Genomic DNA, 119,828 nt, shown 5'->3' on the forward strand with positions numbered 1-119,828 from the left:
AAATAAAAACTTGGCATTTGATTTTTGTTCATGTACACACACTCATGAGCTAATAGGCATGTACTTTATGTTAATGTGCACATAAATGTTAGCATGTTACAAAGTATTTGGTGGACAAATAACTTTCATCAATTGGTCAGGCACTTGATCTGATGGTGATAATATTATTGTTTCATTCCTGAGCAGATTTCAAATTCATGCTATAGTATTACAATTACTTTCTTTCTTTCTTTCTAAAATGAGTAATCATTTATACCATCAAACAGGGGTCTTGCAGCGGCAATGGACCAGAATAGTGTGGAACTGCAGGCAGAAAAAATTCTTACACTTCTCAGTCCTTTCGCACCGAGTAGCAATCATAACACAGAAAAAATGCCTTCGCACCGAGTAGCAATCATAACACAGAAATTTCTCTTTGACATTTCACCAAACATCTTATATGCATTCACAAATTAATCACATTTAACTTAAACGCCTAGTCTCAAGTCCTTTCCTAGATGTTTCATATGGCTATTAACCATATTTTACCCGTAGACAATCAAAACTACAACCATTTCCTAGATGTTTCAGTGGACATTTTCAGCCCCAAAATTGCAATAAAATCTTCAAATACTCAGCCTTGATTTCGTAAGAAAATCTTGACAAACAAAACAAATGAAATATAAATAAATTACAGCAATATAATCAAACGATTTCAAGTGGACATGATGGACTAACCTCGGCACTGCTCTCTTTGATTGGCTACCACCGTCGCTAACCCTTTTATTGTATCCGCATATGGCAGCACCCAAAAACAACCGATCGATGAGAAAGGATAGAGGGAAAGTGGGAACTGAAGATGAAAATTTGGAAGTGAGAAAATTTATGCAATTGAAACCAAGAGAAAGTGTGGACTAAAGTGGAATCCTTTGCCTGGGAATTCAATTGTATCGTTGGAACTGAGAACTAAGTAATAAGAAGGCAGATGACTTTAAAGAGATGATACCCGGAAGTGTTTCAGAACCCAAAATCGTTTTCAGAAACCGGTAACTTTTTTACTTAAATATGAACATTTTTTACTTTTAGTATTAGTAAGTTTGATTCAACCATAAGTAAATTTTGTCAAATAATAAGTAAATTAAATTACTCAAAGTGTAAATTTCTATTTTGACTAAAACTTATCTTTCAGGCATAAACTTACTAGTTTTAATTAAAAACTTACTAAAGTTAATATTAATTATTTTAATATAATATTTAAAAAGTCGCTAAAAATTTGGATCTGTCACTAAAGGTAATAGAAACCTGTAATAGCAGGTTTCCTTAATATCGTTACCATAACTATAGGCACTGTAGCATTGTCCTTATATATATATATATAATAGTAAGAAGTCAAGACAAAACTCGCATAAGTTGTCGAATCAAATAACTCACGCATTTAGACAAGACTCCAAGTCAAAAACTTTTAACATTCTCTGCACCTTCTTTTAACACCCCTGTGTTGCCATAACGGTCAACTCCATTACCCGTTCATTTGCTACTTCCGCGCGTACGTGCGTGTGCGTGTGTTTTTTTTCAAATAAAATAAAATAATGTATGCTGTAGGACAGGTTCATGCATGCTCTGCTAAATGCTAAATTCGCTACAGGTGCATTCCAACCCAGACAGAGTGTCCTCCTTTTTTTTTTTTTTTTATACTTTGTGTGATCTCTTCAACTTTTATATGCTTTCCAAAAGTCCACTTTCTTGGATTTGTTGTTACCTAACCCAAAAAATTTTTTTTTTTATCAATCAGGTATTCAACAATTGCATTGGCTGAATCATGAATGAGCTGAGCTACGGGTTGCTATTACGAGAGTTCCCCTGGTCTTTTGCCCCGAAAGAGACCTTAATTCAAGAAAACCAACAAGGAAAACATTTAATTCTGATCCGCTAGCGGTAAGACAGGTTTCCTGCTCATAGAAAGGGACACAATTGCGGAGATAGATTTATTTACAATATCCAACATACAACTCAACTCATTCGATGCACTTAAACTAAAAGAAAAGATAAGATAGATCATCCCGTGCTTGTATCTTTTTTTTTTTTTTTCGACACATGGGTGTCCGGATCAATTCTTACGGGGTCCGACTAATCCCCTGCGGCCCGAGCCCGGCGTCCCAACCCAACCCTAGCACGTTAAGTGCGCGGAGGAATCCAGCGGAGTTGAGACTCGAACTCGGGACCTCTCGGTCCCTGTGGGAGGAGGCTACCGCTGGACCATTTACGCGGGGGCCGTGCTTGTATCTATTATTTAGATATAGAATGTCTTTTAAGTCACTCTTTATTTTATAGGTGAACTTTTATTCGATTGGCCGATAAGTTTCTCCCGACTTACCTGGGAAAAAAAAATTTCTCATTTCACTCTCAAGTGTCAAAATTAGTTAACGTCTTTCTACTACATTTCCTCCCGGATTTGGGGCTTATAAGTGGTAGGTCAGTGGAGTGAAAGAATTGCAAAATAAGCTTCCGATGAGTCAGTCAGCGACTTGTTTGCCTTGAGCTAGTAGTAGCCATGTGGCTCATGCCATTTCCCCACTAATTTAAAGCTTACAATTTGGCTTAATTGGTCAGCATGCAGAAGATGTACTAGTATTAAACGAACTTCAAGATTTTTCTTATTTATAAGTAATGGTCAAAAGTGAGAAAAAACTTAGCAGTGCAGTACCGCTTCCTTTTCATTAATTTCATTTCCACGAGTACAACAGAGAAAGCAAAGGAAGTTTTAACAGAAAAGCAGACATGGCTGCTGGACTCCATTCTTGCATTTTCTTCTTTCACACGTTAGTTGTCTTGGAGGTAATCTTTCAGTTTCTGCCATGCAAAACACTACTACTACTACTACTTTATTGCTTTGCAAGTATTTGATGGTTGAGAAGTGCTTCTTTTTATTTTAATTTTTTTGCCAATAAAACTGTAGAACTACCACTATTACCTCTAGTTTTTATTGATACCGAAGTACTATCACTATAATTTGGTGTACATTTGAGTTAGTTAGTTAGTTAGCCTCAATCCATTCCTATTTAAATGACTTGAATAGCCGAACCCCTTAAATTCAGAAAATTAATTAGTTCCTAAAATTTAATAAAAATTTTACCTGGCTTTCCAAAACTACCTTTTATCTTTCATATTTTTAACTACTTTTATGTTTAATGTTACAAACACTGCGTTTGATTTCTTATATTCCCAACTCAAGAAAGTTGAGAATATTAATCAAGGTAAATTTGGAAAAAAGTTCATAAATGATTTCTTAATATAATAAAAGGATAGATAAAAGGAAACACTTGGTTGTGGTCATTTAAATAGGAATGGAGGGAGTAATAAATTTAGATACTAACACAATAATTTTTTAGCACAAATTTTAATATGAAAAATGTGCTGTGTTATTTACACGTTCTTGTGTTGGCGTTTACATTTATTGTTTTAGTTTCCGCCTTTGCTCTGGTAGTATTTACACTGTATTATATAATTGCCGCTGACAATTGTAGAGAATCTTGATCCGAAAGGCATTCTCTTGTGATGGATCCAATAGTTGATGGACGGAAGACTCCGGATCATGGGCCTCTACAATTACCAATGGCAACTTCAAGGTACAGTGTAACGGAATGATCATGGGTCAAGGCATTGTTGCAAGGAAGTGGAACGGAATGATCATGAAAGCGAAGGCAATAGTCAATCAATATAAGGGGAACCAAGTAAAGAAGAAGCTTTAGCAACTAGGAATGCAATGCTGATGGCTGAACAGTTAGATGGACTAAAATTACAATCCATTCGGATAGCAAATCAGTTATTGACCAGATACATAGTGGCCATGAGTATGATAGTACCATTGCAACTATTCTGGAAGATGTGCAGGATTTGACTTCACATTTTGTAAGCTGTAGGTTTGTGTGCATATCTAGATCAGAAAATGAAATTAGCCATGCTCTAGCTCAGTTTGCTGTTCAGCTAGTGAATGATATTGAATGGGAACAAAATTTCCAAAATTGAATGGGAACAAAATTTCCCAGTTTGGCTGATGGATTTAGTGAGGAAGCAAATGAGGTAGTTGCCCCCTTTTTGTAATTAATTCTTGTATTTATCAAGGGTTTATCAAATATATATAACTGTTAACGTTTGTGGAAAAAAAAAACTTCAAGGTACAGTGTAGTCACAGTTACAATAAATGTAAACACTAAAACAAGAGATGTAAATTGCCTCAGAGTTGAAAGGGTATTGGGTGGTAGTATCCCACTTAGCAGCAGGTCCCCCCTATAGGTACATTTGTCCCACATCGGGGTTGGGGTTGGGTTTGGGTTGGGATATAAGTCCCTGGGATTGCCTCAAGAGTTGCCGGCTTTTGAGGTTAATTCTGGGATTAGGTTTATAAAACAACAAAAGTCTGATTCAGGCTGTTGAAAAAAAAACAAGAGATGTAAATACTAACATAACAAGAAGTAAACGCAAAACAAAAATTTTTTCTTATAGAAATTTGTTCATTAAAATTTGTTGTGTTTTTTATATGTCTTGTGCCTTAAAATTTGTTGTGTTTTTTACATGTTTTTACAACAGCATAAAGGTAACAAATAACAACTTCCACTGTTGTTAAGGGACGTACATACAATCACTGTTATCATCATAACATTGAACAACATCATCTTATTAATTTTTTTTTTCCTACTTCCATTCAGCTTTTTTTAATTTACATTCCACAATTTTGTTTCTTCAGACAATTTCTTCAGATTTTCATTCTTCTTCTCCCATTCTTCTACTAGTAGCCTCAAAGTTTCATTCGCTTGCGTCATTTTTTTTTTTTTTTGTTGCTTGCTGTGAATTAGTCTCTTTGAAATGGCATTAGCATACAGTGCTAATTAACTAATTAGTGTCTTTGAAATGGCATGCGAGTAACTAATTAACTATTTTCTTGATCCTCTAAGAATAACAAGTAGTAACATTATCCATAGTCGAGGCAGAGTATATGGCATGTACATATAGTGCTGCTCAAGCATTATGGTTAGGAAGAATGCTTGAATTTCTATGACACAAGCAAATCAATCCTACCAAAATCTATTGCGATAGCAAATCTTTTATTGAATTGTCAAAGAATCCAGTATTTCATGGAAGAAACAAGCACATTGACATCAAGTTTTATTTAATTAGTGAACTAGCTCAAGATCAAGAGATTACCATTGAATATTGCAAGAACAAAGATTAAGTTGAACATGGAACATGGAGCTGTTTCTCAAGTTGAAGAAGATGCTTGGTATGGTGCAATTAAAAATATTGGTTTAAAGAGGCAATGTAGGATATTTAAACTAAGTCCTTTTATTATTTAGTTTGTTTTGTTTAGGAAACTAGTAAATAAGTCCATATATGATTTGTTAGTTACTTTACAGTCCAATTACTATATAAAGACCTTATATCGATATTTCTCGTATTAGAGAATTATCACCTAGCTTTAATTTGCGTCATTTACCATTTATCATTTGTGGCCTCGACTTGTATTTCGTCTTATTTCTGCAGTCGTTCTTTTACAAAAATATAAGAAAGCTTTTATTTCGTGATTATTTTGCTTGTAAATTGATTTGAGAGCTTTGTTCTTATAATTATAAATATTTTGAGGTCCTACAAACATTTAAACATTTAAACCGAAAAAAAATGCACCAGCAAAATAAAAATCAGGTATTCAATTCAATGAGGAAAAACCGAAAACCTGGCAAAATCAATGCTACTTTGGCCATGGCCCATCCTATATTAGAACAGAAGCATTCTAAGTCTGTCATGTTCTACCATTGCGGCAGCATATTGGCTGACAAAATAATTCAATTTAAACCACATAATTAAAGAGCTATGGATAGAAATCCAGTCAATGCCAAACCTTGATCAACAAATTGTAGCTGATACTAATATTTCCCACCTGTCAAACCTGCAACTAAAATGGGAAGCTCTTCTTCAATTTTACAATTCTACATGGACAACCCAATTCAAACAGTGAAACACCATAACACATTAAAAAATACCTATTCAAGAAAATTGCTGAAAAATGGAAAAGAGGAGTAGCTAAACCTGCAAAATCTCATTCTAATATGCTGTGTACTTTACAGTCCAGAAACTATAAGCAAATGAGAAGAATTCAAGCAGCCGGAGTTATGGTAACGGCATAGAAACCAAACTGCTTCACTAATTCCCGTTCTGTCATTCTTTTAGCAAATCATTGATTAAGTTTGTAATAAAATCAGCTTCTACACACAAATGCACAATGGCATAGACTCTCTTTAAGGATTAAACCTGTAATTATAAAAGTTACTAGAAGGCAGATAAAGTCATTTAGCACTAATTACCAAGCATTGAACCGTTAGACATTCTGCTGAATCGATTTAGGAAACCAAACCTTGAATCACTAAATTACCCTTCCATGAGGAGATGGAATTTGTCACCATTTATCCCCAGAAACTGCTTTTAATCTGTGTTTACGCTTTTAAGCTGTAATAAGAGTCGATTGTTTGCATTTCCTTTCTTTTCTTCCCTAAACTAGCTCTCCAAATGTTTATTTCCCTTTTTATTTCTCATTTATTATTATTTTTTAAATCACAACCTAGGACTGGAATATTAGGTTAAATGAAAAAAGTAATTTTTAAGAAAGTTCATAAAAGTCTATTACCATTTCTTCTACTGTTTAAATTTCAAGAGAATTATAGATTTTTATATATTCCTCTGTGTCTAGTAAAACTTGCAATATAGCAAAAAATATTTGCTTAGAAAATAAGTTTTCCGTCCAAAATTTTCCGGTCAAATAAATGTTTATCAAATTCATCTTCTCGCGCTTTACTATCCAACAAGGCCATTATTCTCTTTATCGAAACAAAACACAAGTGGCTTCTTACCCAAAAAAAAAAAATGCAAGTGGTTGTCAATTTTTATGTTTGCTTTCTATCTGGATTTAGCTTTATATCTGGAGTTTACACAGCAGGACGGGACATAGGAGAACTAGAATTTGATTCCAAAATGATTGTCTGTTTCCTAAGTGATTGGCTAGCTTGCATTTTGTCTTATCTAATTAGCATTATAAGCCTATCTTCCAAGCTCTTATTTCCTGGATAACGTCCTAAAATTTTCAAGTTCCTCAACAACAATAACGTGGTGCACCAGAATTTTGCACTTGAAAATTAATCAAACAGCAGGGATGAGGATACTTAGATATCTATCTCTTTTGTAGCCAAATGTTATCGTCTCTTGAATTTCCAAGGTTGATTTCTTTTTTTCCTAAGGCATCCTACAATAATAATAAGAATACTTTTTGCAGGCATCCTAAAGCTCTTTCCTCATGAGACGTATTAACAAGTAACCTAATGAGAATAATACGTAAACTTTAGTCATATTACATTAACGACGCATATCATACCATTATATCTTATCAAATCAACAAAGGAATGATTTTGGCACTCAACAAAAATCTTTAAGCATGCACTTCGCTCCCATTTTTTCTCATTAATTAACATGACTTAATAGCCATGCACAATTTTCAATTACAAAAGATTACCCATCTATCTTTAAATTTTGTTGGCGATCATCCTTTTTTTTTTTCCAAATATTTGCAATGTTTTTAAACTCGGACCGGTCAGTGAACCGGGGAGGTGGCCGGTTCGCGGTTCGACCGGTCCGACCGGTCCAACCGGCCGGTTCAAAGGTTCACTGTTTTTTTTTTTTTTTTTTTTTTTAAGTGTTAAGTACTAAGCAGGTTTCATTCTACACTTGAACTTTACCAACATAACTTAATTTAAGTTATGATAATAATAAATTTTCTAAAAGTTATACACAAAACATGGAATGATAAATATAATTAAAATATCATAATTCACCACAAATTTTCATAAATTCATTATAAACATAAATAGATACAATCCAAATGTGCACCAATTATCACAAATAAAAACACAAAAATAAATAAATTAAATATTGAAATTCTTTTACAACCCTTAAAAAAATCCATAAAAGAGTTCAAGTTAAGACAAACTATTTGAATAGCAAACTTTTATCAGTGGCATGATAAGCAACCACACCACCTTCACAATTTCATCAACTTAAGCTGAAAATGTTAAAATTTTATTATAAAAATATAAATCTAATTGCTCAAACTAAAAAAAACTAAAAATTTTTGAAAAACAAATATACAGTTAAACACATAAAAAATTAATTGCTACTAAACATTACTAATTAACATGTTATATTAAATTCAATGATCCTATACCATTAATTATTTTAAATTCAATTATCAATAGCTTCGATTATGTGCCAACTACCATATTTTTGACCAACCCAATGTTATTATTTGTAATTCCTACCCAATTCCTACACGGATGTGCACTACTTTTGCAAAAATTTCATCCTTAATTAATCGAATAAAAATAAAACAAAAATGAGGGAAACATATGAAAATTGAGGGGAAAAAGAAGAAAATGCAAAAAATCAACTAAAGATAATAATATAGAAAAAAACCTTGAAAAGAAAAAAATTAAACTTACAAAAATGTTGGAAAACAAGAAAAGTTGAAATTTTCAACTTGTTTACAATCTGCTAAAGATAATAACCTGATAATAATGGTGAAGACTTGAGAAAATCTTGTTGTGGATATTTGGGTTAAAAATGGTTAATAAGAAAAAATTGAAAAAAAAAATAAGAGAAGAACTTGATGTTTTAATATATTTTTTAGTCAAGTAGAATTCTTAACAAACTTAAGTACAGTCTAGCGGTAAGATTGTCATATTTAAACTTGGAGACCCAGGTTCGAATCTTAGCTACACCATTCTTGACATTTTGTTGAAGAATTTAAAAAACCGCCGGTTCACGGTTCTTAACGGTTCGCACGGTTCGTCCGGTTCGTCCGGGTTTCAACGGTTCTCCATGAACTTCCGGCTTTAACATTAGACCGGACCGTTGACATGGCCGGTTCGCGGTCCAACCGGTCGAACCGGCCGGTCCGGTCCGGTTCTGAAAACATTGAATATTTGTAAGTGTTTCATAAACCACTATGTGTGACATGTATAGTATTTGTACTTGTACTTGTACTCTTTTTTATTTTTTTTTTATCAAGGAACTAAATGGCCAAATGGGGTAATAAATTTCGTAACCACAAAATGAGGGATGTACGATGGAGATGACCCATTTAACAAATGGTTACTAGGAAACCAACAATTATTGCAAGTTCATTTTCATTTATGACATCATGAATTAAAAGGAATCTTTTTGTTCTTGTTGTATTATCAGAAAAGGGGCAGCATCTTATCAAGAGTGTAAGTGATAATCGAGAATTTGCCAAGGAGACCCGGAAAAGTTTAGATTCTCTAGATAGGATATTATTTTCTTTTCGAATTTCATCAATTGACTGATGAGAAAAGAAGCCCCTTCTCCCCTCCTTCCCTCTTCCTTCTCTTTAGAAAAAACTCTCTAATTAAAACTTCTTTCAACTCTTCCATGGCAGAGAAATCAAATTTTTTTTATCTTTCCCATGGGAGGAACTCTCTCTATATATATATTTTTTCATTTGTGTGAATAAAATCTCTCTTAGGATTTCTAGTGAAAGTTTCTTTTCTCCTTAGGGTTGTCTAGCGAGAGTTTTCTTCTCTCCTAAATTTTTTAGTGAGAGTTTTATTCTCTCATAGGGATTCCTATTAAGAGTTTTTGATAATTTTTTCAATTTTCTTTTATTAGATTTGAGTTTTTTCAAATTTTGATTATCAAATATAGAATTTCTTGGATCTATTCGACAGATCTCATTATAATCTTTGGACTTGAAGCAGTTAATTAGTAGATCTAGCGATTAGAAGCACGAACAAATGTCCATGAAGTTACAATTATTTTATCTCATTTTTCAAATTTGGAACTTTATAATGTAATTTCTGCCATTAGTGCAGATTTTAATAAAATTATGATATTTTATAAAAAAAAAATAGGATAACATCCCGCATTTTGACAAGTACGTACTATTATATTCAAGTTAGTAAGGACCCTTAAGGATTAGACACTTATAAGGATTATCCTAGTGTTATATACACTGTAATTTGTAGAGTTATAGACAAAAATAAATATCTAAAATATTATTCTTTATTGTCTGAAAATTCTAAAAAACTGCATGAGTTGGTGAATACACCTAAAATCAAGGAAAAGGGAAAGTGAATAAGTTTGGAAAATTAAAGATTGAGAATTCAGGGGGGAAAAATATGGGATTAGATATACTTATAGACATGAGGCATATATAGTGACGATATTAATTTTGTTGCAGCACATTATGTCACCTGCTATCATTTTTATTTCTTTTTCATCGCCATACATAACATTGATTTTGTGATTCTTGAATACAAATGTATGATGTCTATGTGTAAGTTGGCTTGTAAATATGGTCTATCTAATATGCTTTACTGTTGAGTTTGACAATACAAGAAACCTTTGAACAAATCGTTCTAATCATCCCTGTCTTCCTTACATATTATCTTCGGATTCGACAAATTTTAGAAAAGGGTGTTATTATTTATGTGATCCAATGTTGTGACATTGTTGAAAGTATATATAGAAGTTGCCCTGCAAAGATAATGGTTAGAATTCATAAAATCCTAACAATCTAAAAATTAAATTACAAGTTAAAATCCTATCAAATTTAAATTTAAATTACTAATCAAATAAATTGATATAACTTATCATATAAGATGTTAAAATTAAAATTTAAAAACTAACTAATTTCCAATATTCCCACTCAAGTTGGAGAGCTTACGCTTGTAGCTTCCAAATTGAATACCAAATTTTGAAATGCATGATGACTGATCATTTTGAATCTCTTCAGGTCATCAATTCTTGATATTATTTCAAAATAAGGAGAATTGATTACAGTGAAAAAGTCACACACCCTCAAACGAAAATACTTTGATGGGAATAGAACCCATAATATGATCCATTAATTGAAATGGCATATAACCTATTGAAAATATTGTAAACAGGAATAACTACCTTGCTAAATTAAAAATGAACATCCTCCAACAAAGTGATTAAATGTACACCCTCAAGAAAGACGAGCAAGATTACATCCATAAAAAAGATGGGGAACACCATTAGAAAAAAAGATAACCTTCCTTGACATAAATTGAAAAGAGAAAAATTGCCAAATTAAGATTCCCATGAAAGAAATTGAAAAACCATCAAGGGAGGATAACCATTTTGCTATAGCTTTCCTACACCATAGTCGTTGAGAAAGGTGATGGCTGTATCAAATTATCACTCTTTTTATTCCATTGCAGCATTTATTTCCTCCTTTCTCATGATACTGACGTTATTTACTTTAGAAAAGAATAAAAGAAAGGAAGAAAGCTCTTGCTAATATTCTTTATGAATAATGCCTTTTCCATCAAATACATATTTGTCACTAGATTCCCATTTTCCAAGCAAGGGCATATAGGGCATTTAAGTGTTAAAGTATTGCCTATAAATACAAGGGATGAGGTAAGTTCTTTCTTGTGCAAAACCTAGTTTCGACAACTACAACCAGTTATAAAATTCCATTATCTCCGTTAGTAGCTAGCTAGCTCTCCAAGGGAAAAATGACTGAAGTCATAGCCAACTACAACATCAGCGTGAACGAATTCGCAGCCAACAGTAATCTTCTATTCTCTCAAAATTCGCACATCAGTTTTGTATTTTGAATGCATGTGCATATATTTCTTTCACAAATTCCTTTTTTCTTTGGTTCAATAACAACTGGTAAGTATTTTATTTTCCTGGAATTGAAATGAGTTTTTGTTTCTTGATGGAAATCAGTGGCTGTGGAGGGATTCCAATCAGCTGAAGTGGAAGCTATAATGAAGGCAGTTGGAGAAAACAAGACATGGAACGCAATTGAAGGACTCAGTGACACGGTGAATAATGATCATATTCCTTTAATGAAATTTTTCATTCTTTCTTGGGCGCGTAGTTTTTGACTTGTTTCTGCAATAGTTTTGCGGATTTGAATCAAATCAAAGGCGCCCTTCAACTTGTTCCCGGGTTTTATATGCGTACTAGCATTTGTAAATATATGGTTAACTTGTACGAGTCAGTCCTTAAAAGTTTTTATACCTTAGAATACCCCGAAATACAGCGTATACTTTATGTATTTTGAGATTTGTCTTAGCTAACTAAAAATTTGGTATACAGTTTATATAGGATGGTAGATCTTTTATTTGAAAAGAAAGAAAGGATTTAAATAATTTATCAACTTGCACAGAAACTCTTGGGAAAAGTAAAAGGAGTTGCTATTGAAAGTCTTGAGCACATTTTTGAATTGGTTTAAGCAATTAAAACTTTTTATTCATCTTGTCTACTTTCTTGAATTGCTTGATTAACCTTCTCCCCGAGTAATGTTATTTCTTACTAATTGGTCTGATCAACTTAGTTTTTGGCTACTTTTCTAATGGATTTGGATTAATTCTGGGAACTCAATTATTTGGGGTTTACAGAATGCCAACCTCCGAGGTTTATGTGGTACTACGACTGCACAAAATGTGGACAAGACAGTCCCTCCTGATGTTCAAGAGATGGCAGAATTTGCAGTGGCAGAGTACAACAGGATAGCTGGGACCAAGCTGGTTTTGATAAAAGTGCTTGCCTATGTCAAGCTGGTTGTAGTTTTTGGCACTTTCTACGGGCTTCACATGTTAACTCAGGATGACAAGGGCACATATAAAGATCAAGCACTAACCTTGAAATTGAACAATGGCATGAAGGTACTCCTGTGGTACAAACATAATTAACATTAATCAACAGCTGCTCATGAATTGAGAATGATCAACGTACTTTGCTAAGTACTTTAATTATCTGGTGTCTGTATGTGGTTTGAGTATTATGTGTGTATGTTCAAAAGGATGGATGTACCGCTGAGGCACATCTCCCTAGTACTGTACTGAATCTCGAAGGTGCGCTTGTACCAAGAATGCACCATTACATAAATAAAACCAGCTGTGTGTGTTTGAGTTCATATATTACACTTCGTTCGCCTATTCACTTCCCAACAGTCTAAGAGTAATTGAAAACTCTTGAAACCTGACTACATGTTTTGTGTGAGTATCTGTTTCCTGTACCATACCTTTATTCCTCAAAACCTTGCAGTATGTCAAAACGCCGACTTACACCAAGTCGAATTATGTTGTTGGTTCCTTTGAAATCACAAGCAACGCCCAAAATATGCTAACGTATTGAGACATTCACATGAATGAGAGTTCCTGTGATGTTTGCTTGAAGTTGTAGTCTGGACCGATGTTTGCTTTGATTATCATTTTTATCCCGTCTACTTATATTTGTAGTTAGAAGACAAAGGAACAGACAAGGAAAAAGTACAAGATCGCACAGATGTTCTATTGAGCGCGACTAAAAAGGTCTGCGATAATTTGCTTGCCGCCATTATCATTATTAAGTAAAACTCTACTTATTCGAAAAGATATTGCTTGACAAGTGAACCAAAGTACCAAACTAGATGTTACAAGAGTTAAATTTTTTTTTCCCTGTTTCTATAACAAGCTTTCAATTAGCAAAATAATAAGAATGGGAACTAATACCCAAAGCAAAACCTAACTTACACTGAGTGAAACGGGGAGCTTCCTTTGGTGATGAAGGAAAGCGAAGGAATCAAAAACCAAAAAAAAAGAAAAAGGAAAAGGAAAAAAGAACTTAAAAAGGAAAAAAATGAACATTATTCGGAAATAGTAGGAAAATAACACATCTTCATGACGTTTTTTCCAGGAACAATAAATATGGGGCGAATTACCTGCTCAAAATATTAGACAGGGCAAAGTTAAACTCCTAAAATAAATAGTTCATGGGGGTTTTTGTTTTACGAATTATTTAAAACTCGCAACAGATCTTCTGTCCCACATCCTGCGCCACTTTCTGTCTTACTTTTTATTATATTGCTATTTCTCCTACATAAACATCACGTTTTAATTCTTTTTTGTTTCCTTAAGATCCAATAACTATTAATTGAGTAAAAAATAAATATAGCAGTTTCAAAAAAGCAATATATAATAGAAAATTAAAAAATACAACAGAAAATTCATAAAAAATCTCATTTTTTATGCATTTTGGTTTTTTGAGTTTGTTAAATTTTGTGTAGTACTCAATTAATAGTCATTGGATTTTAAGGAAACAAAAAAGAATTAAAACATGATGTTTATATAGGAGAAATAACAATATAATAAAAAGTGAGACAGAGAGTAGCACAGTGTGTGGGACAGAAGATCCATTGCGAAAAAAACTAGCTGCTGGGTTGTAAATGGACACACCCACATCCATCATCACAGATGTAAATGGATCCACTCACATTCATCGTGGATGCACACATGGCTTAGATTTTCGATTATGTGCTTGTTATATTTCTTGAAGGAATTGATGTACGCTCAATTAATTTAGTGCATAAAATTTAGGGATAATTTCAGAAATCTCCCTTGAGGTTTTAACAATTTCATTTAGCTCCCTTGAGATTTTTAAAATTACACATTTCTCCTTTGTCATTTAAAATGATAATACTACGCTTAAATATTTTAATGAAATTCCCTTGTTTGATATACTTATACTTAGAATGACTTTTAAAATTATTTTTTCATTCTTTTTCCTTCTTATTCCTTTTTATTTTAATTTTTTTGCCAATAAAACTGTAGAACTACCACTATTACCTCTAGTTTTTATTGATACCGAAGTACTATCACTATAATTTGGTGTACATTTGAGTTAGTTAGTTAGTTAGCCTCAATCCATTCCTATTTAAATGACTTGAATAGCCGAACCCCTTAAATTCAGAAAATTAATTAGTTCCTAAAATTTAATAAAAATTTTACCTGGCTTTCCAAAACTACCTTTTATCTTTCATATTTTTAACTACTTTTATGTTTAATGTTACAAACACTGCGTTTGATTTCTTATATTCCCAACTCAAGAAAGTTGAGAATATTAATCAAGGTAAATTTGGAAAAAAGTTCATAAATGATTTCTTAATATAATAAAAGGATAGATAAAAGGAAACACTTGGTTGTGGTCATTTAAATAGGAATGGAGGGAGTAATAAATTTAGATACTAACACAATAATTTTTTAGCACAAATTTTAATATGAAAAATGTGCTGTGTTATTTACACGTTCTTGTGTTGGCGTTTACATTTATTGTTTTAGTTTCCGCCTTTGCTCTGGTAGTATTTACACTGTATTATATAATTGCCGCTGACAATTGTAGAGAATCTTGATCCGAAAGGCATTCTCTTGTGATGGATCCAATAGTTGATGGACGGAAGACTCCGGATCATGGGCCTCTACAATTACCAATGGCAACTTCAAGGTACAGTGTAACGGAATGATCATGGGTCAAGGCATTGTTGCAAGGAAGTGGAACGGAATGATCATGAAAGCGAAGGCAATAGTCAATCAATATAAGGGGAACCAAGTAAAGAAGAAGCTTTAGCAACTAGGAATGCAATGCTGATGGCTGAACAGTTAGATGGACTAAAATTACAATCCATTCGGATAGCAAATCAGTTATTGACCAGATACATAGTGGCCATGAGTATGATAGTACCATTGCAACTATTCTGGAAGATGTGCAGGATTTGACTTCACATTTTGTAAGCTGTAGGTTTGTGTGCATATCTAGATCAGAAAATGAAATTAGCCATGCTCTAGCTCAGTTTGCTGTTCAGCTAGTGAATGATATTGAATGGGAACAAAATTTCCAAAATTGAATGGGAACAAAATTTCCCAGTTTGGCTGATGGATTTAGTGAGGAAGCAAATGAGGTAGTTGCCCCCTTTTTGTAATTAATTCTTGTATTTATCAAGGGTTTATCAAATATATATAACTGTTAACGTTTGTGGAAAAAAAAAACTTCAAGGTACAGTGTAGTCACAGTTACAATAAATGTAAACACTAAAACAAGAGATGTAAATTGCCTCAGAGTTGAAAGGGTATTGGGTGGTAGTATCCCACTTAGCAGCAGGTCCCCCCTATAGGTACATTTGTCCCACATCGGGGTTGGGGTTGGGTTTGGGTTGGGATATAAGTCCCTGGGATTGCCTCAAGAGTTGCCGGCTTTTGAGGTTAATTCTGGGATTAGGTTTATAAAACAACAAAAGTCTGATTCAGGCTGTTGAAAAAAAAACAAGAGATGTAAATACTAACATAACAAGAAGTAAACGCAAAACAAAAATTTTTTCTTATAGAAATTTGTTCATTAAAATTTGTTGTGTTTTTTATATGTCTTGTGCCTTAAAATTTGTTGTGTTTTTTACATGTTTTTACAACAGCATAAAGGTAACAAATAACAACTTCCACTGTTGTTAAGGGACGTACATACAATCACTGTTATCATCATAACATTGAACAACATCATCTTATTAATTTTTTTTTTCCTACTTCCATTCAGCTTTTTTTAATTTACATTCCACAATTTTGTTTCTTCAGACAATTTCTTCAGATTTTCATTCTTCTTCTCCCATTCTTCTACTAGTAGCCTCAAAGTTTCATTCGCTTGCGTCATTTTTTTTTTTTTTTGTTGCTTGCTGTGAATTAGTCTCTTTGAAATGGCATTAGCATACAGTGCTAATTAACTAATTAGTGTCTTTGAAATGGCATGCGAGTAACTAATTAACTATTTTCTTGATCCTCTAAGAATAACAAGTAGTAACATTATCCATAGTCGAGGCAGAGTATATGGCATGTACATATAGTGCTGCTCAAGCATTATGGTTAGGAAGAATGCTTGAATTTCTATGACACAAGCAAATCAATCCTACCAAAATCTATTGCGATAGCAAATCTTTTATTGAATTGTCAAAGAATCCAGTATTTCATGGAAGAAACAAGCACATTGACATCAAGTTTTATTTAATTAGTGAACTAGCTCAAGATCAAGAGATTACCATTGAATATTGCAAGAACAAAGATTAAGTTGAACATGGAACATGGAGCTGTTTCTCAAGTTGAAGAAGATGCTTGGTATGGTGCAATTAAAAATATTGGTTTAAAGAGGCAATGTAGGATATTTAAACTAAGTCCTTTTATTATTTAGTTTGTTTTGTTTAGGAAACTAGTAAATAAGTCCATATATGATTTGTTAGTTACTTTACAGTCCAATTACTATATAAAGACCTTATATCGATATTTCTCGTATTAGAGAATTATCACCTAGCTTTAATTTGCGTCATTTACCATTTATCATTTGTGGCCTCGACTTGTATTTCGTCTTATTTCTGCAGTCGTTCTTTTACAAAAATATAAGAAAGCTTTTATTTCGTGATTATTTTGCTTGTAAATTGATTTGAGAGCTTTGTTCTTATAATTATAAATATTTTGAGGTCCTACAAACATTTAAACATTTAAACCGAAAAAAAATGCACCAGCAAAATAAAAATCAGGTATTCAATTCAATGAGGAAAAACCGAAAACCTGGCAAAATCAATGCTACTTTGGCCATGGCCCATCCTATATTAGAACAGAAGCATTCTAAGTCTGTCATGTTCTACCATTGCGGCAGCATATTGGCTGACAAAATAATTCAATTTAAACCACATAATTAAAGAGCTATGGATAGAAATCCAGTCAATGCCAAACCTTGATCAACAAATTGTAGCTGATACTAATATTTCCCACCTGTCAAACCTGCAACTAAAATGGGAAGCTCTTCTTCAATTTTACAATTCTACATGGACAACCCAATTCAAACAGTGAAACACCATAACACATTAAAAAATACCTATTCAAGAAAATTGCTGAAAAATGGAAAAGAGGAGTAGCTAAACCTGCAAAATCTCATTCTAATATGCTGTGTACTTTACAGTCCAGAAACTATAAGCAAATGAGAAGAATTCAAGCAGCCGGAGTTATGGTAACGGCATAGAAACCAAACTGCTTCACTAATTCCCGTTCTGTCATTCTTTTAGCAAATCATTGATTAAGTTTGTAATAAAATCAGCTTCTACACACAAATGCACAATGGCATAGACTCTCTTTAAGGATTAAACCTGTAATTATAAAAGTTACTAGAAGGCAGATAAAGTCATTTAGCACTAATTACCAAGCATTGAACCGTTAGACATTCTGCTGAATCGATTTAGGAAACCAAACCTTGAATCACTAAATTACCCTTCCATGAGGAGATGGAATTTGTCACCATTTATCCCCAGAAACTGCTTTTAATCTGTGTTTACGCTTTTAAGCTGTAATAAGAGTCGATTGTTTGCATTTCCTTTCTTTTCTTCCCTAAACTAGCTCTCCAAATGTTTATTTCCCTTTTTATTTCTCATTTATTATTATTTTTTAAATCACAACCTAGGACTGGAATATTAGGTTAAATGAAAAAAGTAATTTTTAAGAAAGTTCATAAAAGTCTATTACCATTTCTTCTACTGTTTAAATTTCAAGAGAATTATAGATTTTTATATATTCCTCTGTGTCTAGTAAAACTTGCAATATAGCAAAAAATATTTGCTTAGAAAATAAGTTTTCCGTCCAAAATTTTCCGGTCAAATAAATGTTTATCAAATTCATCTTCTCGCGCTTTACTATCCAACAAGGCCATTATTCTCTTTATCGAAACAAAACACAAGTGGCTTCTTACCCAAAAAAAAAAAATGCAAGTGGTTGTCAATTTTTATGTTTGCTTTCTATCTGGATTTAGCTTTATATCTGGAGTTTACACAGCAGGACGGGACATAGGAGAACTAGAATTTGATTCCAAAATGATTGTCTGTTTCCTAAGTGATTGGCTAGCTTGCATTTTGTCTTATCTAATTAGCATTATAAGCCTATCTTCCAAGCTCTTATTTCCTGGATAACGTCCTAAAATTTTCAAGTTCCTCAACAACAATAACGTGGTGCACCAGAATTTTGCACTTGAAAATTAATCAAACAGCAGGGATGAGGATACTTAGATATCTATCTCTTTTGTAGCCAAATGTTATCGTCTCTTGAATTTCCAAGGTTGATTTCTTTTTTTCCTAAGGCATCCTACAATAATAATAAGAATACTTTTTGCAGGCATCCTAAAGCTCTTTCCTCATGAGACGTATTAACAAGTAACCTAATGAGAATAATACGTAAACTTTAGTCATATTACATTAACGACGCATATCATACCATTATATCTTATCAAATCAACAAAGGAATGATTTTGGCACTCAACAAAAATCTTTAAGCATGCACTTCGCTCCCATTTTTTCTCATTAATTAACATGACTTAATAGCCATGCACAATTTTCAATTACAAAAGATTACCCATCTATCTTTAAATTTTGTTGGCGATCATCCTTTTTTTTTTTCCAAATATTTGCAATGTTTTTAAACTCGGACCGGTCAGTGAACCGGGGAGGTGGCCGGTTCGCGGTTCGACCGGTCCGACCGGTCCAACCGGCCGGTTCAAAGGTTCACTGTTTTTTTTTTTTTTTTTTTTTTAAGTGTTAAGTACTAAGCAGGTTTCATTCTACACTTGAACTTTACCAACATAACTTAATTTAAGTTATGATAATAATAAATTTTCTAAAAGTTATACACAAAACATGGAATGATAAATATAATTAAAATATCATAATTCACCACAAATTTTCATAAATTCATTATAAACATAAATAGATACAATCCAAATGTGCACCAATTATCACAAATAAAAACACAAAAATAAATAAATTAAATATTGAAATTCTTTTACAACCCTTAAAAAAATCCATAAAAGAGTTCAAGTTAAGACAAACTATTTGAATAGCAAACTTTTATCAGTGGCATGATAAGCAACCACACCACCTTCACAATTTCATCAACTTAAGCTGAAAATGTTAAAATTTTATTATAAAAATATAAATCTAATTGCTCAAACTAAAAAAAACTAAAAATTTTTGAAAAACAAATATACAGTTAAACACATAAAAAATTAATTGCTACTAAACATTACTAATTAACATGTTATATTAAATTCAATGATCCTATACCATTAATTATTTTAAATTCAATTATCAATAGCTTCGATTATGTGCCAACTACCATATTTTTGACCAACCCAATGTTATTATTTGTAATTCCTACCCAATTCCTACACGGATGTGCACTACTTTTGCAAAAATTTCATCCTTAATTAATCGAATAAAAATAAAACAAAAATGAGGGAAACATATGAAAATTGAGGGGAAAAAGAAGAAAATGCAAAAAATCAACTAAAGATAATAATATAGAAAAAAACCTTGAAAAGAAAAAAATTAAACTTACAAAAATGTTGGAAAACAAGAAAAGTTGAAATTTTCAACTTGTTTACAATCTGCTAAAGATAATAACCTGATAATAATGGTGAAGACTTGAGAAAATCTTGTTGTGGATATTTGGGTTAAAAATGGTTAATAAGAAAAAATTGAAAAAAAAAATAAGAGAAGAACTTGATGTTTTAATATATTTTTTAGTCAAGTAGAATTCTTAACAAACTTAAGTACAGTCTAGCGGTAAGATTGTCATATTTAAACTTGGAGACCCAGGTTCGAATCTTAGCTACACCATTCTTGACATTTTGTTGAAGAATTTAAAAAACCGCCGGTTCACGGTTCTTAACGGTTCGCACGGTTCGTCCGGTTCGTCCGGGTTTCAACGGTTCTCCATGAACTTCCGGCTTTAACATTAGACCGGACCGTTGACATGGCCGGTTCGCGGTCCAACCGGTCGAACCGGCCGGTCCGGTCCGGTTCTGAAAACATTGAATATTTGTAAGTGTTTCATAAACCACTATGTGTGACATGTATAGTATTTGTACTTGTACTTGTACTCTTTTTTATTTTTTTTTTATCAAGGAACTAAATGGCCAAATGGGGTAATAAATTTCGTAACCACAAAATGAGGGATGTACGATGGAGATGACCCATTTAACAAATGGTTACTAGGAAACCAACAATTATTGCAAGTTCATTTTCATTTATGACATCATGAATTAAAAGGAATCTTTTTGTTCTTGTTGTATTATCAGAAAAGGGGCAGCATCTTATCAAGAGTGTAAGTGATAATCGAGAATTTGCCAAGGAGACCCGGAAAAGTTTAGATTCTCTAGATAGGATATTATTTTCTTTTCGAATTTCATCAATTGACTGATGAGAAAAGAAGCCCCTTCTCCCCTCCTTCCCTCTTCCTTCTCTTTAGAAAAAACTCTCTAATTAAAACTTCTTTCAACTCTTCCATGGCAGAGAAATCAAATTTTTTTTATCTTTCCCATGGGAGGAACTCTCTCTATATATATATTTTTTCATTTGTGTGAATAAAATCTCTCTTAGGATTTCTAGTGAAAGTTTCTTTTCTCCTTAGGGTTGTCTAGCGAGAGTTTTCTTCTCTCCTAAATTTTTTAGTGAGAGTTTTATTCTCTCATAGGGATTCCTATTAAGAGTTTTTGATAATTTTTTCAATTTTCTTTTATTAGATTTGAGTTTTTTCAAATTTTGATTATCAAATATAGAATTTCTTGGATCTATTCGACAGATCTCATTATAATCTTTGGACTTGAAGCAGTTAATTAGTAGATCTAGCGATTAGAAGCACGAACAAATGTCCATGAAGTTACAATTATTTTATCTCATTTTTCAAATTTGGAACTTTATAATGTAATTTCTGCCATTAGTGCAGATTTTAATAAAATTATGATATTTTATAAAAAAAAAATAGGATAACATCCCGCATTTTGACAAGTACGTACTATTATATTCAAGTTAGTAAGGACCCTTAAGGATTAGACACTTATAAGGATTATCCTAGTGTTATATACACTGTAATTTGTAGAGTTATAGACAAAAATAAATATCTAAAATATTATTCTTTATTGTCTGAAAATTCTAAAAAACTGCATGAGTTGGTGAATACACCTAAAATCAAGGAAAAGGGAAAGTGAATAAGTTTGGAAAATTAAAGATTGAGAATTCAGGGGGGAAAAATATGGGATTAGATATACTTATAGACATGAGGCATATATAGTGACGATATTAATTTTGTTGCAGCACATTATGTCACCTGCTATCATTTTTATTTCTTTTTCATCGCCATACATAACATTGATTTTGTGATTCTTGAATACAAATGTATGATGTCTATGTGTAAGTTGGCTTGTAAATATGGTCTATCTAATATGCTTTACTGTTGAGTTTGACAATACAAGAAACCTTTGAACAAATCGTTCTAATCATCCCTGTCTTCCTTACATATTATCTTCGGATTCGACAAATTTTAGAAAAGGGTGTTATTATTTATGTGATCCAATGTTGTGACATTGTTGAAAGTATATATAGAAGTTGCCCTGCAAAGATAATGGTTAGAATTCATAAAATCCTAACAATCTAAAAATTAAATTACAAGTTAAAATCCTATCAAATTTAAATTTAAATTACTAATCAAATAAATTGATATAACTTATCATATAAGATGTTAAAATTAAAATTTAAAAACTAACTAATTTCCAATATTCCCACTCAAGTTGGAGAGCTTACGCTTGTAGCTTCCAAATTGAATACCAAATTTTGAAATGCATGATGACTGATCATTTTGAATCTCTTCAGGTCATCAATTCTTGATATTATTTCAAAATAAGGAGAATTGATTACAGTGAAAAAGTCACACACCCTCAAACGAAAATACTTTGATGGGAATAGAACCCATAATATGATCCATTAATTGAAATGGCATATAACCTATTGAAAATATTGTAAACAGGAATAACTACCTTGCTAAATTAAAAATGAACATCCTCCAACAAAGTGATTAAATGTACACCCTCAAGAAAGACGAGCAAGATTACATCCATAAAAAAGATGGGGAACACCATTAGAAAAAAAGATAACCTTCCTTGACATAAATTGAAAAGAGAAAAATTGCCAAATTAAGATTCCCATGAAAGAAATTGAAAAACCATCAAGGGAGGATAACCATTTTGCTATAGCTTTCCTACACCATAGTCGTTGAGAAAGGTGATGGCTGTATCAAATTATCACTCTTTTTATTCCATTGCAGCATTTATTTCCTCCTTTCTCATGATACTGACGTTATTTACTTTAGAAAAGAATAAAAGAAAGGAAGAAAGCTCTTGCTAATATTCTTTATGAATAATGCCTTTTCCATCAAATACATATTTGTCACTAGATTCCCATTTTCCAAGCAAGGGCATATAGGGCATTTAAGTGTTAAAGTATTGCCTATAAATACAAGGGATGAGGTAAGTTCTTTCTTGTGCAAAACCTAGTTTCGACAACTACAACCAGTTATAAAATTCCATTATCTCCGTTAGTAGCTAGCTAGCTCTCCAAGGGAAAAATGACTGAAGTCATAGCCAACTACAACATCAGCGTGAACGAATTCGCAGCCAACAGTAATCTTCTATTCTCTCAAAATTCGCACATCAGTTTTGTATTTTGAATGCATGTGCATATATTTCTTTCACAAATTCCTTTTTTCTTTGGTTCAATAACAACTGGTAAGTATTTTATTTTCCTGGAATTGAAATGAGTTTTTGTTTCTTGATGGAAATCAGTGGCTGTGGAGGGATTCCAATCAGCTGAAGTGGAAGCTATAATGAAGGCAGTTGGAGAAAACAAGACATGGAACGCAATTGAAGGACTCAGTGACACGGTGAATAATGATCATATTCCTTTAATGAAATTTTTCATTCTTTCTTGGGCGCGTAGTTTTTGACTTGTTTCTGCAATAGTTTTGCGGATTTGAATCAAATCAAAGGCGCCCTTCAACTTGTTCCCGGGTTTTATATGCGTACTAGCATTTGTAAATATATGGTTAACTTGTACGAGTCAGTCCTTAAAAGTTTTTATACCTTAGAATACCCCGAAATACAGCGTATACTTTATGTATTTTGAGATTTGTCTTAGCTAACTAAAAATTTGGTATACAGTTTATATAGGATGGTAGATCTTTTATTTGAAAAGAAAGAAAGGATTTAAATAATTTATCAACTTGCACAGAAACTCTTGGGAAAAGTAAAAGGAGTTGCTATTGAAAGTCTTGAGCACATTTTTGAATTGGTTTAAGCAATTAAAACTTTTTATTCATCTTGTCTACTTTCTTGAATTGCTTGATTAACCTTCTCCCCGAGTAATGTTATTTCTTACTAATTGGTCTGATCAACTTAGTTTTTGGCTACTTTTCTAATGGATTTGGATTAATTCTGGGAACTCAATTATTTGGGGTTTACAGAATGCCAACCTCCGAGGTTTATGTGGTACTACGACTGCACAAAATGTGGACAAGACAGTCCCTCCTGATGTTCAAGAGATGGCAGAATTTGCAGTGGCAGAGTACAACAGGATAGCTGGGACCAAGCTGGTTTTGATAAAAGTGCTTGCCTATGTCAAGCTGGTTGTAGTTTTTGGCACTTTCTACGGGCTTCACATGTTAACTCAGGATGACAAGGGCACATATAAAGATCAAGCACTAACCTTGAAATTGAACAATGGCATGAAGGTACTCCTGTGGTACAAACATAATTAACATTAATCAACAGCTGCTCATGAATTGAGAATGATCAACGTACTTTGCTAAGTACTTTAATTATCTGGTGTCTGTATGTGGTTTGAGTATTATGTGTGTATGTTCAAAAGGATGGATGTACCGCTGAGGCACATCTCCCTAGTACTGTACTGAATCTCGAAGGTGCGCTTGTACCAAGAATGCACCATTACATAAATAAAACCAGCTGTGTGTGTTTGAGTTCATATATTACACTTCGTTCGCCTATTCACTTCCCAACAGTCTAAGAGTAATTGAAAACTCTTGAAACCTGACTACATGTTTTGTGTGAGTATCTGTTTCCTGTACCATACCTTTATTCCTCAAAACCTTGCAGTATGTCAAAACGCCGACTTACACCAAGTCGAATTATGTTGTTGGTTCCTTTGAAATCACAAGCAACGCCCAAAATATGCTAACGTATTGAGACATTCACATGAATGAGAGTTCCTGTGATGTTTGCTTGAAGTTGTAGTCTGGACCGATGTTTGCTTTGATTATCATTTTTATCCCGTCTACTTATATTTGTAGTTAGAAGACAAAGGAACAGACAAGGAAAAAGTACAAGATCGCACAGATGTTCTATTGAGCGCGACTAAAAAGGTCTGCGATAATTTGCTTGCCGCCATTATCATTATTAAGTAAAACTCTACTTATTCGAAAAGATATTGCTTGACAAGTGAACCAAAGTACCAAACTAGATGTTACAAGAGTTAAATTTTTTTTTCCCTGTTTCTATAACAAGCTTTCAATTAGCAAAATAATAAGAATGGGAACTAATACCCAAAGCAAAACCTAACTTACACTGAGTGAAACGGGGAGCTTCCTTTGGTGATGAAGGAAAGCGAAGGAATCAAAAACCAAAAAAAAAGAAAAAGGAAAAGGAAAAAAGAACTTAAAAAGGAAAAAAATGAACATTATTCGGAAATAGTAGGAAAATAACACATCTTCATGACGTTTTTTCCAGGAACAATAAATATGGGGCGAATTACCTGCTCAAAATATTAGACAGGGCAAAGTTAAACTCCTAAAATAAATAGTTCATGGGGGTTTTTGTTTTACGAATTATTTAAAACTCGCAACAGATCTTCTGTCCCACATCCTGCGCCACTTTCTGTCTTACTTTTTATTATATTGCTATTTCTCCTACATAAACATCACGTTTTAATTCTTTTTTGTTTCCTTAAGATCCAATAACTATTAATTGAGTAAAAAATAAATATAGCAGTTTCAAAAAAGCAATATATAATAGAAAATTAAAAAATACAACAGAAAATTCATAAAAAATCTCATTTTTTATGCATTTTGGTTTTTTGAGTTTGTTAAATTTTGTGTAGTACTCAATTAATAGTCATTGGATTTTAAGGAAACAAAAAAGAATTAAAACATGATGTTTATATAGGAGAAATAACAATATAATAAAAAGTGAGACAGAGAGTAGCACAGTGTGTGGGACAGAAGATCCATTGCGAAAAAAACTAGCTGCTGGGTTGTAAATGGACACACCCACATCCATCATCACAGATGTAAATGGATCCACTCACATTCATCGTGGATGCACACATGGCTTAGATTTTCGATTATGTGCTTGTTATATTTCTTGAAGGAATTGATGTACGCTCAATTAATTTAGTGCATAAAATTTAGGGATAATTTCAGAAATCTCCCTTGAGGTTTTAACAATTTCATTTAGCTCCCTTGAGATTTTTAAAATTACACATTTCTCCTTTGTCATTTAAAATGATAATACTACGCTTAAATATTTTAATGAAATTCCCTTGTTTGATATACTTATACTTAGAATGACTTTTAAAATTATTTTTTCATTCTTTTTCCTTCTTATTCCTTTTTATTTTAATTTTTTTGCCAATAAAACTGTAGAACTACCACTATTACCTCTAGTTTTTATTGATACCGAAGTACTATCACTATAATTTGGTGTACATTTGAGTTAGTTAGTTAGTTAGCCTCAATCCATTCCTATTTAAATGACTTGAATAGCCGAACCCCTTAAATTCAGAAAATTAATTAGTTCCTAAAATTTAATAAAAATTTTACCTGGCTTTCCAAAACTACCTTTTATCTTTCATATTTTTAACTACTTTTATGTTTAATGTTACAAACACTGCGTTTGATTTCTTATATTCCCAACTCAAGAAAGTTGAGAATATTAATCAAGGTAAATTTGGAAAAAAGTTCATAAATGATTTCTTAATATAATAAAAGGATAGATAAAAGGAAACACTTGGTTGTGGTCATTTAAATAGGAATGGAGGGAGTAATAAATTTAGATACTAACACAATAATTTTTTAGCACAAATTTTAATATGAAAAATGTGCTGTGTTATTTACACGTTCTTGTGTTGGCGTTTACATTTATTGTTTTAGTTTCCGCCTTTGCTCTGGTAGTATTTACACTGTATTATATAATTGCCGCTGACAATTGTAGAGAATCTTGATCCGAAAGGCATTCTCTTGTGATGGATCCAATAGTTGATGGACGGAAGACTCCGGATCATGGGCCTCTACAATTACCAATGGCAACTTCAAGGTACAGTGTAACGGAATGATCATGGGTCAAGGCATTGTTGCAAGGAAGTGGAACGGAATGATCATGAAAGCGAAGGCAATAGTCAATCAATATAAGGGGAACCAAGTAAAGAAGAAGCTTTAGCAACTAGGAATGCAATGCTGATGGCTGAACAGTTAGATGGACTAAAATTACAATCCATTCGGATAGCAAATCAGTTATTGACCAGATACATAGTGGCCATGAGTATGATAGTACCATTGCAACTATTCTGGAAGATGTGCAGGATTTGACTTCACATTTTGTAAGCTGTAGGTTTGTGTGCATATCTAGATCAGAAAATGAAATTAGCCATGCTCTAGCTCAGTTTGCTGTTCAGCTAGTGAATGATATTGAATGGGAACAAAATTTCCAAAATTGAATGGGAACAAAATTTCCCAGTTTGGCTGATGGATTTAGTGAGGAAGCAAATGAGGTAGTTGCCCCCTTTTTGTAATTAATTCTTGTATTTATCAAGGGTTTATCAAATATATATAACTGTTAACGTTTGTGGAAAAAAAAAACTTCAAGGTACAGTGTAGTCACAGTTACAATAAATGTAAACACTAAAACAAGAGATGTAAATTGCCTCAGAGTTGAAAGGGTATTGGGTGGTAGTATCCCACTTAGCAGCAGGTCCCCCCTATAGGTACATTTGTCCCACATCGGGGTTGGGGTTGGGTTTGGGTTGGGATATAAGTCCCTGGGATTGCCTCAAGAGTTGCCGGCTTTTGAGGTTAATTCTGGGATTAGGTTTATAAAACAACAAAAGTCTGATTCAGGCTGTTGAAAAAAAAACAAGAGATGTAAATACTAACATAACAAGAAGTAAACGCAAAACAAAAATTTTTTCTTATAGAAATTTGTTCATTAAAATTTGTTGTGTTTTTTATATGTCTTGTGCCTTAAAATTTGTTGTGTTTTTTACATGTTTTTACAACAGCATAAAGGTAACAAATAACAACTTCCACTGTTGTTAAGGGACGTACATACAATCACTGTTATCATCATAACATTGAACAACATCATCTTATTAATTTTTTTTTTCCTACTTCCATTCAGCTTTTTTTAATTTACATTCCACAATTTTGTTTCTTCAGACAATTTCTTCAGATTTTCATTCTTCTTCTCCCATTCTTCTACTAGTAGCCTCAAAGTTTCATTCGCTTGCGTCATTTTTTTTTTTTTTTGTTGCTTGCTGTGAATTAGTCTCTTTGAAATGGCATTAGCATACAGTGCTAATTAACTAATTAGTGTCTTTGAAATGGCATGCGAGTAACTAATTAACTATTTTCTTGATCCTCTAAGAATAACAAGTAGTAACATTATCCATAGTCGAGGCAGAGTATATGGCATGTACATATAGTGCTGCTCAAGCATTATGGTTAGGAAGAATGCTTGAATTTCTATGACACAAGCAAATCAATCCTACCAAAATCTATTGCGATAGCAAATCTTTTATTGAATTGTCAAAGAATCCAGTATTTCATGGAAGAAACAAGCACATTGACATCAAGTTTTATTTAATTAGTGAACTAGCTCAAGATCAAGAGATTACCATTGAATATTGCAAGAACAAAGATTAAGTTGAACATGGAACATGGAGCTGTTTCTCAAGTTGAAGAAGATGCTTGGTATGGTGCAATTAAAAATATTGGTTTAAAGAGGCAATGTAGGATATTTAAACTAAGTCCTTTTATTATTTAGTTTGTTTTGTTTAGGAAACTAGTAAATAAGTCCATATATGATTTGTTAGTTACTTTACAGTCCAATTACTATATAAAGACCTTATATCGATATTTCTCGTATTAGAGAATTATCACCTAGCTTTAATTTGCGTCATTTACCATTTATCATTTGTGGCCTCGACTTGTATTTCGTCTTATTTCTGCAGTCGTTCTTTTACAAAAATATAAGAAAGCTTTTATTTCGTGATTATTTTGCTTGTAAATTGATTTGAGAGCTTTGTTCTTATAATTATAAATATTTTGAGGTCCTACAAACATTTAAACATTTAAACCGAAAAAAAATGCACCAGCAAAATAAAAATCAGGTATTCAATTCAATGAGGAAAAACCGAAAACCTGGCAAAATCAATGCTACTTTGGCCATGGCCCATCCTATATTAGAACAGAAGCATTCTAAGTCTGTCATGTTCTACCATTGCGGCAGCATATTGGCTGACAAAATAATTCAATTTAAACCACATAATTAAAGAGCTATGGATAGAAATCCAGTCAATGCCAAACCTTGATCAACAAATTGTAGCTGATACTAATATTTCCCACCTGTCAAACCTGCAACTAAAATGGGAAGCTCTTCTTCAATTTTACAATTCTACATGGACAACCCAATTCAAACAGTGAAACACCATAACACATTAAAAAATACCTATTCAAGAAAATTGCTGAAAAATGGAAAAGAGGAGTAGCTAAACCTGCAAAATCTCATTCTAATATGCTGTGTACTTTACAGTCCAGAAACTATAAGCAAATGAGAAGAATTCAAGCAGCCGGAGTTATGGTAACGGCATAGAAACCAAACTGCTTCACTAATTCCCGTTCTGTCATTCTTTTAGCAAATCATTGATTAAGTTTGTAATAAAATCAGCTTCTACACACAAATGCACAATGGCATAGACTCTCTTTAAGGATTAAACCTGTAATTATAAAAGTTACTAGAAGGCAGATAAAGTCATTTAGCACTAATTACCAAGCATTGAACCGTTAGACATTCTGCTGAATCGATTTAGGAAACCAAACCTTGAATCACTAAATTACCCTTCCATGAGGAGATGGAATTTGTCACCATTTATCCCCAGAAACTGCTTTTAATCTGTGTTTACGCTTTTAAGCTGTAATAAGAGTCGATTGTTTGCATTTCCTTTCTTTTCTTCCCTAAACTAGCTCTCCAAATGTTTATTTCCCTTTTTATTTCTCATTTATTATTATTTTTTAAATCACAACCTAGGACTGGAATATTAGGTTAAATGAAAAAAGTAATTTTTAAGAAAGTTCATAAAAGTCTATTACCATTTCTTCTACTGTTTAAATTTCAAGAGAATTATAGATTTTTATATATTCCTCTGTGTCTAGTAAAACTTGCAATATAGCAAAAAATATTTGCTTAGAAAATAAGTTTTCCGTCCAAAATTTTCCGGTCAAATAAATGTTTATCAAATTCATCTTCTCGCGCTTTACTATCCAACAAGGCCATTATTCTCTTTATCGAAACAAAACACAAGTGGCTTCTTACCCAAAAAAAAAAAATGCAAGTGGTTGTCAATTTTTATGTTTGCTTTCTATCTGGATTTAGCTTTATATCTGGAGTTTACACAGCAGGACGGGACATAGGAGAACTAGAATTTGATTCCAAAATGATTGTCTGTTTCCTAAGTGATTGTCTATTTTAGGAATAGCTTGCATTTTGTCTTATCTAATTAGCATATCTTCCAAGCTCTTATTTCCTGGATAACGTCCTAAAATTTTCAAGTTCCTCAACAACAATAACGTGGTGCACCAGAATTTTGCACTTGAAAATTAATCAAACATCAGGGATGAGGATACTTAGATATCTATCTCTTTTGTAGTTATATCTATCTCTTAGAAAATGTTATCGTCTCGGAGGTTGATTTCTTTTTTTCCTAAGGCTCATACAATAATAATAAGAATACTTTTTGCTGGCATCATAAAGCTCTTTCCTCATGAGACGTATTAACAAGTAACCTAACGAGAATAATACGTAAACTTAAGTCATATTACATTAAAGACGCATATCATACCACTATATCTTGTCAAATCAACAAAGGAATGATTTTGGCACTCCACAAAAATCTTTAAGCGTGCACTTCGCTCCCTTTTTTTCTCATTAATTAAAATAACTTAATAGCCATACACAATTTTGGATCACAAATGATTGCCCATCTGTGTTTAAATTTTGTTGGCAACCATCTTTTTTTTTTTTTTCCAAATATTTGTAAGTCTACTATGTGTGACATGTGTAGTACTTGTACTTGTACTTTTTGTTTTTTCTTTCATTTTTTTTTTTGTCAAGGAACTAAATTGCCGAATGGTTAATAAATTCCGTAACGACAAAATGAGGGATGTACGATGGAGATGATCCATTTAACCAAAGGTTACTGGGAAACCAACAATTATTGCAAGTTCATTTTCATTTATGACATTATGAATTAAAAGGATTCTTTTTGTTCTTGTTATATTATCCGAAAAGGGGCAGCATCTTATCAAGAGTGTAAGCTATAATCAAGAATTTGCCAAGGAGACATGGAAAAGTTTAGATTCTCTGGATAGGATATTATTTTCTTTTCGAATTGCATCAATTAACTGATGCAGCAAGAAGCCCTTTCTCCCTTTCTTCTCTCTAGAAAAAACTCTCTAACTAAAACTCCTTTCAACTCTCTCATGACAAAGAGATCAGATTTTTCTGATCTTTTTCCATGGGAGGAGCCCTCTCTATAACTTTTTTTATCATTTGTGTTAATAAAATCTTTTCTAAAATTTTCTAGCGAGAGTTTTTTTCTCTTCTTAGGGATGTCTATTGAGATTTTTCTTTTCTCCTCAATTTTTTAGTAAGAGTTTTTGATAATATTTTTTATTTTTCTTTTATTAGATCTAAGTCTTTTCATATTTTGATTATCAGATCTAGAATTTCTTGGATCTATTCGATAGATCTCACCATAATATCTGGGCTTGAAACAGTAGTTAATCAGCAGATCTGATGATTGGAAGCATGCACCGATATCCATGGAGCTATAATTATTTTATCTCATTTTTCAAATTTGGAGATTTACAATATAATTTTTATTGTTCTTCAGATTTATAGTATCCTTTTTTCAGATCTATTCTTTGATATCTGTGTATGATGATGTAATTTTTGCTATTAGTGCCGACTTTAGTGAAATTATGATATTTTATCAAAAAAAAAAAAGATAGGATAACACCCAGCATTTTGACATGTACGTACTATTATATTCAAGCTAGTGAGGACCCTTGAGGATTAGAAAGTTATAAGAATTATCCTAGCGTTATATACATTGTGATTTGCAGAGTTATAGACAAAAATAAACATCTAAAATATTATTCTTTATTGCCTCAAAATGGATGAGTTGGTGGATACACCTAAAGTCAAGGAAAAGAGAAAGTGAATAGTTTTGGAAAATTAAAGATTGAGAATTCAGGGGTCCAAATATGGGATTAGGCAAGATTTAAGGTAGACCTAATTTATAGATATACTTATAGACAGGAGGCATATATAGTGACGATATTAATTTTGTTGCAGCACAATATGTCACTTGCTATCATTTTTATTTCTTTTTCATCGCCATACATAACATTGATTTTGTGATTCTTGAATACAAATGTATGATGTCTATGTGTAAATATAGTCTACCTAATATGCTTTACTGTTGAGTTTGACAATACAAGAAATCCTTGAACAAATCATTCTAATCATCCCCATCTTCCCAACGTATTATCTTTGGATTTGATAATTTTAGAGGGGGGTGTTATTATTTATGGTGTTCCAACGTTGTGACATTGTTGAAAGTATATATGGAAGTTGCCCTGCAAAGATAATGGTTATAATTCATAAAAACCTAATTAAAATTTAAATTATAAATCAAATAAATTGATATAACTTATCAAATAAGATGTTAAAATTAAAATTTAAAAAATAACTAATTCCCAATCCTCACCCAAGTTGGAGAGTGTACACTTGTAGCTTCCAAATTGAATACCAAAATTTGAAATGGATCGTGACCGATCATTTTGAATCTCTTCAGGTCATGGATTCTTAATATTAATCAAAATAAGGAGCATTGGTTATTGTGAAAATGTCACACACCCTTAAACAGTAATACTTTGATGGGAATAGGACCCATAATATGATCCATTAATTGAAATGGCATATAACCTATTCAAAATATTGTAAACAGGAGTAACTACCTTACAACACAAATTAAAAATGAACATCGAAAAAGGGATTAAATGCACTCCCTCAAGAAAGACCTGCAAAATTACATCCATTAAAAGGATCGGGAACACCGTTAGGAAAAAGATGACCGTTCTTGACATAAATTGAAAGGAGAAAAATTACCAAATTAAGATTTTGTTAGGAAATTGGCTTAATTTCTTTTAGGTAGATTTCATGTTTTGTGTGAAAGTAACTAGATTCCTAATTGGTTTTAGTTACTTGAACTAGTAGTCAAATAAAGCCCTATTTAACAGGAATTAGATGCTATTTCCATATGAGTTTAGTAAATAGTATTGGTTTCCAAATTGTTATTTGGTTTTTTGGCAGTAATGTTCCCTATAAATAGGTGGATTGGCATACTACACAAGAGACACAGGACACACACAAGAAGACACAAGGGGCATCATGTAGCCTTATACATGGGGTGTGTGAGAGGGTTCTTGGGAGATGAGAGATGGTATACAAGGGTTGGGCTTGGGTTCAAGTTGTATTCTTGTATAGGATTTTCCTCTCATAATAAAGAACAGGTTTCTCTCCGTGGATGTAGGCTCAATGGTGGAGCCGAACCACGTTAAATATTGTGTGTGTGTCTATCTTTCATGCTTGTGACTTGTTCCTCATTAAATTGTTATGCACTTGATATCTCAATAGTTGTTTATTCTGCATCTGGATCCCAACAAGTGGTATCAGAGCCTGGTTGCGAGACTGGGCAATAGAGCAAGGTTCATAGTTGGATCCTAGTTAACTATTGAGATCAAGTGGATTGGTAGTTATCACCAATTGAACAATTTAATGGGTGGTATCCTTGTTTCAATGGCTTGGGAAAAACCATTGATGGTGAAGGATGGGAAGTCGAAAAGCATGGAAATGCTTGACAATGAATCTAAGCAGGTGATTCAAGGGTCAAGGAAAAGGTGGAGTCCAATGTTGATTTTGGACGTGAATCGGTGGAGACTTTCTCACACCTCCAACGGTTGATTCTTCATCCCGGTGGATTTTAGATTTTGGTTATGTTTTTTGGGTGGTGTGGCACGTGTCCCAAAGAAATAAGGAGATCTAATTTCTATGCGCCAGAAGACTCTGACAGGTACGAGTTTTTCGTTTTAGGTGGAGTCTTGGAAACCACATGTGGCGAGACAGTCCTGAGGATGGGAAGAAGTATGGTGACTTTACCACTTGATTGCCTCAATGGTTAGGGTTAGAGCTCACAGAAGGGAATCCCAGATTGCAAGTGGTGGTGAGAAGAAATCCTGCAAAGGGAGACGGTGAATTGAGGCACCTTCTCACGAGTCAACTGGAGGTTGGACTCGGGGCAACTACACATGTTCATTTGTCGATTGAATCAATTTGGTGTCAGGGCTGTATTGATTCGGGTGTGTAGTTTGGTACCATATTATTTGGTAGTTGAAGGCAAATGGTTGCTAAAAGAAATTTTCGCCAAGGTGGAGATTTGTTAGGAAATTGGCTTAATTTCTTTTAGGTAGATTTCATGTTTTGTGTGAAAGTAACTAGATTCCTAATTGGTTTTAGTTACTTGAACTAGTAGTCAAATAAAGCCCTATTTAACAGGAATTAGATGCTATTTCCATATGAGTTTAGGAAATAGTATTGGTTTCCAAATTGTTATTTGATTTTTTGGCAGTAATGTTCCCTATAAATAGGTGGATTGGCATACTACACAAGAGACACAGGACACACACAAGAAGACACAAGGGGCATCATGTAGCCTTATACATGGGGTGTGTGAGAGGGTTCTTGGGAGATGAGAGATGGTATACAAGGGTTGGGCTTGGGTTCAAGTTGTATTCTTGTATAGGATTTTCCTCTCATAATAAAGAACAGGTTTCTCTCCGTGGATGTAGGCTCAATGGTGGAGCCGAACCACGTTAAATATTGTGTGTGTGTCTATCTTTCATGCTTGTGACTTGTTCCTCATTAAATTGTTATGCACTTGATATCTCAATAGTTGTTTATTCTGCATCTGGATCCCAACAGATTTCCATGAAAGAAATTGAAAAACCTTCAAGAGATAACCATTTTGCTACAACTTTTCTATACCGTAGTTGTTGAGAAAGATGATTGTTCTATCGCGGTCCTTCCACAAATGGAGGGATAAATTAGCACTCTTGTCCATTCCATTGCAGCATCTATTTCCTCCTTTCTCATGATACTGACGTTGTTTACTTTAGAAAAGAATAAAAGAAAGGAACAAAGCTCTTGCTAATATTCTTGGTGAATATTAGATTCCCAATACATATTTGTCACTAGATTCCCAATTTCCAAGCAAGGGCATAAACGGCATTTAAGTGTTAAAGTGTTGCCTATAAATACAAGGAATGAGGTAAGTTCTTTCGTGTGCAAAGCCTAGTTTCGACAACTACACCAGTTATAAAATTCCATTATCTCCGTTAGTAGCTAGCTAGCTCCCCAAGGGAAAAATGACTGAAGTCATAGCCAACTACAACATCAACGTGAACGAATTCGCCGCCAACAGTAATCTTCTATTCTCTCAAAATTTGCACATCAGTTTTGTATTTTGCATGCATGTGCATGTATTTTATTTTCCTGGAATTGAAATGAGTTTTTGTTTCTTGATGGAAATCAGTGGCTGTGGAGGGATTCCAATCAGCTGAAGTGGAAGCTATAATGAAGGCAGTTGGAGAAAACAAGACATGGAACGCAATTGAAGGACTCAGTGACACGGTGAATCATGATCATATTCCTTTCATAACATTTTTCATTCTTTCTTGGGCGTGTAGTTTTGACTTGTTTCTGCAATAGTATTGCTGACTTGAATCAAATCAAAGGCGCCCTTCAACTTGTTCACGGGTTTTATATGTGTACTAGCATTTGTAAATGTATGGTTAACTTGTACGAGTCAGTCTTTAAAAGTTTTTATACGTTAGAATATCCCAAAATACAGCGTATACTTTACGTATTTTGAGACTTGTCTTAGCTTACTAAAAATTTGGTATATAGTTTATATAGAATGGTAGATCTTTTATTTGAAAACAAAGAAAGGATTTAAATATATAATTTATCAACTTGCACAGAAACTCTTGGGAAAAGTAAAAGGAGTTGCTATTGAAAGTCTTGAGCACATTTTTGAATTGGTTTAAGCAATTAAAACTTTTTATTCATCTTGTCTACTTTCTTGAATTGCTTGATTAACCTTCTCCCCGAGTAATGTTATTTCTTACTAATTGGTCGGATCAACTTAGTTTTTGGCTATTTTTCTAATGGATTTGGATTAATTCTGGGAACTCAATTATTTGGGGTTTACAGAATGCCAACCTCCAAGGTTTATGTGGTACTACGACTGCACAAAATGTGGACAAGACAGTCCCTCCTGATGTTCAAGAGATGGCAGAATTTGCAGTGGCAGAGTACAACAGGATAGCTGGGACCAATCTGGTTTTGATAAAAGTGCTTGCCTATGTCAAGCGGGTTGTAGTTTTTGGCACTCTCTACCGGCTTCACATGTTAACTCAGGATGACAAGGGCATACATAATGATCAAGCACTAACTTTGAAATTGAAAAATGGCAAGAAGGTACTCCTGTCGTACAAACATAATTAACATTAATCAACAGCTGCTCATGAATTGAGAATGAATAACGTACTTTACTAAGTACTTAAATTATCTGGTGTCTGTATGTGGTTGAGTATTATGTGTGGATGTTTAAAAGGATAGATGTACTGCTGAGGCACATCTCCCTAGTACTGTACTGAATCTCGAAGGCGCACTTGTACCAAGAATGCTCCATTACATAAATAAAACCAGCTGTGTGTGTTTGAGTTCATATATTACACTTCGTTCGCCTATTCACTTCCCAACAGTCTAAGAGTAATTGAAAACTCTTGAAACCTGACTACATGTTTTGTGTGAGTATCTGTTTCCTGTACCATACCTTTATTCCTCAAAACCTTGCAGTATGTCAAAACGCCGACTTACACCAAGTCGAATTATGTTGTTGGTTCCTTTTAAATCATAAGCAACGCCCAAAATATGCTAACGTATTGAGACTTTCACATGAATGAGAGTTTCTAGATTCCAATGCAATTTATGTGCGTCAAAAAAATTTGACAAACCAGTAGAGCCCCTTGAAGTTGTAGTCTGGACCGACGTTTGCTTTGATTATCATTTTTATCCCTTCTACTTATATTTGTAGTTAGAAGACAAAGGAACAGACAAGTAAAAAGTACAAGATTACATAGATGTTCTACTAAGCGCGACTATAAGGTACTGCGATAATTTGCTTTTGCCGCCATTGTCATTATTAAGTATCCAAAAAGTAAAACTCTACTTACTCAAAAAGATATTGCTTGACAAGTGAACCAAAGTACCAAACTAGATGTTACAAGAGTTAATTTTTTTCTGTTTCTATAACAAGCTTTCAATTAGCAAAATAATAAGAATGGGAACTAATACCCAAAGCAAAACCTAACTTACATTGAGTGAAACGGGGAGCTTTCTTTGGTGATGAAGGAAAGGGAAGGAATCAAAAACCCAAAAAAAAAAAAAGAACTTAAAAAGGAAAAAAATGAACATTATATGGAAATAGTAGGAAAATAACACATCTTCATGACGTTTTTGTCCAATAACAAAAAATATGGGGCAAATTACCCACTCCAAATAATAGACGGGGCAAAGTTAAACTCCCCCAATAAATAGTTCATGGAGGTTTTTATTTTACGAATTATTTAAAACTAGCTGCAGGGTTGTAAATGGACACACTCACAACCATCACTACAGATGTAAATGGATCCACTCACATTCATTGTCGATGCACACATTGTTTAGATTTTCGATTATGTGGTTGCATAAATTTCATTGCGCTTTTTATATTTCTTGCATGAATTGATGTACGCTCAGTTAGTTTAGTGCATAAAATTTATTCCTATACATCGATTCATTGTTTGAAATATATAACTATATATGTGAATGTACACAAAATCTTTAATCTCAATAATTCTTGCTCCAAAATCTTTATTCCTGTAACGCATGAGATTTAGTTCCCATCTCTCGGGGGTAGTCCATTCTGGTTTTATTGGTGACGATAATAATTAAAGGTAGTGGAAGGTAACAGAAGGAAGCGAACAAATTGAATGAGGTTTACGTGCAATATTATTTTAGCAAATTGGGGCCATTGATTGTCACAAATAATTATATCTGACAAGATTCGATTACTCCCACATAAGAAAGTATTTCAATTGTAGCAAGAGTCGATTGTTCCCATTTTCTTTCTTTTCTTCTCAATCTAACTCTCAAAGAAGAATATTAAGTTTCCTTTCTCTTTTTCATTCATTAATTTTCTAAATCACAACCTTTGAATGAGCTATTAGGTTGGTGGGCAAAGCTAAATTTTAGGAGAGTTAAAGTTAGTTACCTTTCTTCTTGTCTGTTTAAGTTGCAAGAGAATTATAGAGTTTTATATTTTCCTAAATTTCACGTCCACCAGAACTTGCAATTTAGCAAATGAAAGTAGGTTTTCCTCAAGACATTTTCCGTTCAGATAAATATTTGCCAATTTCTTGATCTTGCGCTACACATTCCAACAGGGCTATTATTCCCTCCATTCAAACAAACTCAAGTGGCTATATATTTTAATAGTTGCTATCTGGAATCTGGTGCTTGTTTTATTCCTGAGTGTATATATTTTTCACGAAAAATTTGCTTTCTTTCTAAGCTAATTAGGAGTGTCAAGTCATGGAAAATCTTGTTCTTCACTTTCCAATAAGGCTAATAATCCCTCCAGTCAGACAAAACTCAAGTCGCTATCAATTTTAATGGTTGCTCCTATCTGGACTCTGGAGTTGGCTATGTATCTGGAGATAATCCATTTAACCAAAAGTTATTGGCAAACCAACAATTATTGCAAGTTCTTTTTCATTTATGACGTTCTGAATTTGAAGGATTGCTTTTGTTCTTGCTAAATTGGGTTGTATTGTCAGAAAATGGGTAGCATCTTATGAAGAGTAAAGGCGAAAATAAAGAATTTGCCAAGGAGACCTGCGCAAATTTTAGATTTTCTAGATAGGGTGTTATCCCATCTAGAAAATCTAGAGAGGACCCCTAAGGAATAGACAATTACAAGAATTATGCCAGCGGCACATACACTGTGATTTTCAGAGCTATAGATAGAAATAAATATCTAAAATATTGCTCTTTTACCGCCTGAGAATTAAAAAAAAAAAAAAAAAAAACTGCATAAGTGGGTGGATACACCTAGATTCAGGGAAAAGAGAAATTGAGTAGATTTCGAAAATTGAAAGGGTTGAGAATTAAGAGGGTAAAATATGGGATTAGGCATGTTTGACAGTAGACACAGTTTATAGACATGAGGGGTATACAGTGGCCATATTAATTTTCTTACAGCACCATATGCCACTTGCTATCATTTTTATTTCTATTTCATCGCCATACTTAACCTTGATGTCGTGATTCTTGAATAAATATGTATGATGTGTATGCGTAAGTTGGCTTATAAACATAGTCCAGCTAAGTATGCTTCATTATTGAGTCTGACAATACAAGAAATCCATGAATAAATCGTTCATTCCTTTGTTGAGGGTAAGAGTTGCATTAATGGGCTAATCATCCCTATCTTTCTCAACATATTATCTCGGGATTCAACTCTTGTTTCTTCCATTGCAGCATCTATTTTTCCTGCTTTCTCATGATACTAACAGTGTCTACTTTAGAAAAGAATAAAAGAAAGGGATAATTTCAGAAACCTCCCCTGAGATTTCTGACAATTTCACTGAACTCCCCTGAGGTTTGAAAAATTACATCTACCTCCCTTGATTTAATAGTTTTAGTAACAAAACCTTTAAATAATATTGACTTGGTCAAATTTTTAAATAAATATCCAAAAATATCCTTGTGTAATGAGCTTTAATTTATTTCCCTACACAATTATAAGATTATCTAGTGTAATTCTAAGGAAAAGGTGTCAAATTTTTCATGTCCATACATACTATTTGATAAACAACTATAATAATAATTTTATCACTATGATAGGATACTTTTGATAGTATTTTATTATGGATTTCGATTAACAAGATTAAAAAATGTTGAAATAATTGATTTAGAGTTTATGAATTTTTTTGAATAGTGGGATTATCATAATTTAGTAGTAATTTCAGGCCATTTCTTTTTAATTATTTTTAATTTTAATACCAAAAAATAAAAACAACTATTAGCAAAAAAATATTTGATTACTCATAAAGTTAACTCACAAAAAAAATCACTAGTTCGACAATTGGTTACAATAGAAACTAGAGGTAATAGTGGTAGTTCTACAGTTTTATTGGCAAAAAATTTTTTTAAAAAAAAGGAATAAGAAGGAAAAATAATGAAAAATAATTTTAAAAGTCATTCCAAGTAAAAGTATACCAAACAAGGGAATTTCATTAAAATATTCAAGGGCAGTATTATCATTTTAAATGACAAGAGAGGTATGTGTAATTTTAAAAATCTTGAGGGAGCTAAATGAAATTGTTAAAAACCTCAAGGGAGGTTTATGAAATTATCCCTAAAAGAAAGGAACAAAGCTATTGCTAATATTCTTGATGAATAATGGCTTTTCTATCAAGTGCATATTTGTCACTAGATTCCCAATTTCCAAGCAAGGGCATAAAGGGCATTTAAGTGTAAAAGTATTGCCTATAAATACAAGGAACGAGGAAAGTTCTTCCATGCATAAAACCTAGTTTCGACAATTACAACCAGTTATAAAATTCCATTATCTCCGTTAGTAGCTAGCTAGCTCGCTAAGTGAAAAATGGCTGCAGCCATAGCCAACTACAACATCAAAATGAACGAACTCACAGCCGACCGTAATCTTCTATTTTCTCAAAATTCATACAGCGGTTTTATATTTTGCATGCATGTGCATAGGTTTCTTTCACAAATTCTTTCTCCTTTTTTTTGTGTTGCCTCAATTACAAGTGGTGAGTATTTTATTTTCCTGGAATTGAAATGAGTTGTTGTTTCCTGATGGAAATCAGTGGCTGTGGAGGGATTCCAATCAGCTGAAGTGGATGCTATAATGAAAGCAGTTAGAGACGACAAGACATGGAACGCAATTGAGAGGGTGAATAATGATCATATTCCTATCATAACATTTTTCATTCTTTCTTGGGAGTGTGGTATTGATTTGTTTCAGCAATACTATTGCTGAGTTGAATCAAATATCAAAGGCGCCCTTCAACTTATTCACGGGTTTTATGTGTGTTCTAGCATTTTTATAGTTAACTTGCACGAGTCAGTCTTTAATTTTTTTTTTTTGGGGCAATATGTAGTCATTTTATTAATCATCAGAAAAAAGCTTTACAAAGGATGAATCTCCTACTGCACCAGAGTACTACCGTATTTCAATCTACATCTATATATATAGTACCGATAATCAGCTAGCTAATTCCTAAGACATTCATTAGCTAATCCCCATTCCAGTATCAACTCTAGATTCTCCTTAGTCCGAGGGGCTTTTGGCCAAGAGCAAGTAAACTGCAACACCTTCATTACTGATAAAACCAGCTGAAACATTTGAGTTTGCAGATTGCTGAAAAATTCTTCTATTCCTTTCCTGCCATATATGCAAGATATTGTGGCATATAGGACCAGTCGCCTAAGTCTATCAGCAAAAGAATCAGACATCATATGTTTACTCCACCATCTCACTTCCATTTTGCCAACTCATGCTTCCTCTATATAACAAGCACATTTTTTCTTTATCCCAGAAGAATGAGAAAATTCACATTGGAAGAAAAGATGGTCAATGGATCTAGGAATACTTCCATATAGTACACAAAGAGGTGATATGTTCTGCATCTTCCACCTGCATAGCGTATCTTTGCTCATCAACTTCCCTTGAATAGCTAACCAAAGTATGAAGGCAAATTTAGGAATATAGCCCTTTGGTTCATACAGTTCAGTCCGCAACTAAAAATTTTTGAACGTAAGAATATCACAAAGTACAACATAAACTTTATGTATTGTGGGATTTGTTTTAGCTAACTAAAAATTTGGTATACTGTTTATATAGAATGGTAAATCTTTTATTTGAAAAGAAAGAACAGACCAGCGCAGTATGAATTTGAGGTCATGATAGGAAATTTCAAAGCAGTATGTTTATATAGAATATTGGCTTCTCGGTTTTAGTCGATTTGTTTGACTAACCTTCTCCCCCAGTAATATAATTTCTTACTAATTTGTCAGATGGGCTGAGTTTTTGGCTACTTTTCTAAAGGGTTTGATTAATTTTGATTTTTTGGGGCTTACAGAATGCCAACCTCCAAGGTTTATGTGGTATTCCTACTGCAAAAAAGGCAGACGTAACAGACATTAATGTAATAGAGATGGCAAAATTTTCAGTGGACAAGTACAACGAGGAGGCTGGGTCCAAGCTGGTGTTCATGAAAGTGATTGCCTGCGCCTTGTGGAATCTAGGTGTCGTCACTGTCTACGCGCTTCTCATTCAAACTCAGGATAGCAAGGGCACATATATTGATAAAGCAGTGGCTGTTGATGTCACGATAATCGGAAAGAAACTCTTATGGTACAAACATTAATCAAGAGCTGCTCTTGAATTGAGAATGATTAACGTATTTTTACTAAATACTTCAATTATCTGGTCTCTGTGTGTGGTCAAGTGTTATGTGTGGATGTTTAAAAGAATAGATGTATTGCTGAGATACACCTCCCTTGTACTGTAATGAATCTTGAAGGTGCCAAGAATGCACCAATAAATAAATAAAACCAGCTGTGTGTGTTTGAGTTCATGTATATGTATATTTTGTTTCTCCATTAATTAATTGCATGCAGCGTCCAATCTTTGCGTTTTGACTGTTGATTGATTACTCTACTCATGATTAGTTATAAAGTCCTGCTAAATGAAGCTTTATTAAAATCGCGATCCATGAGTCACACAGGTGAAATTAAACACAAACAAAGTGGCAAAGAAAATCATTGCAGTGTGTGAGAGGCTACACTGGCCTAAACAAATTGCAGTGTGTGAAAATCATTGCCTGTGTGTTTCTGGGAACATTCGTTTACCATTTGAAGGACGCAGAAATGTGGCATTTTAATGGTAAAGATGAGTAGATGAGGCTAGAGTATTGGCCAAAAAAATGAAGTTGGCTGCCGGGCTGTGATTACCAGGTACGTAACTGCTGGGCTGGGAAAAGGCGGAAAATGAAGTTGGCTGCCGGGCTGTGTGGTCAACTTTTAAAACAAAAATTTTTTGACTGTTTTTTTTTTTAAAAAAATTTTTCTTCTGCTGCCGGGCTTTGCGGCCTGGCAGCCAGTCTATCTTAAAAAAAAAAATTTGGACGACACAGCCCGGCAGTCAGTGCTTTTTAAAAAAAAAAAAAATTCTTTGGCTGCCGGGCTATGTAGTTAACCTTAAAAAAAAATTTTTGACTGTTTTTTTTTTAAAAATTTGGACGACACAGTCTGGCAGTCAGTGCTTTTTTTTTAAAAAAAAAAATTCTTTTGTTGCCGGGCTATGTCAGCGGCAGCTATAGTATTTATTTTTTAAAAAAATTCTTTTGTTGCCGGGTTGTGTCAGCCGGCAGCTATAGTAATATACAACACAATTGTCAGAGTCATAGATGTCCGAAATTTTTTTTTTGGCAAATATACAATGATGACGATGGAACTTTATAAATTTTTGCGAAGGAAGTATGACTTTACATCTTACTGCACCTGAGTACACGTGAGAATATACTTGAAAAGACCATATAAATAGCAGTTCCACTTCTAACATTTATGTACGTCAAAAATTCACATAGTTAGAGTGAGACGTTCCAATTTTGTATAGAGAAGTCCGCAATGGCAGACACATTAGAGACTAATCAAGACCATGATAAAAGATGAGTATTTAGTTTCCAACAAATCTAACAACTCTTCAGGCGGTATGGTACCTATTCAATTTCTGCAACAGGTAATCCTTTACAGATTCTTGAGTTCTTCAACCAACATTAATTCAATCCAAGGGGATATTGAATTAGACTATTGCATTTAATATCTAAATCTTGTTTACTGATGAAACATGCCTAAATCCAATATTGCAGTTAATGGCTGAGCTAATAGGTACCTACTTGCTGATGTTCACTGGGTTTACTTCAATTGTGGTGAATTTGGGCAAGGACAATATTCTCACCTTCCCAGGAGTAGCAATCCTGTGGGGATTGGATGTAATGGTGATGGTTTACACAGTTGGACATATCTCTGGAGCTCATTTTAATCCTGCTGTCACCATTGCTTTTGCCACATGCAAGAAGTTTGCATGGAAACGGGTAAAATAATTAATATCAAGCATGCGTTTATTTATTTGTTTATTTTAGGTAAGCATCAAGCATGCATTTATGCAAAAACTTTTTCAGAGTTAAATTAATTATCATGCCGAATCTAAGTCTCTCTTTTTTTTTCTTTTTTGAGCGCCGAATCTAAGTCTAGAGTTTCAAATGAAATTTGTACATGTTTACTGCAAAAGTTTGTTTCTGTTTAGATTGTTCTTTTTAGTTAAAAACATTTCAAGCACATGTATAACATCGTAGAGTTGGATAATTCTGTAGACTAGATTAATTTTCTTTATACTTATAGTATATATATATATATATATATATATATATATATTAATGGTCTAGATGCATTACATCTTTATACCTATAGTATATATATTAATGTTCTGGATGCATGATGTCATACGTCCAATCTTGCTACTATATAGATTTTTGGTGCATAAAAATTTAATTCTAATTCTACTATCTTTTATAGATTCTATCGTTTTATATGCCCAATATAATATACTCTATGTGTATAACCTAAATGAGAAGAAAATATGAAGATCCATGTTTAGCTGGAAACGACTGAGATTTGTAAATCTAAAATCAACATGCTAGAGATGTTACTCTCAAGAGTGGTATTTTGCATATTGAACATAAACAGCCAACAACATTTGGACTTGACAATCCAAAACTTCATGAAAATTATGAATTTAGAAAAAAAAAAATTTGCCGCCCAAATGACTTTTCTTGCACCTCTTGCCTTTAAATCTCTTATTCCTGCCACTGAATCCACCTTTCACTATTGCAGGTACCTGCTTATATTTGTGCTCAACTCTTCGCATCAACTCTAGCAAGTGGAACCGTCCGGCTTGCTTTTGGCGGAGAACATTATCAATCTGTAGGCACCCTTCCGGCGGGGTCTAACGTCCAATCTTTACTTTTGGAGTTTGTGATAACATTCTATCTCATGTTCGCTGTGTCCGGTGTTTCCACTGACGAACGAGCGGTCAGTGCAAGACCTCATCTCTTTTCTCTTTATATAGTTTCATCAAACCATGATTTCTTACTTGTAAACTAGTCTCCATAAATGCCATAAAACTAGAATAAGAATAGTTACGTGAAAAATGAACGTTGGAAAAAGGTATTTAGGGTAACTGTTGATGCTCAGAATCGAGAGAAATGAGATTGGCTCGATCTGGGGTGTGAATAATGGATGCCTGCTATCGAGACAACCTTAATTTGCTCCATTAAATTTTAAGGCGTCAATTATTTAGTACAGTTGCTCTATCTATTGAACCAAATCCCAACCATTTAATTTACGTTCTTGATCGAGCCAAGTTTACTTTTTTTGATCCAGAGTGTCAACTGTTCAGTGCAGTTACTCTAACTGTTACACCAAACTCCAACCCTTTAGTTCATGCTCTAGATCAATCAAGTCAACCTTATTTTGCTTGATGCAAGATATCACTTTTTTACCCTTGAAAAAGTATTACTTTTTGGGTCTGTTTGGTTGGAAGTAAAATGTTTTCCTTGGGAAAATATTTTCCGTTGAAGTAATTTTCCATGAAAATCATTTTCCTTTCATTATTTTCAGGTGTTTGGTTAGTTTATTGAAAATATTTTCTTACTTCATTTTTCTGGTGTTTGTTTAACTTTTGAAATATTTTCACTTTTATCTCTGTCTTTACTTTCTACACATTATAACTACATACTTCTTTCCATGCAAAATAAGAAAATTTATCTCATTGTTTAACTTTAAAAAATTTTGGAGAAATGTATATATGAATAAAAAATATCTCCTTAAGCAATAAATAAATTGCTGGCCATTTAGTGTCAAATATCAATCACATGCAATGCTTATTGTGACATATATCTTGCACTCTCACTGCTGAAAGTTTTTCTAGAAAAGAATGTCCCTATTATACATAATTAATTACTAGCATAGGATGAGCAGGATGAGATTTTTTTTTTTTTTTTGAATATACTAGGGGGAGGGTTGGGTTGGGTGGTACGGGGGAGGGAGTGTAAGGAAGAGATCTTGGGTTCGAGTCCTCCTGTTTATACTAAAAAAAAAAAAAAGAACATACTACAAGATGTTTTCAGTAAGTTTGGAACATACTACAGGCGGGATGCATGCATTTCGGAAAACAACTTCAGTAAGTTTGGAAGGGAAGTCCGTTTGTTTCGGGTGAAAATGTTTTCCAGGAAAATATTTTCCTAATTTCCCGTGTTTGGTTGCACAAAAGTTACTGAAAACATTTTCCTATGTAAAATATTTTCACTCATCTTATGGAAAACAACTTCCTTTCCAAACTTACTGAAGTTGTTTTCCGAAATGCATGCATCTCGCCTGTAGTATGTTCCAAACTTACTAAAAACATATTGTAGTATGTTCTTTTTTTTTTTAGTGTAAACAGGAGGATTCGAACCCAAGATCTCTTCCTTATACTCCCTCCCCCATACCACCCAACCCAACCCAACCCTTCCCCTAGTATATTCAAAATAAAAAAAAAAAACCTCATCCTGCTCATTCTATGCTAGTAATTAATTATGTTATGTATAATAGGGACATTCTTTTCTAGAGAACTTTCAGCAGTGAGAGTGCAAGATATATGTCACAATAAGCATTGCATGTGATTGATATTTAACACTAAATGGCCAGCAATTTGTTTATTGCTTAAGGAGATATTTTTTATTCATATATACATTTCTCCAAGATTTTTTAAAGTTAAACAATGAGTTAAATTTTCTTATTTTGCATGGGAAGAAGTATGTAGTTATAATGTGTAGAAAGTAAAGATAGAGATAAAAGTAAAAATATTTCAAAAGTTAAACAAACACCAGAAAAATGAAGTAAAAAAATATTTTCAATAAGCTAACCAAACACCTGAAAATGATGAAAAGGAAATGATTTTCATGGAAAATTACTTCAACGGAAAATATTTTCCCAAGGAAAATATTTTACTTCCAACCAAACAGACCCTTTGACGCATCATTCTCTTTTTTTCAAGAGCTGTTCTATGGCTTATTTGTTGCTTCTTGATTTTTCATCATATGCAGACACCAGAACTCGCTGGAATAGCTGTTGGAGCCACCGTCACAGTTAATTCTTTGCTTGCCGGGTACTAAACAGTCCCTTCAATAGCTTTATTAGTATCTAAGATCGATCAACACCCGAATCACCCACCTAAAAATATATAAAGAACACCCGAATCACCCAACGAAGCAGGATAATATATATGTTGATGGTTTCATTAAGTTGAATTAATAAGTGGAGGTGCTGTTGGTTGATTAAATCGTTGCTTCGTTTTACCTAATGAGAAGAACTTAACAGACAATTTTTTTTGTGTTTCATACTTGTGTCATTGATTAATTACTTTTAAATGACAGGCCAATTTCAGGGGCATCAATGAATCCAGCCAGGAGTTTGGGGCCAGCAATCGTATCAAATTGCTATACTGGAATATGGGTGTACATTGTTGGTCCTATAGCTGGAGCCTTAGCTGGTTGCTGGGTTTACAACATTGTCAGGTTAAAAGACAAGCCGCCCAGTACTGAAACTGTTAATCGGAATTCATCATTCAGAATGCGAGCAAGAATGATCAGCAGCCTCTAATTGTATTTCGCATTTTTTTAATTTGTCTTTTTTTTTTTTTAATTCATTGCATGCGAGCAAGAACGATCAGCAGTTTTTGTGTATCTTACTACATGCTAATTAAGTTTAGAAAGCGTATATATGAACCGCGATTGTTCCGTTATCATGAAAATGTGCTATGTAGAGTTGGAGTACAATATTTATGCCCTTCATTTTATTCCTGATTCAATGGAGCTGAGATCATGACATTCAACACAAAATTTTTTTTTTTTTTGATAATTCAACACAGAAACATTTACGTTTCAAGCAGCCAAGAAGAAAACAGCATCTTACGGTCAACTATAGAAAAAGCATATGTTGGATTTCGTTTGCCTTTTAATTTCCCAACCATCAATAGTTATCGAGAAGTCTTGAATTATTACACGTTGTATATGACCATCTTTTTCCTGTATCAACTTGTTTTTCCTCAAAAAACCTTTCAATACTAATATTTACCGAGTTGAATTATGTTGGATTTCAGAAACCTAAACCCACCCCTGAGGTTTCTGAAATCCAACATATTTAAGCATGTACGATTATTAGTTCTCAACCATATGCAAGAGTATTAACCCTAACGGGTATGTAACATACGTACAAGTTAAAAAAATCAAATTACACCCGTTCACTGCAAGTATACAGGTCAACTAGTAGTTTAGGGTATGTATCGGGTCGATCCCACAAGGAAGAGTGAACAATTACCGGTATTACTAAAGCTTCTCTATTATTTAGACTATCAATGAATTATAACAAATTTAACCTACTAAAATTATACAAAATAACAAATAAAAACTCATTAGGTTGTGATATCCCTAACTACTCATACAAGTGCTATATTTGGATCATTGAGTACTACATCTAGGCTAGTTATGGTGTAATTTCCTTATACATTTGAATCCTACTTTCGTAGTGAATCAATTATACTTATAACTAATCTATACCTATTCTCATGGTTATGAAATTAGCTACAAGTTCATTTCTTCAGTGAAATTACATGAAATGAATCACTAAAAACCACATAGGTGCATCTCTATTTTCGTGAGTGTACTCCCTATGTTTAGCACTTCTTGAACTAGTGTTAAATCTCAATTTTTATTGCAGAAACAACACCTTAGATAATCACAATCAATGGTACCAGATTAATCATGATTTAAAGAGCCAGAGCGTTAAATAACTTGCTCAAATCATAGCAATCAAATAACCAAATAATAAACACTAACAATTATAGAAAGTTCAACCAAACCCAAGGTTTAAACTTTAGAGACAATATTAAACACAAAATCCAGAACTTGTATATTAACTAAACTTGGAATCAAGTACAAAGATAAAGAGTTTGGAAGGAATGTAACCCTTGTCACATGAGTTCATCTCCTTGCCTTCTTCATCCTCCATCTTCATCTTTGCCTAGCTAATAAACAAGAATGGATGAACTACTAGCTAAACTATCCTATACTAAGAAGAATGGCAGAGCTACATTTTTGCAGTCCAAACTTTCTCCCGTATCTCTCTCTCTTCCTCTCAATCTTGCAATGAATTTGGCTATATAAAGATGAAAGATTGGTCAAGACTTGAGGTTTACACCTCCCTTTTATAGCTGGGAATGTTTCTCACATGTCTAGCATCACATGTGAATTGGTGGAGGTGAAATTGAGTTTTACGCATACATAGCAGTCTTTTCTGACCACAATCCGGCCACAAATCCGGCCAAATTCCGGCCGGATTGCTACAGTGACCATTTGGTCACTTCTGGTTCAATTTCCAGCTCTGCTCTGATTTTGCATCAACTTCCACTGAACTTTTCTTGATGATAAAAGCTGATTTATCCCTTGACTGAAACATGAAACTTGTAGCCCTTTGAGTTAGCTTTCCAATGCATCAAGAATCACCTCATTTGGATCTGTGTAGGTTGCGAAATGATCCAAATACCCTTGCCTGCTCATTGTCCTGTTTCAGCTTCGACCAGTAGAAATTTGCTACTGTAATTCAGCTTTTTGACTTTGAAAACCTTCAAACTGGATTCAGATGTTTTCACCAAAGTTGTAGATCTATATCTTATCTTCAAATTGGTTTAAGAATCATCTCAATCCGATCACTGTAACTCAAGTTATAGCCAAAATACGAAAATGTGTCAAAACTGTCAAAATACACAAAATCCCGCTAAAAAATGATGAAAAGCTCATTTAATCACTTAAAAGCATTTTTCACCAATTATAGCCAAAATGATTCACTTTTTTCCAATAATATAACTAAAGTGACTAAAAATAATATAAAATATCATACAATTCACTAATCAAACCCCAAAGTGCCTATCGCAATCCTGTTACGTACATGAGATTAGTTCTCGCCTCTCCGAGTGTTCTTGTTTTTTGTTGGTAACGATAAGAATTAAGGATAGAAGGTAATAAGAGGATGCAAAATGGATTGAGGTTAATGGTTTCATAATTACTTATGAGTAACCATTGGAATTTTTCGGGTTACAAGATTTCTCAAACTCTAAGCTTGTAATTGGTGAAAATTTCACTATCAAAGATGAAATATACATCGTAACTAGTCAAGACGTGAAAAATCAAGTGGTATTCCCTGACTCGATCGTTAAGGTCAAAACTCATCTGCATCCTTTCCCTAGCAGGTTAGAGAAACTGAAGAAGCAGGATTAGGAGAAGAAGATCTTGGAGGTGTTTCGCGGGTAGAGATCAATATTCCCCTATTAGATGCAATCAAACAAGTGCCGAAGTACGCAAAGTTTTTGAGGGACCTGTGCATCAACCGAAGGAGGCTAAGGGGAGATAAAAGGGTCATTGAATCATTGCTTGTCCTCAAGCAATATAAAATTCCAACCATCAATGATCCAAAAATTTAAAATAAACATATGTAGTATTTCAACTCCATTTCCTTGAATCAAGGTAAATAACCCTTATGTGATCTTTCCATTAAGTTCAAGTACTCATAATATCAAGCAAAGAAGAGCCAAGTATACCATAATTTTACCAATTCAACTCAACTTCTTATTTTTATCCAATTTCGCAAGCAAGCAACTCCTATAGTCAATAAAGATGCTAACTAATCTCATGATCAACTTCTTATTTTTCTTAAAGAGGGATTTAATTTACTTTTTTTTTTTTTTATACATATATATATATATATTTTAAGGATTAAATATTACTTAAGTTGTGAAAAATGCCTTTTGACGCGAAGATCAACATTTTTAGATGCAGATCCCCGGTTACTCAACATTTCACATACTCAAGTTGCTTTGCATACTCTTAATTCAAGTACCTTTTTACGCGAATGTCGACATTTGTAGATGCCAACCCCCGGTTACTCGGTACGAGAATCATTGGAGTAGAATAACCATTTTTTTTTTATTTTTTATTTTTTATTTTTTTTAACAATATATAATAAAATTCCCTCTAAGAGTAATCATGAGAAGAGTATGACACTTATTAACCATATTAATTTCTTATCTTATAAAATTAGATAAAAAGAAAAATTTTCATCAAATATACAAAATGTAGGCATAATTTTCTCCACTTTACTAGATATACTTTCCTATAGATGTAAAAATTATAATCACATAAAAATCATTTCCAAATTTCATGAGAAAAGAAGTATCAAAACCGCATATATTTATTTCAAAAGGATAAGTGACAAAATTTTATTTATTTATTATAGTTAATAACATATATATGTATAAGGTTTTGGAAAAATTTTGACAGAGTCTCCCCTTAAAAGTGGACTAAATCTCCCTGCCAGCAACCACAAGAAACACCATTTAAGCACAAGAATTATATCAAACACAACTAAAATCACAAGTACCACACATTTCTTCCCCCACACTTAGAATACACATTGTCCTCAATGTGTAGGGAAAGAAAAGAAAAGAAACAGAAGAAAGGAACAAGTGACTCCCCAAGTGAGATGACTGCGGTCCAGTGAAGCCTTGAATCATGAGTCATCGACCGCTCAACCATCCACAGTCAACGATCTACTAGTTACTGCCACAAGTTCCAATATTCAAAATAAGGAATGTAAGTTAACATTTTTCAAACAAAAGATAAAAATAACAAGCAAACAAGCAAACAAAAGAAAAGCCAGCCAAAGGGGCAGCCTCAATCATCCCCTTCATCGTCATCTTCATCATCATTGACAGGAGGTGGATGTACGCCCAGATGATGTTCAATGTGGTCTAGGCGAGTATCCAGTCGGGCTAAATGATGGTCGATGTCGTCCAAGCGACCGAAAAGCCGCTGCCAGTTGGTCTGTGGCGGAGGAGGAGGTGGTGCTGCAGTAGATGGTCCAGCTCCATCGCGACCATGTCTAGCCTTTTGTCTCCGCTCCTGAACAGGGCGTGGAATGTCTCCCGTGCCAATACCAAGGCGGCGAAGAGTAGTGATAGTCATCTCAGCACGTGGTGGAACATACTCCCGCCGCATGCCTTCCAAGGGAACTTCAAAACGGGGGAAGAATAAAGTCAGTAGACGAGGAAATGAAAGTTTGAAAGAAGTTGTCTTACGCCTCGCCGTAGACCTAATGTGGCTGATGATGATGTTCGGCAATGAAATTCGAGCATACGGGGAAGTTCGGTTGTGGAACATGTAATCAAGGAAGTAAATATCGCTCTTGCGAACCTCCGTGTGCCCCGTCTTCTTTGGGATGACATTGTGAGCCATCATGTAAATGATAAGCCGATGACGAGGTTCGAATACATTTGCCAATATAGTCTCCTTTCTGGTAGAGCGAAAAGGTTGGTACTCGAGACCAAACCTAGCCATGGCCAATGATGGATCCCACCTCCTATTCGGGGGAACAAACTCCTTCTTCAAGTCTACTGGACGTCCGTCATCCATACACCCCAAAATAGCAGCCAAATCTTGCCGTGACAAGGTGATTCGTCTTCCACGCACCCAGGACTCAATTATTTCTCCACTATGGCGCGCCTTACTTTCAATGTTGGCGTAAAACTCGCGCACCAGGTCTGGGTAGTAATGGTTTGGAAGGGTGAGAATCGGAGCCCATCCTAGCTGAGCAAAAGCTTCTGAGATGTTGTACATCATCTCAACTGGTGGACTGACGTGCATCTCAAACAAAAACTCCAAATTAGCACGCGCCTCATGCCACTCCTGATTCCTGCGAGTGTTGAACCTAGCACTGTCAAATACCGATCTTCCCGCTCCACGGGAGGTGCCCTCACCAGGTCGACGGTTAATTGGTGGAGGAGAAGGTGAATTCTCCTCTTCAGTCACCTCCATCTCTTCATTAACCTCCCTCTCCTCACTACTAGAGGATGAAAGTACCGCTCTTCTTCCTCTTGGCATAGTACCTAAAAAATATTTCAATTATTCACATGTACTACAACTCATTTTTTTGGCAACAAAAGTTCAGCATTAATCCAAATAACCTCAAATACAATTGCTTAAGTTCTAATCATTCAATGATCGTACAAGACATATTTTCTGCCTAAAGTTGCCCAAAATCACCAAATTACACAAGATATGTATCAATTATAATTCAATTAGTGAAAATAGGAGCAATTATGATTATAACTATTTAGAATTAACAATAATAATATGCTTTTAGCTATAATCATGTTTAGGCAAAAATTAAACTAACTAACTCACCAAATCAACCAAATTACTCACTATACACAATGCACATGCTTAAACATCATCAACTAACCCTTTTTAACCATAATTTAACATCACCAATGGCTCAAAAACATCCTAGTTCCTTTTTCCAATTTCATCTAAATATAGCAATTGTGAATTTTAAAGTACTTGAAAACCAATAAATTGCTACATTTAAACATTTAAACATGCTTAAAAAATCATAATAATCATGAATAAAATCAAAAATAGCCATGAACCTCATCAAATTTTCGAAATTAAAAGATGTCAGATAGCTCAGGATAAAAAATATGAACTTCTAAAATCAAAAGATTTGATGAAGAAACTTACCTCAATCACGTAGAAGGATGTTTGGTGATGCTAAAAATGCAAAAAGCCCTATGAAACAACCTCCAATTGACCTCCAATTGAAGAAATTGGAGTTTAAGAACCCTAACCTTCAATCCCTCAAAAACCTGATTTTAGGTGTTTTTCTTGGATTTTAATCGGTTAAAAAGGTTGTATGAAGCTCAAAAGGTGTTGGGGTGATGATTTCTAGCAAGATTATGGAGTAAAAATGAAGATTTGTGAGGTGGGTAGAAGAGAAGAAGAAAAACGCGCCTGAAAAATTAAAAAGAGAGGAAGAAATGAAGCTGAAATCGCGTTTCTGAAGGCTATATTCAGACACACAAAACGCGACTCAAAACGCGCCTTCAACTCGCGTTTCTGAAATCGCGTTTTCTTCCCAAATCTTGCAGCACTTAAAACGCGACTGTGTTTGAATACGCGACTTATAGTCGCGTTTCAGAAGTCGCGTTTTTGAGTCTTGATCCAGGCTTGAAAACGCGACTTCCATTAAAACGCGACTTTAGGTCGCGTTTTGAAGGCGCGTTTTCTTTTCTGCAGGCGCAGAATTGAAAACGCGATTCTGAGAAACGCGACTTTGAGTCGCGTTTTCTTGGAAAACGCGTTTTCTGCTTCGATTTTTAGCAGAATTTCAACTTTTGAAAAATTACAAAAGGTACCCCAATGACTCAAAATGCATCATAGATCATTTGTTTGCCAATTTTAATGGCTGGAACAAATGTAAAACATTAAAAACATGCATTTTACCCCTTTATAATGAATCAAAAACACCTTTAACGCAAATCGAGGGGTTGAGTTGTTTGATCAAAGTTCGCCTTTTTTGTACTCAATTGGTCATCCTTGCCTTCAATTGCCAACCCTACATTACAAAAACAACAATTTAGCTAAAACATTGATTCAAACCACAAAATCACACCAAGTTAACAAATATAACCTAAATATTGGGTTGCCTCCCAATTAGCGCTTTTGTTTATAGTCGTTGGCTCGACTGAAAAAGTTGAATCACTTTAGAGCATTAGAGAGAGATTTTCTCCCCATGGGTCGAAACTCCCGAGCCAATCCACCATGTGGTGAACCATGCATTGATCTTCATAGTCCAATTTCCTCAAATGCCAAGGAGGAATATTAGACTTGTCATAGAGAGGCTCAACTTCACCTTGGAGTGGATTTTGCTTGTCTTTTCTGAATTGGCTCAACTTTTCACCATTTTCTTCATGGAATGGAGAATTTATTAAGCCAACTTCCATCCTTATCTTCTCCTCCTTTGTTCCTACACCATGAAAGTTAGTACCAAGGACATTTATAAATTTAACTTCTTCGGTCCTTTCTTGGTTAACCTTTTCATCATATGGCATATTAGAAACAAGAGCAGTAGGCTCTATATTCCCTTCTTTATTTTCCAAATTGAATTCCAATTCCTCACCATTAACCCGTAATATAAGCTTACCTTTTTCTACATCAATCATAGTTCGTGCAGTGGCTAAAAACGGTCGTCCTAGAATAATTGGCATTCTCACATCTTCTTCAATATCTAAGACAACAAAATCCACAGGTATTATAGATTGTCTTACCTTTATGAGCACATTTTCCAAAATACCCATGGGACGTGTGATTGACCGATCCGCCAATTGCAATGTAATATTGGTAGCTTTTAGCTCTTGAAGTCCCAATCTCCGGGCAACCGATAACGGCATAAGTGACACACTTGCACCTAAATCACATAAAGCATTAGAAAAATGCAATTGACCAATAGTGCAAGGAATAGAAAAACTTCCCGGATCTTTCAATTTAGGAGGGAGTTTATTCTTAATCAATGCACTACACTCTTCTGTTAATGCTATCATCTCATTATCTACAATTTTTCTCTTCTTTGACATGATGTCTTTCAAGAAACGTGCATAAGAGGGAATCTGTGTTATAGCATCAATGAAAGGAATGTTAATGTGCAATTGTTTAAACATTTTGAAGAACTTTTCAAACTCCCGATCCTCTCCATCTTTCTTCAACCTGTGAGGAAAAGGTATCACATTAGAATTTAAATGAGAATTTAATTTGGGATGAAGTGCATCAATATCAATGATAACATGATCATTTTGACTTTCTTGCTCCCCTTCAATTGCATGCATCTTGTCTTTTTCACCACCTGAATTTTCAAAATCGAATCCCTCAACCGTTTTACCGCTTCTAAGAATGATTGCATTGACATGCTCTCTCGGATTCACTTCGGTTTTACTTGGTAATTCACCAGGGTTTCTATTGTTGATCACATTGGCAATTTGACCAATTTGAACCTCCAAGTTTCTGTACATCCCAGCTAATTGGTCCAACCGCCCCTCAACTCGCTCGAATCTATCCGAAGTCACCTTAGCAAGTTTTTCCACCGCGATCTCCCAACTTGGTTTAGTTTCAGCCTGTGGTTGCCTTGGTTGAAATCCCGGCGGATTGGTTGGCCTTTGTTGATTGCCTTGATCTTTCCATCCAAAGTTTGGATGATTTCTCCACCCCGGATTGTAAGTATTCGAGTAGGGATTATTTGGAGCATTTCGGTTGTAATTATTGACAAATTGTACCTGCTCAGAATCAACACACTCATTAATATCATGTTCACCTCCACAGAAAGAGCAACAAGCTACGTGTGCATTAGATGAACTTGGACCAACTCCACCTTGTCTACTTAGCAATTTCATCACATTATTCATTTGAGTACTCAGCATATTGAGAGTGTCCATTTCTATCATACCTGCGTGACGTCTCGTATTACCTCTTTCATTGGCCCATTGGTAGTTATTTGCTGCCATTTCTTCTATCAAATTATGAGCCTCTTGGGGTGATTTACCCATTAAAGCTCCACCTGCAGCTGCATCGATCATAGTTTTAGTAGAAAAAACTAAACCATTATAGAAGGTTTGTATGATTAACCATTCCGGCAGTCCATGATGTGGACATTTCCGAAGCAAATCTCTAAATCTTTCCCATGCCTCATATAATGATTCACCTTCCAATTGGCTAAAACTAGTGATATCCATTCTAAACTTAGCAGTCTTACCTGGTGGAAAATACTTATTTAAGAATGCTCTTGATAGTTCATCCCATCCAGTGAAAGTATTAGGAGCATGAGAGTGTAGCCAAAGTTTGGCCTTATCTCTCAATGAAAATGGGAACAATCTTAGCCTTATAGCATCATCACTAACTCCATTCATTTTAATTGTATCACAAATTTCCAAGAATGTAACTAAGTGTGTATTAGGATCTTCTACTGCATTACCTCCAAATTGAGATTGTTGAACCATTTGGATAAGTGATGGTTTAATCTCAAAATTGTTAGCATTTACCGTAGGCCTTACTATGCTTGTTTGAGATCCTTGTGTTCCCGGTAGAGTATAATCTCGTAGAACTCGCCTATTTGGGTCATTTTCGGCCATCTCTTCCGCAAATGGTAGTTCTATCAAAATTTCCTCTATCGGTTGCCAAATCTCTTGTTCCTCTTGCTGTTGTGTGTGCCTCCTTTGTCTACGTAGTGTCCTCTCAATTTCTGGATCGACAGGTACGACTTCTCGAGACTCCCGGTGCATACACTACAAACAGAAATAAGGGATATTATGCAACTTCAATTGTCAAAAACTGATTACAAAATAAGATTAAATATAAAAAAAATAATACTGTCTAAATTAATAAAGATGATTAGGCTCTAATATTGCCGCTCCCCGGCAACGGCGCCAAAAACTTGACGGGATTTTTTTTATCAATGCAAGTTTAATTCCGAATTTACACCCGTTGGACTGCAAGTATACAGGTCGCAATTGTAGTACGAGATGTGTATCGGGTCGATCCCACGAGGAGCAATTTAAAACAATTATTAGATACTAATTTACTCTATTATTTAGACTCACAATTAATTTGAGCAGAAACTTCAGATTTTAATTCAACTACAAAAATTCTTAAATAGATAAATGCAATTTCACAATAGGAGTAGAATTCACTAAATATTAAGATCTAGGGATGTAGATTCCACTTATAACACAAAAGATCTAAAATGAATTAATTCAACACTTGTTACTGCTCTTGTTTAACCAAGGATTCATTTCCAGAAATACCAAAATCACATTCTCATGATAATAATGGGTTAAAACAGATTAGTTTTTCCTAATCTCTTGGTAAATACTAAATCTGTTCTTATTCACACATGAAATGCAGATTTCATCCACTTGAATGTATTTCTATTCTCATGAATATACTACTCAAGCTCTACTTATGTCATTCCATTATTTTTACCATTTCTCAATGAGTAAAAACAACTATAAACCTGCTATTGGTGATCAAGCAACAACAAGTAATCCAACATACACAAGTAGATAAGTTAATACAAGACATAACAAGCATAAATCACAATCACTTCATATCATTTGGCCATAAGCTTCATCTACTCCCTAGATAAAGGAAATTAGCTACTCATGAATGATGAAACACTCATAACTTCATTAATGCAAATCATCATAAATTTACAAATACAAAAAGAGTAAAGAAAATCTTAGCCAAGATATGGTGAAGCCTTCCAAAAATCTCCTTGTCTTGAACTTAGATGATTACAAGATGAAACCTCAATTGTCCCTTGCAAGTACCTAGCTAGAGAGAATATGTTTTTCTGTAAGAAGCTAAGCTACGAATGGATCCCAGATCTCTCCCCATATCTCTGCATAAAAAACACTCAAATGCTCCATTTTTCCAAGTCAAATTCTATCCTTTGATTCCCAAATCTCCACTTTGTTAGCATAGTCAAAAACCAATATTTTTGACTTGAAAATAAGCCACTTTTCTTGCCCTTTTGTCTTCTGAAGCATGTGCACCGAATTCCCTTGCATCTTATAGCTGGAAAGTGGTATGAACACAAGAGAATTGGCTGAGTCAAATTGCAGAATTTCGGCTATAAAACGCGCCTACACAAAACGCGGTTACAAGTCACGTTTTGTGTACTCGCGTATTCACTTTGGCCTTATTTCATCTGCGATTTTCTCTATCATAAAGGCCGAACTAGCTTTTGTGCAAAACACAAAAGTTGTAGCCCTTTGAGTTAGCTTTCCAATGCTTCAAGAATCATCCAAATCGGAGCTTTGTAGCCTGAGATATGATCGAAATACTGTCACCTGTTCAAACCTCTGTTTTAACTTCCGACCACAGGGTGCAGCTTCTGTATTCCAACGTTTTGCCCATGAAGATGGCAGAAATGGATTTTGATGTCTTCATACGAATTGTAGGTCTCTTTCTTAGCTTTAAAATGGTATAAAAATCACCTCAATCCGATAAGTGTAGCTCCAGATATGGTCAAAATACTGAAAAGTGTCAAAACTGACTTGTATTGCATTTCCTCACTTGAACGTTTTTCACTTCATTCTTCTTGTTGCCACTTAAATTCATCACCAAATCTCTATTTTTCACCTCAATTGACCTCCTTTGGTGATTGATTCATTATTCCTGCATAAAAATGAAGTTTTTACTATTAAAATCAATAGAAATGCAATATTATCCACTTTTACCAAAAATATATAATTTTACCAAAAACCTCTTTATTTTAATTATAAAACTAAATAATCAACTCAAAATTAACTAATAAAATGCACTAAAAAATACGTAAAATAAACTCTTATCAGTCATCGTGGGAGAGAATGTGTCAGCGGTTCTACAAAGGAAGTTCCCACCGAAGTGTGGGGATCCAGGTATGTTCACTATCCCCTGTAAGATAGGCAACACTTTGATTAGGAAAGCCATGCTGGACTTAGGGGCATTGATTAATGTAATGCCTAAATCTATCTATACTTCTGTGAACCTAGATCCATTAAACGAAATTGGGATAATAATTCAATTAGCTGACTGAACCAATGCATACCCTAATGGGTTGGTTGAGGATGTGTTGGTCAAAATTAATGATTTGGTATTTCCAACTGACTTTTATGTACTTGACATGGATGATGATCATTCTCCTGACCCCTCACCTTTGCTACTAGGTAGACCCTTTTTAAGCACAGTACAGACAAAAATTGATGTTAATAAGGGTACCTTATCTATGGAGTTTGATGGAGAAATTGTTCATTTTAATATCTTAGATACTATGAAATATCCTTCAAACTCTAACTTTAGTTCTATTTTTTCTGTGAGTACTATTAATTAAGAGCTGCTCTTGAATTGAGAATGGTTAACGTATTTTTACTGGTCTCTGTGTGTGGTCAAGTGTTATGTGTGGATGTTTAAAAGAATAGATGTATTGCTGAGATACACCTCCCTTGTAGTGTAATGAATCTTGAAGGTGCCAAGAATGCACCAATAAATAAATAAAACCAGCTGTGTGTGTTTGAGTTCATGTATATGTATATTTTGTGTCTCCATTAATTAATTCCATGCAGCGTCCAATCTTTGCGTTTCGAATGTTGATTGATTACTCTACTCATGATTAGTTATAAAGTCCTGCTAAATGAAGCTTTATTAAAATCACGATCGATGAGTCACACAAGTGAAATTAAACACAAACAAAGTGGCAAAGATGAAAACGGCCAAACAGACGTAAAACTAGAACAAAACTTGCTGAATGAAATGTACATAAGAATTTAACAAAAGCAAAAATACCTACCCATAGCTAAAGTCTTAAATGATCCAAACCTCAACATCACTTGGAGAGTCTTGGTTGATTACACCTGCTAGAAACTAAACTAAATGGAATTCTATTTAAACCGAAACTAGACCTTAAAAGAAATACTGAAAGTGGACTGGAAAGCTAAACAATTACTAAAGCAATTGGAAAGCACTGGATTTGCTAAGCAGCTTTGATCTGTATCGTGTGGACTTCACATTATCGATCCTTGCTTTTCTATTGAAGCCATTGAAGAATTCTTCCCGGCTTTAAACTCTTATCTTTTACCCCTTTTTAGAGATAGAACCTTCATTGCTTATGTCCATCGATCCATGTCCGATTGTTTCATGACAGGTGTTAAAGTTGTACAATAATAAATACTTAAATAAAATACAAATTTTTGTATATAGCGATGAGTAGAGTCGAATCCACAGGGATCGAAAAAAATTTGTTTCTTCTAGAGCACAAAGTAAGAGGGATTTTTATAAAAATGAGAACAATTAAATAACTCAAATTAAAAGGATTAAATGAAAATTTATTAAAGTTAAAACAATAATAGATAAATCTAGCCAAGAAATATCTTCGAAAATGGTTCACTCAATTGAGCATTGATGCAATAATAATTTCATTTACCCATTGATAAACAAGTTATAACTGCCAAACAAGCGATGACAATCAACTTCTTCATACTGTATTTTGGAATCGCTTCGAGTATGCAGGCTGAGGCCCGCGCTTTGCTTTTTGGGGTCAACTTATGCCTCCAGAGGGATTTTGATGCCTTTGATGTTGAACTGGATTCCTCGGTGTTAGTGCAAATTCTAAATAGGACATCGCAGTGCCCATGGAGTATCTATAAGGAGGTGCAACAGTTGGTCGGGTTGGTATCCCACTTTCCACGCATTCGTCACTGTTATCGTCAGGCTAACCAGGTTGCAGATATATTGGCTAATGAAGGTTGTCGACAGGGTCGGGTGGAGATTTATTTGGCCGCTTCAGCTTTACCCCAGTTAGCGAGAGGAGCATATCACCTTGATAGGATAGGAGTTGCGTCTATTCGTGTGGTAAGGGAGTAGTACTCCGTCTCTATGGCATTGTAACATTTGGTCCTATTATGGATTAAATAAATAAAAATATTTATATAAAAAAAAGGTAGGACCGTTAACCACTGTCTTAATCAAGAAATAACTCTAAGCACGACCTTAGAGTTTAATTTTTCAATTGTCTTAAGAATTAGAGAAACCCTGTTTTAATCAAATAACACGTTACGAGGGTTATTTTAAATTAGCCCATATGTCCCTCTAACACAAATCCAATCGTACCAGTTACCACTATTTGAAAGCAATTAAACAATTACGGATTTAACTGCTTTAATTGGTTATAGGTTATTAGATTAATTCAAATGTCGGGCCCTAAATATTCAAATAACATAATAATCATAAGAAATTAAATCAGAGAATATACGAATACTAGTAAATAAAAATAATAAATATAATCAATTTGATCTCATAATTTTAGTTGAACTAAATCCTCCGTTACTCCTTGACTAGAATGAGAAGTTTAGTTCATCTCCCTTGAAGAAATTGCACGGAAAATAATACAATCCATTGCCAAGACCATTCTTCGATTATCAAATAAAGAGTCAAGAGGAAAAAGAAAAAAGGGAACGTCGTTCCCTATTTCTTTGCCAAGCAAAAGACATGAACTGAATTGTTTCTTGCTTTGTTTTATACTCCTCCTTTAATTATTTTCCTAAATAATTTCAAATTCCCAATCGGCCAATGATTCTTTTTAAAAAGTCAAGATAGATAGACTAGACTAGTATCCTATTAAAAGTGAAAGACTATCCATTCGCTGAGGAGAATCTGATCTTCACGACTTTGATTTAGAATTGGAGATCTTCAAACGTGCAAAATCTCGAGTTTCCCAAACATGCAGTGTAATACTTTGATGCACCCACGCTGAATAGTATAAAAGTCCAGTGAAAAATCATGCATTTAATTCTTTTTTTGCTTTGAATCGCTATAACCAATATTAATTACCAAATATGAGTAGAATCTAACAATTAACACAATATTTGATAAAATTCATGGGAAAAACAATCATAAATTTAATAACCAAAATGCAACCTATCATTTCATTAGCTGGATCTTCATCAAGTCAACAACCAACTCTAACAACAACTCATCTAACCGATCTGCGCTACTTCACATCTTTAAGGCCTTTTGAAGCCCAGTACTTTGTTTTAATTTTTCAACGAAGTTCTTCAACCTACTCTCCATCTTTTTTGGGTAAGAGTTTATTGAAGCTGTAAGCTTGTAAAATGGCTGAATTTTCAGTATCAAAGTTGAAATTTGAATAACAACTAGCTAAGGTTTCAAATAACGGGAGGGAAGAGTTGCTTAGAAAGGCATCAATTCATGACAAACACATCTGCATATTAACTATGTCCTATTTCAAGTCAATCAAGAAGATTTTTGGAAATTGTCAAGGAAACTTAGGATAAACAGCAAACACGAAATTTTCTTTTTTTTTTTTTGGCAAATCCCGTACACGGGAGAGAGACGCCACCCATTTTATTTTATTAAATATAAATTCAAGTATTACAAAGAGTTGAAGACAAATAGAAAGATAAACATAAAAGAAAAGAGTTAAAGACAAATAGAAAGACAAAGATAAAAGAAAAAAGGAGTGCTTTCTCCCTTACAACTTGAGTGCGCACAAAAGAAAATAACCTAGAATCCAAATTAATGAGTATCCAAACAAGAAATTCTCTTTGAATACCTCTTATCCTGCAAAACTGGAAATTCTCTTGGAAATTACTTATAATATCCTAATAATCTTGTGTAATTAGAATAGGGGAGAATTGTAATTTTGGTCCCCAATCTATAGTGTATGCGCGGAATTATCTCCAATCTATTTCGAAAATCAATTTTGATCCCCAATCTATTCAATTTTATGCGAAAGTGGACAATTGACGGAATCTCTTCAATTTCAATTGGAACTAAGTCATGTGAGATCACGTGCCGGCACCTAAAGCCCCTTTTTCAAATTTTTAATTTCTAAAACACGTTTTTTTAGTATTTTCAGCTTTCTCTTGCCTTTTGTCTTATTAAACAAAGACATGAAAGGGGTAATCTCACAATCCAAATTGCTCCTCTTGTTGGCCGCCGCCTTCAAATCCCCAGAACCCACAGCACGAGTAAGAAGCTCAGCTTGGTCTTCAAGTCCAAGTCTCGTTCTTGCCTCCATTAGTAATGGAGATAATCTGCAATCAACGCCAGAGACGGACCCAGTTCAGTTCTCCTGCACAAACAACAGGTGCAGCAGCAGCAGCAGTACTACTTCATAAGCAAGCAAGCAAGCAGCAGAGAGAAAAGAGCGGATGATAATAATTGGAAATCAAAAGGATTATACGGACCAAATCATCAAAGGGATTATATTGGTAAGTATATTCTTTCTCTATAAACCATTCTTCACCGTTGAACTGGAAAGAGCATTCAATTGAACCACTAGTAAATTATTGTTAGGTCATGCTTACTGCTGGAACAGACACTTTATCGGTGACTATAGAATGGGCCTTGTCTCTTTTGCTTAACCATCTTGAGGTGCTAGAGAAAGCTCGAGCTGAATTAGATGCTCAAGTAGAGACTGATCAATTGGTCGACGAACATGATCTATCCAATCTTCCTTATCTTCATAATATTATTTCAGAAACACTTCGGTTGTGCCCAGTAGCACCAATGCTAGTGCCACATGAGTAGTCCGATGACTGTAAAATTGGGGGATACAATTTTCCGCAAGGCACAATTTTGCTAGTTAATGCATGGGCAGTTCACAGGGACCCAAACGTTTGGGATGATCCAACAAGCTCCAAGCCAGAGAGATTCGAAGGCTTGCAGGTTCAGCCATCAAAGCTGATTCCATTTGGGATGGGAAGTAGATCTTGCCCTGGTTCTGGCCCAGCACAGCAGGTGGTGGGTTTGGCCTTGGGATCTCTAATTTAGAGTTTTGATTGGAAAAGAATTAGCGAGGAAGAGATTGATCTAGCTGAAGGGACAGAAGTGTCCATGCCAAAAGCCAAGCCACTAGAAAAAACGTGTTTTAGAAATTAAAAAATTGAAAAAGGGGTTTTAGGTGCCGGCACGTGATCTCACGTAACTTAGTTCCGATTGAAATTGAAGAGATTCTGTCAATTGTCCACTTTAGCGCAAAATTGAATAGATTGGGGACCAAAATTGATTTTCGAAATAGATTGGAGATAATTCTGCACATACACTATAGATTTGGGACCAAAATTACAATTCTCCCATTAGAATATCAAACTAAATTTGTAACTCATATGCTTGTAAAACTTGTATGCAAAAACTTTCCCCTAAAATTTCATAACCTTTTTTAAATTTCATAACTTAGTATTGTTGGTTGGCTATTATTGATTATTTTAGTAGCATTTTTTATATGCATTAGTAAGAACGTCTATAACTACCTAGATACACTCATATCACTATGTTGCACATATGCACGATATCTATTTATGTATAGGGTAAAGTGCATCAAAAGTCACCAAAATATTTCAAAGTTTCATTTAGCTTATTGAATAAGGATCATTGCTAATTGCCCCAAGATTTAGAGACCTTTCATTGGGCAACCATAGATATATGTGGTTTACAAGTTCTTTTTATACATGCTTCCCCACCTCATTGCAGTGAGAGCTGGGTCCTGGGAATTAGGCCTATTGGTCCACCAAATAAGAAGAATATTAATTAAAAGGTTGAGTGGTGAGGTGAGAACACATTTACTATAGGCCTATTTGGCAAATGAGAGAGAGAGGAAAGGAAACAAAACAAAACAAAAAAAGTTACCAGCACCAGCTGAGGTGCCGGTCAGTATTGGCTAGTGGCAGAGATAGTGATGGATTGAGTTGGGGGAGGAAGAAGAACGGAAAGAAGGTAATTTTATGTGTGTTTTGGGATATTTTAAAGTGTGTATTTTAAAATTTTTGGAAATTTTTTTGAAATATATTATAATTAAAGTTGTTAAAAAACTTTGTAAAAACTTTTTTGCCAAGCAAACCCATAATTTATCTATTATTATACTATTCAATAGTTGATATATTGTAGGAGTTTGTAATACTTTGACCTGTGTTATCTTTCAATGTTTTTCAATCATTTTATTCTTCAATAATCTTCATTCATGTTATCTAATGGTTATTAGTTAGTTTAATTCAATTTCAAAACCCTGTAGTTTAGGCGAAAAAAGGAAATTAATTAAATCAACTTAGTGAAAAGCCTGTATAAGTAAAATTTACTACTTTAATATTTCCTAAAATTTAAAAAAAAAATGAGTAAAAGTTTACCCAAAATCGTGACAATTAAAACAAATAATAATTACTGAGTTGTATACAATATAAAGATGTTAGATAGTTTTCTATAATAATAAGAATGTTAAATATTTTATCTTAAAATTTAAATTATTTTTAACCAGTTCTAGTTCCCACGCGTAGCAAGGGAGATAAAGCGAGTAATTAATTAAATAAAAATCTAGTTGACTCTGGCACTCTAGTATCATTGGCAATGTTACTTGAATGAATTGGTCGACCACAAAATATTACATTAAATTTGAATCTAACAAAGAGAGTCTGAATCTTGAACAAAAAAATTTTGGGCGTTAGTGTGGGATAATTCATGGGTCTTCTCTTTTCTCTTGTGTTTCAATTTATCATGTTTTAACATAAACCTAACAGAAGAAAAATGATTTAGCAATGAAATGAACCGAATGACTAGTAATCAACACGTGTAGAAGTTTTAAGCGAGTTTAAAACTTTCAGTAATTAATTTTCCAACACTAGTTTAGTAGCCTCCCCAATAAATTGGTCATGGGTGGAATCTTTTTCAACCTACACACAATCCATTTTTATTCCTTTTCTAAATGAAAGAGAAATTCTTGTGCTTGGGACATGCAAACAGCTCAGCACTCGTAGAAGTAGCATCTTATCTTGTAAATAATTGGAGAGAATCACCAAAGACTGGTAATCGAGCCCTTGATTTCCAAGGCCTAGTCTGGCTTTTTTGGGAATTTAGTAAAGAAACAAAAGGAAAAAAGAATGTTAAGAAAAGACAAAATTTGTGTTATATTTTATTTCTTCTTGTTGTGGGTCCTGAGAAAGAAATGGTGTGATTTGATACTTATTTTACCTTTAAAGTTTTTCTTTCATTTTTTTTGTGGCAAATATGATATTATACTAAATTATTCATTAAGCTTTACCTTGTCAATGAGGCATTGGTCCAGTGGCTAAAATTGAAAACTCAAGTATTAGAGGTCTTAGTTTCAAATTCCTTTGCCTCCTCCCCATTTCTTAAATTCCACCCTCCCTGCTGGAATAAATTCCAACAGGACTATTATTCCCTCCAATCAAACTCAAGTGGCTATCAATTTTATTAGATGCTATCTCGACTTTGGAGTTAGCTTTATATCTGAGTGTAGATCTTTTTCAAGAAAAGGTTGCTTTCATTCTAAGCTAATTAGGAATCTAAAGACATGGAGAATTTTTATACATCTATATCTATTAGAATTTATTTTCAAAATTTATTGTTGTTAATTTTTTATGTTATATATGGTACCTAAGAATGAATTCTTTTTTCCAATACGTTATGCAATAATAATTCTTTTCAAAGGCATCCTAAAGCTCTTTACTCATATACTATTATCCGGTAGAGAAGTGATAACGCATAATCTAATGAGAATAACACGTAAATGAAAGTCAAAGTACATTAAGACTGCATCTTATCAAATCAACAAATTAATGATTTTGAGACCAACAAAGAACTAGTATTTAGCCCGTGCCTTGGTATGATCATTCTTTTGTTTTATTACTTGTGAATTTGTGCAAGTATAAATACTTTAAGTTAAACAAATAATAAATAATCCCACATATTCATTTAATAAATAAACCCGCATAAGTGGATCAATATCCCTAATTTTTTTTTTAGTACAGATGGAAGATTTTGAATCCAAAACTTCTCACCTACATACCCTTCTCGCATACCAACCAACGCACCCCTTCCCCCATATATGCCTAAAGTTTAGGGACAAGAGAAATAGAATAGGTTTGGATGGATTAAGGGTGAGAATTATCTATCATTTTCAAAAATTTAGTGTCTCTTATTTTCCTATTTTCCCAATTACAAATAAGATTCCACATCGAGCATTGCTTCGATCCTTCTAAGTAATAAGGGCGAGATACTAAGTATTATCACATTTTGTCAATGACATGCAAAATTCTTGGAAAAGTTTGACTGAAAGTTAATGTTTTCCCATCAGAATATAAATGTGAGTACCCTAAGTATATTTGTGTCTGTTTGTATATATATAACAGTGAAGTTAATTAGAAAATTGTCTAAATACTAGGAGGAAATATTTAAATCTAAGTGTGTACATTATGACTGGAGAAAAAAAATATATGGATCAGGCATATCCTTAGGCAGACCCAATTTATGGATATACTTACAGATCATGAGATATATTTAGTCACCATATTAATTTTCTTACAACACCATACATTACTTCCTATCATTTTCAACACATCATACACAACTGTAATTTTGTGATTATTGAATATTAAGTGATGGGTAAGTTAGTTTGTAAACGTGGTATACTTAAGGATTGAAGGAAATTAAGTATTTAGTTTTCTAATTTTTTTAGTTTCTTGTTTTGGTGTCCTATTCGTTTAGTTTCTCTAATAGATTAGAAAATTCCAAATCAATTCCTAATAAGTCTCAATTTATAATTGTGTTTGTTTAGAAAGTTCTACAATCTATAAATATTACTAGTCTAGTACATTGTTACTTAAAATGTTGAATTGAATCAAGTTGTGAGATAGAGGAAAAACCTCTAAATTGAGATTTCTGAGTTGTCATAAACGAAAAGTTGCAACTTGATATTATTATTATTCAATTTTGAGTTAATAAAATTATTGAGTATTTATTGTGTATTTATTCTTCTCATCTTCCCACAAATTTTTTGTGCGTTAAAATTACTTCCACTATACGTATGTTTTTTTTGCTCCAACAGATGGTATCAAAACTCTAGACTTTGGTCCTAGAGCTTTTTCGTGAAAGTAAGTTATGAGTTCATATTGTTTACAATATTGTGATGTTTTTATCTTTGATTATAAAAACAGTTTTGAAACAAATGGAGTACGATGATGAAAATATTTTTTCAAACAAATAGAGTTTGGGATATTATCCAAACAGGGTTCATGAAACCTACAAAAGGCGTCAAATTATCAAGTAGTGTAGTTAAAGAATTGGAGAAAAATAGACAGTTGGATGGCAAGGCGTTTCACTCTCTCATTATAAAAGTCTAGTTGCATGGAGTCAACATGCAAAGAGGGCAAAGGAGGCTTAAAAAACTTTGATGAATTCTTATTGTGGTCATGGTAGAGAAATTGGTGCCAAGGAAGAAGAAAAAGAAGTTTTTGATGAGGTAGAGAAAGATGAAATTACACAAATTGTGGGTGCACGTGAAGATGAAAATTTTGTGATTCACGAGGAGATTTCACATGTGGTTGAAAGAGAAAGCAAAATCATTGATGAGATTAAAAAATGTGATTGAATATCATGATGAGCCAGAAATTCTTTTTTTTTTTAAATAGCTTTTTTATTAATGAAGAGATATACAAAACATAAACTCCTCTTACATACCACTAATTTTCCGAATTGAAGGCAACCCTATTCTATCAAGGCGAATTGCCCCACGAGCTTCCCTTGGAAACGTACTAAAGCTGTCATATACCTTGACTTGTTGCTGTGGGTGAGATACGCCCACATTAGACAATGCATCAGCAACTGTGTTAGTCTCTCGATAGCAGTGTGAAACAAGAACAGGATCCTGCAAGAGCTTCCAAATCTGCCTGACCTCCCTTCGAATGTGCCACGGACATTGAATGCGACGTTGAATGATCCCAACTAAGAGCAATGAATCTGAAATTCTTGATTATGTTGGAGTTAATAAATAATTTGAAGAGAAAAATCAAGTGATGGAGTTAGTTGATATCAATTATGGAGTGGACAAATTAATTAAAAATTGTGGTGCTACTTTAATGAATGGGATTATTCATGTGGACAAATCAAAACAAATTTGTGATGATATTGAAATTTTTATTGTGAAAAGTATGATTACGTGTTTTTGGGAAGTTTTATGGGTGATATAGATGAATTAAATCTTGAAGTGTTCAATCAAGAATTGGTGAACATGTTTAAGCTTTTTGACAGAAGTGATCAAACTAAGAAATTATTTGAGAAGTACAAGTTTTGTTTATTGCTACATGTGAAGATGAAATTAAAGACCAATTAAAAGTTGAGGATGAATGTGTTCACTACAATGGAATTATTCATGAAAATTTAAGCTCGAGATGGCACTGAAAATGGCCACAACGAAGAGTTTGGTTTAAGAGAGGTAATGAAGGAAATTAAACTAAACTATTTTAATATTTAGTTTCTTGTTTCTTGTTTCTTGTTTTGGTGTCATGTTGTTTAGTTTCCATATTAGATTGGGAAATATCAAGTCAGTTCCAAATAAATTTTAGTTTGCAAATATGTTTGTTTAGAAAGTTCTACGGTCTATAAATACTACCAGTGGAGTACATTGTTACTTAAAAAGTTGAGTTGAGTCAAGTTTTGAGATAGAGAGAAAGCCTCTGAGATTTGCTTCCCCCGGAGAATTGTAAGTTATCATAAGTGAAAGGCTACGATTTAATATTGTTATTATTGAGTTTTGACTTAATAAAATTATTGCATATTTGTTGTATGTTTATTCTCCTTTTCTTCTTACATATTTTTTTATATGTGTTAACATTGCTTTCACTATGCATCTGTTTTTTTGTGCCAACAAGGATTTTCAATGATTAAATTAAATTTGATAAAACAAGAAATCCTCGAATAAATCGTTCGTTTCTCTCTTAAGGGTAAGAATTGCATTAAGTGGTCAATCAACCCATCCTTTCCCACATATTATGCGTCTCACGATTCGACTCTTGTTTCGTTTATTGGATCCTTATCATAATAGTGACATTGTCTACTTTAGAAAAGAATAACAGAGAAGGAAGAAATTAAGTTCTTCATAATTGCCTGATGGATAATATCTTTTTCTATCGAATAAATATTTCTCACTAGATTCCAAATTTCACACAAAGGGCATAAAGGGCATTTAGGTGTAAAAATTTGCGTATAAATACAAGGAATACGGGTTTTCTTTCATGTGCTAAACCTAGCTTCTACAATCACAACCAGTTACAGTAATCTATTAGCATCCTCACTAGCTATCAGGTAGCTCCCTAAGGAAAAAATGGCTGAAGTCACAGTCAACTACAACTTCAACATAACTGAAGTCGCAGCCAACAGTAATCTTCTATATATTCTCTAAACATTCTTGCATCAGTTTTATGTTTTGCATGCATGTGTACATATTTGTATTACAGCCTTTTCTTTTTCAAGGTCGCAAGTGGTGAGTATTTTATTTTCTTACAATTGAAATGGGTTCTTGCACCTTGGCGGAAATTAGTGGCTGTGGAGGGATTCCAGTCGGCTGAAGTGGAAGCTATAATGAAGACTGCTGGAGACGACATGATATGGAATGCAATTGAAGATACCAAGGACATGGACATGTGCGATGAGGACTTCTTTGTCACTGGTGGTGGAAAGGTGAATAATCATCATCTTCCCGTCAGACCCGTTTTTCCTTTCTTTCACTAGTCTCTGAGTTGTGACTAGGTTCTGTAATAACACTGCTAAATTGCACCAAATTAAAGCCCTTCAAAATATTTACAGATTCTTTTAATGCGCAAGTACTTGTCAATGTTTAACTTGGATGAGACAAATTAAAGCTCTTCAATAGATTTACAGGTCTTTAAGTGTTTGTTTAAGAGCGGACAATTCAGTTCATAAAGTTAATTCCACAAATTAAAGGTATTTCATGCTTGCGAGTACCAAAAAGAACCACGTAAACTTTTTAAGTTTGGTAGGATTGGTTTTAGTAAACTAAATATAAGGTAAAAAGTACATTTACTAAAGGACTAACTCCACTTTGCATCTCTAAACTAATATCTGGGGGCGTTCATGGACCGGATGATCAGTTCATTTGCAACTTCACTTATCCTAGCTGCAAGTAGCAATTTAGCAAAAATTGTATTTCATACCCGAACTCTATTCATTCTGTTAACAATTGATTAGTTAATTTGTAGAATAGGATCGGGTATATATATAAGGCAACCTAACTCTTTTGTGCTTGTAGGAGAAAAAGATTAACAAAATTAGATTAACAAAAAAAATAATACAATAATTATTCAAATTAATAAGAGTTTAATCCCATAACCATTTATCTTGTTAATAATATAAGTTGAAAACAGTCAAAAACAGCCAATTAGAATACATCGACATATTGTCATCAATTTGTACCACCGTTGATCTTGTTAATTTTGATAACATTGCTATTAATTGGACTTAAATGGAATAAATTTGAAAATTTAGGGTGTAAAGTATCCAAAATTGAGAGTTTAAAATGCAAAGTGTTCTAAATTAAAGTTTAGGATACAAAATTAAAAAGTAGTATAAGTTCGTGGGTGCAAGGTGGAATTAGTCCACAACCAAAAATAAGATAAACGGTACGCTGTAGATTTCACATATGCCAGAATAATAACCTTTTATTGAAAACAGAATAAAAATAAACTAGTATAAATTCGAAGTCGTAATAGGTTTTTTTATATAACTTAACGACTTGCGTAGAAACTTTTGAAAAAGAATAAGGAGTTGCAAATGAAAGTAACGTGCACAACCTTAAATTGTTTTAACTAACTAAACATTTTTTTCCTTCTCTACATTCTTGAATTTTTTGATTGTCTATCTCCTGAGTAATTTAGTTTCTTGTTAATAGCTTGGGTTGATTGAGTTTTTTTTTTTTTTTTCTTTTTTAAGGATTCTGATTAATTTTGAGAACTAAATGATTTGGGGTTTACAGGATACCAAATTAGTAGGCATAGCTGGTGTTCCTCTTCCAAAACCGGTGGACAAGACAAGCCCTCATGTGATAAAGATCGCACAATTTGCAGTGAAAAAGCACAACGAGAAGGCTGGGACCAAGCTGGTATTCATCAAAGTGGTTGGCGGCGTGAAGTGGAGCGCCATTGCTGGCACTTTCTATGCACTTCAGATTGAAACTCAGGACTCGAAGGGCACATACCGCGATAAAACACTGGTTGTGGAAGCCGTAACTGGTCACAAGAAACTCATCTGGTACAAGCATTAATCAAGTGCTACTCTCCAACTGATCAGGATGATTAATGTATTGTACTAAGTACTTTAATTATCTGGTCTCTGTATGTGGTTAAGTACGTACTAGGTATGCTGAGATGCTTCTCCCTAGTACTGTATTGGATATTGAAGGTGCACTTGTATCAAGAATGCGCCATTATTAAATAAAATCTGCTGTCTATTTTTAAGTTCATATATATTTATATTTTGATTCTGCATGCAGGAATCAATCGGCTTTATGTTTTGCATGTCAATTACTCTACTGATAATTGATTATCAAGTTATAATGTAGAATCTAAATTTAGGGTTCTAATAATGATAATAAGGATCAAAGGAATAAAATAATTACTCAAAATATATGTGGAAGAGAAGAAATAAATAATTCATGATATTATATATTGATATTTCAAATAATAGAAAAGACGTCAGAACGAAATGCATGTTATAGACTCTCTTTAAATCTCTTGGATAAATACCTAGTAATTAGTCTACTTATAATTGGAATGGACAGCCTCTCGAAATGAGAGCACTTTCTCTCTCTAGGTAGAGAGTAAAGTCCCCCTTGTGGGTGTCTGAAACTACCAAAATTCAAATTAACTTCATTCCGCATTCCAATTAACTTCAATTTTCCACTGAAAACTTTGATCCTCCTCGCATTCAACAAACAATGATGAATCTGTGATGCATTTATGATGATTACTGATCTGTATTCCTCACGATTGTCCTCAATTGGTTCGCTCATCTTCATTCTGGTCCAGGTAGCTTGGTCTCCGTAGGTAATCAGTAGGTTAGATCTGGTTGCTTTTCCCTAAATAATCTTCTTTAGCTTGCTTTTTGTCCTTTCAACTTCGTCTTCGTCCGTTTGTTGTGTTTTCCTTTCTGTCTGTGTTTCAGTGTTTTTGCATCTGTCTAGTATTTTGATCGGCTAGCGACTTTAGCTTCAGAGGCAAGTCTCCAGTCTGAGCATCGCTTTGTAATTGCGGTTGAATCCTAATCTGTTGTCTGATGGCTGAGGAGTTGGAGGAAGTGTTAAGGAAATTTGAGTTAACTGATAAGGAGGCTAATGGTATCCAGCTCGAAGGGGGGGAAGTGTTTCAAGGGATAGAGGAATGCAAAATGAGTATCATTGGTAAAGTGGTGGGGGAAAAGAATGTGAACATATCTGGAATTAAGAGTTTTTCTAGCAATTTGTGGTCGTTTGCCAAAAATCTGAGAGTCATTGAGATTGGAGTGAATATGTTCCAGTTCATCCTTAGTAATAGGTATGATATGGATAGGATCCTTCATGGTAGACCTTGGATTTTCGATAATCTTCCCTTGGTGCTTCTACCTTGGAGGGAAGGGATTGAACATGATACAGAGGCTTTTTCTAGGACATGGATCTGGGTCCAAATGTGGAATTTACCACTGCATTGGGTTACAAAGGAGATTGGGAAGAGGATTGGGGGAGTTTTCAATAAGGTAAGTGAGGTAATAATTCCGCCAGGGGGGGAAAAGAGGGCAAGCACCTGAAAGTTTTGGTGGAAATGGATCTAAACCATCCTATTCTTAGGGGTACTACTGTCAAGATGGGGGGAGAATCTAAGTGGATTGAGTTTAGGTATGAGAAATGCCCTGACTTCTGCTATTGTTGTGGGATTATGGGCCATAATGAGAGAAATTGTAAAAATAAAGGGGTGAATATAAGGAAGGAAACACAATATGGAGCATGGTTGAGAGCCAACTCTTCTAGAAGTCCAGCTAAAAAATTTAACGAAACTAAGTCTCCTGAATCAAGCATTATGGAGCAACAGGATAGTTCAAGGGACAGCAGGGTGGGTGATAAACAATTGCTACTGACTTGGCAAGCTGATGAAAAAAGCAGGAGCATACAAAAGGAGGCTGCGGGTGAGGGGGTAGCTAGGGGGGATGATCATGAGACCCTGGATATGAGTGTTGGGGAGAAAATAGTAGGACCAACAGTTTTAGGGGGGGGAGGATCAGATGGGAAGGGAGATGTTTTAAAGGAAGGGGCTAAGGGGGGTAAAAAGGAACTGTCAAGAGTAGAAGTAGGGGAAGGAAACTTTGAGGGAGTGGAACATATTACTGTAAATGAGGAAGGGAGTGGACTAGTGGACTGTGATTTAATGTGGATTGATGGGAGTGGGGGTGGAATGGGTGAGCAGGAAGGGATAGAGGGAGATAAGTTGGAGGCTGAAGGGTCCAAGGTCTCCAAGGGGAATAGAACACAGGTGTTAGGGAAATATAAGGGGAATAAAGGGTGGAAGAGGCTGGTTCAGGAGGTGGGAAGGAGGAAGCCTCTAGGGGAGCTTAATTCTGGACTGGAATCTCAGAAATGGGCAACTAAAAGGAAGCAGGATGGCTTAGATGGAAAAGAAAATGAGGGGTTGGTGCATGGTAGGCTAAAGAGGGGTAGAAGTATGGTATTAGATAATGAGGGGATTACAATGCTGAAGGTGGAGGAGCCCAACCTAAATGGGGCTCCACAATCTTTATGAAGGCTCTGGTGTGGAACTGTCGAGGTGCTGGGAGCCCCTTGACAGTTCTCCAACTAAAGGAGATTGTAAATCTCCACTCCCCAGAGGTGATCTGCTTGGCAGAAACTAAGAATAGGAAATGTTTCATGAATACAGTTAGGATGAAGTTGAGGTATGATAAACTGTTTGTAGTGGACCCTATTGGTAGGTCAGGAGGACTGGCTGTTATGTGGAAGAAAGAACTAGCTGTTAGTAGGGTGCTTTTTACTGATTTTTCGATAGAATTGCAGATTGAAGGCTCTGGTGATAAGTCTAAGTGGTGGCTCATCTGTGTCTATGCCAGTAGTATAGAGGCAGTTAAAGAGAAACAATGGAACATTATCACTGAAAGAAAGGCTTTATGGGGAAGAAACTGGGTGATTGCAGGGGATATGAATGATATTATCAATAATGATGAAAAATGGGGTGGAATTAGGAGGCCTGAGAGTAGTTTTAGGAAATTCAGGAGTTTCATTAGTGTGAATGAGCTGATAGATATAGGTTTTGAGGGCATTCCGTGGACATGGTGTAACAACTGGGAGGATGAAGGGGAGATTAAAGAAAGACTGGACAGAATTATGGTCAGTGGAGGGTGGAGGAAGGATTACAGAAAGGCAAAATGTATTCATATCCAAAATGAGGCCTCTGATCATTGCATGTTGTTGCTTGATACAGAGCCAAGAGGTAGGAAGTGGAAGAGAAGGTTCTGTTTTGATAGAAATTGGCTTAAAAATCCAGGGGTATGGGAGGTAGTTAGTAGAGCTTGGAGCAAACAACAAATTGGTTCAAGAGGTTATAGACTACAGTTAAAAATAAAGGAGTGTAGAATGGCTCTTCTGGACTGGAACAGGCGACTCAATAGTAATGCTAAGAGACAAATCAAGTGTATAAAGCAGGAATTGAGGGAGCTACAAAGGAGTGGCAAGACGGATGGGAGAGAGAGAAAGAGGGAACTGAGGAGGAAATTGGCTGAGGCCTATAGAAGAGAGGAGGTGTTCTGGGGGCAGAAGGCTAGGAGTTGTTGGTTAAAAGAAGGGGATAAAAATACAAAGTATTTTCATGCCATGGTGGAGGGTAGGAGGAGGAGGAATACTATCTCAGTTTTGCAGAAGAGTGGTGGGGATTGGTGTAAATCTGGGAAGGATATTGAGGAGGAGATAGAGGGGTATTTTAGGGGCCTGTTCACTTCTTCTAATCCTCAGCTTTTTGACACTGTTTTGGAAGGAATTCCTCAGGTGATTACAAGGCAGATGAATCAAAGACTGGTGAGACCTGTTTCTGAAGAGGAAGTCAGGAAAGCTGTTTTCTCCCTTCATCCAAACAAAGCTCCTGGACCTGATGGTATGACGCCTATTTTCTTTCAACAGTTTTGGAATACCATCAAATTTGATCTTATAAATGCTGTCTCTAGCTTTTTTCACTCAGGTAACCTGTTAAGTGCCATTAATAGTACCATGATAACTCTCATTCCAAAAGTTGATAATCCTGTTTGTGTGTCTCAGTTCAGACCAATCAGCTTATGTAATGTGGTTTATAGGATTATCTCTAAGATTCTAGTTAATAGGTTAAAACCTTTGTTGAAGCATTGCATCAGTGATAATCAATCTGCCTTTATACCAGGGAGACAGATCATTGATAATGTCATAATTGCTCATGAGTCAATTCATTGTTTGAACAATATGAGGAGTGGATCTAATGCCTTTATGGCCCTAAAACTAGATATGTCAAAGGCATATGATAGAGTGGAATGGCAGTTTGTGGTGAAAATGATGGAGAAAATGGGATTCTGTCAAACTTGGATTAAGTGAATTTTAAAGTGCATGTCTTCTGTGACTTTTTCTTTTAATATAAATGGCGAGAGCAGAGGTTTTGTGAAACCAACTAGAGGAATTAGGCAAGGAGATCCCTTATCTCCTTACCTTTTCCTTCTTGTTACTGAAGATTTCTCTAACCTGTTGAAAAAGGCAATGCAGGAGCAAAGGTTGACTGGGTTCAGAGTGGCTCGGGCTTGTCCAGCTTTATCACACATTTTCTTTGCAGATGATACTCTTATTTTTTTTGTAAAGCTAATAAGGAGGAGGCTGATGAAGTGATGCAGATTTTGAAGCTATATGGGGAAGCCTCAGGTCAGATTGTAAATGTTGAAAAATCTTCTGTTTTCTTTGGGAAGAATGTAGGAGAGGGTAGGAAAGTGGAGGTACTGAGAGGGCTATGGGGAATGAAGGTTGCAAGACAGAGCAGATACTTGGGCCTTCCTATGGTGATTGGAAGACCAAAAAGACAGGTGTTTAGTTATATAAAGGATAAAGTTGTGACTAGAATGGGTGGCTGGAAGGAAAAACTTTTAAGTCAGGCAGGTAAAGAAGTGATGTTGAAGTCAGTAATTTTGGCCCTTCCTACCTATGCAATGAGCTGCTGTAAGTTGCCAAAGTCTTTATGTAAGGACATATGTAGAGAAATGGCTAAGTTTTGGTGGGGGGATAGTGAGGAGCAGAAAAAGATTCATTGGATTGAATGGGGAAAGTTGTCTGATGTAAAAGGGAAAGGGGGTTTGGGTTTCAGGGATCTCCAATGCTTTAATAAAGCTATGTTAGCTAAACAGCTTTGGAGAATGTTGACTAATCCTGGATTGCTGGTTAGTAGGGTGATTAAGGGTAGATATTTTAAAGGTTCATCAATTTGGAGAGTGAAGGAAAGGGGTGGGGATTCCTGGATTTGGAAGAGTGTTCTGAGTGCCAGGGATTTGCTAAATACGGGTGTTTGTAAAAGAGTTGGTGATGGAAGCTCTGTTAATATATGGAAGGATAAATGGATAGTTAATAGTGAGAGTGGAATGGTGCAATCTAGGAAACCAGAAGGGTGTCAGATAGTAAAGGTGCAGGAGCTAATTAGCAATGGTAAGTGGAATATGGACTTGTTACAGACCCTTTTCAATGAGGATGACTGTGCTAGAATAGGGAGCATCCCTCTGAGTACATGTGGTAGTAAGGATAGATTTGTTTGGCCTAGGTCCAACTCGGGGAAATACACTGTCAAATCTGGTTATGTGCTGGCTAAGGAGATGTCAAGCAGGAAGAGGGGCACACAGGTGGGAGGGGGAGATAGCAGTAGAAATGAGGCAAACTCTGGAGCTTGGAAATTTTTATGGGGTTTGAATATAAAACATAAATTGAAACATTTCATATGGAAGTGCTTAAGGGGAATACTACCAGTAAATGAGGTGCTGAAAAGGAGAACTGGAAAAGGGGATGACAAATGTGTTCAATGTGGAGAACAGACAGAGACATTGGAACACATGCTGTTTTTTTGCAGGAATGCTGAATTTATATGGAAAGCTGCTCCTATTAGGTGGGATGGTTTGCAGGAATTCAGACACAATTTCTGGCATTGGTGGAATGGTCTTATGGAGGCTCAAAAAAGGGTGGAGGGGAGAGACCATATTGCTCTTACTATAAACATCCTGTGGCAGGTGTGGAAGGCAAGGAATGGAGTTCTTTTCAATAGAGAAAAAAGGTGCCCGGGTCAGACTGTAAATAAAGCAGTGCAAGAATGGTTGGAGTACAGGAATATTAGTTCTGAAGCTAATATGAGCAAAGGAACTGGGGATGGTACAGCTATGGTAGGTGGCAAATGGACTCCTCCTCCCAAAGGATTTATTTGCATGAATACTGATGCTAGTTTGCACATGCAAGAGAGGAAAGTTGGATGGGGGATAGTGGCAAGGAACGATGATGGTGCCTTGGTGGGGGCCTGGGCAGGGAGTGAAAATAGAATTGGGGATCTGGCTGTGGAAGAGGCTATGGCAATCAGGAAGGCCTTGATCATTGCAAAGCAGAAGGGTTGGGGGAAGATTGTGCTACAGTCGGATTGCAAAGCAATAATTGACAAACTTAACGTAAAGAGTGCAGAAGATCTAAGTGTGGGAGTCATTCTGTTTGTTATTTTAAAGCTCAGAATGGACTTCATTGAATGTTCCTTCTCCTTTGTCAGAAGGGGAGTGAACTCTGTAGCTCACCATTTGGCTAAATATGCCTTACGAGTGGTAGATGAGAAGGTGTGGCAGGAATCATTTCCTGACTGGCTATGTAGTTTAGCTAGTAAAGATGTAGGAGCACATGCTCCTGTTTTGTAACTTTTGGTTTGTCTAATGAAAGTGTTATCGTTTGAAAAAAAAAATAAAAAATAGTCTACTTATAACTCAAAAGACTTATAGAATAAGAAATGACGATATAGAAATAAATAAATGAAAACTTCTAAGCTCGATTTGTTCGGCCAACACATGATAATCAGCAATGATGGAGCCAAGGGGGGGCAGAGGGGGGCCATGGCCCCCCCTAAGTTTTGAAAAATTTAATTCATAATATGTAAATATATGTATAAGTCAAAGTTGGCCCCTCCTAATTTTTTACAATTTTAGTTTATATTATGAGAGTTTATATATATATATATATGTGTATATATATCTGTGTGTGTGTGTGTGAATTAGCCACCTTTTGATTTAATTTTTTCTTCAAAAAAAAGTTATTTATTTTTTATTGTAATAATTATTTAACATTCAAAAAATTACATAATTTGATGATCTATAGTAAATTGACCCAATTTGATGTATTATAATAAAAGACTTAATTCATAATTATCAATGGGCTACAATAAAAATAATTACTTTATTGGTCCATATACAAATATACACCTTAGCCTAATTGATAAAAAAATTTAAAATTAGTGATCTATCCTCTTGTTGACTCATATACAAATATACAAATAATTACTTGAAGGCTCGGTGAAGACAAGAAATTGAGTGATATATCCTGTTATTGGCAGATTGATGATATTTGTTCTCACTCTTTTTGTATCAATTGCAACTATAGAATGTACATTTTCAATTGTGAATATAATCAAAACAAAACTCTAAAACAAGATAAAAGATAATTTCTTGAATGATTGTCTAACAATGTATATAAAAAAAAAGGATGATCAAAATTTAACACTGATTCAATTATAGATGAATTTAGTTCTATGAAAGAACGTAAAACTCAATTTACTTTTAAAAAAAGAGGTTGAAATTTCAAGGTATGCTAACATAACTTTTATCTTTTATTAATTGAAAATAGTTATATTATATTGTATAGTTATATTTTTATTTTTGCACAAATGACATATTGAAGCATCTTCTCATAATGTACAATTTGGGTAGTTTGTTATGTTATAAGATATTTAATCAAAGGTTATTTTTTGTCCTAATTTTTGTTATGACTATGCTGCATATTTATGTAATAGACATACCTTTATAATTAAAATTAAAATTTGATATTTTAAGATATCATATATTTAAATAGATGAAAATTATTTTGAACATAACATATTAAGATAATTTTGTTCAAAAAAATTTTGGCCCCCCTCCCAAGGAAAAAATCCTGGCTCCGTTTTATAGTCTATAGAATGGACATTTTCAATTATGAAAATAATCAAAATAAAGCTCCAAAACAAGATAAAAGATCATTTCTTGAATGATTGCCTAACAATGTACATAAAAAAAGGAAGTTGTTCGAAAATTTGGCATTGATTCAATTAGAGATGAATTTAGTTCTATGAAAGAACGTAAAACTCAATTTATTTTTAATAAAAGAGGATGAAATTTCAAGGTATATTAACATAACTTTTATCTTTTTTTAATTGAAAATAATTATATTTATATTACATAGTCATATTTTTGTTTTTGCACAGGGAACATATTGGAGCATCTTCTCATAACGTGCAACTTAAGTGGTTTGTGATGTTATAAAATATTTAATCCAATGTTATTTCTTATCTTAATTTTAGTTATGACTATGCTACATATTTATGAAATAGACATACCTTTATAATTAAAATTAATATTTGATATTTTAAGATGTCATATATTTAAATAAATAAAAATTAGTTTGAACATAACATATTAAGATAATTTTGTTCGAAAAAATTTTGGCCCCCCCAAGGAAAAAATCCTGGCTCCGTCACTGATAATCAGGGTCTTGCTGATAATGTTACTTCCTGTGAAACCAGCCCCTAAAAGCAAGGAAAGGTAAATTATATACTCCAAGAATGACATCTAGCTAGAAAACCAAACTTCGAGGATGACAGCTTCTGCTCCTGACTACTGCTCTTTGGGTCCATCTCAAAATAACGTGTATCTTAATACATGCTAATTAAGTTTAGAAAGCGTATATCTGAACCGCAATTGGTCCGTTATCATGAAAATGTGCTATGTAGGGTTGGAGTACAATATTTATGCCCTACATTTATTCGTGATTCAATGGAACTGAGATCATGACATTCAACACAAAAACTTTTTTTTTTTTTTTTTTGATAATTCAGCACAGAAACATTTACGTTTCAAGCAGCCAAGAAGAAAACAGCATCGTACGGTCAACTATAGGAAAAACATATGTTGGAATTCGTTTGCCTTTTAATTTCCCAATCATCAATAGTTGTCGAGAAGTCTTGAATTATTACATGTTGTATTCCTATGACTATCTTTTTCCGGTGTCAACTTGTTTTTCCTCAAAAACCCTTTCAATACTAATATTTACCGAGTTGAATTATGTTGGATTTCAGAAACCCACCCCTGAGGTTTCTGAAATCCAACATATTTAGGCATGTACGATTATTAGTTCTCAACCACATGCAAGAGTATTACCCCAAAGTGCCCGCCCCAATCCTGTTACGTACATGAGATTAGTTCTCGCCTGATCACCGGAATGGTCCGTTCTTGTTTTTCGTTGTTAATGATAAGAATTAAGGATAGAAGGTAATAAGAGGATGCAAAATGGATTGAGGTTAATGGTTTCATAATTACTTATGACTAACCATTGGAATTTGGAACCAAGAAGCTCCTCATAGCCGTTGGTTTTTTTTTTCCCTGGTTACAAGATTTCTCAAACTCTAAGCTTGTAATTAGTGAAAATTTCACTATCAAAGATGAAATATACACCGTAACTAGTCAAGACGTGAAAAGGCATTTATTCATTGCAAACTCATTTTGTAAATGAACCATGCAAGTCAATCAAGAAGGCATTTGGAAATTGACAAGGAAACTTAGAATAAGTGGCAAACAAGAAAGAGTGGCCTGATGTTAAGTTCCACACACTTTGGGTTGTTAAGTGTGGGCAATAAATTTGCGTATAGAAGCATACTTCACACGTGTAAAAATGTTTGGGAGGAGATGATGACAAATACATAAAGTCGTATCTAACTCTCATATTGAAATCGACATAAATTTTAGATAGAATTACCTTTACAACAACCATACCTCTGTATAAATTTTTTTATCGCTATTCTCAACTAAATACAATACTAAAATACCCTATATATAGTATTGATAATTAGAAAACTACCAAGACACAAAACTACCCAATAATTTCTCTATATCTTAAACAAGTAAACTACTAAAATTGGACCATACTTGAAATTTTAATTTAGTTTAGAAATAGGAAACAACGACTAATAGAAAGTGTGATTTAATTATGCCAACATATGGAAAATGCGAGACCAAATGAAAAAAAGAATTATAAGGCAGTCAAACAGTCACTTATTTTTAGTTGCCACATCAGCAGGTATAATAAGTGAAACTACGTAGTTTCACATTGGACAGGAAATTGGACACAAAATATTGGACAGAGGATCTACTCTCAAAAGAGTGCGCATGGGAAAATATACGGAGGAGGTATGTGTCCTAAGGTTCAAAAGAATATTCCTGAATGAAGCGGCTCTGCTCCAACCAATTCTGAAGACCTACCGTTTTCATATTAGGAAGATGCATGGAATTGGAAAGTATTCTGTGATTGGCTTAGAGAGGAAAACTTGTACCTGTAAAAGGATGGTGTTGACTAGAGTACCAACACGTAGTGGAATGTGAGTTGTATCTTCATCACGTTAAAGTACCAAAAAACTAGAAACAGAGTTAGGCACGTAACAAAATTTTACCACTTCAGCATCTTTTATTGTCACAAATGAATCCCAGAAAGATGGAAATATTCAACAGGCAACAGTTCTTCACGTGTTGGGCGCATTCAATTTAATACTACTATGTTGATCTGCAGACACTATAATAATCTACTCGCCAATTGGATTAATATCAAAGAAAATCACGAATAAAAGAAAACGCTCTTCCCATTTCCTCTAATGAGCATGGGAATTTTAAACATGAACAGTAAAATTTTGTCCCCATTAACACCTGTACTCGGTGGACAATTTGGTTCCAGTTGTTTTGGCGGCGAGAGCTCATGACAGCTGGTTGTTGTAGATTAAACTTTCGTTGGAATTGTTGCACTAGCTGGAATCTGTAAGTTGCAATTGCTTTGTGTTGTATTGTAACACATACGTGAAGGAGTTTTTTTTTTTTGTCAGCGACGATACATTTGTATAATTTATTCTATCCTAATCTAAGAAAAAAGGAAGAGCCTAAAGAGCCTGTGATAGAGACTAGTGGATATACAGATCCAACTAAACTAAAGATGTGCTATGGCATAATTTTTAAATTTTTTTTCAACTGAACCATTGGCCCGGTGGTTACGTGAAGGAGTTCATTTGCATGGATGACTGTTTATTAGTACAATTGTAGTAGTATTTCTTTTCTTTTCTTTTCTTTTCTTCCTTTTTTGGAAAGAGGCTAGTACAATTGTACGGTCTTTAATGGAAAATGTAATAAAGCATGCTGTCTAGAGAGAACTGGTAATATATGTGATTGTGATATGACTATGCAATTGGATAATTCAGATGTTTTTTTCCTCAGTTGTCTATATCAATTAATTTGGTGTATTCAATTAGAATGGCAAATTCATTCATCGCATCTTCACCAGAGCAATAAATTAATCAAAATCTGAGCAATAAAAAAAAATCGAAATCTGGGCACCCTCGTGAAGGATTCACAGCTAATCCTTTTACGTGTAAATTGACCCGTCTCATTCCCTTGCACAATTAACTGGTTATGCCTTGCATGATTTAAATTAACATGGACTCAACTCATAAATCAAGACCGAGTTCCACAGATGGAGAAGAATATAATAGTAAAATACATACAATTCTTAAATACGACAAGGAAGAATTGGACTTATTCATGTTTGAAGGTTGTTGAGTAATAAATTGAAAAGCATAAGTTGATATTGTTAATTGACCACTACGGGTAATTTTTTTGATAAAACATAAGTCAATATTATTATTAATCATCTCGCTAGAAATCGTCAAGTACGATTTGATTAACAAAGTAATCTGCACTAATGACAGAAAATACATTGAGCATGTCACAGATATATTTGATCTGAAAAATTATAAGATTGAAACGATAAAAAATAAGGGTAATTAAACAATCAAAAAGCAATACAAAATCTTCATTGAAAAATAAACAATTGAAACTGAATTTTATCGAAAAGCCAAATTTGTTGATTGCCATGTATCTAACAACCTACACTCTTTGCTCTCTCTCAATTAAAATTTAACTAGCAAAACTTTTATCCACTTCACTTACATTAATACTTAATATCTTGAACGTTCAACAGACTGATATCATTCCTGTCATTAGTTATCTCTCAATTAGCATTGCAACAATGCACATTCAGTCAAGAATTGACGATCTTCAATTTTTACCTATAATACAGATTTGGCTCCGACTGGGGCTCAAACTCGAGGCCTGGAGATGACTTTAGTGCTATTGAGCAAAAGCTCATTAGTTAAAGTATTCCTTTCCTTGTTTTGAGAAACCAAAAAATATATTAAAAAATCTAGAGTTTAATCCACCACATTAAATTGCATGTTTTTATCTCTAATAACTTATGGTGAATGTCCCATGCAGGAATGTGTTCTTAAACTCAACTTACTTGATAGGAATATTAACCAACTAACCATGTACGTTATTACTTTCGAAACCTTATGCATGGTATTAACTTTTATATGTAATGTGAGTTTTTACCCCCAAGAAACTCTTTTATACAAGTTTTTGCTCCCCTTCTATGCATAAAAGGAGATCCCAAAGCACTAACTTGAATAGCTTCTCTTTCACTTTCCTTATTTGTATATTTTGATTCATTACAAAATTATTTTTTAAGCCATTGTTAAGCTTGAAAGAAATTTGAGCAGCAAGCATGAACTTTAGAACAAACAAAATAAAAAAAAATGGGTAGTGAAAGGGATGGCGATTGCAATCATGGAATAATGAAGGTTTTTTTTAGAGTGGCTTTTTCTTTTTTTTTTTTTTGTGGCATAAGAGTACTAAATTTTTGCTTACTCATTAATGACCATCCTTTGCATTGCGTACGGACGGCCTAAATTTTTGTTTACTCACTGTTGACCGTCCTTTACATTTCGTACGGTCAGAATTTGATTACTTTATATTTGCCCCACAAAATCTGAGTCCTGGTTGCGCCCCTGATTTGCATGACCAGACTTGAATATGTCCTTCCTAGTTCCTACCCATTATTCTGTACCAAGTGACCTCATCATCATTGTCACCTCTTCAAGAAAATGGGTCAAAAGTATTGAACTTTCTTCATCATCATCATCCTGGAGATTAAAATTGTCAGTGCGGCCGCAAAGTATCAATAATGTTTTGATAATTTAAACGAAAGGAATGTGCATTGTTAGCGGTTGTCATTGGAGAGCGAAGCACAGGTAACAGTCCGTAGTGGGAAAATAGCTGTGTAATGCTTCGATGCTGCCTTTGCCAAAGATTAAATAACACCGACTTTGCTTTCAATGCCTTTCAAGTGAAAAGCATTGTCCTCAAATCTTCTGATGGCTACAAATTAATCCAAGTTTCAAAATCTGGCAGACAAAGGCAAACTGGACTGTTCTAGTCAGCGCCATTCTCAGAATCTAGCTGTCTCTAGGCAGCCATCAATTTGCAGCCTTGAACATGAATGCAATAGTTTTGGATTTGGGGCAGGGACCGTCCCTGCACGGTTCATGGTCCAGATTGGACCTCAAAAAAATGTGCGGCTCAGATAACAAGTGGTAACTCGATTTTCGCGTCAAGTGTGGGGCCCACCACTATCTGTTGTGAAAATACAACCTGTGGAAAAAAAGTTACACGGTGAACAAAAGAAGTTACGCGCTGTTGATGAAGAGGAAATTTGTCAGGGACGGTTGCACCTGCAACCGTCCCTGCCCCGAGTCCAATAGTTTTTTACTTACATCGAGAAGCACTTGGCCCAAGGATTCTGACACACTGGTCCCTCCCTGTTTTTCACTCACGAAATTACCTATATACAAACATTCATTTTTTAGGAAATGGGGCAGGAACCGTTCCTGCGAGTTCACGGCTATGATTTTGGTCAAAAAATTTATGCGGCTCAGATCACATGTGATAATTCGATTTTCACATCATATGTGAGTCTCACAAAAAAGTGTTCTAAAATTACGCTATGTATAAAGAAAGTTACACCGTGTGCTACCCATGTTACGCGCAGTGTAAAATGCACACAATTGGTACCCTTGTCCCATTTTTTATGTTACAAACTTCCCCTCGCATATTTTTGTCTTACTATACTGTTTATTAAATGTGAAGAGTTTTTTTTTCCTTGTTCATACATTAAAATCACACGCAACGTAACATATGAATACATACATTAAGAAGTATAGGGTTTGTTTAGATAGAGTGTTATTTGAAATATTATTTGAAATAATTACTGTAGCACTTTTTGTGATGTGATGTATGTGAGATAAAAAGTTGGTTGGAAATATAAAAAGATAAGTTGAAAAATGTGTTTATGATGCAAGCGAAATATTATTTGGAATAATATGGGTATCTAAACAAATCCATTATTATTCTTTCTTGTAGTTGCCCACATTCTCTAAGTAACTTTACTTTTCTAAAAATTAAACACCTAAACTACTAATCATTTGTTAGATATACCTTTAAGTCTATTATTGTTTCTAGTCAAGGTACTAAATTTAATTTTTTAAAGCGATATAAATAAACAAAAAAAAATACTTTTGGGCAAAACAATAATCTTTTTATTTTGATTTAGGCAAAAAAATTCGTTATAGTCTATGCATTTCAATGACTTTCAATTTTAAGGTATTTGATTTTTTCCCCCTAATTTTATCACCTTTTTGTTCAAGATTATGTATGTGTTCGATCTTAGCAAATATCCATGAAGTTTGTCTTCTATAACTTTGGGTAGTTTTAAAGTTCAAGTTATTTAAGCATGGATGTTTAGGTAATTTCAATTGATGAAAATTCTGAATTGGTTACTCTACCCGTCTATAAGCCCCTCACCTTCCCTTATTGGAGTCCAGGTCAGAAGAAGAGATATAAAGTGCGAGGCTATACTGGCCTAAACAAATTGCAGAGTGTGAAAATCATTGCCTGTGTGTTTCTGGGAACATTCGTTTCCCATTTGAAGGACGCAGAAATGTGGCATTTTAATGGTAAAGATGAGTAGATGATGACGATGGAACTTTATAAATTTTTGTGAAGGAAGTATGACTTTGCATCTTACTGTACCCGAGTACACGAGAGAATATACTTGAAAAGACCATATAAATAGCAGACTTCCACTTCTAACATTTATGTACGTCAAAAATTCACATAGTTAGAGTGAGACATTCCAATTTTGTATAGAGAAGTCCGTAATGGCAGACACATTAGAGACTAATAATCAAGACCATGATATTGTTGTGGAGGTAAAAGATGAGTATTTAGCTTCCAACAAATCTAACAACTCTTCTGGCAGTATGGTACCTACTGAATTTCTGCAACAGGTAATCCTTTACAGATTCTTGAGTTCTTCAACCAACATTAATTCAATCCAAGGGGATATTCAATTAGACTATTGCATTTACTATCTCAATCTTGTTTACTGATGAAACATGCCTAAATCGAATATTGCAGTTAATGGCTGAGCTAATAGGTACTTACTTGCTGATGTTCACCGGATTTACTTCAATTGTGGTGAATTTGGGCATGGACAATATTCTCACCTTCCCAGGAGTAGCAATCCTGTGGGGATTGGATGTAATGGTGATGGTTTACGCAGTTGGACATATCTCTGGAGCTCATTTTAATCCTGCTGTCACCATTGCTTTTGCCACATGCAAGAAGTTTGCATGGAAACGGGTAAAATAATTAATGTCAAGCATGCGTTTATTTATTTATTTTAGGTAAGCATCAAGCATGCATTTATGCAAAAAAATTTCAGAGTTAAATTAATTATCATGCCGAATCTAAGTCTCTTTTTTGAGCGCCGAATCTAAGTCTAGAGTTTCAAATGAAATTTGTACATGTTTACTGCAAAAGTTTATTTCTGTTTAGATTGTTCTTCTAGTTAAAAACATTTCAAGCACATATATAACAACGTAGAGTCGGATAATTCTGTAGACTAGATTAATCTTTCTTTGTACTGATAGTATATATATAAATGGTTTGAATGCATGACAACATGCATCCAATCCTGCTAGTATATATATATTTCTAGTGCATAAAAAATTAATCCTAATTCTATTATCTTTTATAGGTTCTATTGTTCTATATTCCCAATATAATATACTCTGTATAACCTAAATGAGTAGAAAATATGAAATTCTCAGATGTTAAGATCCATGTTTAGCTGGAAACTACTGAGATTTGTAAATCTAAGATCAACACGTTAGAATAGTGTTTTGCATATTGAACATAAACAGCCAACAACATTTGAACTTGACAATCCAAAACTTCATGAAAATTATGAATTTAGAAAAAAAAAAAAATTTTGCCGCCCAAATGTGTTTTCTTGCACCTCTTGCCTTTAAATCTCTTATTCCTGCCACTGAATCCACTCTTCACCATTGCAGGTACCTGCTTATATTTGTGCTCAACTCTTCGCATCAACTCTAGCAAGTGGAACCGTCTGGCTTGCTTTTGGCGAAGAACATTATCAATCTGTAGGCACTCTTCCGGCGGGGTCTAACGTCCAATCTTTACTTTTGGAGTTTGTGATAACATTCTATCTCATGTTCGCTGTGTCCGGTGTTTCCACTGACGAACGAGCGGTCAGTGCAAGATCTCATCTCTTTTCTCTGCATATAGTTTCATCAAACGATGATTTCTTACTTGTAAACTAGTCGCCATAAAAGCCATAAAACTAGAATAAGAATAGTTACGTGAAAAATGAACGTTGGAAAAAGGTGTTTAGGTTAACCGTTGATGCTCAGAATCGAGTGAGATGAGATTGGCTCGATCTGGGGTGTGAATAATGGATGCCTGCTATCGAGACAACCTTAATTTCCTCGATTCCAGGCGTCAATTATTTAGTACAGTTGCTCTATCTATTGAACCAAATCCCAACCATTTAATTAACGTTCTAGATCGAGCCAAGTTTACTTTTTTTGATCCAGAGTGTCAACTGTTCAGTGCAGTTACTCTTAACTGTTACACCAAACTCCAACCCTTTTAGTTCATGCTCTAGATCAATCAAGTCAACCTTATTTTGCTTGATGCAAGATATCACCTTTTTACCCTTGAAAAAGTATGACTTTTTGACGCATCATTCTCTCTTTTTTTCAAGAGCTGTTCTATAGCTTATTTGTTGATTCTTGATTTTTCATCATATGCAGACACCAGAACTCGCTGGAATAGCTGTTGGAGCCACCGTCACAGTTAATTCTTTGCTCGCCGGGTACTAAACGGTCCCTTCAATAGCTGATTAGCATCTAAGATCGATCAACACCCGAATCACCCACCTAATAAAATATATAAAGAACACCCGAATCACCCAACGAAGCAGGATAATATATATGTTGATGGTTTCATTGAGTTGAATTAATAAGTGGAGGTGCTGTTGGATGATTAAAACGTTGCCTCCTTGTGCCTAATGAGAAGAACTTAGCAGACAATTTTTTTTTTTTTTTTTTATGTTTCATACTTGTGTCATTGATAAATTACTTTTAAATGACAGGCCAATTTCAGGGGCATCAATGAATCCAGCAAGGAGTTTGGGGCCAGCAATCGTATCAAATTGCTATACTGGAATATGGGTGTACATTGTTGGTCCTATAGCTGGAGCCTTAGCTGGTTGCTGGGTTTACAACATTGTCAGGTTAAAAGACAAGCCGCCCAGTACTGAAACTGTCAATAGGAATTCATCATTCAGAATGCGAGCAAGAATGATCAGCAGCCTCTAACTGTATTTCACTTTTTTTTTTGATTCATCGCTCAGAATGCGAGCAAGAAGGATCAGCAACCTCTAATTGTATTTCATTCTATTTTTTTTTTGTGTCTGCAATGGTGAAAATAAAGGACTTCTGATGGACTTTCGTACCCTTTTTGTTTGGCATGCAGACCACCAAAGACTTCAGAGTTGAATTATTCCGTATTCAAACTGACTTGCCTTTTAAGCTTTACTTTTAATTGTTTCCATTCTTAATTTCAAAGGAACACAAAAGTAGTATCACCCACTAAGAAGTTCAGCTGAAACAAGAAAATCAAAGTAACCGACTTTGCTAATCGAATGCAGCCTTTTTGTTGTTGCTTAAACAAGACGCTGCTCTGTATACCAGAAATACAAGCACAAAGGTGAAACTGCAATTATAGAATTGAAAACAGAGAATATTGGACTTCATGGTGCCTTTGTTTAGGATAACAAAACAAGGACATGGGCAAAAAGGTGCAACTAAAGTCCCCTAGATTATATATATATATATATATAATTAGTGACAAGCAATTTGTGCTGCAAGTTGTTCAAGACAATCATCTAACCACGCATTCATATGCTGTTCGACATCGATGCTTCACGTCTTCTTCCAACCTCTTATTTACTCCCTCCGTCCCAATTTATTTAACTGCACTTTAGAGTCTAACTCATTACGTATTGTGAAAGAATCGTGAGTTGGTGGATTTTGTGTTTCATCAAGTTTGCCCATAATGATGGTGGTACCAAAAAAATGAAAGAATTTGCTTGCTCAAGGACATCTGGGGTCTATGAGGTTGATGTTTTCCCAATACACAAAAATAAAAATTGAACAGGAGAGATATGTGGAGGCGCGCATGCTATCTCGCGACCGTGAATTAGACAATTAGTTCATGCACTTTTGTTTTCTTAATAAGGCTGATGGGTCCACAAAGAACGCGTACATAACCTTACAAACTGAAGGGTAAAAGGCAGCAAGTTGTGTATGAAAGTTAGAAAGTTGTGTGGTAAGATTGATTCATAATTGACACTTTTGGAAGTGACAAAACACTTTTGACAATCCAAATGGAAAGCGCACGACAAAGATGGATGGAGTAAAAGTTTCTTCTAAATGCCAAACAATGACCAGTGAACACTCGAGTTATACACAATAGATGCCACCGTCAGCCAAAGACAGGAAAGAACAGACAGAAGATCGTCTAAGAAATTACAGCTGGCTCCAAAGTCACCAACGCGCAAATTCCATGGACACAACTACACGGATAGCCATAAGTAGACTCCCCTCTTAACTTGAGTATTCCATAGCCCAAATCAGTATCATAACAAGAAGCTAACAGAAGAAAATCCATAATCTAAACCAACATAATGCAATTTCATTCACGTTTCAGCCCATTTAACTTTCTCTGTTTCATCATCCAGTAAGAACAAGGACAAAGTTGAAGAGATCAACCAGGATAAAGAAGTGGTATTCACTGGTGTTGGTTTGTTTGGATAGTAAACTTATCCCAAATAATATTTCGCTTGCATCATAAATACATTTTCCAACCCACCTTTTTATATTCCCAACTACCTTTTTATCTCACATACATCACATCACAAAAAGTGCTACAGTAATTATTCCAAATAATATTTCAAATAATACCCTATCCAAACAAACCTGGTACCGTTTTAAAGCAATTGACGCCCCTGAACAAAAATGCAAATTATGTTCAGACAATTTTTCCTTTTTCCCTCATTTTTTCCTCTTCACACTCTTTCCAGGATTCTGCATCTGTTGCAACACAAGTGGCAACTAGTCACTACTTACATAACTTCAGGCAGAAGAAAATAAAAATGCCAGGCCATGAAGATTTAGATCAAGGCAACACTGACATTGCGTTTTCATAGCAGTGACTGCAAGATGCATAATAATTCTAGCATTTGCATTGTTACTTTCAACACTATAAAATATTTATCTCAGATTTAAAGGTTAGTCCTATAAACTGTCCAGAACAAGTTTTGAGAAGGGAAGTGGTTGTAATTTATTAAAGCTACCTTTTACTTGCCCGTTACCATATACAAACAGATTCGAACCTGTCAATCACAACACTTAAAAAAAAATTCTATCTTTAACAACATCGCCAAATTAGCCAAAATCATGCACCCAGCTAACTTTGAATTGAATCACTGTTTTGTAGTGGATCATTTCTAGTACGACCCAGATTTACTCTTGGGATGATTATAGAGTTGCAGCAGAGAAGAGTAAAGAGCAACTCAACTGTAAATACTGTCATGCTAACCCAGATAAACAATGTTCTTCTCCAGTACCATACAATTCTTTTCAGTAGAGGTTGTTCTGATTCCAGTGTTAGAGATGCAGCATATATTTCAGGAACGCCTGCACCATGCGCAAATTGAGCCCGTTGTACAATAGTCACCCTTAAGCATGAAGTTGGTCTACCACCTTCAGTAAAACCTTTAAACTTTATGATCAAATCTTGGGACTCAGATGTATAGCCAGTAAGGAGCGGAGCAACTTTGAGAAAAGTTAATAAGAGGCGAATAGGCCTGCTTTTAAACGGCAGCATGCAGGGGTGCCTAGAGCTTGCAACAGCTTTACCATCAGGATCAAGAAAATCCACTCTGACCTTCAGAGAAAGAGAAATAACTCAATCACTGGATCCCAAGTAAGCAATCACATAAAAACAACATCACACTCAAAAAAAACAAGCTTTCAGGGTTAAATATCCTCCATACTTCTTGCAAAAAGAAATCCCAAAAAAAAAAATCTCAATGAGCCGCATGTTCTTGACTTGGTATCAGTTATCTGGTAAGCCAGAAGCACACTCCGTGGAACCAGAAATGGACGAGAAGAAGATTCAGATGAAAGAAAAATAAAGGAGTTATAACACCATCGTATGCATAAAAGTTAACTTCACTGACAGTGGAGATAGAATAAGGACACTAAGTCTGTAATGCGGTGGTCTTTGAAAATGTTACTCAAACATCAGAAGAGTGCTTTCAGTTCACATCCATAATGGGAAGAATCCACACAAGTTAATGTAACCCAGACGGTGTATCTGGCGAATGGACAAGTGAAATAAAAATGACATAAAACCAGACCAATTGAAGCAAGTCAGCTGGAACAGGTTCTTCCTAAATAAGAACCAATAAAAACGCATTCTGAACCAGATATGAGAATGACATTGATCTATTTATGCTGTGACAGATTCTTTGAAGCAGCAATTATCTTAACTCAAGAAAACATTACCACTCTGAACTTCAGCAAGAAAGGGATTCCCAATAATGAAGCTTCATAATATCTAATCTACATACCTGAAAGATCCCAAGATTCCGATTGTAGTCAGACTCGGGTAATGTCAGTGAAACAGTAACCTGCAACTTATGATCAAGAGGTATAACACGCATTCCGTCAAACTTCAAAACATCGAAGTTTTCACTAGACTGTATCCCACAATCTGGACCAGGACACCCTATTATCGGCACATATGCTATTGGACTCTTCTGTGTATAATCAAAATTCAAAATTTCCTTTATTCTAACTGGTTCCTCCACCGCAGCATTCATCAATATACCTCCCACAACAAACGCGGATACCAACAATACGACCAAAACAACACATACATAAACCGACCACAACAGTCCCCATACAAACTTCAAACCCAACTCCAACAACGATTTATGCTGTCTAAACCATTCATTGACAAATGATGAAACATTCCCAAAGAAATTACCCAAAATTCTCAGTGCTTTTCGAATCAAATACTGTCTCCCTCGCTTCATATAACCAAAAGGATCCATTACGAACATGTATGAGGTATAAATAGCCCATACTGGAAAAGTAAAGAAACTAAACAACAAACTGAATTGAAACCCAATTGCTTTTATTACTAAACGAACTAGAACCATCAAAAAACTCGAATCCCCTCCGTGTGTTCTGCTTAACCCCGAATTTTCTTCAAAATACTCATCATCTCTTTCATTATTCGTGTATGAAATCATCGAATTAGCCTTACTTTCCCCATCAAAACCCTCACTTTCACCATTTTCAACTTTTGCCGATCTCAAACTATGCCTAATTTCATCTATTTTCTCCGAATTGAGAGAAAAAATTCCATCTTTCTCCCCATTCTCCTTCAACTTCTCAGAAAATCTAAGCATAGCATCTCCAGAAGTAACATTATTCTTCTCAAAACTTACCGAGTCCTTCCGGGAAGTGAATCTCCTGCGACGGAGACTCACCGGAGACGGTTTCTCCGGCGAGGGCTTGGTGTCAAGAGTAACACCTGAAACAGATGATGATGATGACACGTCAGCATCGGACTCAATCCGTCCGGGAAGAGATTCTACGCAATCGTAGAATGGGAATTCATCACAAGCATCAAGAAATTCTTCTTCTTTTCCTTTTTCTACGTAGCCGTTTTCATTGCAGGATTTCCCCTCCTCCATTGCAATAGGCATTCGTACAAGAAAAGAAATGTATCTATCAACCTACGTATTTATCTCGGCGAATATACCAATTTTGAGATTTTTCTTTTCTTTTCTTTTCTTTTTCCCCCAGTGGAATTATTAGGGTTTGGCACAGGAATGGAGAAGGAGAAGATGAAATGTCCAGAAAAAATAAAAAAGGAAAGGAAGGGGGATTTTTTTTTTTCTTGGAAAAGTGGGAATTTCTGCTTGTACGTTTTGTTTTGTAAGTTGTACTCCAGAATTCTTAGTGTATACGTTTACGGTTGCCAGCAAGTTCCTCCTTATCACTTGCGCACGTACGGTTCTACGGAAGCGCAATTATTTATCTTTCACTTAACTCCCTGTACTCAGCGCAAAGCTATACTTTGCTCCCTATCAACGGTTTACCCCTTAAAGCCAATTATTATCTCAAGCAAACCACCCTTCTTTATTAGTACAACGTAGAGGCAGAAGGAAGAAGGCAGTGAAGGTGGCCTTCTTCTCCACATCTCCGGTTGGATGAACGGAGCGTTATGAAAACGGTGCAGCCAGTAAATGTTTTTTTAATTATTTTTTATTTTACATATATTAAATTGTTATATATATATATATATATATATATATATATTTGTTTTTTACGAAAACTCTTAAAAATAGTAATCAAAGGCAAGTTTTTCAAAAAGCTAATCCAAATTGAGGACAGTAAAGATGAAGGGAACAACCTAAGTTGAGAAGAAAAAACATATAACCTGAACTTGGGGTATGTCCATGCCTTAAAGGAATTTTTTTTTTTTTTTTTGTTTTAGAAGGCTAGTAGCTCGCCACAATGGCGCAATCATCGAGCTCGCCTCTCTGCATTCACATTCACAGAGGTTCTTTGCTTTTAACTTATCATCTATTCAATCCAAATTCAAATAATATGTCTATCTGAATCAAGCATTCTAGGACATGAAATGCGATGAATATGTACGTCTCCCCCATAATACATGATACATGGAACCACCTTTTTTTTTTTTCAAATGGTACCCAAAAAAAATGTTTGTAATCACTAATGAGACTTAATGAAAAAGACCCATCGAATAAAAATTGAAATATCTCAAAATATGACTAATAGTGGCCATCTATCATTGGCCGATGACAAATCATAAGATAAACCGTCCATGTTACATTGTTACTAACCAACCATTTCAAAGAATGCCTTTGGCTTGCCCCTGTAGAAGTCTGAACTCTGGACAAAACTGTCATAGTTATTTTGGATTGTTATTTAATATATATATAATAAAAAAATAATTGAAAAATATATTTACAAAAATTTTTAAAAAAATTTATTTGTTAATAATCACAATCCAAGTCCAGACTACATAAGTCCATGCATCGGAAAGGCCATCTTCTTTATTTTCAAGTTCACCGTAGAACCAATGGGGGAAAAGCAGAAATGAAATATTTTAGAGAAGAGAGACGAGATAAGAAAGGATTTAGCAAACGGAGATATCAACTCTTTCGAGAACCAGTGCTCTTCGGAGATGGGGTGCCTCCACGCATAAATTAATGTTCAAATAGAGCTGACAAATAAACTCAAAATCCAACAATTCATCCAGTCCGCCTATTAATTTTTATGGATGGATTGGATCAGTTGGGTAATGGATTTTGTTGGGTTGGATAAGAACAACCCAACTTATTTATTGGATAGATTGGATTTTTTATTTGGACACTCAATATCTAACATATTTAAAAATAATTCTAAATAATAATTCTAAAATTCAATACACATATGTCCAACCACTTGCATTTCGACATGTGTTAACAATTTATTGACCAATTTGTATTCACAATTCTCATATATATATGTTTTCAATCAGTTTTTTTTAATTTTTATTTAAAAGAAAAAGAAATTTGAAATAAAAACTCATGCTTATTTTACTTTTATAGCAGTAATTAAACTTGTTCAACTTCTATAATGATTTATTATGCCTTTTAAAAGTATGCTGTTTTCCTCCCTTTTTATTTTTTATTTTTTGTTGTTGTTCTCAAGTTACTACTTGATTCTGTTTGTTAATATTTCGTGTACGAAGAATAGAGTTTTAAATTTGTTCTAATTGCATTCTTTTATTTTTCTCTAACTTGTTTTATTTCATTGTTAATAATTCCTCATCAATATTATAATACAACAAATTATGTCTTACTTACATTTTTTTGGATACAAAGGAGAGGCAAAGGCCTCTTAACACAATACTAAGCGCGGGACTGTTACCCAATTACGTCAGCTCCTAATAGTTCCCTGAGTCCTGTCAGTGGTTCTTCTATCAGTCTATTTGGTAGCTATAACTGGATTGCTTCCTTTGCTAGCCAATCTGCACATCTATTCCCTTCCCTCCAGGTGTATTGCAGTTTGCATGATCATTCTCTATTCTTCACGTCTTATCTGCTTGACCAAGTTATGATAAGGCGATGTGGCCGTTGCTTCTGCTATCAGCTCCAATCCCATTTTCGAATTTGACTCTATGATTACATCCTTGTATCCTTCCCCCATGCCTGTTGCATTCCTTTAAGAATTCCCCAAAGCTCTACTACTATGTTGCTTGCCAACCCTATACTCTCTGCAAAACCTTCCAACCATATCCCTTTCTCATCCCTAATGAGCCCTCCTACTCCTACTCTTTCAGGGTTTTTTTTTCTGAGGCGCCATCTACATTTACTTTAATAACTCCTTCAATTATCGGAATCCATCTTATAAAACACTCCTATTTTGGTGATCTGCCTCTCCCATTGATGAGTATCTTTTTTGCTTGTTCTGCCATTTGCCTCAAAGCTGTTAGAGAAATCTTGAGGAAGTATTCCTCTCCTTCAATAGCAAATTTGTTTCTAGCTTTCCAAGCATGATATACAATTAGTTGGAAAATCAACTGCCACGTCACTCTCTCCCCAGCTCCTATACCATCTTGCTTCTGGTTCCGGTCTAACCAATCAATTGTACTTTTGTTGAAGAAATCCTCCCAAAAATGTGGGAACACCAAACTCCTCCAAATTGATTTAATCTTGGTATAGTCCCTGAGTGCATGGAGTGTGGTTTCAGCATTCTCTATGCACATTGGACATTTATCTTTCGGTGTCAAATGTCTTCTTTTTTTCTCTCTTTTGTGCAAGTAATTTGCCATGTCGAATCAATCACATTAGGAATTGCCACCTCTCGGGGCCTTTCTGTTTCCGGATCCTCTCCCACCCATTCTTTCTTGGATCCAAATCTTCTTCTTCCAATGTGAGCTCATGTGCTGAAGCTGATGTGAAATTTCCTCTTAATTACATTTTCAAGCATAATATAATATAGCATTCAATAATTTAAGTACATCGAATATTACAACTTACAATAAAGCAGATATAAATAGTAAAAGTATTAAATAAGTTGTGATAAAAATAAGTTTCAATCAATTAGTAGTATTAAAAAGTGTCAAGTCAGCAAATTTTTTTAGCTAATCTATTTAAATGTACAATTTATAATCTAAAATTTACAATACAAATAATATAAAATATTATTATATTTATGATGTATTTCCAAGGAATTTAAGAAGTGAGTATGTGTTTGTGTGCGTGAAAGTATGTTAGTATGTGAAAATATATTTATACATGTGAAAATGTGGTTATGTGTGTGAAAAAAAAAATCTTTTTGTATGTTAAAATATATGTGAGAAAGTTTATGTATCAAAATATATTAATTAATATGCATTATGGGTTTAAGATGATCCAATATAACCCAATTCAAAATCAACCCAACCTAAAGTTAGGTGGGGTAAATATAACCCATTTAGGTGAAAAATCAATATCAACTCGTCCAACCCACCCAATTGTGAGGTATACATTCAAAGTACCTTTAAACCCACATATAGTAGCAAAATTGGTGACTTTTTTTCTTTTACTTCTTTAAAAAAAAAATGCTAGTTGCTTTGCTATCCAAGAACATAAAAAGAAAGTCTTTTATCCCTTCTATGTTTTATTGAGTGCATAAGCGAACTTGCAATTCCTTTGCCTTTTTCTTCTCTTTTTTGTCTTTCCTTCTTCGTGCGGACATGCTACTAATTTTTTCTTCCCTTTTTATACATTATTTTTCAAAGAAGGATCAAGAGCAATTTACCACTTTCCTCTTTGATGACTAGATTCCATGACATGTCACTACTTTATTCTATTTTGTTCCAAATATTTATATAAGCATTTTTTTTTTGCTTTCTGTACCTTAAATAATAGTTGGGGATCCATGAAAAAAGTTTAAATTTATAATGCTCAAGTAAACGTAATTCAGAATGTAGGGATAAGATCAAAATTTTATAATGGATCCCACCTCTAATTTTTAGTGTGCTTATCCTCTGTCCAGAATAGCGAAAGCCTTTATATGAATCTACTTTTAATGAATTGATTCATCATCACTATGGATCTATGTAGTGTAAGTACTTGATTGAATGTGCTTTGAATCAAAACTTCAGTATTTTCACTATTTTGGAAGAGATCTTTCTCCATCTTTTGGTTGGCAGTAAATCTAGGAAGCCAAATGAATCTTTCTCAATGCAGGCATCGCAAAAGCCGAATGTGTGTTTTGACGCTTTTGGCAAGTCTTCTGGGGTGGTTGAGAACAAGTAATGCGGCAAAGAAAAGCCGAAAAGGGGTTTGTAAAATATAATGGAAACAATAATGTTATAAACCAGTACTATGTTGGACTAATTTTAGCAAGTTTCTCTTGCTTCCAGCCTTTTAATATGGATAGAAAATATTTCTCCTGATTGCTAGCGAAGTGGAAGACCGAATGTTGAATATCCTGCAATAGAATTCCCATTTACTTGTGTAATGCTATAGACCAAATGTAGAAAATTCAACAATATATGCTTCAGAAAATATGAATAGCAGAGAGATTTAGATGAGACTTTTCTGGAAAAAATGGTTGAATCGGATATAAAAGAACCAAAAAAATTCACCAAATTCATAAGTTTGGGACAGTTGGTAAGCGGGTTGCTAATATGCCAACGGAAGGTCGCAATAAAAGGTGGGAATACCGGATGCTCCTTTGCGCGTGGAAACTTTAATGGAAATGTAGAAAATAATTAATTAAATGGAAAGAATGTGTGTATAAGAATTAACTAAAGAAATAAGTGACGGACAAAGAATTGTGGAAATACCAATTGACTTGATGATCGAAACAAATGTTGCAACCAATCTTGTATGAGTCGGGTGATGATACGTCAAAATCCCACTTGAATTTTGGAATTAGACGCCAATAATGCGACTAGTCCTACTTCTAGGACTTTTCTACTTCAGCCAGGAAAACAATCCAACACATGGGGAAAAAAAAACCTTCATTCTACTGCATCGCTGTCACACAAATATGTTCTTGAAATTTTGTACTAGACTCGGTCTCAATATTCACTTCAATCGTTTCACATTTTTTTTCAAGGGAAACTCTACGAGGAGGAAAGGAAAAAAGAAAGACTAGAAAGCTGAACTAAAAACGTCATAGTAACCTAACTAATGTTCTGCTTCAATAAGGTGGAATCAGTCATTGGACTTCATTTTTGTTGAACTTTCTACTCTTATCACTAGCTCCGTTATTTCATTGCTTTTGTTTGGTTGAAAGGGCTTCAAACCTAGGTCTATGCAATTCTGTCCCCATACTTGGAACCTAAGTTCTTCGGGGAAGATTGTGGTTTGGCCCAAAATTGGTCACGAGTCGTGCAACAACCAGAAAGTGAATTGAGCAAGTCATTTTAATCTTAGCTTCTTAAATTTAAACACGTTTTTTCTTTTTGCTGAACAGCAAGTGCACCAACTTCTTGACTTTGTGGAAGCCTAATTAGGGCTTAGCCGGCCTAATTAGTTGGTCGCATTGGATGTCTTATTGTCGAGAAGGCTTTCTTTCCTTAATTTCACTGCTTATAGCGAAACAATATCGTAAGATTTTTTTTTTCCCTCTTGACATGTTTATTGGATATGTTTGCAACAAATAGTAAACTAGTACAGTTCCTGTCAATTTTTACTGAAAGATTAATATCCAACAATTAGATGCTTTGTACTCCCTCCGTCCCACTTTAATAGTTCTATATTCCTTTTTCATCTGTCCCAAATTGTAGTCCACTTTCCAATTGAAGAATGTAGTTGTATTTTAATTTTTCTAAAATACCCTTATTCAATGTAAGTAGTTGTTACTATAAACCTACCCCATTTAATGAGAGCTAATTCTTTTTTTACCATCAATTCAAGTTCCCATAAAGTTGTATCATATTTAATGTGAGGGTATTTTAGGAAAATAGTAATCTAAATTTACTTTTCCAATAAAGTTAACTATATTTTCTTAAACTGTATGAAAAAAGAAACAGGACTATCAAAGTGGGACGGAGGGAGTATATCTTCTTGACGAATTAAATGTTCACAAAAAAACAATGATTAATTCAAGTGATAAAATAGCCTTTTTTAAAGTCACCGGTGTCCATCACTACTTTTACATCACCTAACCCTCTGCAGTCTGCCCACTAGATATTTGATGTGATGCACCAAAAAAAATATCTTGCTTAAAATATCGAGGGGGAAAAATACAGAATATGATTGATCAAATGGCCTATGAGACATTTTACCTTCAATCATCTTTTCTAGTTAGCCAATGACTATATTTTAGACCAGTCTTAATGATAATGAAAGGCCAAGACGAGGGATCGAGTATGTCATGAATAAGATTGTAAAGTGGAATTAGTCCAAATTTATTATTATTTTTTTCATAATTACATTATTTGTTTCTTTTTTTTTAATACTTAAGTTAATTTCTAATAGTTAGAGAAGACTCTTAGAATCTTTTTTATTGCTGCGTCCAATTTCATAATTTACGATTGCGGGATGATAGGGCATAAAAAGATGTGAGAGAAAAAGAAAAAATGACATTTATTCGTGATAGGATAGCACATCGATTTTGTTGACATAAAATAAAGCAAGAGTCGTGGTGTCGAATTAGCCCATCTAATATGCTGTTTAGCGGACGTAGACCGGAGTGATTAAGTTGCCTTTAATTGTAAATCTATATAGCTTTTGAATTTTGGGCGTCTAACTCATGATTCAAAGACGTGAGGCACTTTTTTGTATTGGTGGCAGGCAAAGAACCGATTTTCTACATATCGTCCAATCCAAGAATGTCCCAGGTGTACAAACAAAACAGCACAATTTATCCTTTAGTTTCTTAATTCTATTAAAAATTGTTACAATAGAATCCTGATTCCTTAAGAATAAGGGTATTTTTAAAATTTAATTTTATAGTATACACTGATCTTTTCTATTTCATTTCAAAAGTTAAATATCACAAAGAATAAAATTCCAGCAATTTTTTTATTTAAAGTTTCATTAGGCTACAATGTTGTGCTAAAAACATGGTCAGAATTACGTCATTGATCCCCTAAAAACGTAGGCTGAATTTTATAGAAAGTGCTGTAACTATGGTAGCTTGCCCCCAGGCCCCCACAACTAATAGGCAATTAGAATTACACGTTTTTTCCATTTAATAATACAAACATAAAAAGTCTTATATGCCCTTCAATTTTGAGTATCACAACCTCTTTTTTTTTTGTTCTTTTCTCTCTTATTGCATTTTTAGTATGATTCTACTTTCTCCCTTGTCTTATTAGTTTCACACTTTAAAGAAATCTTATTTACTTAATATATAATTTTCATTGCAACTATTCATGTTATTATTTTTCACTTGATTATTGCTTCACCATATTTCTTCCTATATCCTAGAAATAAACAGGTTTTGTGAATGAACGTACATATAATCAGAAACTGATTTTATCTAAAAAAAATAGAAGTATTAATTTTAATTTAAGCAACTGAATTAATAAAAAGATCCAAGTAAGCGATTTGTTGGTGGTATGGGTATATGGTTTACTCGGCCTATTAACAAGTTAATAAATAGCACAAAAATACCAAAAAAGTTAAATAACACAAAAAAATCGAAAAAAAAAGAAAAAGAAAAAGAAAAGAGAAAATAATGAATATCCTTTAGCATACTGGTCAAAACCTGTTCGAGTATAAACAATTTTTAGTTGACCAGTGCCATTCTCCCAAGTCCAAGTCCCAACTGCTTTTCAGTTTTCAGAATTAGATCCTTACTAATACCGGAATCCCACATGCTTTTTCCCATCCATTTTCATATCATATTATCATCTGTCTCCCTCTCTAATGGCTGCCAACTCATAGTTTCATCCACAGTTTTAGACCCCACTTGGAGGTATTGGGATCCCACCAGAACTCACATTTGAGCAGCATTTAGAAAGTTTTCCAAACTAATTCTCGCTCACTATTATATCTTTATGAGTTAATCCATGTAATATTAGTGTATTATGAACTTAGTTTTGTAGCTTGAAGATGGATTCAAGAATGGCTGCTACTTCATGGACTCTTCTTGCTTTCAGCCTTTTCATGTTGTTGGGTTTTTCTCAATCCAGAGTCCCCCAAGAAGAAGGTAATTTTTTAACTTCAGTTTTATTTTTTGAAAATATTTTTAGGATATATGGTTTTTCTCTGCATCCCTGAAGTTTTATTTTTGATACGTTACTTAGTACAATTTGACAAGTCTGCATTCCTGAAGATGAATGAAAAGATATAAGATTTTGATACGATACTTAATTTTCTTGGAAATTTGGAGTTTAGTGTTTAAATGTATGGCATGTTTGTTCTGAACTTTGTGCTGCTATGCAGAGTCAAGCTTGGACTACCATATATCGTACATCTCTATTGCCTTTTTTTTTGTTTTGAAACATACACTAAAGGAAGGAATTATGTGAGGGAAGACAGAGGCTAAGCGTAAATTACAGTATAGCATATGGCATTTTTCAGATGAGAGGAAAGGTGGAAATTTGTAATGGTAGATACTTTGGCTCTGTATTGCCAGCAACCCCTAGTAAATTTGGAACTGGATTTCACCATCTTTGATGTGGATCATCAATTATTTGACAATTGTGACGTCCCAAATTTGGTACTAAATTAAGCAAGTATATATTTGCTCTATCTATTGTTTGTTTAAGTGGTTGCACAAAAGTCGTAGCATTGAGAAAGATTATTTATCTGCGTCCTCATAATTGAAGAGTTTATATATGATAATTTAGGAAAGGACTATTTTTTCTCCATATTACTGAGTAACGCCAAGAATTGTTTTACATTTTGGGTGAGGTTTCCTATTGTTGCACATTCTGTGATAGGTAGCTTTGTACGTTACTGATTTGGTTCCTCATTTTTTTTCTTTAATATAATAACCTGAGTCTGGCTTTTTGGTTCATTTGCTAATCTTGTTCAAATCCTTTTTTATTTGTTAGGTAGCTGCAATGATTTTGTATACATACCTTTGGCTATTTGCAAAGATAGATTTCTTGTAAAGTAGTCGATTACCCCATGTTCTGATTTGGTGGCAAGCAAGGAATACTTGTGTTCAACTTCAACATACTTCGATATTCAAAATGACATAACTCAAACTTCTAGATGCTAAAATGCAGAATATCATTATCTTTCTTCTTTGACTGGGCTAATGTGTAATTGTTTTTCCAGGAAGTGTGTTTGTATGATATGTGTAAACTAAGAAAAAGGGAGAGAAAATACTTTTCTTCATATCTTTGGACTACACAATATACAAATATATACACACAAGTGTAACCTAATTTAGATCCTAAAATCATGCTAATCTAAATCAATCTACTACCTAATTAATATATGATACTATAATCATATGATACTATAATCAAATCTTTCCTAATATTTACAATATCAAATCTTTCCATAATATCAGATCACATATCTTAAACACTTCCCCTCAAGATGGAGCATAGATGTTAATTATGCCCATCTTGCCACAAATGTAATCAATTCTCGGACCATTTAGAGGCTTAATGAAAATATCAGCTAACTGTTCTCCAGTTCTCACATGACTGGTTGAGATCAAGTTTTGCTGGATTTTTTTTTTCACGAACAAAGTGTCAATCAATTTCGATATGCTTTGGTCTCTCCACTTGAAAAATAGTTTTGCATCTTCCTTTAGCCAAACCTTCTTTTCTTCCCCATCAACGGGTGGGTCATCAGTGAGAAGATCATCTCTATCGATGCTGCGCAGATATATCCGAATAGTTTTACTCCAATCCAAAAAATTTTTTCCATTCAATTTGTGTTCAGTAATTTTTTATGTTGTAGGAATAACATCTGTTTTCATCTCTCTACTACTATCTTTCATATCTGCCATTATAATTCACACAAGAAAGACCTAAAAGTGACTCAATAGGGTCACGTCAAAAGACAAACTGTTATATATCTGCCATTATAATTCACACAAGAAAGACCTAAAAGTGACTCAATAGGGTCACGTCAAAAGACAAACTGATAACAGAGCCTGAAGCTCTAATACCATGAAAACTCAGAAAAAGGGAGAGAAAAATACTTTTCTTTATATCTTTGGACTACACAATATACAAATATATACACACAAGTGTAATCTAATTTAGATCCTAAAATCATGCTAATCTAAATCAATCTACTACCTAATTAATATATGATACTATAATCATATGATACCTAATTAATATATGATACTATAATCAAATCTTTCCTAATATTTACAATATCAAATCTTTCCATAATATCAGATCACATATCTTCAACAATATGATGTCATTATGCATACCACATAAAACTGCTCTTTTCAAAATATTTTGTCGATCGAGCCGCTCCCCCTCATTCCAATCGTCCAGCCCTCTTCATGAACTTATGAAAGATTATTTCTGGTGTATATTCAATCTCTGGAAGATGTTTCTATACTTTCCAGTTAATGACATGATGCACTTAAATATGCCTGAAGGGTGGCAATAGAAGAAAACTAGCTCGCGTGTCTAAAAGCCTCAATTATGAATTTCATTGAGATGGAATATAGGAAGTAAGATTTGGAGGACTCAGAAACAACCTAGAGATTATGAGCCCGGTAGTAGAGTTCACGGGAAACTTTAGTATGCAACTGGCTACACTTGAATGTCATAGGGAGATTTTAGTTTTTTTTTTTTTCCAATTTTTTCTTCCTTCTGAATTTGAATCTTATAGAAGCATTAAATGATTGAGAATTTCATTTTGTAAAGTGAGAGCTTGCACTAGTGCAAGTTGCATAGCAATCCTAGTTGGAAGTTTACTACATGTAAAGTTCACTACATATATATCCGTAGAATGAACAATCTTGTACATTGAATACAGGCAAATAAAAGTTCTTTTGCCTTCAATTGCATCCAAATTTCATAATTTTTTCTTTTGCATGTATCATACAGAAATTGTTCACAACCTATTCAATTATCTTCTCTTCAAAAAATTGTTATCAAGTTGGTTTTATGTACTAATTATGCAAGGACAACTTAGCTATCTAAATGCAGCTCATTACACCTGTTTGGAAATAAGTGTTCGAGGTGTGCATCTAAGCAAACAAAAATCTACTTTGTTCAGGTGTGAGGTCAACCAGCACGGAAAGTGGTATTTTGTAGACAGGATGGTGGATAGATTGTCATTTGATGATGGAAACTCTTCTTTCAGGGTTTTATTTTAAACCTTTCTTCTTCTTTTGTTGACCTTGGAACTAAAGAATACTATTATTGAAAAGATCAGTTGTCACTTTCAAGATAGATTTTCCACAGACAAACCTTAATCTTTCCTGAGTCGCAACATTGATTATCTACTTATTAGCTGCTTGTATAAGTTTAATTGCGCTTATTGTCTGGTTAGATCTGCTAGAAGTTGCTTTCATTTGTTTGTGCACAACAAGGTCAATTTATTAGTTGAGACATTCCGTGATCGATTTGGTTGCAGAGGATGCTCTCCAGAAAATTGTTACAACAATGGGTGCTACATATTGGAAGTTCAATGCTGATAACTGCAGCATTGAAATGGTTGGAATAACACCAGAGGCACCAAGGGGTTCTGAGAATGATGTTGAATGTGAATGCGATTCCAGTAACAACACTGTCTGCCACGTCACAAAGCTGTAATCTTTGTCCATTTCTTTAAACAATTTTCTCCCGTTTATGTATCTTTGTTGCATCATAACCTAACTTCTGTTTCATATTTCAATAAGATTGTTATTTTTTACCCCAAATGCCTTATTCTCAGAGCATGCTTAGACGCACTTTTAATGTAAACCTTCTCTGGGGGAATGGGAATTGTGGATGATTAATCATTAGTCTCTTGCGAGGGCTATTGGCTTGCAGCAGCTTTGCTTGTGACCGAAAGCTCACTTTGACAGAGCCTTAAAAGGTTTTAGTTTGCAATCAGTATAAATCACAAGGATTTTCTAAAGTTCCATTTGGGATATAACTTCCTCTTCACTGTGGCTGAGTTTCGTTCTGCCCTCAGTCAAATTTGTATTAAACATTCAAAATTGTAGCTTTCCATAGCAGCATAAGAGAAAATATTAGCAGCAATGGTCCTTACTAAATACTTGTATGTTCTAGTTTGATGCTAATAGTTTCTCAATGATGCAGTATCCTGAAACGTTACAATCTTCCTGGAGTTCTGCCATCTGAGCTTGTAAATCTTCCTTACATCAGGGACATGTGAGATCTTTCTGAAATTCTAGTATAATGCCACTATTTTGTTAATTCTTTCTTACAAGCACATCTGTCTGCCATATGAATTAATGAATGATTGTGTATTTTCAGTGATTTTGCTTACAATTACCTTCATGGTACAATACCTTCAGAGTGGTCTTCAGCACAGTTGACTTCCATGTAATCTTCTATCTTTCTCTCTCCCTTCCTCGCTCCCTCCCTCCCTCTACCTGACTGGATCTTGCAACTCCTTTTGAATTAACTTTATAGTTTCTATCCAGCTCAGTAATTGCAAACCGGTTATCAGGGGAAATTCCAAAGGAGCTGGGGAACGTTACCACTCTTACATCCCTGTATGTTTTCATTTGTTACTTATTGATTTATATTTTGTCATTTAGTTGTGGACCTTGTGTTCGTTAACCTTGGCAAAAAGTAAAGTAAACTTCATGGCTGGAGCTTACCTAAGAGCATCTTGTATCTTAGTGTGAAATATGGAAAGTACCACTTCTGAGATGTATCACTGTTCTTTATATGCTAAGATATTATCTTGTCAAATAGTCCAACTAAATGGAGCAAATTTGGTGATCTATTACTACATAGGATAGACTAACACAAATGCAAAAGTTTTTTTTGGGGGGGGGGGGGGGGGTGTGATGCATAAGTCTCAGTGGGGATATTTTGGCGAACAAGTTTTGAATTAATCTTGTATCTGCTTGCTTACCAGTTCGGAAGAAGAATTCTTTGCCATCCATGAATGGTGGACTAAGACTTCTATTTTGGGTTTTTCTTTTCCCCGTGTATCTTCTGAAATTATGGCCATTTTCACTTAGCTGAATGTAATGAGCTCTTGGAGATCTTAACCAGGAACCTAGAGGCAAACAATTTTTCTGGAGCTGTCCCTTCTGAGCTTGGGAAATTGACAAACTTGCAAACTCTGTAAGACATCTCTTCTCGTTCTCAAACTCAGTTCTCTTGTTCAATGAGATTTTCGAATAACACATTGACTCCCCACTAATAATCTGAATCATGTTGCTGAAATGACAGATTTTTGTCTTCCAATGGATTTACCGGGAAGCTGCCAACTTCTTTCTCCAGATTAATGAATCTAACGGATTTGTGAGCTCCTGTGATGTCTTCTCTTTTACAATATAAATATGTTTACTAGGGAATGTTGCTAAGCAACGCTTCTGTTTACAATGCAGTAGGATAAATGACAACAACTTCACCGGACCAATTCCTGAATTTCTGCAGAACTGGCAAAAACTTGCAAGATTGTATGGTTCATTCACCATCCAGAGTGAAATGCACTTATTGTCTGAAAAAAGAATTTTGGTTGTTGACTTTTATCATTTTGCTCATATGCAGAGAGATGCATGCAACTGGTCTTCAAGGGCCCATTCCAGCAAATATATCACTCCTGAATAATCTATCTGAGTTGTGAGTATACACAAACAACATCATACATGGCTTGCTTGTTTAGTTATATTCTTTGTTTTTGTTCTCCTTCTGTATTGTAATGTCTTGAGGTTTCTACTGCCCTAAATTCTTTATGCAGGAGGATTAGTGACATTGCTGGGCCAACTCAAGGATTTCCGCTGATCAGTAATCTTACAGGCATAGTAAGACTGTATGTGGAATAATTGTCATAAGCTACTCTTGCTGAGATGGCTGTGATGCTCTGACATTCTATAATTCAAGTAACTCTTATTTTCAGGGTATTCAGAAACTGTAGCATTTCTGGAGAAATACCTGCCTATATCTGGAGAATGAGAAAATTGGAGATGTTGTAAGTAATGCATTCTTGGTTGTAATTAAATTCTTCTTGTTGCAGTCCAATAACTGATGTTGACTTTTGATTCGATGGCATAATAAACATTTTATTGCAACATTCAAAGTTATTAGCTGTGTATAGGAGCAGAAAGTTATTAGGCTGTGTGTAGGAAACAAAGCAATTTGTGCATCATAACATCCTTCTCCTTGTCTTTCTTGGACATCAATACCTTGGTCCAGAGAAAATTAGTTGTGTACTCTCATGTATTGAAAAACTTTACTGGTAATTTGATCTTCTTTCAAATATGATGGAAGATTAATTGGGACTTCATAGACGAATTAAACAAATTTAATCTGATTGAGAATTAGTGCTTTAAAATGTGGCACTTGTTTTCTTTTTTGTTTTGGCCACAGTTTCAGAGTACGAAGTACAAATGGACATGGACTAACTTATGTTTGATGAATAACTTGCGTAGTTGTAGGACTCTAATCTTGGACCTTTTCCTCTGGTCGTGGTGTCAGTTTTGGTTAATCGTGCCACTTGAACAAGGGCATGTTGGTTATACTCTATAGGCAGGATGTCACCAGTTGATACTAATGTTTTGGGGATGACAGTGGTTTGATGATCTATTGGGACATATTCTGGACATGTGGCTAGAGTTGAAGGTGGCTGCTGCATAGGCAAGTCTTTCTTTTGGATGAAAGACTGCAACTGGGATAAACCATCATATTATTCTCTGATTCTTTTGATCTCTGTGTGTGTGAGATGTGCTTTAGTTTTTCTCTTTCACGTCAATCTTGAGTATGACACATTTAATCTTCCATTTCTCTCAAGAGAGGCAAAGTAGAATGTCATAAAGTACAATTTGACCATCTTGTTAATCTGTTCTTGTGAAATACCCAGGAAAAGGGGTTTCTATTATCAGTTAATATCTTTGCCTTGATCATTTCACCAGGGATGTCAGTTTCAATAACTTAACAGGGGAAATTCCAAACAATATCGACCCCAGAATTTCTTTGAAATTTTTGTAAGAATGAGCTTTAAGTCTCGAACGATGTGCTAACAATATTTTTACATCTATATAAGATGCTTGTTCATCTTATAATATGTAATTTTTTGAACAGATTTTTGACAGGCAACCGTCTAAGTGGAAATGTACCTGACTCAATCTTGAAGGAGGGAAGCAATATGTATGTTTAACATCTGCAAGCTTATTCATTTATATACTATTTTAATATTATGTATGGCTTGGGAATCTAAGTTTTTTATGGCAAGGTTGTTTTACTGCTCAGTCCGCTAGTTTGTGGATTTCTTTTGTGCTATTTTTATCATTTAGAGTGAATTGGTTCTTTTTTTGGGATCTCTAAAATTATGGAGATGATATTAATGTCAGTTGTTTGGTTCAGTGATCTTTCATACAACAATTTTACCTGGCAAGACCCGGAGCGAGCTACCTGTCGACCAAACATGTAGTGAAATTTTCTCACCTTTCCTTTTTAATTTATTTAGTCAGATGATAATTTCTGGTGTTCATGACTTTTATGATTTCTTTCTTTCCTGTAGGAATTTATACATAAATTTATTCAGGAGTTCTTCAACAACAAACACCTTGTAAGAAGCTTTGCAATTTCATGTACAACTATTATTTCTTTCATAGCTATAGGCATCATAGGGTCAGGGAAGTTCCAAACTCATAAATAGTGGAACTTCTGTTGCTTAAATTTAATGTAGAACTTTCTACACATCTGATGGTTACATCTGTTATGCTTAAATCTGCTGTAGGAGGAACATTCTTCCATGCGCAAGGGATGTCACGTGTCCTACATGTGAGTATATCCTACTTTTAATCCCTTTTCTTTTTGATGATAAATTTCTTTGATTTTTTGGAACTGGTAAAGTAGTTGTGTGAAATCCTTTCTGTGAATTAGTCACTATGTTATGAGAGTTATGCATTTGGAAGTTATGATTTAATCACCTGTAGGCATTGATTCAATTGAGTTGCAGTTGGACTTTTATTAAGTCTCCAGGAGCACAGCAAAATTTCTGATAGTTAGAAAAAAGCTATTGCACGACCAATGGAGAATCAATATGATTAGTTGCGTGGTATCAACAGCAGATCTTCATATGGTTGTCATTTTTGTTTCAGCTGTGGTGCATGAAACTCTGATTCAGTTTTGAAAATTAATATCGAGGAGTAGTAGAGGAATAGTTGGATTGAATTCTTCTAATCAATTAAGGCATGCATAAACAGAGTGCAAGTTTTCAGTTCTGCTGTAATATTCAGGAGATTCTGTCCTCCAAATTTATTTTTAGTAAAATTAGTGAAGTTGCCATCAAAATGATCCGTCTGTTGTTTGTGTTTTTGAAGTATGAATTACTGTTTACTATAAGTCAAACAAATTAATGAGTATTTACTCTCAAATAGATATAAATCTTAGTAAATGCATTTTTCCTAATCCAAATGAGGTGTCTGAATCTTCTGTCTTTAATAATTTATTAGCAGGAGGATAGTGTCCTGTAGTTTCACAAATGAAAGTGAAAGCTGTCATATGCACTATTGTAAAAATTGTAAGTAAAGAAAGCAAGATTCTAATATTTGTAATGCTTTTTCTTTGTGGGGTGATTAAATTAGCACTATAAGAAAGAAAGAGTAATCTGTGTAAATGATGATGATATAGCTCCAAACTTGGCAAGAGATAATTTGATAACAAAAATGTAATAGGTGCATAGTTGAATTCGAGTTTTTTTTCTCTCTCAAGACTATAATTGTTCGAGAAAGTCTAAAAAGTTTTTCCATACAAGAACTTTAGTCATTGCTTTGCAATCTACAATGCCAATAAAATTCTATTCAGGAATGGGGATCAAATATGACCGGTCAGTTGACATGATTGAAATTGACAGAATCTATGGTGAGATGAATTTCAGACAGTTAATGTTATGTAAACCTAAATCATGCGTCAGCTCGTAGAGTTAAGATTTTTAACTGAGAATCTTAAATTAGTCGATTGAAATTAAAAACCCATCTTTGCCATGAAGAGCAGAAAGGTCAACTGCAAGAGTAGCATTGCCCCATAGCATGGGTCCCTTGACAGTTGACTGGCTGGTGCCTGAGCCTTATGTCATCTCTACTGATCTTCTTGGGTATCATTTGTTAAACATGCACTCGCTGCTGCACATTTGTAGCTCTCGCTTACTGCTGCTTATTTATAGCAATGGCTTATTGCTTCTAATTTATCTTCAGAATGCTTCTCACTGATATTTGTCCATTTAATCATGCAGACAGGTGTTCATTACATGTTAATTGTGGAGGAAATGATTTTAATGCAAATGAAGGTAAGAGGAAAGTTCTATACGAAGGAGATGCTGGAGTTGATGGTGGTTCTGCTCGGTATTTTAGGAGTAGCAGCAACTATTGGGGATTTAGTAGCACTGGTGACTTCATGGATGATGATAACTATCAAAATACAAGATTTATTGCGACTGTCCAGTCAACTAACCTATCTGAGATGTATAGTACTGCCCGCCTTTCTCCTCTTTCGCTTACCTATTTCCATTATTGCTTGGAGAACGGGGTTTATACTGTCCATTTGCACTTTGCTGAGATACTATTTATCAATGACAATACATATAGCAGTCTTGGAAGGCGAATCTTTGATATTTATATACAGGTAATTTCCACATTAGAGTGCATGCCTCAAGGTATTCGTGAAGTATATTAAAGTCCTCTTTTCATTCAGGATAAGTTAGTGCAGAAGGATTTTAATATTGAAGACGAGGCTCTGGGAGCTCAAAAGCCTTTGATAAAGCAATTTAATGCAACTGTGAAGAATAATATTCTGGAAATCCGATTTTATTGGGCTGGCAAAGGAACCACAAGGATACCAAACAGAGGTGTTTATGGCCCCCTTGTATCAGCTATTTCTGTCAATCCTAGTAAGTATATGAAGTGGAATTTTTGCATTATTGCAACGTGTTCCTATTAAAGAAGGGGATGGATTTCAACATCTTGGTCCATAACTTTGTGAAACATGCTTTATTTAGTAATTTAAATTGATTTGATATAACTAAATCACACATTTTTATCCACAATTTTGTAGAGGACTTAATTTTGCTTCTGGAAGTATAGATAAGATCTTTTTTTTCAAGTTATATGCACTGATGCAGTTTAGTAGTAGATAATGAACCTTATATCGTCATGCTTTGCTTTTAGTTGATACCTGATTTCATTGATATATGCGTCCCAGTGACTGATAGATCTTTCAAAGTGAAGGCAAAATTTAAATACTTTCAGTAATCTGTTACCTATCAGAAGATAGACTAATAAACAAATTTATGGTGATCCATTATAACTTAGATGTCTGGTAGCACAATCTCTATAAGAATCTTTAGCTTCTAAAAGTACAGTCTCATTTTTGTAAAAAGGTTCAGAATTTATACCATTAAGCAACCATAAACACCATAATGTCTGATAAACTACAAAATCTCTCAAGGAAGTAAATTTAAATCAAAAGCAAGATCGGTGTTGTTGACATGGGAATGGTGCAATGGAGTACTTCTCTGTAGCTAGTTAGAAGGTAAAAGGAAAGTGATTTTTATGTATTGAAGAACAACCTCCCCCTATTCAACCCCATACAGGGATAAACTACAACATAGCTTCTTTTGGCATATAAACAGATGTACAGCACAAAAGCATCTTTTGCTTCCCATCAGACTATTTATGACATTCTAAGTTAGGAGATGTCCCACTTCCAAAATTCAACTTGCTGGTTGTGGCTACAATCTGCTTAAACCTGGATGGCTGAAATGAAAGCACCAAGAACTCTAGCTCTTTAAAAAGTTAATGAATCCAGAAGTGAATGCTTAGACAATTATTGCTGCTAGTTATCTTTTTTTATTTACCATATTTTGCAGTGCAAATGTGTGAGGTAGATCTCAGTAATATGCTTGATCTTCCAAATCTTGGGAGCTTGACAAAATATTTGGTTATTTCATATCTCTTCTTTTCCTTTTCATCACCAGTAAAATATTTTTCATTGCCCTGCAGATTTTAAATCTTGCTCAGATGGGAACAAGAAAAATTTAACTGTTTATGTTAGTGTTGGAGTAGTGGTAGCACTCTTGGTCATTGTGTCAACACTTGCTATTCTTTGGTGGAAAGGTTATTTGCATGGATGGAAGAGGAAAGAAAAAGGTAATCACTCATCTATATTTTGTTTCAAAAAATCTTTTTTGTTCATTTGACTTGCAAAATTATTCTGAGTAATACATTCATCTCTGCCACTATTGCAAGCTTGTGACCAAAGTGGAAGAAGACTATACTGCAACACTTGCATAGAATCATGCTTAGATTGATGAAGCTATGCATCTAAAGGACTGATGAATTAAAATTACTGGCTTTTTTTGTTTTTAATTGTAACTTGATATGTATAAAGATCTTCTTTCTGGCATCTATTGAAAGATAGACAGCTTTTCATTTGCAATGTTGCAGCTTGCGCATAGCCATCTTCTGTGAATATGGTATCCTTAGATAAATGGGGTTTTTATGTTCTTCCCACACTATATTATTTTACTTCCTGTTTCCCAAATCAATAACTTGTAAGTGAAGGGTAATGCAAAATATTGTTCTTTTAACAGATTTTGATGGACTAGAGCTGCAAATGGTTTGTTTTACTCTCAAACAACTTAAAGTTGCTAGTAAAAACTTCGATACAATGAATAAGATTGGAGAAGGTGGTTTTGGTCCAGTTTACAAGGTATAGGAGAAACTAATTATCTTTTATTAGTTTGCTTCTTTGTGGACACTAAAAACATAAGCTTGTGCAGGGTTTGTTACCTGATGGAACTGTAATCGCTGTCAAGCAACTATCATCTAAATCAAAACAAGGAAATCGAGAATTCTTGAATGAGATTGGCATGATTTCTTGTTTGCAGCACCCTAATCTTGTTAAACTTCATGGTTGTTGCATTGAAGGAGTTCAGTTAATGCTGGTCTATGAGTACATGGAAAACAACAGTCTTGCCCGTGCTCTGTTTGGTTAGTCTTTGTTTCTGCTATGTAATCTTTGCATTTGGCTTGTATATAATTTCTCCATGCGGATCTCATTGGGTGATTAATTTTTTGAATAAAGAATCTGATGACAGTCAGATATTACTGGATTGGCCGACAAGGTTCAAGATTGCTGTGGGGATTGCTAAAGGTTTATCTTTTCTCCATGAAGAATCAAGTGTAAAAATTGTTCACAGAGATATCAAAGCAACTAATGTGCTGCTTGATAGAGACTTGAATCCGAAGATATCAGACTTTGGGTTGGCTAGGCTGAATGAAGATGAGAAGACTCATATCAGCACAAGAATCGCCGGAACAATGTGAGTTGACCTTGTACTTGTGGGCATCCTTGAAATTATTTTACCTGTTTACCTTGGCTCATGAATGAGGCAGCATAATTGGTTAAGCTTTTTGAAAGCTGAAGGCTGAAAATTGTATTGCTACTCTGTCTACCATTCTTGCAGAGGTTATATGGCACCTGAATATGCTTTATGGGGTTACTTGACATATAAGGCAGATGTTTATAGCTATGGAGTAGTGGCATTGGAAATTGTTAGTGGCAAGAACAACAACAGTTACATGCCAAGTAACAACTTCATGTGTCTACTGGATTGGGTATGTTTATAATGTAACAACCTGCTAGTTTGTTTTGATACTGAAGTATTTCAGTCCTCAAAACTTGGTTGATCAGTGAACGTTTGAACTTTACCTTGTAGGCCTGTCACTTGCAACATAGTAAAAAGTACGAGGAGCTTCTGGATAGGAGGTTAGGGTTGCAAGTAAACGAAGAAGAAGTCGATAGATTGGTGAAAGTTGCACTCTTGTGTACAAATGCTTCTGCTTCACTCAGGCCTACAATGTCAGAGGTGGTGAGCATGCTTGAAGGGCAGATGGCTATTCCGGATGCAATCCCAGAAACAAGTACATATACTGAAGATCTGCGGTTCAAAGCCATGAGAGATTTTCACCGCGAAAAGCAAACTCACAGTCTTACCGAAAGCCGAACTCAAAACTCAACGACAATACAAACCGATTTGGGTTCATCTTCTACTTCAAATGCTGAGTTGTTTGAAATCAATCCAGACAAATTATGACACCAAATCTTTTGACATTTTTGCCATGCACCTTCTGGCCTAGCCTCTGCAGCTGTACCGACTGGTTGCCACTTGTCACGCTCAGAACTCATAAAACCTCAGGCTGGTGGAGATTGATTACATGTATCCTTTAAAGCCAATCCATGAAAAAGATTCAACATAGAGAGCTTCCATATTTGTTAAGTGCTGCTAGTATTGTTAACTGGTGTACATTATCTTAAAGGGCAGTCATGTTGTCCTTTATTTTTGTCAGATTACTGTTTGCTGGGAGTGCAGCAACAACATCATGTACATTTCCTGTTCGTATTTGAGGGATCAGAGCAGTGCTATCACTTTCTGGATGACAATTTGTTGTACAATCTGTAAATTTGTGTGCGGCACTAAACATGTAAGATTATTATCTCCAATTAAAATTTGGAATATTTAAGTATTTATTTGAACAGAGTTCTTTGTGTTACATCAGTGTTCTTTCATTGATCTAGTTTTCAAGCTCCGTTTCCTGTTTCTGAATAGAATTTCTGAGCAGTATTATAGATTTTTGACCTTGTTTTCCCCTTAATTGTTTGGTGCTTTTGTTTCCAGATAAAGTTTCTCACCAATATTGCTAAATTTCCTTTTTGTTTCTGGTGACTTGTAAATGTTTCCATGACCTTGTGCCAATCATCATTTGCTCTTTCTTTTCTTTATCTTCTTTTCCTTTCTTTTTTATGGTAAGTTCTTAATGTTTTTGGCAAATTAAATGGCAAACGAATTACAAATGACAATATGACAATTTTGTTTTAACTTACTCTGATATCACCGAGAGAGGAGGGCAATATCATTTCTCTGACTTTATATATACTTTTGGTATTTTCTTTTTCTTGTTTTCTGAAAACTGCACGCCTTTCTTTTAGAATTATATATCTTTTTGCTTTTGCAAGGAGACCTTAGAAATGCCTATGGTATAGGAGTTGTAGCTTTGACGAATGTTCAAGATGGAATGTAAAGCAGGACAAGTAGTAGTGTAACATATATAGTTTTGCCTCTGAAAATGGGAATTAGAAAATTAAATAGCATATTATGTGGTTGGATTTTATAGGCTTGTTTTTGGCAATTCATAATAAGATAAAATTGGTTTTTCCTTCTTTCTGAAATTGGAAAAAAGGGTTTTGGAAAATTAAGCCTGGTTGCTTTTGAAAATAACTTATAATTTATTATAAAGAAAATTAAAAACATGTTCTCAGTTTTTTTTTTTTTTTTTTTTTTTTTGTAAAAATTCACGAAAATCAACTTACTTTTAGATTTCAACAGAATTTGCATGAAACTTTTCATAAGTAGTTCAGAACAAGTCCACAACTACCATGAGGCATAAACTAGGAACCTTGGTCATGGTGTTTTAATTTCAGCTACTACTTATTATCTATCACTAATCTTCAATCACAAATCACCATTTCCTTGTCTAGAAGTACTTGTTTATTCAAAACACACATTCTTTGACAAGTACTCACATCATTTATACTTTATAATCTTGATTTTCGAAAACTTCTCATTGAATTGACAACATTTTGGAGAATTTTTCACTACTTATCACCAGATTAAATCAATTTTTCCTGGCACTCACATCAACTTCAATACTTAATTAATGAGTTCAGATCTTAATATATTCGGACGTGTTTGATAACAAAAAATGAAATATTTTAATTAATTAAATGATTCTAAATTGTTTAAGCAAAGTTTACTCTAAAAACTATGCTATAAGTTGTTTACTTATCACTAATAGAGAATACGCTCAAATGTTAATATTTTAGTACTTAATAATTTAGTAATTAACATATTCAAATTTTAGATTTTAAATTTTAGATTTCACATTTTAATTTTATCAAATGCACTCTTAGACTAATTGAACATAAGTAAACATCAATATTGGACTCAGGAATGCTAACATTTAATACAAGCCACTGACTGAGTCCATTTTCTTGAAACATGCTTTCTCTTCATTCCAATGCACCAACTTTGGGGTCAGTCTTGTCACTTACGATTTAGTGAAATATCTGTGTATATTTTAGCCCTTCACCTTAGCTTCAACAAATTGTCTCTTTATTACAAAAGCGAAAAAAAAAGAAATAAATTGTCTCTATTTTCTTGTATTATCTCCTCATTATTGCATGCGGGAAACACCCCATCTTTCACCACCAATCAATGTCCAATTTCTTTAGGCATTTTCTCGTGTAAAATTGATATAAAAAAAAAGCCAACATACTTTCTAATTTTCATCACTAGTGGAAAAGCAAACATTTTCATCTAAAGCACTTTCCCATTTACTAATGAATGTGTATACCTACTTATGCCTGCAATTTCTTCTTTGGATTCTTGGTTTAAAAGCTTTTTTTTTTTTTTTTGTGTGCATTGATGTGTACCAAAGTAGTCATTTGGCATCTTCACCAGTAAAACTTTTAACCTGCTTGTGAAGTGCAATACAACTCAAATCTGGTCGACAATTTGCAATTAAACTTGTTCATGTAAAGAGAAAAACCAAAAACACAATTCAACAAAATTAATGGTCATCGTCAAAAGAATTTTGGCCTACTATTTTAGACCTGCATGAGAACTCAATAAAGACGATTTTGCTGCAAATAGTCAAATCCAAATCCTACCTGCTTGATGTGCATATCATAGCCAGCAAAATTTGTTGACCAGCCGAGAAGGTTCTGAACCCTCAGTTATGGGGCATTGCCGTCTGGAATTATCAAACACACATGCAGGGCCGTACTTAATTACTTATGGTATCTTTCTTCAACTCGTATATATATATATATATATTCATGCGTATGGAATTTCAGCATTTATTCGTTGTAGTGCAGTTTTTGTTATTACAAGGCATTTTTGTTATATTTTCTCGAATGTTCAATTCTTCTTTTTTGCATAGCAATTAGTAAAAAAAATTTCTAATGCAAAAAAGCAGAATAATTTCATGAGTTAAATATCTCTGCCCCTTTCCCACTTCTTAAGTTTTAGCCTTCCATTGCCGGAAAAATTTTTTAAAAAAAAGCTGATAAAAAAATTGTAAATCTAGACATTGGGTCTTAGTTTTTTTTTTTTTTTGGGTTAAAAGGGATATTCGGACTTAGACCATATCACCTAAACTTTTGTGGTCACTTCTTCCAATATGCAATCTTTGTCAAGTCTTAATTTTGACTGGTTGAACCTCTATTGTCTATCGTATTGACAAACCCTGAGAGAATTTTTTCCCACGTACAAGTTTGGTTTTTAAGCTTTCCTCATCCCGTAGTTGTAATGCATAGCCTGTTTTCACATTTCCCTTGTGCTTGAGCTTTCAAGTTTCAACACATGTTGGATAAAGGGAATTT

The 119,828-nt window shown here is 34.4% G+C and overlaps 11 protein-coding genes, 1 long non-coding RNA gene, 1 other non-coding gene and 1 pseudogene across 16 annotated transcripts in view; 10 read left to right on the forward strand and 4 right to left on the reverse strand.

Moving 5' to 3' along the window:
- Window positions 1–1,038, reverse strand: part of LOC113731621 (uncharacterized) — a 3,330-nt gene extending 2,292 nt beyond the window's left edge. The window contains exons 1-2 of the long non-coding RNA XR_011840253.1: window positions 718–1,038; window positions 1–303 (exon numbers count right to left, since the gene is read on the reverse strand). The exon at window positions 1–303 is cut by the window's left edge and continues 1,435 nt beyond it. This is a non-coding gene — a long non-coding RNA (uncharacterized lncRNA). The remainder of the gene's footprint in view (window positions 304–717) is intronic.
- Window positions 1,039–11,473: 10,435 nt separating this feature from the next.
- Window positions 11,474–12,991, forward strand: LOC140036710 (uncharacterized). The gene is made up of 3 exons (XM_072079172.1): window positions 11,474–11,634; window positions 11,797–11,894; window positions 12,474–12,991. Exons 1-3 carry the CDS (start codon window positions 11,580–11,582, stop codon window positions 12,765–12,767), a joined length of 447 nt encoding a protein of 148 aa, XP_071935273.1. The 5' UTR covers window positions 11,474–11,579; the 3' UTR covers window positions 12,768–12,991.
- Window positions 12,992–23,203: 10,212 nt separating this feature from the next.
- Window positions 23,204–24,721, forward strand: LOC113731108 (uncharacterized). The gene is made up of 3 exons (XM_027256184.2): window positions 23,204–23,364; window positions 23,527–23,624; window positions 24,204–24,721. The coding sequence occupies exons 1-3, from the start codon at window positions 23,310–23,312 to the stop codon at window positions 24,495–24,497; spliced, it is 447 nt and encodes a 148-aa protein (XP_027111985.1). The 5' UTR covers window positions 23,204–23,309; the 3' UTR covers window positions 24,498–24,721.
- A 10,706-nt stretch (window positions 24,722–35,427) lies between these two features.
- LOC113731109 (uncharacterized) lies at window positions 35,428–36,877 on the forward strand. The gene is made up of 3 exons (XM_027256185.2): window positions 35,428–35,568; window positions 35,681–35,778; window positions 36,361–36,877. Exons 1-3 carry the CDS (start codon window positions 35,514–35,516, stop codon window positions 36,652–36,654), a joined length of 447 nt encoding a protein of 148 aa, XP_027111986.1. The 5' UTR covers window positions 35,428–35,513; the 3' UTR covers window positions 36,655–36,877.
- Window positions 36,878–40,783: 3,906 nt separating this feature from the next.
- Window positions 40,784–42,860, forward strand: LOC113733485 (uncharacterized). The gene is made up of 3 exons (XM_027259853.2): window positions 40,784–40,916; window positions 41,088–41,173; window positions 42,363–42,860. Exons 1-3 carry the CDS (start codon window positions 40,862–40,864, stop codon window positions 42,648–42,650), a joined length of 429 nt encoding a protein of 142 aa, XP_027115654.1. The 5' UTR covers window positions 40,784–40,861; the 3' UTR covers window positions 42,651–42,860.
- A 952-nt stretch (window positions 42,861–43,812) lies between these two features.
- Window positions 43,813–48,144, forward strand: LOC113728625 (aquaporin NIP1-1-like). Its single transcript, XM_072079174.1, has 4 exons — window positions 43,813–44,378; window positions 45,178–45,375; window positions 47,430–47,491; window positions 47,760–48,144. Exons 1-4 carry the CDS (start codon window positions 44,157–44,159, stop codon window positions 47,983–47,985), a joined length of 708 nt encoding a protein of 235 aa, XP_071935275.1. The 5' UTR covers window positions 43,813–44,156; the 3' UTR covers window positions 47,986–48,144.
- Window positions 48,145–52,109: 3,965 nt separating this feature from the next.
- On the reverse strand, window positions 52,110–54,785 carry LOC140036123 (uncharacterized). Its single transcript, XM_072077406.1, has 2 exons — window positions 54,717–54,785; window positions 52,110–53,320 (listed from the first exon to the last, which is right to left on the reverse strand). Exon 2 carries the CDS (start codon window positions 53,313–53,315, stop codon window positions 52,110–52,112), a length of 1,206 nt encoding a protein of 401 aa, XP_071933507.1. The 5' UTR covers window positions 53,316–53,320; window positions 54,717–54,785.
- Window positions 54,786–54,976: 191 nt separating this feature from the next.
- LOC113728626 (uncharacterized) lies at window positions 54,977–56,739 on the reverse strand. Its single transcript, XM_027253013.2, has 3 exons — window positions 56,710–56,739; window positions 55,261–56,539; window positions 54,977–55,179 (listed from the first exon to the last, which is right to left on the reverse strand). Exons 1-3 carry the CDS (start codon window positions 56,737–56,739, stop codon window positions 54,977–54,979), a joined length of 1,512 nt encoding a protein of 503 aa, XP_027108814.2.
- A 158-nt stretch (window positions 56,740–56,897) lies between these two features.
- On the forward strand, window positions 56,898–57,004 carry LOC113733586 (small nucleolar RNA R71). The gene has a single exon (XR_003459090.1). It is a non-coding gene; the product is annotated as a small nucleolar RNA R71 (small nucleolar RNA).
- A 4,252-nt stretch (window positions 57,005–61,256) lies between these two features.
- On the forward strand, window positions 61,257–69,198 carry LOC113728627 (cytochrome P450 81Q32-like; annotated as a pseudogene).
- Window positions 69,199–70,829: 1,631 nt separating this feature from the next.
- On the forward strand, window positions 70,830–73,083 carry LOC113731110 (cysteine proteinase inhibitor 4-like). The gene is made up of 3 exons (XM_027256186.2): window positions 70,830–70,984; window positions 71,146–71,285; window positions 72,598–73,083. The coding sequence occupies exons 1-3, from the start codon at window positions 70,930–70,932 to the stop codon at window positions 72,883–72,885; spliced, it is 483 nt and encodes a 160-aa protein (XP_027111987.1). The 5' UTR covers window positions 70,830–70,929; the 3' UTR covers window positions 72,886–73,083.
- A 14,848-nt stretch (window positions 73,084–87,931) lies between these two features.
- Window positions 87,932–90,674, forward strand: LOC113729583 (aquaporin NIP1-1). Its single transcript, XM_027253859.2, has 5 exons — window positions 87,932–88,141; window positions 88,272–88,496; window positions 89,210–89,407; window positions 89,972–90,033; window positions 90,313–90,674. The coding sequence occupies exons 1-5, from the start codon at window positions 88,013–88,015 to the stop codon at window positions 90,536–90,538; spliced, it is 840 nt and encodes a 279-aa protein (XP_027109660.1). The 5' UTR covers window positions 87,932–88,012; the 3' UTR covers window positions 90,539–90,674.
- Window positions 90,675–92,539: 1,865 nt separating this feature from the next.
- On the reverse strand, window positions 92,540–95,386 carry LOC113731111 (seipin-2-like). The gene is made up of 2 exons (XM_027256187.2): window positions 93,859–95,386; window positions 92,540–93,170 (listed from the first exon to the last, which is right to left on the reverse strand). Exons 1-2 carry the CDS (start codon window positions 95,002–95,004, stop codon window positions 92,691–92,693), a joined length of 1,626 nt encoding a protein of 541 aa, XP_027111988.1. The 5' UTR covers window positions 95,005–95,386; the 3' UTR covers window positions 92,540–92,690.
- A 7,682-nt stretch (window positions 95,387–103,068) lies between these two features.
- LOC113731114 (probable LRR receptor-like serine/threonine-protein kinase RFK1) lies at window positions 103,069–116,938 on the forward strand. 4 transcript variants are annotated; one of them, XM_072079180.1, is made up of 26 exons: window positions 103,100–103,237; window positions 103,360–103,471; window positions 106,474–106,561; window positions 106,834–107,008; window positions 107,505–107,576; window positions 107,682–107,750; window positions 107,852–107,923; window positions 108,435–108,506; window positions 108,615–108,686; window positions 108,773–108,844; window positions 108,936–109,007; window positions 109,126–109,197; window positions 109,285–109,356; window positions 110,297–110,368; window positions 110,466–110,531; window positions 110,748–110,810; window positions 110,905–110,952; window positions 111,124–111,167; window positions 112,621–113,009; window positions 113,079–113,274; window positions 114,386–114,532; window positions 114,976–115,094; window positions 115,165–115,375; window positions 115,470–115,707; window positions 115,852–116,002; window positions 116,104–116,938. In XM_072079180.1, the coding sequence occupies exons 4-26, from the start codon at window positions 106,863–106,865 to the stop codon at window positions 116,479–116,481; spliced, it is 2,913 nt and encodes a 970-aa protein (XP_071935281.1). In that variant the 5' UTR covers window positions 103,100–103,237; window positions 103,360–103,471; window positions 106,474–106,561; window positions 106,834–106,862; the 3' UTR covers window positions 116,482–116,938. The 4 variants fall into 4 exon arrangements, with proteins under 4 accessions (XP_071935279.1, XP_071935280.1, XP_071935281.1 ...); XM_072079178.1 differs by lacking the exon at window positions 106,474–106,561 and having other exon boundaries at window positions 103,069–103,237; window positions 103,368–103,471; XM_027256196.2 differs by lacking the exon at window positions 106,474–106,561.
- The last annotated feature ends 2,890 nt before the right edge of the window (window positions 116,939–119,828 follow it).

This window comes from Coffea arabica, chromosome 2e, assembly GCF_036785885.1.
Source record: "Coffea arabica cultivar ET-39 chromosome 2e, Coffea Arabica ET-39 HiFi, whole genome shotgun sequence".
NCBI lineage: Eukaryota > Viridiplantae > Streptophyta > Magnoliopsida > Gentianales > Rubiaceae > Coffea > Coffea arabica.

Coding starts and splice junctions, on each gene's coding strand:
- LOC113731111 (XM_027256187.2), bottom strand. CDS start 95,004: ATGCCTATTGCAATGGAGGAGGGGAAATCCTGCAATGAAAACGGCTAC. Junction 93,171..93,858: donor GGAATCTTGGGATCTTTCAG/GTATGTAGATTA, acceptor CTTTCTCTGAAG/GTCAGAGTGGATTTTCTTGA.
- LOC113728626 (XM_027253013.2), bottom strand. CDS start 56,739: ATGAAAGAGGTAATACGAGACGTCACGCAG. Junction 56,540..56,709: donor TAATACGAGACGTCACGCAG/GTATGATAGAAA, acceptor GATTCTGAGCAG/GTACAATTTGTCAATAATTA. Junction 55,180..55,260: donor TAAATTTATAAATGTCCTTG/GTACTAACTTTC, acceptor CATTCCATGAAG/AAAATGGTGAAAAGTTGAGC.
- LOC140036123 (XM_072077406.1), bottom strand. CDS start 53,315: ATGCCAAGAGGAAGAAGAGCGGTACTTTCATCCTCTAGTAGTGAGGAG.
- LOC113731114 (XM_072079178.1), top strand. CDS start 103,137: ATGCTTTTTCCCATCCATTTTCATATCATATTATCATCTGTCTCCCTC. Junction 108,845..108,935: donor TGGCAAAAACTTGCAAGATT/GTATGGTTCATT, acceptor GCTCATATGCAG/AGAGATGCATGCAACTGGTC. Junction 113,275..114,385: donor AGCTATTTCTGTCAATCCTA/GTAAGTATATGA, acceptor ATTGCCCTGCAG/ATTTTAAATCTTGCTCAGAT.
- LOC113731110 (XM_027256186.2), top strand. CDS start 70,930: ATGGCTGAAGTCACAGTCAACTACAACTTCAACATAACTGAAGTCGCA. Junction 70,985..71,145: donor AACTGAAGTCGCAGCCAACA/GTAATCTTCTAT, acceptor GGCGGAAATTAG/TGGCTGTGGAGGGATTCCAG. Junction 71,286..72,597: donor TTGTCACTGGTGGTGGAAAG/GTGAATAATCAT, acceptor TGGGGTTTACAG/GATACCAAATTAGTAGGCAT.
- LOC113731109 (XM_027256185.2), top strand. CDS start 35,514: ATGACTGAAGTCATAGCCAACTACAACATCAACGTGAACGAATTCGCC. Junction 35,569..35,680: donor GAACGAATTCGCCGCCAACA/GTAATCTTCTAT, acceptor GATGGAAATCAG/TGGCTGTGGAGGGATTCCAA. Junction 35,779..36,360: donor TTGAAGGACTCAGTGACACG/GTGAATCATGAT, acceptor TGGGGTTTACAG/AATGCCAACCTCCAAGGTTT.
- LOC140036710 (XM_072079172.1), top strand. CDS start 11,580: ATGACTGAAGTCATAGCCAACTACAACATCAGCGTGAACGAATTCGCA. Junction 11,635..11,796: donor GAACGAATTCGCAGCCAACA/GTAATCTTCTAT, acceptor GATGGAAATCAG/TGGCTGTGGAGGGATTCCAA. Junction 11,895..12,473: donor TTGAAGGACTCAGTGACACG/GTGAATAATGAT, acceptor TGGGGTTTACAG/AATGCCAACCTCCGAGGTTT.
- LOC113729583 (XM_027253859.2), top strand. CDS start 88,013: ATGGCAGACACATTAGAGACTAATAATCAAGACCATGATATTGTTGTG. Junction 89,408..89,971: donor TTTCCACTGACGAACGAGCG/GTCAGTGCAAGA, acceptor CATCATATGCAG/ACACCAGAACTCGCTGGAAT. Junction 90,034..90,312: donor GTTAATTCTTTGCTCGCCGG/GTACTAAACGGT, acceptor TTTAAATGACAG/GCCAATTTCAGGGGCATCAA.
- LOC113733485 (XM_027259853.2), top strand. CDS start 40,862: ATGGCTGCAGCCATAGCCAACTACAACATCAAAATGAACGAACTCACA. Junction 40,917..41,087: donor GAACGAACTCACAGCCGACC/GTAATCTTCTAT, acceptor GATGGAAATCAG/TGGCTGTGGAGGGATTCCAA. Junction 41,174..42,362: donor CATGGAACGCAATTGAGAGG/GTGAATAATGAT, acceptor TGGGGCTTACAG/AATGCCAACCTCCAAGGTTT.
- LOC113728625 (XM_072079174.1), top strand. CDS start 44,157: ATGGCTGAGCTAATAGGTACCTACTTGCTGATGTTCACTGGGTTTACT. Junction 44,379..45,177: donor AGAAGTTTGCATGGAAACGG/GTAAAATAATTA, acceptor TCACTATTGCAG/GTACCTGCTTATATTTGTGC. Junction 45,376..47,429: donor TTTCCACTGACGAACGAGCG/GTCAGTGCAAGA, acceptor CATCATATGCAG/ACACCAGAACTCGCTGGAAT.
- LOC113731108 (XM_027256184.2), top strand. CDS start 23,310: ATGACTGAAGTCATAGCCAACTACAACATCAGCGTGAACGAATTCGCA. Junction 23,365..23,526: donor GAACGAATTCGCAGCCAACA/GTAATCTTCTAT, acceptor GATGGAAATCAG/TGGCTGTGGAGGGATTCCAA. Junction 23,625..24,203: donor TTGAAGGACTCAGTGACACG/GTGAATAATGAT, acceptor TGGGGTTTACAG/AATGCCAACCTCCGAGGTTT.